At 40.6% G+C, this 144,179-nt stretch overlaps 4 protein-coding genes across 4 annotated transcripts in view; 3 read left to right on the top strand and 1 right to left on the bottom strand.

Annotated features, from left to right (window-relative positions):
* Positions 1 to 15,149, bottom strand: part of trpc4a (transient receptor potential cation channel, subfamily C, member 4a) — a 22,529-nt gene extending 7,380 nt beyond the window's left edge. Inside the window, exons 1-5 of the mRNA XM_080482455.1 lie at positions 14,920 to 15,149; positions 12,868 to 13,086; positions 8,486 to 8,626; positions 7,597 to 7,773; positions 6,720 to 6,920 (exon numbers count right to left, since the gene is read on the bottom strand). Of these exons, the coding sequence (XP_080338581.1) occupies positions 6,720 to 6,920; positions 7,597 to 7,773; positions 8,486 to 8,626; positions 12,868 to 13,086; positions 14,920 to 15,078 (897 nt within the window). The 5' untranslated portion in view covers positions 15,079 to 15,149. The remainder of the gene's footprint in view (positions 1 to 6,719; positions 6,921 to 7,596; positions 7,774 to 8,485; positions 8,627 to 12,867; positions 13,087 to 14,919) is intronic.
* A 39,872-nt stretch (positions 15,150 to 55,021) lies between these two features.
* ufm1 (ubiquitin-fold modifier 1) lies at positions 55,022 to 64,806 on the top strand. The gene is made up of 6 exons (XM_080483886.1): positions 55,022 to 55,289; positions 55,392 to 55,448; positions 58,001 to 58,058; positions 60,084 to 60,123; positions 61,363 to 61,395; positions 63,293 to 64,806. Coding segments are annotated over exons 1-6 (264 nt in total). The 5' UTR covers positions 55,022 to 55,287; the 3' UTR covers positions 63,367 to 64,806.
* Positions 64,807 to 76,635: 11,829 nt separating this feature from the next.
* Positions 76,636 to 133,748, top strand: frem2a (FRAS1 related extracellular matrix 2a; the record flags this gene model as incomplete). Its single annotated transcript, XM_080482862.1, has 24 exons — positions 76,636 to 81,595; positions 84,400 to 84,489; positions 96,139 to 96,285; positions 106,688 to 106,918; positions 111,694 to 111,819; positions 114,124 to 114,375; positions 119,733 to 119,882; positions 119,990 to 120,199; positions 120,874 to 121,071; positions 121,373 to 121,537; positions 121,739 to 121,921; positions 122,855 to 122,985; positions 123,414 to 123,572; positions 125,865 to 126,168; positions 127,188 to 127,319; positions 127,703 to 128,034; positions 130,760 to 130,952; positions 131,044 to 131,169; positions 131,285 to 131,412; positions 131,535 to 131,669; positions 131,795 to 131,921; positions 132,556 to 132,743; positions 132,857 to 133,003; positions 133,200 to 133,748. Exons 1-24 carry the CDS (start codon positions 77,023 to 77,025, stop codon positions 133,746 to 133,748), a joined length of 8,976 nt encoding a protein of 2,991 aa, XP_080338988.1. The 5' UTR covers positions 76,636 to 77,022.
* A 3,989-nt stretch (positions 133,749 to 137,737) lies between these two features.
* trim47 (tripartite motif containing 47) lies at positions 137,738 to 143,873 on the top strand. The gene is made up of 8 exons (XM_080483600.1): positions 137,738 to 138,025; positions 139,365 to 139,576; positions 139,882 to 139,927; positions 140,966 to 141,061; positions 141,159 to 141,383; positions 141,653 to 141,675; positions 141,760 to 141,881; positions 141,982 to 143,873. The coding sequence occupies exons 1-8, from the start codon at positions 137,843 to 137,845 to the stop codon at positions 142,509 to 142,511; spliced, it is 1,437 nt and encodes a 478-aa protein (XP_080339726.1). The 5' UTR covers positions 137,738 to 137,842; the 3' UTR covers positions 142,512 to 143,873.
* Positions 143,874 to 144,179: the final 306 nt, after the last annotated feature.

The raw sequence follows: 144,179 nt of genomic DNA, 5'->3' as shown, positions 1-144,179 counted from the left end.
AGTCTTTAAGTCAAAGTGTTGACCGGCACCAGTGGGTGCCAATACACCAACTCTGCCGCCTCGTTTCCATGGAAACCAGAGATCCCTATCAGTGTCAGGGTCTGAAGGAGAAATGGCTCACATTTCCATACTTCTACTACAGAATCACCACATAACTTGAGGGGGGAATGCAAAAAAGGAACTGAAGAGAGGATGGATTTCATGGATGAGAGGAGAGGTGCAGGTAGATTTTTTGAACTGTAAGGATAAAAAAATTGAGGGGAAACGTTTGTGAGCCCTTTGAGAATGACCCTCATTATAGATAAAATGTCTCTTTAAGTCTCCCAAAAAATTGCAGTAACAGAGCCCCGGGTGTAGCATTAGACTTGTAATGAAATACTTTATCAGAGGAAAAGGAACCATTGTCTTCAGTTCTGCCACAGTTATAGAGAAAACTGATTTTAAAGTAATTATGAATGTTGTTCTTCAGGTAGTTCGAATTTTGAAGACATAAGTTAGCTCTCTATGTCTATTCAAAACAGATCTTCTTTTTTTTGCTTGCATCTTTCACTGCATGTTGAAACATTGAACCTAATTAGCGACAGTAAACAAGAGGTGCTTGGGCTGCTTGAAGTCTTGTTTCAATCTGCATGATGAAATAAATACTGACAGTGATGGTAATGAGGTCAGAAATTAGCCTAATTAACTTAAGACATTCACTGGAATAATTAAGTAATAATGCTACAAGAATCTGAACACAATATCTACTTTAAAGGGGAGATTTTGTAACAATTATTCACACAATTATTCAACATTAAGGCTAAAAAATATAAATATATATATATATATATATATATATATATATATATATATATATATATATATATATATATATATATATATATATATATATATATATATATATATATATATATATATATATATATATATATATATATATAATTCTAACTGGGAATCTTTCTTCTTTCTTACTATCTTTGATTTCTTGGTGAAACCTCAACCCATTTCTGTTTTATTCTTTTTCCTGGGAGGGAAAAGTCAGAGTATGTCAACCGTCAGAGCTGTGGCACTCCACTTTTGTCTGTCACAATCACTTCAGCAGTGAAGTGTCATATCAGCCTCAGGTGGCTTGTTCACACTTCTCAAACTGAATCTCTCCCGGTTCCCAGGTCTGGATGGAAGGGTGACTCTCCGAGGACCCGACTGTCCCCACTGTCAACTGTCCACATGTGCCAAGGAAAGTGTTTATCACTGTGTGAGTGCCCAGAATGCAAGCTGGCTGCATGAAAACGCATTTCCCCTTGCAGCTTTTAACCAACATGAAAGCTTCTTAGAAACTCTTCCTCTCACTTCGACAGGCACATCAGACAAGAACACATGTTTCAGAGGGGCATAAAGTTAGGATAGCATGGCAATTAGATCCAAATGTATTTCTTTTCTTGTATACCACGGTTTTTAGGCTTGAATGGGAAATCTTTTTTTGTGAGTGGAAATTTATTCTGACATCCATGAAGACAGATTCCCATGAGTAGAAAGTTTTCCTCGAGAGCGAAGTTACATCTGTCTTATGTTACAAGATAATAAAAATCAGCCTTGGATACCATGAAACTTTAGATTTCATAATCAACAACCACATAATGCATCCTTGAATGCAGCTGAGTGCTACTGAACTAATAATAATTTAACCTGGATGTTAATGTAAGTCTTGAAAGGATAATATAAGGCTCAACATCCACAGGTGCAGCTATCAAATAAGGACCAAACATAGTTCATTATTAAACTACGTATACTACATGTTTATAATTGGCAAAAATGTTGTGCCTGATGACTTCCTTATAGCCGTGCAAAGAAAATATTGCTGAGGATGTGAGCAGCTTCATGGATGCAGTGAGGGAGGACAGGCAGCAGCTGCTGTCAGGAAGGAAGATAGAGGAGAGTACTGGAAGAAGATGAAACACTGTGGCAACCCATAAAAGAAGAAGACAAAGAAGAAGACGAAGAAGAAGAAGAAGAAGAAGAAGAAGACAGATAAGTGCTGCAGTACAGTACTGCAACAAGTAATTATTAATGGTTCTCCACCTCATAATACTTAATCCTGTGAGTGCAAATTAATTTTCATTTAATGGAGGTATTACAACATCTTCAAATATTGAACTGCAGTTTTTATACGGTATCACAAGGGGGCATTGTCAAACTACAGCATGTAAAATTGATAGGTTTCCCTTTCCCTTTTCCTTGGAGTCTCTGACAGTTTCAAACAATAAAGGCAGCCTTTTTTGCTTATACTTCCACAAGTATATCTTTGATAATGAGGTCGATATTAAAACCCTCACAATACAGAAGATAAACTGCGCTTAAATGTTCTTATGTTGCTGATCATATTCATCTGCTTTGGCCTTCTGCGGCTTCAAAGCACAGACCACTGAGTGAGCTCAGCTCTTTAGACAGGAGGCCTGTGGAGAGTTCTCTTCAAACCATTATAAATTGCCTTTCTAAACCAGGGGAGTACATCAGCACCAAAGCCGCAAAACACACAGACATGCAAAGATAGATATAGAAATGTAAACAACACTACATGTATAACAAGGTACAAAGAAAATCGTCCTTTGCTTTATCCAGCCGAGGGCAAAAGACCGACTTCTTGCAACTAACTGTAAGACAAAAAGCTGGTACTATAAAATGGAAAAAACACAAGTCACACATTGTGGCTCGGTGTCAATGGTAATTATGAAAGCTTAAGTGCTTGTCTGTAAGATCGCTAAAAAAGAGATGAGCAGGAATCACACCAGACAGAATGCCTTGCACGTAATAACTGCTCTCTGCAAAAACAAACCAGCCGTTCCTGTCCAAGTGAGAGCCACTTAACCCTCAGTGCCTCTAAGGGTGTAAAACCCTGTCTGGTACAAAAATCACCCAGCAGAAGCGCAAGACTTTCTTCACGCACAACTGCAAAGATGTTCGATTCTGGGAAGACAGCTGTAGAAAGGGCGATTCTTAATTGATCTCTAATTTGTCATTTGCCCATCAGTGTGTGATAATTTTCATTGCTGTGTAAGACGAACTCCACTCCTTTGTATTTTCTTTCTCCAAACGCATGAGTGGTAACATAACAAAAAAACCAACAATCTCATAAAGTTGACATATTGTTACTTTGACTTTTTCACATCTCTAAATGCATCAAAGCTGCACCAAATATTTATATAGATATATATAGGTGTATATCGGTAGAAAAACTGCAGGAGGAGGAGAGATCTGCACAATAATCATTATCAATGAATCTAGAAAAACAAGAAAACTTCAAATGATATTTCTTATTAGGTAAGTTTGCACTAATTTGACAAAGAAAATTTAAAGTCTCAATTGGCTCCAACAAGTAAAATGAACCGTAAACATTTTTTGATGTTTGAATTTTGCTTATAAGCTAAGATTTGCTCAACAACTATATTGGGGAAAAAAAACCCAAAACATGCTTTTTCAATGATCACACAAACAGAACTATTGTGTGCGGAGCAGTGACTGTCTCATAATAAACCACAACAACTAGTCAGACGGGACACTCTAAAAGGGCAGCGTGGTGAATTGTTACCACGTCATGATGTGTTGCTCTCCATCAAAGTCCAGGTGCGATCGAAGGGCGTCACAGATAGGATACAAGCAAAGGGCATATTGGGACATTTACTGGTTAATTGGAGTGCAGCTGTGGCGAGGAAATGCTCGGAGGCAGAGTGGCGGAGGCAGCAGGAGGGAGGTTTGTTTACAGTGTGAGCAGAGAATGATTTACTACCAGCACCAGAGGGAGGTGAAATGACATGGGTCTGTCCATCATCAACATGTCCACAAATTCCCAACTGTTCTTTTGTGATTCGGCGTCATCTCCCAAACTGTGTGCTAATGCGCAACGACTGGATAGAAGAAGGAGGAAATGACCATGCCATAAACTGAGCCTCCTCCAAAGGTGCATCTGCACCGACTGCCAGGCAGAGCTCCCGGCAAGAGACGGATGAATGAATTATCGGTCGCTTCTGGAAGCATCATCGGACCAATACTGCGAGAGGAAATCCATTTAACCCCTTCCTATTGCCTTTAGCTGTAAACGTAGCTCGTGCATTATTTGTAAGGATTATTGTTGACATTTTTCTTTTCACCGACAGCAGTGGGTCGTTGGAAGTCGTTTTTGATGGACAGACGAATAGACGGGCTGGGCTTGGGTTGTGTAAAAATGAAAGGAAATCAGATAAAAGAACAAACTACACAGAGAGTTAAAAATAATATTGTTTTCATTTAAGCACAAAGCTTTCCCGTTTTAGGAATAAAATAATGCCATAGATGGTGTCATGAAAGACAGTGAAGAATGGCTGTAGACACTTAAAATAGCTTCTGCTTTCAAAGTGAAAACTTCAAACACATCAACAAATATCCTTTATTCCTTGTAGATCAGCCATCACAAAAGATTTTCTTTCTGAAAATACCATATTTCTGGCATTCAACTTACATTTACTTCTTGGAGACAACTGGTTTGTCCACAAATCTCACCCTGACTGAATGCAAACAAACTGTAAAGAACTGGGAAACATTAATAGGTTGAGTTTTCCACTTAAAGGAAAAGAAAATGCTCCATAATTAAATGAAGTGGTTCTCATGCTACATTGGTGGATTGCAGCTTTTATTTTTTTGAGGAACTCAATCCAATGTTAATGCTGTGCAGCTTATAATTTTTATCAACAACTATAAATTACCCTAATTATGAGCCCTTTTACAACCGTTTAAAACATGAATGCTGTTTTATTTCTAGTTGATTGTGGCTTCATAAATGCTTCAGCCAGTGAGGAGAAATATTTTAGTGATTACAGGATGAGAGCCAAGATTTTCATGCCTCCACGTGTCCATGTTTATTTGTATGAAGCGTCTAAAGGCAGTTTGATAATCTGCTGTGAGGCGATATGGGTCAATTCTTATTAATGGTGTCATAGTTTGTCATAATATGTTTAACATCATTCAAAAACTGAATGACCACCAATGATCACTGTGGTCTAAACATAGACGCTATTGTTATCCTGTTGCTGTGGACAGGATTTGGTATGTATACTTCTCATAACCATAACTGTGAGACCATTTACAATATCTAAAAAGGTAAAAACTACCCCAAAACACAAAAATAGAGATTTCTAGAGATACATATATTAGTTATTAAAATGTCCCCTAATACAGTCACAGTATGGTTGTCCAATTACAGACAAAAGTGTCACAGACAAAAACACACAATATTCAAAAGCTACCAGATATGGAAATTAGAAGTTAGTCTGGTGCCAAAGCACACACTCTTTTCACTTTTTCAGACAATTCTAAAGCCGTAAAATTGAAATAAATCCAGGCGGACTAAACATAATTATGGTCATAAGGGGTTCAACTAACCAACACATTTGAAAATCCATTTTCATTTTATTCACTCAGTTATTTGCCATTCGATGTACTATCCCACAAAGTGCACCACAAATTCGGCGATATATACTGGAGGAAATAAATTACCTTATTTGCATACTAATTGTTCATGGTTCTACCCACTGGCAAAGCTATTATCACCCTACAAAAATGGGAGCATGAAATCAGTGGACTGTAAAACCAAACAATGTTTTTAAGCTATGATGTTTGGACCGTTTCCTGCAGTTATTTATATGTATTTGGGTTTCTCAGAAATGGTTGCTAAATAGAAAATGAAGCAGGAAAGTCCAAATTGGACTGTGAAACCAATCAATGGTTAATTACCATGTGTTTTTACTGTAACAGATGCGTAGGGCCGGTTCTGGACTAAACATGACAGACCATTCCAGGGCCTGTTTGTTCAAGTGGATGAAGTGTAGAGAGATCTCAACAGCTTATTGCCCTTTCAATGTCAGGATGATTGACTTGACATATGCTGCTGTATCTGCAAGTTATTTTAGGACTATAAGAACCCAAAGTCCACAATCTAATATCTTCATGTGGAATTAAGTATTTATCTTGCTGCTGCAATACTTGGTTAATCAAATTCAAAGTGTTCTGCCTATCTGTCATCTGTTTGAGTTGTCAAAGGTAAAACTGATATCAATCTTTGTGAGCACATAATCTGATATCGTTCAACCTGATTCTAATCCAACATCATTACACTTCTGTGCATTGGCTGGCAAAGACACCTTTGTGTGGGAAACTTCAGGCTTGGCAGTCTTCTTGAGAGTAATCCTACAACATGTCACACAGTAGATCTTGTAGGAGCCAATACTGGAAAGAAGGAAATCATTTTACATTTTATACAACGTTTCATCGATTGCTCTTGATTAAAAGGCCACCCTGATAAATTAAAGTCATGACTGGCTCTCGCAGCTCATTTGGTGCACGAGGAGGCAGGTGCAATTGACTGGGAGGTAATGAGTATGTGAAATCATGATGGTGATGGCAACCTGGATGATTTTCTCCACTCCGTTCCCATCTCTGCAGCCCCCGTAATCAAGAACAAACAAGCAACCATTTACTGTATGCCTCCCTTTTGCTTCGTCCTACAAAGACTACATGGATATTTAGAAAGTGATGAGAATGAATGCAGAACTGTAGAAACATCTCTGTGTTCACTGCATCCACAACTGTTGTTCAATAAATCCACTATATATCCAAACCATCACCACCAAGTATGAACACAACTCTCATGACTAATATCATGACTGACAGACATGGAGAGTTGACCCTACCTCTTTCTGGTGGTACTTGATGGCCAGTTTGAGTCTGGCCAGGTCATTGTTGCCCTCCTCGTCCAATAGGTTGGTGTCGTCTCTGTAGTTGAGGATCATCTCCAGCTCTCTGGAGCTCCTCGTTTGGTCCAAGAGGTCCTTAGCAAACTGTTTACACTGCTGAGAAAGTTCTTCATACTCTGACTTGAACTCATTTTCCACCTGAAAAGAGACACCGAATACACATACTGAATTACTCGACATCAAGGGCACCTGGCAGCCGACATGCAAGTCAACATATTAAGGGAAATCTCAGTGTGGCCTAAGGGCATGTCTGAAAAGTGGTGTTTCTGAATCAAACCTTGCCTCTGGGTGTTTTGCGTTATAAAACAGTTTCAGTTTTGTTCACAGACCTTGATGACTTCACCTCTATTGGCATGCTTTTAAATAATTCCCACCTTGTATCCTGGGAAGGGAGACGTGCCTCATGCAAGTAAAACAGGATTGAAATCTTGAGCCAAAAGTGTGCTTGGAAATATCAGTCTAATGTAATGTTGGATGTTTTGTGAGAGCATTTGATGTCTTATTTCTAAAAACCTATTTGACATGAAGGGGCATCAATAATGAAGCTGGGTTTTGAAAGATTTATTAGTAAATCCATTGTAAAATGCACTGCAATATGTAAGCATGCTATTATATTTTAAAATGTAGTCCAACTTTGTAGAAGGTTGCAGTTTATCATTCAGATAAAATATCAAATGCCTTCCAGTAAGAGTAACTTCTTGTGGGCAACAATGTCGTACACTTAACACATAAACTATATTTCAACTACAAACAGTCAAGTCTTGCACACTGATGCTCCAGCGCCACAATAATCTGGCTCCTTTGTGACCCTCACCTTGCTGAGCTCCTGCAGCTCCCAGCTGAGCCTGAATGCAGTGAGGAAGGGGTCTTCGCTGGAGAGCGCAATCAGCGAGGGGCTCGACAGCGCTCTGTAGATGTTGAGGCGCGAGCGCGAATGCCGCAGACTGTCCACGTCTGAACTAGACACACACTCCACACAGTTGCAGCGCACCTGCGACATCAAACAAAGCATGTACACATTTAAATGAGGCTCCTCCAGAGTCAGTGATGGATCATGTGCTGCTCTCGCTCTGAGAGGGACGCAACCGTTATGCCAACAGAGTGCCACCATGCATGCGTTATAGATTGACAAACATTTGGCATGAAAATAATTGTGGTTAATAATTAAATTGTGTTATTTCCACCCAAAAATTACTTTTTCTGTCATCATCTCCTTCTTGTTATTATTGCTTTGCAACTCAAATATTATATCATCGTCACCAGATGTTCATTGAAATGCGGTCAGTCAAATATCAGATGCTATTCAGTCTGAGGAAAGGATCTGGTGGCACTAATTCTTACACTTATGCATCATTAAAACACAGAAGAAGGGGAAAAAGTATTATCTCGTCATTATGGGATCAAAACCTCAAACTGGAAAAAAAAAAAGAACATGATGAAAATGTGACATTTTCTTACTTCCATTCAAATGTTTAAAGAATAAAATGAGACATTTCAAAATCATTATGCAAATTAGTGGCAATCAGCTCATATAGTTCCCATCATTGTGAAAAGCCTATAGTTTGACCCGTGAGTAACTGACCAGATAATTTATGTGCATACTCAAATCATGAAAATGTATTAAATCATTTATCTGACATGTGTCACGATTACACAGGGAAAATACAAATCCACGTAACAAAGTGGACGTTTGGTTTACCCACCTCATGTGGCTGAGGCATGGACACGCCTTTCTGCACCAGGAGCTTGATAATTTCATAGTTGTTGGTGTGCGCAGCGAGGATGATCGGGGTGATGTCAGGGGTGAAGTCGGAGAACTGCTTGTCCAGTAAGATAGGAGGAACCTTTAAAGGCAGAGGGGGGAATATAAAAGCTTTCATCACACATACTGAAACTGAACAAAGCTTTTTGACACATTTGACCTTGGCCTTTGCTCTTTTGCCAACGTGTTGTAAATATTTCCTTTTTCAGTAGGATTGCTCAGTGCAGAGTGGAAGCAACGCTTAAACCCAAGTCCGCTCACCTCAGACAGAAGTTCAACGGTCTTTACGATGAAGGTAAATAGAGTAAACAAGGCCATGAAAAAATACAAAAGGCTTTCGGCAGCTGGAGGGAAGACTGTTCAAATACCACCAAGAAATCGTGCCCTTTACTAAGGACCCAGACAATAGGACCTTCGTATTAAGACAGCTGTGAGGTGCGCAGGCCACAATGCGGCAAAATACATCAGTATCTCACACGTTTCACAGGGAATCATTATGCAAGGCAAGAATCTCATTCCACCTATCCCTCTTATCACCCACTCCAGCTTAGTCCTTCTGCTATTCCCATGTCATTCAGCAGGAATGCATGGCTGCAGGCAGGAGAAGAGTAAGCTGGCCTCCTTTCACATTTTTTTAATTGAAGGCCTATTATCTGATACTGTAGTGGTGGAGAACGAGGTGAGGGTAGTCAGAGAATGGTTGGAGGACATGTAGTAGGTAAGGACCTACTTCGAAATGTGATGACAGATGGGAATAAAAGCTCCTAAATCCAGTGAGAGAGCTTCAACACAATGGATGTTTACAAAAGAAAACAGAAGATTGTGTCAGAGTCCTTTTGTAATGTTACGACCTGGAAATGTGAAACAACTGCATGCGTGTTGGCTCAGTAGCTGTAAAAAAGACTTCACACAACACGCGTCACATCGATTTTGATCAATGGAATGATAATGATTAATCAATATTTAATTCTGAATGTGATTTAAATGCAGTTCATCTAAAATAGAAGAAATAGAAGCTTACATTATATTATAAGCCATCACTCATTATTCACATTTTATTTTCATGTTTTCTCATTTACTAATATAGACTAAGCGAATTCGTATTACTGTTATTGCAGTATGTTCAGTCAACTGGACCTGGTCATGTGTCTTGGATGACATTTCACCTCTATCCTAAAGGCAAGCTATAGCTATATTGTGGTTCCATTTTTTCCCCCAGTGTAAATAAACTGTTGCCCGGTTGAACAAGGAAAAACAAACAAAATTCACACAAAACTGCATATAATTATAATTTACCTAAAAATATTTCAACTGAGTCAGAAATGAAAACCAGCCCCGCGTGTGGATATGGAGAGTGACTCACAGGCGGAAGAAAGTTTCAGTAAACTAACTCAAATGACGTGACCAAAAGGGTGGGTTGAAAAGCTAAAGTCTTTACTTTAGATGTTATGGTCAAAGGCTGCACTAAGCCTGGACACTGTTAAAAGGAGACAGGATGAAAAGTGGCACGTTGTCACCAGACAGAAGTTGTTAACTGTTCAGCTCGTGGAGACATTTTGTTTTCAGGTCGACGTGAGGAATGTGCTAAGAGAAAAAGAGCATGAAGACCCATCCAGTCGTCCATCTTTATCCAATTTACGGGTTGTGACAGGCTGGAGCCGATCTCAGCTGACAGTGGGCAAAGGCAGGTTACATCCTGGACAGGCCATCAGTCCATCACAGGGCAAACAAAGTGAGTCATTTGATTCCAAAAAGTCCTGATGGTCAAACAGATGACATGGATGCGCACATGACAGTAAAGACAGCATCTGTGATGCTCTAATTAGAATGTTTTAGGAAATGTTGACGATAATATGATCTTTTATTAGTGGAAATAGAAATGGCTTCAATCCATCTGAGGACCAGAATGTGAAGATCTGGGGATTGATTCTTTTTCTCCAGAATGTTTCGTCATCCATATTACACCCAAAAGTCATTAAATCATGTGGACACAGAGAAGTTACAATGCAGCAGAAGCGCCGAAGAGTGGCACAGAGCCATGTCAGAAAGTTGTCACAGAGGGTGATTTAATAGGCTTCAGAACAGTATATACTCGGTCCCCCACGTGGGAGGAGGAGGGACATCAAATGGCCGACATCAAACAGCCTCAGCCTGCGCCCGAGCACAGACCACGAGGAGTTAAAGCTGGTGGATGTGAAGTTGTGATAATTGTGAAGAAAAGAGACTAAATTGTCACCAAGTCTTCCACGTAATGCATATTTGCTACTCAAATCAGAATGAGCCATCCAGCATCGGATTACAGATTAAAAATTCATCTATACGATCTGCAAATATCAAAATATGCTCTTACTTTTGTTGTCAGTCTGATCTATTTTTAGCCTCCCGACTGATGCTCACCTGTCATCCAACAACATCGCAAATATTTAGATAAAGCTTGGATAAAGTAGGACACTGCGCCTTTGGTTTTTGATTCGCACAGTGGAAATAAGCTGTGGTCTTGGATTCAAGTACGGGGGAATTTGTTTACTTTACATTATGCTCTGGATCTCGTCAGAAGGAGAGGGATTCCCTTACATAACTATCTTCAGATGAAATGCCTAACCGCTAAATAAAATAAATACAAAGCCAGCAGGAGGATCTTTTTTAATTGAGAAACACCGCGAGTGCCAGTGTCTTTGCCACTAACAGATGCCTATCTGTATATAGAGGGTAATGCATGAAGCTGTTCAAAATGCTGATATCCGCGCCGTCCTCGGCGGGAAACAAATGAGCCACAACACTTGTGTGATTACCAACAACGCATCATTTGGACAGCCTGCAAAACAGAGAGACAAATATACCCTATTCCAGCACGGCATGGAACAACTCTCCTTATTAATACATTGCACAGATGACGTGGCATCAGATAGGCCGCGCGTTTCCCAGGAAGCCTTTTAATAAAAGCAATGAGCTCCTCTTGGGGTGATGCGATAGTGCTGGGGTGATGGATTTTCACAGCTTATTCATGCAATCAGAAAAATGGAGAGCTACCTTATGGAGGTATTAAGGTAAAGAGGAAATGTGTCCAATGATTGACGTCAAAACTGAGGGGTTCAGATTGGAAGGCTTTTGGCCTCTGTGACTGTGCTCCATTTCTCCCTCTGACATACCTTAATTCCACCATTATTTGCACTGCTTTACTTCAATATTTCAAAGCCAACGCTTAGCTTTTAATAGGGCGCAAGAGCAGCAGCAGTGAAGTCGACTAATTAGCTGATTGACGAAGCCAGAAATATTAGCTCCTCTGTGGTTTATGGTGCATTACTGCTGTTTGGGAAATGAGAAGAATACGAAACACGTATGTGTTGTTTCTGTGCAGCAAGCACAAGTGAAAGGAAATGAGAATTGTACAGCTCTCTATACCCTGATCACAGTAAATGAAAGCGCTACACAAGCAGTTCCTCATCTACTCTGAGAAGAGGTTTGTTTTTCTGCATCTTTCTCAAACTAATCCGAAGTGCGACAAGAACTCAAAAAAGGAAACATGACAGTCTGACTTTGCCCAAATTACACGCCCTATTTTCTTTCAGTGAACATACTCATTAAATTTATGTCTGTGGGAACTGCTTTTTTCCTCTGAAAGACAAAAGTAAAAAAAAAAAAAACCTAATGAAGACAAGCTTTCTGAAGTGTCAGCTTTTGTGGTTGCCAACAATACTGGGTCAATTATTCGGGATGACATAAAAAGCTCCAAGGCAACCGCATGCAGTTTATAAGCTATACAATGACTTCCCAAATTTCTGTAGCCGACAGTGCAATCGATCATTCAGTTAAATCCAAAATCCCTCCTGTGATATGGCATGTGGATGAGTGTGCCTGTGGCTATTAGGCATTTTTCTCCGATTTAGAAAACACATTCAACTCAGTCAGCTTTTCTTTCTTTTTTTTTTTTTGGGGTTTTAACAATAAAAGTAATATAAATTCGTTCTTCATGCAATTTTAATGATTCTCAACATATCTATTATAATCAGTGCTACAGTTACACTCGCTGTGCATTTCTATTTTTCAGTCAACATCCAGATGGGTTTGATAAAAGATGGTTATTACTGACACAGCTCCCAGAAGAGGCTCAGAAATAGGATTACACGTGGTGTTTTGTACACTGCAAAAACTAAAAATAATGCTTTAAGTATCTCAATATGGTGATGCAATACCAGTTTCCCTCCTGACATCACCCCAACCTTGACAGCATCTCACGCTCCGTGCCCTGACACTCTTCCACCTCATGAATAAAGCACTCTTAATGTGACTCTCCTCCCAATCCCCCCCCAGTCATCTCCTCACCTGCATGCCGCCACTCGGCTTCTTGTGATTTAGCAGCAGCTCCACAGCTCCCACCACCTCCTTGCGGATGGCGTGCAGCAGAGCATCGCCCACGTAAACGTTGAAGCTCAGTAAGAGTTCGATGATTTCAAGGTTCTCGTTCTCGATGGCGATCAGCAGAGCCGTGCGGCCGAGGGGATCGATGCAGTTGATGTTGATCTTGAAGTAGATCTCAGCCTCCTGACAAAACCAGGTGGTAATTGAAAACCAGGGTTAGTTTTAAGAACTGAAAGACCCGGTCTGGGACGAGGGAAATGTAACCAATCATTGGTGAAATTGAAAAAAAAAAAACATACACTGCCATAAAACATATATTTTAGGGGGGATCTGAGAGAGCAACTGGCAGTGGAGCCGATCAATGACCTTTTCAAGGTTAACAGTTAAACACTAAACTAACCATCATGGATCCTTCAACAACTGGCCCGATGGGGCCTGGTGACCTCCGGCCAATCATCAGTTAAAAACCAACAAAATGAATCATAAATTTAAGTATTGGACGATAAAGTATTAACAACATTTGACTTTTTCACAGTGACGGAGTAATTGATTTGGAAAGAACATCTTGAAAAGTCTGACCTTAGTTTCAACATAATGACATAAATAAAACAGATCTCAATGACTAAAACGGATCATTATTTTCAAAGCCTCCTGAATTAAAAACGAAAAAAAAAAAAAAAAAAAAGCTGTATTCATCACTTTATATAAAGCTCTCATGGCAAAACAAAATCACTCACATAATATATAATATAGTTCAAAAACAGGATGTAAAAGGAAGGTCATTTAAGGTTGTAAAATCACAACTGAATGGAGGCTTGTAACTTCCACACACTCAGATATTTGGAAAGTGGTTTCTGAAAATCTTCTTTTTATATTTTTTACTAAGCTAAAGTAGAAGTCCGATTTTATGAGAAGCAATGCCAAATGTTGGAGAGTTTTTAATTCCCTACACTATTTCTGGGAAGTGTTCAAGACAGCCTCACAAGTACTTATTTGGTGTTATTTTGTGTGCCTGTAAAAATCCACCGTAAAGCGCTGACTGCTTCATGAACCCCCGGAAGTGCATGAGTTGATATAATGAATGTAATCTATCAAGATGGAAAGAATCACCTTCATGCTCAGCCTCCATACAGATCAATTCAACAACAAGACTAAAAGGTTTAAATTAGTAAAACCTATACAACAGAAAACTGTATTATTTACAAATAACTCCCTCTTTAGTGCTATATATGAGTCGAATATGAAGGTAGGAAGTGTTACTGTACCAAAACTGAGGCCGATTCATATAGAGATACTCCGAAGTGGAACTGTTGACAGGTGAGTTGAGATTTTGAGATTGTAGAAACTTTGGAAGCAGAAAACGTCTGTGTCTCTCTCTGCTTCTCTGATTTCCTTGTATTACCTTTAAGATGTGATTTCCTAAAGTCGGTCAGGTATTCTTTTAGTGTATGCATCTTTAGCAGTAATACACAGTTAGTATTCGCTCTCTTCCGTTGCACACTTTTGTGGCGGAGGCTTAAAAATCGCCAGAAATTGAAACCTTTGGTTTTCTGCCCAGGAAAATCCTGAAGGTCAAAGCTCTGTCGTCAGTTTTCTGAGAATAACGAGGAGAAACTGAATCTTTTCAGGTTTTTCTATGAAAGAAAACAAAAGAGAGAAAAGGAGAGCCCGGTGCTTGCAGAGATTCTTCCCTCTCGAAAAACAAAGTCACAGCTTACGGTATTATGCTGTTGCTGATTAAAAGTGACTTTTCCTTTTCTTCTCTCTTTGCTCTTTCTGATGAGCCTTACATTTTCCATCTGACATTATAAAAGATGAATGTAGATCTAATGTGTTCCTGGGGATGAGTCATGATTAGCACGGCTGCACGTGGCGCCCCAAAAGTCTTCCATCTTATTTTTCAAATGAATCAAATCAGATCCGAGCCGTTCATAAGTTAAAGTTTAATGTGGCTGCATTCCTTCACCCATCTGTCAGTGAAGTGATGTATTGTCTCACGTAATCAGACACACGCACCTCCAGGGCATGTTTTACGCTGGCGTAGTCCCCCTTCTCCACAGCTCCAAGGTAAGCTTTCTCCAAAGGTGACAGCTCCGACTCAGACCGCACAATTCTCAGCGGGATGCGGTCCCGGTATGAGGAGCTGTCAGTCCGCCGGTAGTACAGCTGTGACATCTCCCTGGGCTTCAGCTCAGCAGCACCCTGCTAACACTGCTACAGCTGCGGCCAGGCCGGGGGACTTCACACTGGAAGGGACGGGGAGGAAGGTGTTAGAAGAAGAAGAGAGTTGTTGGCATTGACCTTAACGGGTTAGAAAAATATGGAAAGAGGAGCCGAGAAACAAGGAGGAAAGGCTTTACTGTCAAGGCTGAGGCAGGTGAGGAATCCCTGCCCACTGATAACATGGCCGAGAAGATCCAAACATCACCTGATGCGGAGGTCAATTTAAGAATTATAAGACCGTGTAAACTTAATTTTAGAACATTTCAAACTGAACTGAGGAAAAGTAAAACTGTCAATACGTTACTTGATTTGAAACCAGCACAGCATTAGGCATCTCTTACATAATCATTTGTGGGGAGAAAACTCTTTTTAGGGACTTTGCTGAGTGAAGGTCTTTAATATCTGATTCTTAAATGTGTGCATGTTTTGGAATTTGCGAAAACATAATGTTAGAAAATGTTTAATCTTTTATAGGCTGATCATTTACTGGATTACCTGTACCATAAATCAATTCCAGTCAGGTAAGCACTTGTACTGTCCCCGTCACTTGGAAAGTGTTTATGCTGCAATCAGAGTCCATGGAAACAGCCCATTGGATTGCTTTCCACTGTAGCTTTGTTTTAGTTTTAACAAAAGGTGAAAGAAAAGCACATCTGGTCGTTGCAGGAGACAATGTTCATTCTCATCTCTTTCTGGTCTACTAGACAAGGAGAATAGAAATCTAATCCAACATGTGAGATCATGTGCATAACAGCCACCTTCACAGTAAAAAACATTATGAAATTAAACCACTGACTGAATATAGAATATTCTAGATTCATATAACAGAACAATCTGATCTCTCAAATGGAAAGAATTCACAGCTACGGCCACGTATCCCAATATGTATTTACATATATGTTGTCCTGTTTGTAGTTCATATACAACAGAACAAAACCAGAAAGATCAGAGATTATTCAATAGTAACTGCTTCTGCTCAGCTTATTTCATAAACTACCCCATGTAGTGATATGAATGTACAGTACAAATGGATGATTAACGTGTTCTACTTGAACTACTGACAGCTGTACTGCAAGCTTCTCATACAAAATGCACAATCAAGAAATTCGATTTTTCTAAAATCTTTAAAAAAAAAAATCAACTATGTACATACATAAAGCCAATAACTTTCAAATGTACCTTAATTGAACATTGAAAAACGATGAAGGAAGTGTTAGCGCTATGCTTCAGTGATGAGTTCAACATGAAACATGAGGCAACTCTTTGTCTGGATCTGAATCTCAAACCAAAACTAACCTGTCACCGGTGGAAAGATGCAGAAAAGTCATGATTTTTTAAATGTTATTTTAAACCCACAAGGGACACAGAGGACAAGACAACAACATCTGCAGAGAATAAAGAGGTTAAATGTTAAAACATGTGCGTTAAAAACAAACAAACAAACTAAATAAAGCCAAAAGAGCTGCATGTTAATGAATATAAAAGAGAAAAGGAGCTTGCAGTAAATGTTGCCCTCTGTCTCAGGACAACTCATTATGGTCTACATTCAAGAAATAGTGAGAGACCCAGCTGCAGCCCAATTAGCTAATGGGGGCGAAGAAGCAAAACAAGAACTTATTTAATAAGTGAAAAATGTGCACGTTGGTCCTACTGCACTATATCCTGAAAATGTACCTTCGAGAAGCAAATGAACAGTTTTTGCAAAATACTTTTTGGATGGTTGCAGGTCTAACGCACTGTTAACTGTTTATCCTAATATTAGCTTTTGTGCTGAGCTTAAGCTTGTCCACAGATAGCCAGGTAACGCACAGCAAGCAAGTCAAAACAAAAAGACAAAAGTAACTAATTAAACTTGTGTTTAAACTTTATTATTTCGGTTGTAAGTATGAATGCTTACTTTATAATTCAGCAGGTGATCAATAGTGTGGCTGCGCAGCAGTCCCAGTGCTACCACAGCCTGCAGCAGGGATGTAAGAAGTCCATAATAAAGGCTAATAATACCCCAAAAGTAGGCTAATGGATGAGAAAAAGAACAAGCCATTGGTAGATTACATTTTCCTATTCTTCTTCATTGCTGTAGAAATAAATCTGATACCATCAATTTCTCACAAATAAGAACTCACAATCAAAATTGGTGCCATTGAGTGATTTACCAAGCAGATATGTTCTGGTTTTCATACACGATTTTAAATTATCAGTTTGATATGATCAAGCTGGTGCAAAATAACTATTTTGAGTGTGTGGGGTAATTAGGACATCATTCACATGAATGCAGCTTTATCTGCTCTAGAAATATCACTTGTAATCTAAATGAAGGAAAGTTTAATTTAGTTTCTAAACAATTCGAGATTTGGTAACCTCTTGTTCCATTGAGAAATATAAAGGTTCATATATGAGATACTAGTATGTGGCAGATGGCTTATTGGCTATAAGTTAGGTGCTTGTCAACTACGTACATGTTTAGCATTGTGCTCAGAATGGTGTGTTATGTGTGCCATACATTTCCAAAAAGTAAGCTTACAAGCAAAATTGCTTGTATAAGAGGATATGATGATGTTTTTGACTGACACACACTCACACCCCCCCCCCCCCCCCCCCCCCCCACACACACACACACACACACACACACACACACACACACACACACACACACACACACACACACACACACACACACACACACACACACAGAATGTTGTGCAGAGACTTTCCTCAACAGCCTCTTGGAATGATTGAAATCAATACATAATTTAAAAATGGACAAGATCAGCTGTTTGCACCACACAGAGTTGCAGCACTGTGGAGAAGAATATGCTGAGTGAAAAGATATTTTATTTTGGAAGTTGTAGTGCGCAGACATGAACAGATGCGCTTTCCAACAGAACTGGCAACCCATCTAGAGAAGCATGCATGTCCTGAGCTTGCAGTGCGGATAAAAGAACCATAAAATTGTCAGTTTTCTTTATATTAACGACAAACAGGTCAGTGGAAATTGGCACAGGGTGCTTGCACATACTCACAAGTAACAGTTTGACAGTTTTATTTCTCTGTTTGTGTGAGAGAGCTTCCGGAGGTTAACATGATGACATACAAATAATTGCAAATATAAGAGAGGACTCAACATTGCACTTACTGGGGTCCTTTGCCAGTTATACGTCGGGGAACAGTATTGGCGCACAATTACATATATTTTACAATCTATTCCTGTCTACAATAAAATCATATTCTATCTTTGGAGCTTATACAGAAAACCCCTCTTTTAGGGGACTAGAAATGTGAAGCACATTGAAGCATATACCAAACCTTTGGGATGTTGGGCATTGGAGCTTGTCTCAGGGAGATCACTGTTCCTCCTTTGGAAAGCAGCACACAAATCATTCGTCTCAACTTCATGAATTGTGGATCTCCCAAAGGTGAAAACAGCTGTGTGGATCTGCACGAAGAACCTGCCTGTTAATCTCTCGTCTTGTTGTACCAGTTCGTCTTTTTCTTGCTTTTTAGTCGAGTCTGCATTCTCCCCTCTCATTTTTTTGGAGATCTGACAGTACTCCCACTGTATATCCAGATTCGGTCAGTTTCGATCACGATTTCCATCTTATATGTGGGGGGGGAAAGCGCAGCCCGGCGCACACCGCAGCATTCAGCGCACCGCGCAACAAATCCTGGAGACGAAAATACGCTTCAACTTTAGTTTCCCCGCTGGATCACACCTGGTTCTGAAAGCCCCTCCAGTTTTCCCCAGGGTGTATTTTCTCCGATGTTCCTGCCCACTCGACTTATCCACCTGTTGGGGGTTGATTGAGCGAAAAGCGGCGCCTCCAGGAATAAACGCAGAAGAGCCAGATGCCTGGCAGGCGGTCTGCGGCGCGCTGCTGCAGACGGGTCGTGCGCACTTGGAGACGCATTGAACGCTGTGGCACTGCGAGAAGAGGGGAAACATCATCTAAACAAGCTACCGAGCCAGACACTCGCTTAAAAAAAAAAAAAAAAGTCCCACTCACAACTACACAAGCGCGTTTTCCATCCAAGTGCTTCCCAGGAAGACGCTGTTTGTTTTTTTGTTTTTGTTTACCATAAACAGATCTGTGCGGGAACCCTTCATTTAATGGTCATCCAAAGAAAAAATAGCACAAAGGAATACAACTAAGACAAACAGATGGACACAAAGGACTGAGGCCTCCCTATTATAACAATGTTTAGGAGGCAAATTAGACGAGAATTTACATAACTTGCATGATATTTTGCTGATTCAAACATATTCATGACTTGTTTTTTGAAACAACAAAATTTGTCTGCAGATTTTGTCTCTCCGTCCCTCAACTTGGTGTGGGTTAGATTAAATCTATTGAACTACGACATCTATTTAGGTATGGCAATATGGTATTGAAAATGCCTGGAGGAGGAGAGTTTAGTGTCAGCTACAAACCCCTTTGACTTATTTATCAGTTGGATACACTTCACAGCTGGGAGTTGGAGTCAAGTGGTATATCACATGATGCACTATAATCTCTTGCTTATCAGCTCACTGATCACACTTTAAACATAAATACAAACATTTCTCTCTCTCCCCCTCTCTTTCCAGCCTTGTGCTGGTCTGATTTATAGGCCTGTTGATGCTGTAAATTCTTCCTAATGGTGTGTTAGGCTGTTGAATGTCCTCTGACGTGTTTATGGAGTCTCAAAGCCAGGCTCATTCCTTGTATCTTTTACTATATGTGCAGGTTTGGGTGTGCTTGTGCTCGCTGAACCTCCATTTGAATTGTGTGTCGAGCCACAGTGAAATGTCACAGAGGACGTTTAAATATGAAGAGTCTCTGTTTATTCCGTGCTTGGCACTGTCAAGATGGAGACACAGAGAGTATTAGTTTGTGTGAATGGAAAGGATGGTTTGGATTTATAATGCAAACTCTGTCTCCATATTTTCTATTAATGCTTATGGTTAATGTTTTGTATGATATACACCTGTATAAACATAAGAGACTTTAAGAAGATGGCAACTTAGTCATCTAATAAATAAAAAGAAAGTATTTACACTTTTGACAGCCTCATGAGGACTTCCTTAATTAAAAACATTTCAAGAGGTCGTGTCCCTGGTGCGGCTAACTTCTTTGATGTAATCTACAGAGTAAAAATGAATGGTGACACCCATGGGATAACAGGGTTTCTTGATACTCAGGCTGAATCCCAAATGCAGAGTTTTCAACAGCTATTCCTTCTCTCATCAGTGTTTGATTCAGATCACCGTATACTAAAAACAAAGAACACGTTCCTTTAAAACACCGTAATACACATATTCATTACCTTATCAGATAATTAAATCCAACTCAAGGTCATGTATACTCCAACATGTAATGCTGCATGTAACAAAATGGGTGGAAAATTTGAATTTGACCGAGGATAAATCGTGCATTGGATCATTTATAAGATAGCAGGTATTATCCGTCTGAATTGCTTTTAACAAAGGTAAAAATGAGTAGAATGTACAGCAGACGAAAAGTGCTCGATGCAGCACATTTGTACAGCAGACAGGTCAGAAAGTAAAAAAAAAAAAATCAGGTTTCTAAAAATAGTCTCTAAGCTAATTCTTCTCCCATAAAAGGGCCTTTAAAGGAGATTGATTGGAAGGGACATTTAAACAGCATCTTGTGCCATGTGGAAGATAGCAGAAGTAACAGCAGAGCATTCTTCCTGCCTCACTTACACTGATTTATTCACATTTTTTAAAGCTGCCTCATGACAGTGCAGGCATTTCATTGTAATGAAGGTAACATCTCTTGTACTGCTTGATTAAATTTTGCCCCGAAGGGAAACACAGTATGACTTCCACAGCAGAGGGATTTGGAAGCAGGGGGGTCTTTTTTTATTTATTTATTCAAGAGTTCCCTGCAGATGGGGTATTTTCCTTATCATTGTTGTTTCACTTGTGAATAAAAATATTATAGTCTCTTGCAAAGTGAACATAAGTGCAGTGGTATTACTGCAACACTATTTTACTGACGATTCTGCTGCTGCAGCACATCCATCCATCCATCCATCCATCCATCCATCCATCCATCCATCCATCCATCCATCCATCCATCCATCCATCCATCCATCCATCCATCCATCCATCCATCCATCCATCCATCCATCCATCCATCCATCCATCCATCCCTTGTGGTAGTAAAGGAGCTGAGCAGTAAAGTATATCTCTCTGTTTACTGCTCGGTTTACATGTCCACCTTGGGTCATGACCAAAAAAACAGAGATTTTGTTGACAAGAAGCTAAAATAACTTTTCTCCACAAAGAGGTGGACCTCATTCTTCTTGACAGAGTTAGGAGCTGAGAAATTCTCCTCCACGCTGCGAAGAGACGGCTGAGGTGAGTTTGGTGATGAAGATGCCCCCTGGTCATCTCCCATTGGAGGTTTACAAGGCACCGATGCCTGGGAAGAGGTCCTGAGGTTGGGTCATGACCCGATGGAGAGATTACAGATCAATTTTGTCCCTGAGTGGCTTGAGGTCCGCCTGGAAGAGCTGGAAGAGGTTGCAGGGGAGGAGATGTCTGAGTTTCCTTGCTCTTCATTTCTGTTTATTTTCATACATCGAGCAATGGTTTATTTACGGTAGAAAAATGGAACCACAATCAGGATATAGCTATGGCAAGGACGGATGGAAGGATGGATGGATGAATGGATGGACGAATAGAAGGATGGATGGATGGATGGATTGAGGTAAGATGAGACTTTATGGTGGGATATTTCTGTGGAAAAGCAGTGCTGTCCTCACCTCATCCTGAGCTTCTGACAAAAAAAACAAAAACAACAGTCACCCTTTGATCAAGTTACTTTGCCTTGTGTAGAATCTGTTTTTGTCAGCATCGTGATTATGTAACTCACAGCTTTTCATAACCCCGCTTTTCTTCTGGGTGCATCCGTGGGAGATGTGCTATATTTTGTATCGGCGGCTCCGGGGGTTCCCCCTGGTAAATGGAGATATCTCAGCTGCTTAAATCCGCATTGCTCGCATGCTCTCTGAGAAGCTCCTGTGTAAAGTGATCAGTCTTTGTCGTCCCTGTAGGCAAAGCAAGAGCCCGCCACCAAGGCTTCCTGACACATTTTGTCTATATTTGTAACAGTGCGCAACCTAAATTGAGAAAAAACATTAACTCAGCAATCTGCAGTGAAAGGTAATGATGTGAGTTTGTAATCCTTCATGCTGGGATGTCACTGCCAAATACCTGAGCAGCATTTTTATTTTGCATGCTTTCCTTTTTGCCAAAGACTTCAAAAACCCGACTCTCTGAAAAGACTCACTTATATAAACTCACCTGCTTTTCTGGATGGCGTTTGAAGCTAAAACTGCTTGGATTGTGTGCTTTTTGTTGTGTTTGTGAAAGCCTTTTGCAGCATGAAGGAAGTCAAGATGAATGACTGTTTATAAAGTGTGTCGCAGCTTAAAAAAAAAAACCATCTAAGGTTTTCCCAAAACTGTTGCTTCTTTTCAAAAGTGAATTTAGAGGAACCCTTTGAAATAAACACTAAACAATGTTATTTACTTTCACTTAAAGATTTACTCGCATAAGACCCACAGGGTTTACTGCCAAAAAAGGGAATTGCTCTTTTATTTTCACTAATAATGTCTCACAATCTTGGCATTATTTCGAAATTATGGGCATAAAGCCACTGGTGGTATTTTACAGAAGCCCTAAAAGGACATGTTTAAATACTTTTTATTTTCTCTGTTTGTCGCGATAACAAGTTAATTTAAGTGTTTTTCGTGAGATTTTGAATAATTTAGTTTTTTGTTATTAAGAGAAAACAAAGTTTGTTTTCCCAATATTATAGAATAAATGATCTCATTATCTCAAGAAAACATATTAACAAATGTGTAATGAATGATACACACAGCAGCTTTTTGATGCTGTGACGTGCGCAACAAAGCGTGGAATGCAAAATGGAGATGCTGCGCCACTTCCTCCGGTGAGCAGCCTCGGCGGCCCCTCCTACAACAGCGTTTGTTTTCTCTAAATAACATGATCATTTATTCTATAATGTTGAGAAAACAAACTTTGCTTTGAAAACCATTGAAATTAACTCGTTATCATGGGAAAACAGCGTGGGAGTAAAGTATTTAATCATGTCCTTTGAAGGCTTCCATAGTATTCTAATGCATATGGCAAGACATTTCTAGACCCATGAAGGCTATTGGTAAATTAGTTGTTGTGTGTTAGTATCACTGAAGATCTGGACATTTTCATTTAAAGGGTTTGATAATGTATTCAACACAAGAGTTCATTCTATATGTTTTCCCTGTGATGAACTGGTGACCTTGTCCCTGACTTCACTTGTAGTAAACTGGGATCAGCTCCTCTTCAACCGTGAATTACAAGAAATGTTATAGAAGATGGATGGATGGATGCAACATGAATGGATCTAATTTCCATGTGAAAGCTATTTCCTGCGCAAGGCAAAACAGCGTAGTTATTCCTCAGGAGTTTAACCAAGTGATGCCAACGATAAGTAAACAGTCATTCCCAGAGAAACCCAAACCACAGCTGCAGAAATGGCTGGGCTGCTCTGGCATCGCTCTCCAGACCCCAGAGGGAATAAACAGGTTGTCTCGGCGTGCACACACATCCTCAGCACATCCTGCGTTACTGACCAGGATTATTCAAGGACAGCAGTTATCTTATCTTAATCAAACATTTTATTTCTGCTATTGTGGGGAAACGTTTCCAGAGGGCTGTACGCTTTTATTTTTAAATGTGTTTTTAAAAAAACATCCACTCTGAAAAAAATCATTTGGGTGATTAAACTAGTTGAGGAGCACTGATGTCACCCACTCAGTGAAAATGTCTTTTGTCAGATTTTTTGGAAGCGAAACAATAATGTCTCACTTGGCTGCTCTTTCGGTTTTGTACTATTATCGTCAAGACAAAAATGAAAGTCGTTGCCCTGGATATCACAGGAGTTTTTGGAGAAAAGCATAATACCTTCAGACTGTATGACCTCTTTCCTGTTTCATGTTCCGCTGTACTTTTTGAGTGGATTGACCTCCACCTGAATGTCCCATCTGCTGTCTGCTTTTAAAGCTACCGCTCACGGCAAAGGTTGTTGTGGTTTAACTACACTTAACACTTAAACTTGTATTTGCATAAGCGGAACCATTTCCAAACCTTCTTTCCCCAGCTCCTTAGAAGATACCTCAAGGGTGATGAATAATAAAAGAGCAGCCTACACTTGGAATTAATGTTTCGACATACCTGGACTGGAGCGTATTAGAGTGCTTTGCTTGACAAAGAAAGTACCACTATGACAGTCACACTTTTTTTTGTGTGTGTCATTAAAAAGCCTAGAATATCTATTCACTTCTGAAAAGCTTCACAACGCCTCTTCCAGAGCATCGACTTGTAAAAAGGATTTTTATGTCAAATTACTGATTGGAATTCATGTTTTCTTTCTTCTTCCTTTAAAATTACAAAAAACATCCATCTGTGGTCAGTTTATCCAATTTATGGTTGCACTGACTTATAAATCTCACCTCTTGAAACCTCACAGTGCACACGCTTTGACTCAAGTAGTCAGTTTTGGTTGGTTGCCAGACTTCCCAATCAGTTTATGACATATTACTGTTACAGACAAGAGTCCAAGAGCATTAAAATGGCATTAAGTTTGTTTTAATCTAAAGCATCTGATAAATCTTGAAGCCTGTTACATCTGTTACTGTCTCTCTTGTGGTTTTGCACTAAAGCTTGCTTTAGCTGAACTTATTTTTTTTATATATGTTTTTTTCTGAATTGAGAACACCTGATTTTTTTATTGCTCTTTTTTGACACATCCCAATGGAAGAAATTAGATTTAGATTTATATGCCTTTATCGTCAATCTACATTCTTTTGACAGTAGCAGCATGAGTCATGGTGGGCATTGGAAGTCACAAAAGAACACGAAACACACATATACAGTAAACAAATAAAAACAAATAAATATGGAGCTGTAGTCAAGTAGCAGCGAGGACAGGAGCAGCAAGGTGCACATACAAAAGTGCCTAGTGGACAACTATTGCACGCCTCTAAAGTGGTGGGTGTGTTTTTGTGGGTTATGAGTTCAGACTCTCCACAGCTCTGAGGATTACTACTATTAAATTACTATGTATTTTATGTACCTGGTTATGATTTGGCTCAATAATTGAGTTCAGTTCCAAGTTCATTATTATTGTCTCCGCTCTCATTAATTGTGAAGCTTCAATGCCTGCAGACTTTTTTAAAAACAGCCACAAACTTCATTTTGTAAAGTGGTTTCCAATCTTCGGCACCGGCTTCATCCCCGTTAGCGCAACAAGAAAAACTACAGATCTAGTAGCCAGGACTCAAGCGCCCTATTTATAAAATCTACACTCACATAATTATGATAGATTCCTGATGCTGACTTAGTGCTGCATGCATGAGTTCGGCCTTATATAACCAATTCCGTGTTTTTATGTTTATTCGGCTTTATGAATGTTTGCTGAAGTCCGTTGCTCAGAGTTTTTTTCATGATCAGGAAATAAATGCATCATATCTGTTCACAGCTCAGGTCTTAACACTGGGGATCTGTTTAAAGCACAAAATACATTTCTATTCTACAGCAAAGTCAAAATTGTAAGTTTCATAGATTCTGTGACTGTTATTTGAATTAAAAAAGAGTCACCTTATTTCTACAGTAGATCCACTTTGAATAGATTTTCATTTTTAGTTTCCCGAGTAATCAGTTTGATTGTTGTTTGAGCTTATCGTCATATATATTTTATTTCATACTGTCTAAATCCTTTTTATTCTGAGTCATCCTTGTGTTCGTTTATGCTGCACCGCCGAATAACTCCTTGCAAATTCTGTGTAAAGCATTTTGTGTAGCTGAGAAGTACACATTGAAATGCTGAGGTCTAGTGTGATATGTGAGTGTGCTGCAGAGGATTAGGTGTCCTTCAGTACCACTAAGCTTAGAGGTGGGTTTGCACAACACCGTACTCAATCTCGTGTGGCGCCTCTTTTGTCTCGGCATTTTACTGATTGCCGCTTGTTGCTTCTGAATACGACATAATTGAAAGGGAGGTTTATTCCAGTTGTTCAGTGTTGCTTTTTTTATTTTTTTTTTCATACGACAGAGTTCCTTTCAGGAATGACTCCCTGCCCTTAATTTTTGCAACAGCCATTTCTATTAACATTTTCAGAAAGTTACGCAGTGAGGGTTGTCATAACTAATTCCCTTCTTTTTCATATGTACTTCCCTAATTGAAAACCTCTCAGGTACGGCATACATCCTCCAGGCTGTCCGCATTTATTTGGCAGAACACGTGGCTGGAAATGGTTTCAGGCTGAGCCTGTGTACAGGCAATTGTGAGAAAAGGAAGGACTTGACACCGAATTTATTTCTCCGGTGGCACCACTCTCTGCTCATGTTCGGGGCTTTTGTGTGGGCTGCTTTCATATCAGTGCTGCAGCATCAGCGTTCAACCGATTCAGCCCAGCAGACTCTGTGAGCACGAGGGCATTGTAATCATCCTGACGATGTGATAAGCATCAGTCAAAACTTCCTACTTGCTAAAACCACCTTTTTAGATTTAAAGTGGTTTTCCAGCCAAATGAAGCAATAATAACAGATCCTTTATTGGTTTTTTTTGTTTTTTTTCTTTCAGAGTTCTGAAAATAGGAATCATGTCACCTATTTGGTATGTTGTTTAAAATTCAGTCAGACTCTTCTTTCTGACACCCATTGATTTTGGTCTGGCTCCCGTAACTTCTTGCACTTGAAAAGATGCTCGGCTGCACATGACACTTTGCACTCCCATCAGGCCTGATTTACCATGTCACCGACATCCTATGTTTAACGTGTCACCCACAAGAGAGCAACTACTGAACCACCCACCGACAAATTGCAGCGCTAATTAGGCGACACGTGCGAGAAATCCATGCTTGCTCGGCTCAGATTTCTTTCGCTGACGCATGTGACCCAAAGTCCAAAGAAAAGTGGAATTGTTTGATTCCCTCTTTGAGTTCTTCCCAACCTTTTGAGGCAATGTCCTCGCTAAACAAAAAAGTGATATTCATGAAATAATCTGCCCGAGTTGAGCTCATGTGGATATTCTTTCATCTTGTTTTTTTGATGTTTTTTTTTTGTTTTTTTTTAAATAGCACCACCACTACAGGTGCGCTTTTTATTTTATCATTCCGTTGATTTCCTCCCTCATTTCAAACACATGCAAATCAGCATGGCCGAGCACCAATCTATAAATTATTGGTATCAAGTGACAGACAGTCCGTCCTGGGTGTTTTTCTACCCAGTGGAACAAACATATCAAGAGAAAAGGACAAAATGATTTAAAATGATTTATTTTGTTGTGAAATAATATATGCAGGACTCCATTTTAAGATCTAAATAGGGGGTTTCTTTTGAATCCTATGCATATTTAGCAAAAATAATGGTTTATATGCAATTAATTGGCATGAAAATGTCTCCGAGTGACTCTTGCTGCCTTGATTGTTTTGAGATTTTGTGAGTGTGTGTTCATAAGCGAGAGACAAAAAGAGAATGTAAAAATGAGGGGAGAAATAACTGGCGCAACTCCTGTTGCTAAGGCTACTGTTGTCCCCTGAGACACAGCTTATGTGTCTGTGTGTTTGTTCATTAGTATGTGTGCGTGTGCGCGCGTTTGTGTGTGTGTGTGTGTGTGTGTGTGTGTGTGTGTGTGTGTGTGTGTGTGTGTGTGTGTGTGTGTGTGTGTGTGTGCAATAGCCACGAGGTAGCGCCCATATGTATGCCTTAAGCATCAGTGTGTGTGAGTGTGTGTGTGCGTTTTGATTCGATGACAGATCGTCTCACTTCAGAGAATTAACGGGCGAGCCTGTGGGCCCCGAGGGAGCTGGTGTGGAGCCAGGTGCCGCCTCTTGTCTCACCTCTTCCATCAAAACGTGCGACCACACGACCAATCAAAAGGCCAATTTTGGGAGCAAGTGCAGTGCGACGGCGTCCCGCAGCTTCTCGCGCGCCCAAAACAGAGATGACGATGGCCGACGGTGTTGACACGGCTGAAATATAAGCAAGAAAAAAATCAACTCTCCTGTTTTTAGCGCCACTCAAATGAATCGAACAACAACTTTCAAAAATGTGTTCAATAATTTCGCTTTTTTTTTTTTTTTTTACATCAGAAATACCTGCTGTGTGCAACTTCTTTCCCCTTCGCCTATCAACACTGCAGCTATTGATTTTTGTGAACGCCCTCTTTCCAACATCCTTTCAATCTGTCGCCTCAGAATGGATCCTATTTGTTAACATCCTACATTTCCCAGTCAGTGGACGCTGATTTACTCCAACTGCACACCCTGAAAATCAAACAAAGAATCAATTCTCTCAACACAAAGCAGGTGATTTCAGTGTGCTCTCAGTGCACTTGTTTTTTTTTTCTTTCTTTTATTGCCTTTGTTGGCTGTCCGCCAGCATGTCAATCACAGGGTTAGTTATTATGAGCTGGAAATTGAGTGTTAGAGTGCAGTCTGAAGTGTGGTTGTGTCACATCATCTTAACACATCAATGATAATGGCTAATAATTTCTTCTATAGCCTGTATATGGTTGGTGTTCAGCTTCTCTCCTTTGAATGAATCGCAACTCTCAGTAGGGAGAAAAACATACTTAGAAAAAGTTATTTGACTGATTACATTCTGCGACTGGTTAAATCGGATTAATGGTGTTTATACAAAAAAACTGGCTGCACTCGCTCTTTGGTGTTTTCACTGTTTGTCCCGCTTACTGCGGCCATCAAAACACCTTAAACAATACCTACAAAGGATTCAAATGATAATTTGTTTATGAGTAAGAGTGATGATCTTGGTAAACCTAACAAATCCTGCAGTATGACTTTATTTAATCTTGTGAGATGCAATGTCTTTTGTTTGGTTTTTTTGTGAACAGTCGCTCGCTAAATGCTCCCGTAACTGATGTTACAGAGACTCCCCATGGCGCGCTGCTTAAGACAGCGCTTTACAGAAAGCTCTGCTCAAGAGGCAAGGCATCGCCCCAGTTACAGAGGCACAGAGACATTGCTTTGAAATCTGGTCCTTCTGATTTCAGATTCTCACGTTTCCAAACTTGTCAGGCAGAGAAATAGTTTTGCAAAAGTAAAATATGTGTCTGTGGCTGGTGTGTGTGTAGTTAGCGTGTGTACATACACAAGCTTTTCAATCAGCTCTGTCCTACAGAACCATGTCATTATCTTTAATGCAAATGCGGCATGAAAACAAAACGCATCACGAACAGAGGATGCTTCAATCATTGTTGTGTTAATTTTTTTTTCCCCGACTTCCCTTGCTCGTGGCGTCCTTTGTTACAGTCACCCCTGAAACATGAAATACATTTTGGACCAACATACTTTTGTTAATTTTACACAGAGCTGAAAGGCAGCGATATTTATTCCTAACATGCATATAAGTGCATGCTGCGGGTTTTGTGCAGGCACCAAGGCTTCTGTCTTCATACTAATGAGCAGAACTAATTGTTCTGTGAGATGTGAGATAACAAGGTTAAAGCACTTCACTTCACTTCATTTCATATATCCACCACCATCCAGCTTTAATCATGTATTTTTCATTATGAGTCCATTTTGTTTTTCGTCTTGCTGCTGTGAGAAAATGTTAATTTCCACTGCTGTCTCTTTTCTTGCACGGAAATGTGAATTATTCCATTTTGTCTATCACTTTTACTTTGTGACCATATTCATTGCTAACTCGTGTCAAAGCAATACGAACAAGTGGTTGTAATAACAATCATATAATGTACAGAGGCTGTCATAGTGATATAACTGCACAAAAGGAAAGGAAGTCGAATGCAACAGAAAAAATAACTTCAGCCAGAGTCCCTGTAACTGAACTGCTGCTTTGCCCTCAGTGTTTCCTACTTTGTTTCTGTTTCTTTTCCATTTACTTTCAGTGTTCAGCCGTTATGGTCCACTAAGTGAAATATAATTGCTCCTTTGGAGCATGTAGTGTAAGGGGTTAAACTGTTAAATTAAGTTATAGAGCCCAGTAATGATCTGTTGCTTCAGTGATGTGGAGGTGGGCTTATTCTCTGTTGTGGTGGATGCCAGTTATTCACTTCATAACCAACTCCAAACTGTCAAACAGAAGCTCATTAAACCAGTTTTCTCTCCCTCTATATCTGTTAGATATAAGGCTTCAATAAAAAAAAAAAAACCAATGTGTTGTTGAGCAATCGTTAAATAAAATCATTACTGTTACAGTGAGTTACACATCTGGTTCTACATATGTACTGAATAATAATCAAACACAGCTGTACACCACACATTCAAACAGTAATTCAGAACTATAAAGTTGGTCCCCGCTTGGTTGTTCTGCTGTAGTTAGGCTGTGGTTGTGATGTGATCAGTCCATCACAAGCACATGCGTGCACCACCCCCAGTCATGCTTGTACTGACGCCTTTGGTTCCTGGTGGTAATTACCCTTATTGACCTCTGCAGCGGTATTAGAGTCATGGGTTATCAGACAGAGAATCCAATCACAATGTAAATAAAGGTAAGTTGGGCTTGCTGATGGAAGTCATGTCTCATGTTCACTCGACCCTCTCTCGCCCGAAACCTGACTGATCTAATTATTAGCGCAAACCACATTGATTGTCTCTTCCCCTGTAAAAGCCACAGGGAAAACGAAAGCACTATGTAACCCTAAAATAATAGCCTGTTAAACGACACATAGCAACTGCAAAGGCTTTCTCATCTACTTCAACAGGCGTTTTCTTCCCCCCCCCCCCATATGTTCTCAGCTGCTCTACTTTTCACATCATTGATTGCTGCTGAACATGTGAACGTGGCCGTGCAATTACAGCTGTCACAAGAGATAAATCACACACATCATGTATGCTCAGTACATCTAACACCCACCGCACGGTCCTCACAAGCAAGCCAATAGGATACTTTTTTTTTTTTTTTTTTTAATGACGTTTTTGCAGAGACAATATGTGAAAAAGGTAAAACACCACGGACTGACCACCTACATTGAGCACGCAGCAAACATTGAAATCAAATGCTCTTGAGAAGCGGCAGGTATACATGATGAATTTTAAGCAGGGCATTTTCACTGTATGCTAAGCATCTGTGAATATGACACAGACTGAGTAGGGAATCCAAATCGTGTCGTAAAAGGCTTTTAAGATGTATTTCTTGATGTGTTCTGTACAATAAGTCTAAGTACAATATTAGCCCGAATGCTTTATGATGATTACATTTTTGCTGGGTTTTCTCACTATGTTACGAGTTTCACCAACACTGAAAGAAATGCACATCCATCATTCGGAGCCGATCTAAAGTGCCAAACACTGGTATGGCAGTGCAGACTGGCTACTTCTTACATATTGTTGTTACAGAGCAAATTCAAATGATGGATTTGTCCACCAGGGCCGACTGAAGTTACACCAACATTTACAATTTTAAGTTTTCCTCTTAGCATTATGAATTATGCAACAGAAACTGTAGTGCTGCGCCAACTGTGTAGAAAGAGAAATGTAAGTAATAACAGGCTCAGATCTGCAAAAAATAAAACACTGAGAATCAATTCTTGTCTTTTTTTATCTGTGCATTTGTGGGGATACGTCGATTATCAACTGTCCATCACTTTGATATTGCATTGAATGTTCTGTATAAAACTGCTTTTAGGGGAACAAGTCTAACTCTCAGACTGGTCCTGGAAACAACTTATAGCCTTAACTGCTCTATTCAAGTTTTATCAAAAGAATAAAATGCCCTCATATACACTTGACAGCTTTTTCTCTGTGTGATAGAGACTCGACTGTAAGTGCAGCACTCCACTAAAACTTTTTTTTTTCTTTTCTTTCAGCCAAAAAGGGTTGCAAACTCTGCTGTAATTCTTGTCACAATACTACATTGAAATGATTCTTGGTGGTCTCAGTTCATTAGTAAACTGACCTTTGAATTATGTCCACAACTGGCTGTGTTTTACAAATATTATTGAGATTTTGTTGAATTTCAAGTGCGTTGTTTGGACAGCACTTAACAAATATTTGGTCAGGGAGTTGAGAGCAATTAATTAACACTTAGAAAATGTGCTCAATAGCTGGTTATGTAAGAATGCATGCAGGAACAAAGATGCTACATGATGATGAATTACTACAGAGAAATTAATGAGGGGCGGGTTTAAAGGTTTTTAAAAGACTAAATTCAGACCAGAGTCAACATTCTTGTATCAATCATTCATTTCCAGTTAACATGTGGACACAATTTTAAAGAAAAAATGTCCAATGAGACATTCACGAGTTACAAAACTCACAACTTTTCCTTGCCTGTGATTAAAGGCTGAGTAATGGAAATTTCCAGATGAGCATATTGCTCCTTTCTTTTAAATCAGGTTTTCAGAGATTGCATGTTATGCAAAACAATTGTTTGGGCAATACATTACACTACATTAGGCTTCATCACTTATGCATTATGGCCAATCCTGAGAAAACAAATGGTCGGAGGTAGACTTTCTTTTTCATAATGCACTTTGAGAAAAAAGTCAAAATGTCGAGAATAAAGTCGAACTTTTGAGATTACAATAGCCAGCGCATGTGACTGCTTCTACAAAATGTCTTGCAGGCAGTTTGAGGAACGGAAACTGTACTTCAGAATCGGCTTTATTAACAAAGAAATGGTTTGTCTTTTCGCTCACACACAGTGTAATTATCAGTATTCGGACTTTGCAGAGACTGTGCCAAAAACTGTGACTGTTGTGATTCTGAAGGATAAACCACACAAACCTAGAAGAGGTGTACAGAAGAGTATTAGGGAGGGACCAGAGAAGACGTTTCCACTTTAGTCCCAACATTGTATTTCAACTTTATTCTCAACATTTTGACTTTTTTTCTCCAAGTGCATGACGAAAAAACAATTTATCTCCTATCATTTCCTTTCCTCATAAGTGGCCCGTATGCTCTTCTGTATTCATGAGTTCTGGTTTTTCCAAAGCAAGTGCTCTTGAAAAGTACAAAACAACAGCAAATTGTTCAAAATTGTAACGTAGCACCTTGGGAGGAGAGGCGCTTACTGAAGCCTCTCGAAGGACACCATCACCATGGAAATGACCAGTCTCTGAAAATAACAGAAACGATCAGTGCACTGTAATTATGAGTGTGGAAACATGCACTCTATAATCTGACTTTTTATTTGGAGGATTTTGCATGCATGTTTGGCAAAACAGAGAGAGCAACATTTCTATGGGTTACGTATATATCGCAAAGCACAATATGAACACACAAAGGACACAATAACCTATTATTTGATTCTTTCATGAACTGTTAGTCATGCAATGCCCAAACACCCACATTATTGCTGATGATAGCAGAAATATCCTCAGATACATGACGAAAATATATGGAAGACTGTAGAAAAATATGAGGACTGATATCTTCTGAAACTACGTTCTTTATTGTTGCAAGACATATTCTAAGGAGCCAGCCATTTCTATGCATGCATCAATCTCCTATTACAGTTAAATCCAGTTTTATCAAAATCACACCCTGGGCAGGCCGCCAGTTCATCAAAGGACCAACACAGAGAGAGACAGAAAATCACAGACATATAAATTCACTTGTGCATCCAATTAAAAGTCACCGAACGATCTAACAAGCATGTCTTTGTAATGTGGGAGGAGACCAGAGTTCCCAGAGAAAAACTCATATGCATGAAAATATGCAAACTCCAAATAGAAAAACCCAGAGTCTGTTTACTGTGATGTGAGAGTGTGAAACACGACACTATTGTAATCCCATTTTCATCAAAATGGATGGCTGGATGGATGGATAGATGGATGGATGGCAGTCTTCTGATTTCACAGGTAACATTTATTTTTTATATTTTTATTTAACCTTTATTTAACCAGGGAAGTCCAGTTGAGTTAAAAACCTCCTTTTCAAGGGAGTCCTGGAAACATATATGATTTAAAAAAAAAAATCTTCCAATGGTGACTGTTTTAGATTTAATTCATGTCTTTTCTATTGAGTACATGTGTTGCTTTGCAATATGTTTGTTCATGTTGCACATATTTCTTTTTCAACCAAGTCTGCAGCAGAGTAAGTTCAGGAGCAAGTGCCATTAAAGCACATCTCCACCTTAGCCTCCCTACCCCCTGCTCAATGAGACCCTGGAGACAGTCATGAATACAAGCCAGACGCCGTTGACCTTCGTTTCAAATGATTCTCCGGCTACTGCAAAGATGATGTACTTGCTTCTTATTTCCTCGATATTCAGTGAACAGTTAAAATCAAAGATGCCACAGATGCACAACAAGTAAGTGAACTTAACTAAGCTGATGTTTGAAGGCAGGTGGTCAACAGATCCAGCTGAACCTCTTCATCAGGCACCATGTTTCACATGCATGAACCTCAGATTGTTTCCTAAGTATAGATGTAGATGTAATATACATTCATACCGGTGAAATGCTCACCAAACGTCTGTGAATTGTGTGACGTTACAGAGAGCGAAACAGCTTCAAACCACACTGACTAAAGGAAGACATTGAGGCTTTTACTCTAATCAATCTGCACCTCTGCACCAGTGAAAAGGTCAGTCGGACACTCATTATCTGTAGATGTAAATTGACCAAAGGTGATTACAGGATTTCTAATCAGCTGAAACACAATTTGCAAATGATTATTTTTTTTTTTTTTCTATACATACATGTTATTCATTTATAGTTGATACTTGGCGTCGCCTCCTTAAAATCAACAGTTTAATGTGAAGACGCATAAAAAAATAATGGCGACGTAAAAATAAGCTCTCAAGATGCAACAGAGGGGTGATCATTGTTCTCATAAACCAACCTGGAACCAGTTGCAGTGTCGCGCCGAAACTGCTATTAACTTTGAGCTAATGGATATGGCTGCAGGAAATGATTGACTGTGTGGGACAAAAGAAAATATCTGTGAAAAGATGGCAGCTGAGTGAGGTCAGACTAAATGTCTGCAAAGCCATTTTTTTTTTCTCCAGCTTTCAAAGGTAAAGAGAGCTTTTAAGCCCCTGGGGACGTCAACAGTGAATGACATTCTGTCTGACTACACATGCTGTATTATTCAATGTACGTTCGTTGTCTGCACAGTCTGATCCCAAGTCCGAGGCGAAGTAAAAATTTACTAACACCAACCAGTAATGAGAGATAGTTCAGGGGGCATTAAATGTTTGCAATTTAATGTACTTAAAGTCAAAATTACAATGTGGTGTGCAACTGCACATTATATACACATGGAGTTTTCGATGGTCTTCCTCTGTCAGATCCTCGGGCTGGAGAGAATATCTATGCAAAAATATTATTTGCATGTGACTAAGTGGTTGTCTGTCTCTCTGTATTCCGGCTGTGATGGGTTGAATGACCCATAGTCAGCTGGGATCACGTCCCTGAGAGCATGGCCCGGATAAAACATTGGATTTCCATTTACTTTCCACATGCATTTGTTCTGTTACATTAACATGTGGCGCTGTTCTTGCTACCTCAGGGAACTGGAGGTGTTGGGAGTGCTTGCTTTGCTCACTGAACCAGGCGAAAACTGGTCAAGTTAGATGGAATCGGTACGAATAAACGGCTGACATAATGGATTTTTAGCAGATTGAAAATGCTCAAGCATATCAGGGTAATTAGCCTGTGTTCATAAGAAGTTAAACACATAGATGAATCATAGATACAGAAGTCAGCTGTATAATGTACGTAGGTACTGGGAGAAGCAATAAGTTGGTGAAAAAAAAAAAGAGGAGGTAACTGATCTTGTGATTTAATTAAAATGACTAAATGAAAAAGACTGATAATGAAACTCCTTTAGCAGAGATGTGTGATGCATGCAGAATGTGAAGAGAAGAGAAATGTATTAAGTATGACGACCCGTTTACACAAAAACTGTAATATTTCCATGCGTTTGGGCCTTTTACATTACCGAAAACGATTATGTCTGAAAACTCTGGCCAAAGCTGTGGTTTGGAAAAACTCCACCTTTACGTTTGCAAGTAGAAATGACCATCAAACCCAAGAAATGACCATGACGACTGGTACTGAAAAACGGTGTTTAGCAAATTCGAACATGGGAGAGAAAAAAAAACAAGTTTAATGTACTTTAATGTTCCATGATGCTTACCAAAATGAGCAGCGCATGGCTGTTTAAGAGTAACTTCCCTTTCTGAAAAGATGTTTAATGATCCTGCCCTCTGATTGCTTCCTGGAATCTGTTTGTGCTTCCAGTCAATGAGCAGATGAACATAAAGCACAATTGAGTTTGGCAGACACCAAACATGATCCAACTTTTTCATACTCTTGAAATGAATGATGTTCAAATCCATTCAGCTACACAACAGCAGACACAACGAGAAACAAAAAATGGCTGTGCAGCATCCATTATGAAGGCCACGGGGTTTTCTTCTTCACGGGAAATCATTTCCGCACAACACATCAAAGTTTGACTGATTTTTAGCTTTAAATGTTGAATAAGAACAAGTTGCGTGTACATGCTTGGTGGAAAGAAAAGAAAGAAAATGCGACATTTTAGCAGGCGGAGTGTTTACTTTGATTACACCACCCGGCAGGATTTTAGCCGTCGCTGTACAGTCTTAGTTCATTGCTCTTTAACTTGTGCAAACCGCCATCATAGTCATTTATCAAGATAATTTCAGCAAATATTCATCCATCATAATGTTTGAATGTATTTTCTATACATTTTATTCACATTCTGGAAGCCCCTCTTTTGTCATCTTTAGGCACGATGGGCAGATTTCCAGTTGCTGCAGACAGAAACATTTTGGTTTCATGCGTGAGGATTTTAGTTACAATTCTAAATCCATTGATAAATTGTCATTGGATATATTGTAGGAAGAGAGCACTGGGATCTAGTGGGATGCGAAGTTGCATAACTTGGAGAGTAAATCTTCTGATAAGTAATTATGTGTAGTCTGTAATGTCTCCTGGACAGTACACCTCTATGTGAATTCACAGTACTTTTGTTCACTCTATAATACTGGACACTTCTCATCTATATGTAATTACTTATAGTTTACTTCATATTAAATCAAATTCAGCAAAGAATAAAAAGAAAAAAGGTTGGACAAAAATATATCAAATGTCAAATAAACTGCCATCAAGAGCAATATGTCTAATTGAAATTTAAGTGTTGACAAATAGCCAGAAAAAAAATCTTCTTTTGAAATAAAGCAGGATATATATATATATTTTTTTAAAGTTGACTACAGCTCACCATTTTGAAATAATGAGTAATATCATAGTTGAAATACTGCACATACTGTAATGCTTCTCTCTATTGGAGAGATGGGAACCCCATGATTCAATGGATCATGGCAGATATGTGGGAACAAAGTCTTTCTTTCGTTAGGTTTTGGTCTCTGAAGTGAGGAGAAACTTCAGAGTCAAGGTCTTTTTCATCCACTAAAGGCCAGCTGGGGCTTTCATGCACGGCTGAACTGTAAATGATAAGATAGGGACAAAGTTGAAGAGATAAAACTGCAGTGTAGAAAGATTTTAGAGCGTGCGTGGGTGGGCGCATGTGTGTGTAAATGTAAAATGAGTACCGGTATATTTACTTCTGGCTGGACACACCTGATCTCCCCTCTTGTGTTGTCTAACATCATTATGGTTTCACGGATGACTGGTTGTGTGTAACTTGAGCCACATCATTTGGAGAACATCCACTCTTGCTCTCAAGGAGAAAAAACAAAAAAAAACCTCCTTAGCAAATAACGCCTTAAATTAGATTTGCTTCCCATCCGGCTACAGCATCTTTAAACTGAACACCACTGGGGCCTGTTGTTCCAAACAGCAGGAAATCAATGTCGCCATTAAATTTTACAAGAGATCATTAGCTTCGTGTGTGTCTTTGTGTACTTGTGTCTAACAGTACATTAGTTCGGAGATATCCATGAAAACATCTCTCCAGTCGGACTAATCACATTTTGTAGCTCTTTTGCCATCAGTCATTAGGAGACATTGTGGTGGCGAAACCTTTGACACTGAGAGAAACACCTCATCCGTGGATAAGTTATTTATTCACAAGATGTGTTACAGTCACTCATAACCTTTCTATCAACCACGGCCAGTTAAAATCCTCAGGATGGCTGTAATTTCATTCAAAAAGTCTTCTAATTTCATGCATATTCCTTTGAGAGAAATACAGAGTGAAGCCAATCGGACAGAACACAGTGCCATGGCAAGTGTCTAGTAGCAAGTGGATTTAATTGGTTAACCCTTAATGCATCTGAAAATAGGCCTTTTTGTAACAATTCACTCTGGAATAACAACTCAAGGAAGGAACAAAATGCACTTTGTTGGGGCACAATTCCAATAGTCCACACAACATTGATGGCATCCATTTTTACTAAACCAGGAATTCTGTCTGAATGCCAAGCTTTTTATCATCTTACACAATATGAATAATAATGCAGAAAGATGTAATGGCTTATTTGGCAATGACTACCATAAAAAAAACAAAAAAAAAAACATATACTGTATATCTAAAACTAGAATTTAATCAGAGGCTGGAGTACATTTTGCCACAATGTATGTGAACTGACCAAAGTAAGCTCGATTCAAGGACTGGATATCGCGCTACCTACCTGCGTAACATTTGTTCAGTTTTCATTGAGATATTTCAATCTAGATCAGACATATTAGTGAACCCATCAGGGCCACTTGGTCTCAAGGAGTAGCCTATAAGAACTACAGTATTTCTACACTGCAAACAAAAGACCATCAATCTGTTCTCATGCAAAATTCCGTGCTCATCACTCTAATGCAAATGAACTAACGTGTGCCAAATGACAGACCCCAATGTAGCAATTGAAAATCTATTAAGTGGGTTAAGAACTGATAAACATGGAAATCGGAGGCACTTTCTTATGTTGATGGACTGAAACATGCAGTTACATTCACAATTGAGCGGCCTGAGAAAAGGAGGAAGGATGAGAGGCCTTCATCATCTAAACTGATGAGGGGAAACTGGGTCACATCAAACATTTGGAAAGTTTTTCTCAGCAGAAACACTAATCTTGTGTCAAAATCATACCAGAAGTGATCAGTCACGTGGCGCATAAAAAATGTTTTATTGACTCCCGTTTAAGGTGCTGTCGGCTCCGATTGTGCCATCACATCGACGATATGACATTTCTTGAAGTATGTTTTTAACGTCAGTGGAAGATTGATGTTATTTCGTGTTTTACTCGAGAGGGTATAGAGTTTTGGAAATGTCTCGTACTTATAAATATTCAGCCGGTGACATTTCAATATTATGTGCCCGGCTCCAAAACTGTATGGCCAAACAAATTATTGCTCAGGCTAAAGGTGAATTCGAGCAGATGATTTGATAAACAGAGTTCTGCAAATAACTTCAACAGGTGCATATTATAGAGGGAAAATAGTATCAGGCTGGATTGTCGCTTTGAAAATAGATTTTGTCTTCATTTTATTTCATCTGGAGGAACACGGAGGAGTTTTCTTCAGAGAGAAGTAAGCTGGTGTGACTTAAATTAATCACATTTATCTGTGAAGTCCCCGAGGTGAAGAATGAAATTAAGCACTCTCCAGTGTTCCCTTCTGCTTGGTCGGACCTTTCCACCCCCATTAAAAATGTACCTCACTCAAAAAGTCTTTTTTTTTTTTCTCAACACTGCTGTCCTCTCTCACATTATTGTGATTAATAGGCAATATTCATAACATTGAATATGCCTCTGATCATGACCAGGTGCTCACCGTCGCCTCACTGAGATGGACTGGGAGTTTTAAAACAAGAAATGAATACATTCAGACAAACGTCGAACTCTGAGAGAACATTTTGAACAAATGTAAAAGTCAATGTCATCAATGCCCGTCTTAAGGGCAGACATGATGGCTGGTGGAAGAAAGCCTGAACACAACTGCTGCTATCAGTGGCTTTTACTTTGTCTTTTTTTTTTTTTACTCTCGCTTTGATCTGTCAGACCTCTGGCTGGGCAAAGGCATAAAAAGCTCAGCTAATAAATTTAGCCAGGAGGGTGTGCGCAAGTGTCATTTTCACTTTTTCCTGCATGCAGTATTTATAGCTTTCAGGATACGGCCAAACTAAGTTGGCTTGTTTTAGTCATACTTTGTTACCGTGTGCTGGTAATTCTCTGCACTCAAGAAGAGCGGAGGGAGCATGAAGCTCTAAAATGTGGCCCTGCTTCAACACCTACGGAAAGTCAATCACCTTGATAAAAGACTGACTCACTGGACAAATGACCAAATCCAGTGGGGTAAAAGATGTGCTCTGCTGTGTTTTTCCGGTCAAAAACCTTTGCACGGCCTCTTTTTTGGTAAAAGCAGCAGAGCAGGGGTGGTAATTATCGTTGCGTCTCTACAGACACATTATTTTTACAGATCTGATTAGGTGAATATTAAAGGAAATCATCAGCTGAGGTCAAATCAAGCTTGAAATTGCAGGCATAACCTATTTCACATTTCTTCTATGTGCAATTAAATTGTGCACGCCTGATTGGCGATAATTGCACAGTTATTACAATGTAATAGCATGGTTCAGATCCGAGACATGAATTATCAGATAGCATAGTTAGTGTTTGCTCCCTCTGCATGGAGATATATTAATCAACTATAGTTCTAATGAATATTTGCCATTTCCAGTGCAATTTTTCTGGTCCATCAGTCCTGCATATTTCCCACCACAAAATTACACAAAGTTCCTCAGCCAGTCGGTTTCCTCTACGCCAACTGTGCAGTGCATTGTGCACCATTAAATCCACCAAAACAGAGCTACTGAAGTGCAAATGTTTAACTTAGGAGAACACAGTTTGACTTCCATCCCGTCTCTTGTTTCTCTTGCGAAAAACGCAGAGCACTATTTGTCTCCCAGCAGCTTGCAGCACAATATTAGATCTCTCAAGCAATAAGGAAAACATTTGCCACAATAAAGGCAGAAATGTGTCTCAAATATGACCTTTGTATTTATCGTGCCGCAAAAACCCTTTAAATTAGTTAGCTTTTTGAATTATACTTAATGAAAGCTTCTGTGACTATCACCTGCTCTTCAGGCTATTGATCTGTGAATGCAGGTGTAGAAATTGGATTTTAAATCTATCATATGGATAATGTCTGTCGATTTGTCCCCTGTAGGAATTTAAAAGGTCAATACATCCAACAAAACCACAGTGTGATTGCTCAGGAAAAAGCTTTTGACATTATTCACAGTGAATGTGATATTCTCCTCAGTTCACCTTTACTGAAGATGAATGTCATGCACTGACTGTTGTTTTCTTGGTTATATAAGTCTTGTAAAAAATGGTAAAGTAGTTCTGGATCATGTCACATGAATTATCTGGATAACAGACTCCTTAAATCAGTGTGTGTGTGTGTGTGTGTGTGTGTGTGTGTGTGTGTGTGTGTGTGTGTGTGCGTGTGTGTGTGTGTGTGTGTGTGTGTGTGTGTGTGTGTGTGTGTGTGTGTGTGTGTGTGTGTGTGTGTTATTTTGCTGAATAGACATTACTGGTGCATCTGCTTTATTCAGTCACACTCTTTTAATACCAGTTTTTATTTTTTTTTTTTGAGTGACTGTCATGAATCTACCAAACTCTTTCAGCTTGTCCCTTTTTCATCCTATTTTTGTTGTTCTGGGGCGGCAACTGAAAATATGTTATTAGTCCTCCGGCAAAAAACCTGTCTCCATGGATACCAGGTGTGCATAATGCCAGTAGCTTTCTGGCGTCTAATCTTTAAGCTGTCTCTATACTCCATGATCCCTCCTTTTCTAGCTGCCCGTCTTTGTCACCAGCGGCCTGCACAGGCTGCAGTGCACCTGGTTGCTTTGGAAATGTGGCGAGACGGTACGGTATCGACCCGATCTGAGTTTTCTGTAATTGCTGTCATGCATATTGGTTGTATGATGACTTATTACATTGTGGAGAGACAGAGTTGCATGAAGGGACATGTCCATTAAAAGGATTAAGGACATCGAATGAGCTTTATTCTCGATCTATACATCTATACTGCCTCCTGCTTCTCCAGATCCACATTTACCACCACAACACACGCTAACCTCGACTTCTTTTCTGCTCACATGAATGCATACAAATACACGTTCCCTGATCTCTCGTTTCTCTCGAGTGGATATTAGTTTTCCCAGAAGGCACAGACAACTCATTTATATTTGAACCATCAGAGCTTTTTTGTGTCTAAGAAAAGGGACAAACTCGGAGCTCAGCCACTGTGATGATACGAACAAAACACAGCTGTCAAAAGAAAACAAGCCTGAGGGCACGGGGGATGTCTGAAGCTGCTGTAAGTTGTTGCCGGAGCTGCACACGGCTTCACGTAATCAAAACAAGTTTGGACAGAAATGTATTAAACAGGCAGGAGGAGAGGCATCGCAGAATAATTCCAATTCAAAATAAACAAGGTATCTGCCTAAAAACAGGGACTGAAACGAGGACAAAAAGAGCAGATGCCAACAAGATGACGATAATTAACATAGCGGGATATAAACTGCATGGGTAAAAGCTGCTATAAAACAAATAGCATCCCCCAAACCTCCTCACCAAACTCTGGATCAACAAGACATGCTTGTAGGAAAGATGCCAGTCACTGAGCGTAATATTCAAAATCCAAAGGATGTGACTTGAACAGATGTTACAGGGACACAGATGGTTCCTTTGTCTTTTTTGTTCACAGCCTCCTATTGAGAGTATAATCACTTTTCTTTTTAATAGAATTATTAAATTGTATGTATATATTATTAAATAAGTTTACCGCCACTCACATTTACAACACATACAAAGAATTAGTAATCATTAATGTAGCATCACTGCAATAATTCACTGCAGCTTTATAAACAATTAAGTGAATCAACATAAGTCGGGGGCATGAAAGTATATTACGTAAACCTATTGGTAAAATGTTGTGACAGGGATGAAGAATATATTCTTTATAAAGCCTCTCAAATATTGAAAAATCTTCCAAATGTTACAGTATACATTCTTGCAACAACTGGAAGAAAATGGAATCAGAATGAAAACATTTTTTAGGTGAGTCAAGGGTTCTAATCATGACCGGCAAACCGCCCACTTCCCTTCACCAGAGGGCTTTAAAAGGAGAAGATCCTGTCACCAAAGCATGTCCCAGGAGATAACTGATATCCCTCGCTAAATGAGCAGAAACACCACAAGCTAACATGCGGCAGCTGAAATTGAATTAGCTCAGGGAGAGATAGGCTCACACATTCGTTTACTCAGTTACTTTGCTCCTAGGAGAACAGTTGCCGAGAATAAGAAACGGTTCATTTATATTAGAAGCAAACAGATGCTGCGGTGGACTGCAGTGGCAGCGTTGTTACAACAATAACACCTCTGCTGTAGTCTTTTTGACGACGACACTATTGTCAATTTGAACCTCGTCCAAGCGTGGTGCACAACGTTTGCTCTGCAGTTAACGCATAGCCATACAGCGGCATCGAACCTTGGCAGCCAAACGCTGTTGTGAGCACAAATCACTGATGAGAATTCAAACAATATCTGGCTCGACCTGCCACATTTCAAAGCCTTAATGCAGGTGGGCGTTGCAAGCACAAATCATTGACTGCCAGTGTGAGTATCCGACCCAAATGCCACTTCTTTAGTGCTAAATGTGGCCACGCACCATGTGCTCTGCAAAAACCTCAAGCCTCATTGTGTGTAAGAGATCAAAATTTCCTCTCAGGACCGAAGCTGCGAAATCCTGCTACCCCCAAGAATATAAGTGTGCACAGGAGAGAGAGAGAGAGAGACAGAGAGAGAGAGAGAGAGAGTGTAGAGAGAGAGAAGCACTTCCTGCGTCAGTACTCCATCACCTCGGTGTAGCGCCTGCAGTTTCTCAGGCCAGTCATCCATTAAGACTCTGATTGCTGAAATAGGCCTAGGGTACACTCTGTACCGACACTATGGTGCCAGAAATGGCAGCCTGACCTCCACCAACTTCACAGTTTTGATTGTTGTGTCGATTTGCCGAGAATCTTTCTCTCCCCGGCTTGATGATATGGATGAATTTTGGAATCAAACATTCTCGTAGAGCATGAAGTCATGCCTTAATACACACCCAGAGGGACACACAAAGCAAGTGCGAGGCATGAAAACTGATTAATGCTAAAGCTGTTCGGTACACACATGAGCACAGCGAGAAGCACAACTGTTTACTTAGTAGATGATCATGAATGCTGTTTTGCAGATAAAAACATTTTCAGTATTTTTTTTCTTGAACCAGCTTTTGTGTTATTTGAAAGTTAAATAATTTAGGCTTGTTTTCACCAAAACTGTAATATATGAATATGGTGATTAAAATGCAAGAGCGTCCTAGGAGTAAGATATGTAATGTGAAATTGGTCATTTAAAATGTATGTTGGGTAGCTATTTACCAAGCTACTAATATCACTTTGATCTTATTCTGTACAAAACTTACCTTTATGCATCCTCTTTTACTAATATCCCCAACGCTGCACCCAGCATCTTTCAAACAAAAGGCATATTTCAGAGAAAAATATCCTGAGTGATGATCTATATATGTCATTCAGGCTTCAGTTGTTAGTAATCACAGTTTAATCAACTTGCTTTTGAGCGGAATGGAATCTGTGTGCAGTTTATAGAGATTTTCCAAAAGTTGTCAAATTAACATGATTTCTTTATTATTATTTTTGTCGGGACACGTCATGTCTGAGTGCCAAATTTAAAGCCATTGAGAGAGAATGATTACTGGACGCAGGCAGCACAGATGCACAGTCTGAAAAGTTTGAAGCAGGAAAATGAAACATTTAAACATTATCTATGGTAATTTAATTTCCACATTAAGCATACCATTAAGGTAGATAATAATGGTAATAAATGAGTGTCATTATTGTAAACAGTTCTCTCTCTTTAATTGTTTGTTCCGACAAATAAAAGACACTCAAACGTAGTGACAGAGTGGCGCAGGCATGAAACAGTTCATCATTTCATGCATTTTCGGTGCTTTGTGTATTAACTGACGATTTGGAGCACAATGTTTTGATGTACACTAACGTGCTGCATGATTAACTCAGTGTCTCATCTCTGATTCATCCACAATATTAACTACAGTGGAGGGCAAAGCTCGTATATGCGTCTAATTCTGTCACTTCAATTAAAATTCATTGTGGCAACACTTCAACTGTCACTTACAATGGCCTTCTTACACCATGGAAAATGGCATGCAGGGTGTGGAGCGATAGGAAACCACAGCTCCTCCACACTTCTGCAGGGTGAACGCCAGAGTTTCAATTTAAGTTTCCTCAATTGGATATTTACTGCATCAGCAGACTTTGAGGAGCATCAGGCGTCACATTTGACGGGAGGCGACTCTGACGAGTACCGTCCTCCATCCATCAATTTGGTGGTTGGAAATCCTACAAGAATCTCATCACCTTATATGTCAAAGACATTAAATATGCAGTGAACTGTCCTCACTGCATATTAGTGAACCACAGGGCAGAAGGAAAACAAAAGACAATTCTGCTTTTAAGATATTAAGTTGACAATTGACCGCACACATTACTTTTGAATTACGTTTTCAATAGCGTAGTGGTTCTACAGCCAAGCGCGACAGGCGGTCAGCAGAACCGAATGATATCCGTAAAAATTCATTGCGAACATGACAGGAGCGTGGAAATAATTCACGGTCTAATGAGCGGCAGGAAAGCATGTGTGCGCGCAGGGCCGTGTGTCTGTGTGAGAGATTTTTAGTGTGAGACAAGATATTGACCATCTGCAATGACTGGCATGTGTGAGCATGGCAAAGAAGCAGGTATATCAGCGCCAGACAGATTAGTGCTGAACACAGATACTTAGCCATAAGAGGGAGTCACCAGTCCATCGCCACCAGACTGGACAGATGTTCGTCTCACAGTAAGCTCATGACTTGTTCATAATTTCCCTGCTGTGTTGTAAGGCATGATTTAGGGGCCCATTTGCAAACATTACCCCACATTTTATCACTGTGACACAAACATTTGCTAGATATTTAACATTTCTGCATGGCATTTCCCAGGGTTGAGACGACAATAAAAAAAAAAAAATAATAAAAAAACGCATGATGGTAAATGACCAAACAATCATTTTAAAGAAATGCCGGAGTACAAGTGAGAACTTTCTGCATTCAGATATTTTCTACATTCGTCATCAGTTTTATAATAAACGTGTCAAATAAAATGTGTTTAGTTTTCCTCTCTAAATTAATATTTTCCAGTGTTGTGTTTTTTATTTTATTTTTTTATCCTGTTTTGTGCAGCTGCAATATTCTTACATTATTCCTCATGACGACATTTCATTTATACAATCTGAATTGATCTCTTGGTTCTTACCCTCACAGTGCTCACCAAGGCTTGCAAAAATAAAATTTGCAAAAGATGTACACAGGCTGTAATAATGCAATAAATAAAATGAATGTATATAATACTGTCCAAATCCAATTATAATGCCAACAACATATAACTCACGGTGGTGGTGGAATATGTATTTGTTTGTTTTTGTTTTCCATTACAACAGAATTTAGAGTTAAGAGATCTATTCATCACGCGAATGCAGTTGTGATGAGTGAAACGTCTCACTAAGTTTAAAAATGTACATGCATTAAAAAGGGCCGCAGTTCATTTGTCCATGTTGTCCTCTAAATATCACCGACACCCTGCAGAGGAGGCTACACCTCTTCTTTCCATCTGCAGTTACTTGGGTGATTAAAGGTTAATATGGCGGAGCATATTTAGCGAGGTCAGTATTATATTGATGAGTGTGGCAGCAAACCAGAAAGCTTAAAAAGCTCCCTGCAGCATAACGAATGATCCCAACTAAACAGGTTAGTATTGATTTTTACAAAGGCTATCCACCGACAGATAAATCTAACAGACAGACATAGGCAAGTATAAAATACCCGGTGGTGCAAACGTAGCAATTCTAATGATTTTCTTCTCCTTTTTTTTCCCACATATTATGAAATGTCTGTAAATGGCCATGTAGAATGCAGCACACACAAAGTAAACCGAGAATACCTCATTAGAGATGCCACTCATGTGCCTCAGATTCATTTTGCGACGTATCTGTTCTCACAGAAACACAACCTTCTTTTCCTAAATAGCAAGGATAGATGTATTGGTGAATATGAAGGAGCTCTGATCAAAGACTAATTAGAGGCTTTCGGTCCCATCTTCTCTAACTGTGGCACAAATAGCAGCACTACTCATGCTGACAAGCACATATTATCTCTGTTCATGCTTCTGGGGAATAATCATGAAGGGATGGAAACTCCACAAAAAGTCTACAGTCGCAGGAGTTCAAAAGGCTGGCACTGATAATGATACTTCCGCGAATAGATAGTGCTTCTGAGAAGAGCTGTCTGCTACGTATAATTGTCCTGTTTGTATCGATTCGCCAATTGTTTGTGCTTTTGGTTTGACCTTTGGGAATGTGAGGAAGGGTGAGCCACTCAAAAAAAAACAAAAAAACGGCACTGTTCAATTCTCATTTCTGAGTCTGAGGAAGGACAAAGGTGACAGAAAGATGGTAAAATGACAAATCGTATGCAGAGTCGTGAAAGGAGACGCTAGAGGAGTACTAAAACCCATGGCAGCACATCATTGAGGACATTTTTGAAAAGACAAATGACAATGGAGAGAGAAGCTGAGCAGCTAAGAAGAGAAGTTAAAAGACAAACCATGTGAAATAAGAAAGAAACGATTGTTCAACTAGAAACCTCTTCAGTCTGACCATGTTGAGAGGTCATTTTGCTCATCGGGACTGGACCATAACCTAAGGCTCATAAATTTAGTTTGCTTTTCCATTTTGTTGTTTCGATTGTATGGAGCCTTTTAAATGCAACATGTCTCAACATCTATAAGCATTAGCATAATGCCGTATAACTATCAGAACCTCCGCATTAGAGGAGCTCGGGGTTCAGTGCGATCACGATGTTTGGAAAATCAGTTATGAATCAGCTAATGATAATAAATTATAAATAATACCGAGGATCCTTTTTGAATCTTACAGTTTGTAATTACAACAATTTTTGAACAGTACGATGAAAAATATAATGATGTTTAGCGGCAGTGTTTCTATATGCATGAAGTCCAGAAACTAAAAGGACAGTTTTTTCTAGAAGGGAATTTTTCTTCTATACATGATTCATTCGCCCTGTGATGTCCACACTGCGCAGGTGAAACACAAAGGACGCATAAACAAATGGAAACTGTTGCGAGTGATTTGCCTGACGTGCTAACTCACTGGGATGTGTAGATTTGTCACCACACCCACACATCGCAACCTTTTTCACCACTCTTCTCATGTTTTATTACTGATTTCTCTTTTTAGCTTCTCCTGGCTCCTGCCACTACATCTTTTTCTTTTTCTTTTTCTTTTTTTTAAGAGATTGAAATCATCTACTATCGGTTTTCAACTCGCTTTCGGGTATTCTGGGAGCCTTTCCACCACTGGAAATATCTGATTCACTCTGAATGAAGCGTGTAATTAAAATGGATGCTTGTCTGCTCTTGGCTGTTGCCCTTTAATGCGTTTCTATCTTGACATCACTTTGACACTCTCTACCTGCGCAGAGGTCCATCCACAGAAATGATATGCTGCTGACTGCACGTTAACAAATGTGCACCGTGCAAGCAAAGAAAGGCTGGGAAATTACATAAATATATATTTTTTTTACTGATTGGGAATTGTCGACTGTCAAGGGAAATACAGTATATAAATCGATGTTTTGAATAAAAATCATAAATCAATAAAATACTTTTTCCCCCCAGTCATCTTCTATTCACTAAACCCACCTTTAACTAAATTATTATGTCAAGGATCATTAAATATTGGTCATTTTGTGACGGTGACAGTGTAAGAAATGCAGTGACAGCGTGTTTAAATGATGTATGTATTGTATTTACATTAGTGATGCATTTGGTTTTGTCTCCGTGTACCTCGAGATAACACCGTGTCTCCTGCAGCATGCGTTCACAGCATGACGATGAAATGGATCCTTCAGTAACATTAATACATGTTAGGGACTGTGGGGCACGGTGGAGTATATTACTTATTTACCACAAACAGAAAAAAAATTTACCGTGTCAGTGTCGAATATTCTCATTTGAGGCATCTAGAAAAGCTGATTTGGTTCGTTGCTTATCAGGTCCGCCCAATGTTAACACAACTCTGGCAACTTATTCCCAAAATCTAATTTAATTACAGCTCAGAGTGCTGGGGATTATGCAAAGTGAGTAAACATTAGAAGAGTGACACAGGGTTTATCTCCTCTGAGGTTTTTTTTTTTTTGTCGACATACAATTGGTTGTCTTTAATGTTTGAGGTATTTCAGTGGAAAACTCGAATGCGGTCAGCGCTTTTACTGAGATCAACATATTTGGCATCATAACAATTCTCAGATGATAATCTATTTATAATATGATTGTGTGAGCTATTTGAAGAACAGACACATTTTTAACTGGCAGCTGTTGAAAACATATTTCCAACAAATGACATTGGATTGTGTAAACCTTCTGAAGCTGCAGTGAACAGACGCCAGCGTCAGGACCGAACACAAGAAGGAACTGAAATACGAAATGTTACTGGTGTCCAGGATCTTTGTTTTCTGTGAGAGTAACCTTTAGTACGCTGTTCTCAGTGCCTAATTACCAGAGGCCAAACTTCTTATTTGGGTTAGGTTAATAACATACGCCACATTAAAATATAGTAAAGAGGGAGGGAGGAATGCAGAGAGAGGGATATTTTAATGGGATTGTACTTTGTATGAATAATGTCTTTTTATGCATGCTCACTGCCTATGGTGAGAAAAACCATGAAGTCTTGAAGCAGTCTGATGTCACATGCGACATCCCGGGGTTATGAACTGTGAAATGGGTCTACACCTGGCTACTGAACTGACAACACTTAGTTCTTAGATTACATGTAATGTTTGATAAGCAAAGCCTCAGTCTTTAAATCTGGTCTTAAATTAAGAGCTTAGGTAAAAATAGCATGCTGCGATGAGGGTAGGGAATCTTTATTAGGGCATTAATTATATCTGTTTCATGAGGCAGACTCTGCTCCGTCTGTGAACTGGGACTCTTTTATTTTTTTCAACAAAAATTTAAGTTACCATCTGCGTTCTTCATGAAAACGGACTGGCAAATCAAATAAGGTGAAAATCAGTAAGTTTGCCATAATTCAAACCCATTATATTTCAAAGACACCTTCTGAGCGCTTATGGTTATCTACTTGAGAAGAGCATGATTATAAGTCTACAAAATGTTTCCACACATAAATTGAATAAATTAGAGCATAAGGATAAAAAGTTTGGAAAATAAGCGAGACGGGGGAGAGTGAAGAGTGCCAGAAACATGGCATGGTAAGAGTTTATAAAATAATCTTTCTTACCGATATAATTCCAACAAAACGTGAAGAGTGAATTATTGTTCTGACAGCTCAGCTAATGTGGCAACAGTCCAATTTCACATCTCTGAGCTCAATATCTAAACAGGATGAATAAAATGGAATCACTGCTTAATTAACTACTTAATTAACTCCTCAGTAACGCCATGACTCAAAAAAATATATACTGACTGTTAGAATATATAATAATTTCCAGTTACTTGCACAGTATTGCCACTCGTTTTGCTTTGTTCTATTTTTTTTAAATGAGTTTCTCCCGAGGATGACCAGTTAGCGCGGATCTGCTGAACCGATAAAAAAGACGTCACACATCAGTGACCTTTTGAATCACGGAAGCGACGACTGTTTTATGCATTCAGAAATAACATTATGCATGTACTGTACCATTTTGTGCTTGTCCGTTTGCTTGTGCTTGTGTGCGTGTGCTCGCATGCATAAGCAGCAGTATTACCATTGATTACTGTTATATTACTGCAGGTAATTGGCATTGGCATTTTTTCCCATCTCAGCCCAGGGGACTTCCTTTTGCTATGTTAATGAGTTCGCTCAGACGAGACTCCACAATGCGCTGCACGCAGTCGCTGCGTTTTGCATTCAGAAAGCACACGCAGACTCACTCCGGGAAAGTGATGGACAACCGTCACACTCAAAGCAAATGTTTCCTCGTAAACACGACGATAATGTGAGGCGGCCCCTGAAAAATGTCTCTCTCAATGGGGCTTAGTGTGATTTTGCAGTTTTCATCACGATGAAGAAGCCATGAGCTCAGGCAAGAAATCTGAACGGACTGCTTTGTTAAAGCTGCGTCCTGAAAAAGAGGAGTTAAGTCATTATGCTCTATGACAAAATATAAAGCGTATCCAAAAAGTGTGAATATTTTTTATACATAATCATTCATGGTTGAGAGGTTTAAATTGACTGGTATATTGCCTCTTCACTACACAGTCATCCGACAAGCTCAAATCGCTCTATATTGTTATTGTGAAAGTTTTCCTCGGTCCTTTATTCTGCCTACTACATCTTCCCCCTCAATTCTTTTCTTCTGGGAAAATGTCACGGCTGAAGTCCAAGAGGTGTGTGTCTGACTTCTGCAACTGTAAATCTGAGTTATCGTGGGGCTGCACCCAGCCTCTTTGCCAGTTGTCCTTTCACCGGTTGCTATACATCACCCCCACTTTGTTTCCACAGCAACACAACGAACACAGTCACTGAAAGGTGGAGTCTTATACGGTTTAAAAAAGACTTTGTATTTAAAAGGAAATACATCTAGAATGTAAAAGAACAAAACCAATATTGATTAAAGCCACAAGATAAGAGTATATATGTTGTTTAGTGTCGCTAGATGATTTATATCATATAATTTTTTTATTATTTTCTATTATTGACACTTTTTTGTCAATGAAAATACAAATATTTGATGGTATACATAGTTATGTATTGCATGAAAAATCTTAATTTTTTTGTTGTAAAACATTAGTAAGCATTAATATTACAGGGCTGGGATTTTATACGTTTGTATAACCAATGCCTTTTCATTATGTTTTGTCTGACAATGATATTTGTTAAAGGTATGTCAATCTTTTTAAGGCATCCTTTTTATATCTCTTCAACATCATATCTCGAAGCAACTAGTGATCATCAGTGGTGTTTTTTTAAGGAAAAAGTGACAGAAATGTGTCAAAAAGACTGTGACAGAACAACACAGGAGTAAAGAGTTTAGTCTGCATGAACATCCATCCAAACACAAACATTTGACCACATGCAAACTCCATACAGAAAGTCTTCCCAAACCTGTCTGGAGCTGGAATCTAAGACATTTTCTTACGAGGCACAAATGCCGACCAGAAGACTACAACTCTGCCGCGCTGGTACATGAACATTAGTCTAATACAACTAAACTATCACAATGTTTTCAAGGTGTGAGTGGACTCCACAAATAGGTCGAAAATGGAAGCACAGGCAGCGTCACAGGTTTAGACTGTATGTGGTGGGATGGATATCCTAAGTGCAACACTCTGGTCAGCAGAAACTTCAGGGCCTCGCTGATAACAAGTGCTCCAGCAGAGAAGTGGAAATGAAACTGTGCAAACTGTGAGCATCAGCAATGTGTAGGTATAAAAAAAAAAAAAAAAAAACTGGCACAGTTTCCTCTGGTGAGTCCTTATGTTGTGGTTCAAACGTTTCCTGAAACTTTTTCTGATAAAAGAAGAAAAACCTTTGTGGTGATGACTTTCTTTCCGATGATATGAAAAAAAAAGTGGCTGTGCTTTTGGTTCACATACCATCAGATATCCACCAGAACGCAGTTATACCCTGGAGAGGTCACCAGACAGCAAGAGACAGACAAACACAAAACCACATTCATGTCTTGAGATATATTAGATTTTCCTAAGAAACAAAGGAAAGGCATTGACCTAACAACTGCTTGTAACTGGCCAAGTACAAATAAATGCTTTTGTTAATATGCTCATAATGACAACTTGTAATTTAAAATGAAAATCAAGAATTAGGCACTACAGTGGCTTACCGTTGATATATGTTACCAGATGAAAAAGTAGAAATTGTATGTGTATGAAATCTAAACTAAAAGAGCAGTGATCATATTTCAGAGGTTCTCACTCTGTTGGCTTCTTCAGCACACAGAGCCGGCTCAGTGCTCTTCTATATGTGGAACTTCAGTCATAATCCCCCTTTTGATCCTGCTCTGCTGGTCCACTGAGTCCTGCTTGATGACCTTTTACATATTCCCAGTCCTTTTCTCTGGACCACTGGATCACATCACATAAGGGAGTTCCAAAGATATTCCTGCTGGCCTCCTTTTAAATGTGTTAGTAAAGATTGAATCAATAGTCTAATTAGGATAATATGGAAAAGTCACACACCGTAAAATTATTCTAAAAAACATCAACGCTTGGATGCGTAGGATCATCGTTTAACATAGCCGGATAAAAATCTTGTACCTTTTTTCTGCTCTCTAATGATTAGAAGTAAAAATTTCTACTTTTTTTTCTTTTTTTTCAGCTTGCATGATAAAACTGTAATAAACTCAACTGATCTTTTGTGCCGGTTCACACTTTCTGTTTAGATTGATGAAACAGTGAACAGCTTGACGTGGCTGACCTTGATAGTCAACAATTTCACACGTTCATGAAAAAGATGCCTCTGAAAATGACTCTGCCTCAATGGCACAATGCTAAAATGCTGCCACAGTGGAGAAACAGTCGAGACATATGCAGGATGACACATACTCAATGCTGCTAGGTCAGAATTAACCTGGCTTGGTAAATAAGCTCACTGCACACCATTTATAATATGAACAGGTATTCACTTGTTGTAGTTCAGGGGCTACATTCAGCCCAAATTGATCTTGAATGGAAAGAACCAGTAACATTAAATCATTACAACTTACAAATACTTGCAATACTTGATGTCTCCCTTTGTTTTAGGGCAAACAGGGATAAGTACATCATAAAAAACATTGCATTTGATCAAACATCTCTCTACAATACCTGAAAAAGATGATATTCTAACATCAACTTAAAAAAAAAAAAATGCTTTCTGTTACAAAATACAGTAGAATATGAACAACGATATCCTGTATTTGCAACTTGAAATTTCTTTTTTCCATTTGAATGAATTTAGAAGATACTGAAATTCTTTTCAGGTTGAAGTTGTCAAATTCCTCACTGTATTATTTTTGCATCTTTCAGTGTGTGTTTACACAATTTCACCATCACAGTATGGCTGATGCTAAGGAAGCATAAGGAGGCGTTGTTTTATCTCCACTCGTCTCACCAAAACAGACACCCGTGATTTATTTAAGCATATGATTGTAAAGTATCTTAAGCAAAGTCATATTCAAGAGACTTTAATGACCACAGCAGAGTGCAAGTCCACAACCCATGCTTTTTGATCCAATGCTCCGACCATGAAAGCCCAAGTTCACTTTGCCAAAAACATTATAATAATAGTCGGACATGCAATATGATTTAAATGTTGATGTATTGGTGTGGTGTATACAGCATCCCAAAACTCATAACTGGCTGATATACAACAGTGGACATTGAAATTGCTGTCTTAAATTGTTTCTACATGAAAAAATGTAATGAATGCATTTATATGAAATTCATGAAAATTATTTCAAGGAAGCAAATCCTTCTCACTAGTTTTAAATCAATAAAATAATAATTTCAACAGGTGTCTACAAACAACAGTCGGACAGACAGACAGACAGACAGACTGTTTTATGGGGGAATTGGGATTATTTTATTTTATTTTATTTTATTTTATTTTATTTCATTTCATTTCATTTCATTTCATTTCATTTCATTTCATTTCATTTTATTTTAAATAAATCAGTTTACTCCTTCAGACGTGTCTTCAGTTGACTCACACTGCCTGATTTTTGTATTATTTTTTTAATGCGCATTGAAAAATCTTCAGCGTCTTGCTGTTTATAGTTACGGTAAATATTAGTAAGCTGGTATGAATGCCTGACGATTATTACTACAAATAATGTTCTAGATTCTGTTCAACACATTGGCACCTTTCAATGAAAAAGATCTGGATTCAGAAATGATATAATGTATTTTTGCGAGGCGCGTAAAGACGAAGATATTGATCAAAATTAGCCCTCGATGGATGACGTGTATGTTTGGGTCCTTCCAGTTTCCGGGTGTGGATAGCTTGTTTGCAAAGGAAGCCGCCTCGCCTAAAAGATGTAAGTTTCAGCTCTTTTATTTGAGCAGTTTTATCGAACATAGCCCGTATTTATCAGGAGATAACTATGTCCTAATGACTCTCTCTATATCGTGCTCGTTAGGTCTAAGGTAACGTTTAAAATCACCCTGACGTCGGACCCCCGGCTTCCATACAAAGTGTGAGTACAGAGACAGCTCAGCAGCTGCAGGCATTTCTGATTCATTTGTAAGATGTTGGAGTTTTTTTAAAATCACTATCATGATTATGATTCACCGCTATCACAGCATTTTATCGAGCATTATGTGGTAAAACAGTTTAAACGTATCTATTATAAACCACGTTACACGTGTTCAGTAGGATAACATCTGCTTGTCTGAAGCTGTGATTCACATGTTGACATGTCAGCAGCACATTAGTCTTCATTTTAAAGTCATTTTAATATATATCATAATCATAATACAGCTTGATATCTCAAAAGACAGATTTAATAGAAACATATATATCTAAGGATATGGGGAAATCCAGTTGTGACAGCAGCTCCATAACGAAAAAAGATACGGGGAGAAAAAGCAATATTAAAGAAGAATAGATATTGTGTTTATTTGACAAGAATACGAATTAGCAATAATTCACACTGTAAACGTTTCAAAGAGGAAACAATAATAATATTTACAGTGGATTATGTTGGACCGGCAGTGTTAAACAGAGTAATACTATTTATATTGATGCTGATGATATTAGTAATCAGATAATGATTATCTGTGTTCTTATGACAGAATTCATGTGTAAAATAGTGTTTTACAAGTGCTTTAAATGAAGTACGTTAGAAAGATCTTTCTGTAAAATCAAAATTGAAAAAAGCTTCTGTTTGTTCATTGCAATCAAAGTCTGCTGGTTTTCCATAATAAAAAAATACATCTTAGGACTTAAGTAGTACTCTAATAAGAATGATAATCAGGCTTAAATATACAGTGTTTCACACTACATATTCCACTGTCTCTGCAGATCTATGTGTACCGGTAAGTGTTTGTATCAGTGTTTGTGTCAATCACAAGCTTTGTGGGCCAGAAGCAGCCAGCCAGGCAATCTAATCCGCCTCCTGGGTGACACAACACAGTGTTTAAATCAGAATGAAACATTCACAGTCTTCTTCTGTATAAAGGTAACTGTTCATTTATAAACTGATCATTGGACTGTTGCAACAGACAAAATACTGAAATCAGAGCTGATAGATCAGTCATGCAGCAATGGATGCGATTTACCTTTCCACATAGTAGCATCAGTACCAAAGTATGGGTTGATTTATAAAAACATATATGCTGCGAAGGGTTTGTGTAAAAATGTTTTCATTTCATTGCTTTGGCCCCTCATAGATTGAATTAGACAGTATGTGGCCCCTGGACTGAAATTAGTTTGACTACCCTGGTTTACATTAAGTTGTTTTTAAACACATTTTCACAAATGTGCAAAACACTTCATAGAGGTTAGTGCAAACGTAATGTGTGGTCACAGTAAATCCCTATATTAACTCTTTTAGACCATGCTTGAGGTAAAATCAATGCAACACATTTCAGTCGGATTCAAATTTGGGCTTTGGAAGATGTGATATTGTAGTCTGTCAATGAACGGTCTACGTATCGTTCACTCTAAACTTTTAGACAACATACATCACATCTTTTGATATCTTTTTTATTTACTTGGTGAAAATAGTGGTTTACTCTGCAAACTTGTTGCACAAAGCCACAATAGGTACTGTAGTTTAAGCGTTCATTGCCCCCTGAATGGTCGTGTATCTTGTTTTTACAGCCATTTCTGTCACATTATACCCAATCAGAATTTCTCCAAGAGCAACTGAGTACTTTGAAGCAATTAACTGAGTCCATGCAGACGATTTTAACCTTAACCCGCAGACAGAGATGTTCTTCTAATGAGGTCAGACAAGGCCACACTGGGGCTGTTAGTGTCTGAGCATGAACAGAGGGGTAATAACAATAATGAAGTATCACTTCACCTCGGTCAGAGAGCTGAATTTGAATGTGTCATTAAGCTCTTTTTCTTTTTAGTAGAACATCTTCACAGATTGTTGACAGTTTGCTGGACTTTATGCTCTGATAAGTTGACACTTGCACACGATGCTGACGCTTCAGCTCTTCTTCTGCTGCTCTCTCCATTTCTGCCTGAGCTGATTGATTTTGCCCTCGACCACCTCAGCTCTTTCTGCATTACCTAACTTGGCGAGTGCATTTGAAGGCCTGTGATTTATTTGTTTGTTTTTCGGTATGTTTTATCTCCCGTCTCAGCGAAAGGCTTCTTTTGGTTTGTGTTTTGTTTCGCCCCTGGGAGGTCTCCGCTCCTCTCTCAAAACGGCACCGCACAACTCATTGGAGGAATTTCACACTGGAAGTCTAGTGTGTCTAACTACTTATGCCATATTTAGTTTTACTACTTCTGACAAAAGTAATGTTACACGTAGTCCGCCTTTAGCTTTTTGTGCTTTTTTTTTTATGGAAGCCAAAAATAAATTTCTTGCCTTAAATTTGTGTTTCTATCCTGTTGAAGTGTAACGTGACTGAACCTCTAAAGCAGCCTGTCAATTAACGATGGCTCACTATGAATGGACAAGTTCAGTTATGTGGGGTTGCTGCTTTATGGGGGACTTTTATAGCTCATTTACAAACTGGGTTTTATTATATTTAATGTTTTTAGGATCCTGTTTTATTGTTTTTGCAGACTAAGCGTTCCTGAGAGCACGCCGTTCACAGCGGTTTTGAAGTTTGCGGCCGAAGAGGTGAGCTCACACATTCGTCATACCATACAAATACATACATGAGTAACAATAATAAAATAAATACTATTCTATTACATTTATGATTGTCAAAATGAGTTAACACCAGTGACTGATTCATTATTTAATTTGCTACGGTGAAGTTTTACGAGGAAAGCAGAACAATATGTGTACGAGCAAAAGCAGATTTAAATTTCTTACCTACAAAATAATGAAAGACATTGAACCTCATTATCTGGCTGTGTTTTTTTTAACTCTTTTATATCAACTTGTGTTTGGAGCTGTCAGTGTATTGGTTTTTAAAAATACCAAATGTGAGGAAAAAAGACAGTATGTGAGCAGGCGTCCTCATTTTAAGCACCGATGCTTCAGTGTACTTGTAGATATTAGGCATCTCTGTGGAGGGCTTCAAAACAAAGACAAAGACACACTTGTTCACTTTTTTCATTGGTCTTAAACTGTATGCATGCTTTTACAATTCAGGTTGTACAGCACAGCTATGAACCGCTTCTGTGTGTCGGCGAACCCGTCTGAAGTTCAGAGCACGAGCCCGGGGCTGTGTTGGCTCAATCGGCCGATCCTATTTTCTATCCCGTTTGAACAACACGCGCTGCATCATTATTTTGCACGATGGCGCCTCATTTTAAGACGTGAATATGCAAATAGGGGTAAAGGCCGTTACTATTTAAGTGGTTTTGGTCTCAGGTAGGAAAGAAAGATAACAGAAACTAATTTGGTAAAATATCTGTAATATTCCTAAAAGGCAGCAGCGATCACGTCGGGCAGATATTCCATCTGTATGAGATTCACACAAAGAGAAGCTCAAGTGGAGGCTTATGCTTCCCAAAGCTTCATGATTAGATAAATCAAGTATCAATATTACTTCTCCCTAAGTCAAATAATCCTCGCTAGAAGTCATTAACTCACAAAAGATCGAACCTCCCGAGGTACGTAATGTTTTCAGAAGAAAATGGCCTTGAGATAAATGTATGTTCTATATGCGCACAGACCCGGGGAACACATTATCAACTTGTTCAGGGATTTGAATGAGCTTTAATGTTCAACTAATAATTAGCAAATGTTTCCGTATGGGACTCTATCGTCGCGCTTTATCCAGCTATTCCAGCTGTGTGTGAAATTTCGAGTCAACCATTAAACCTCAAATGCTTCCTTTTGGACTGTTGGGAGGAGAAATGCTCATACGCGCAGGGAGAGCATGCAAATTCATAATGATAACAATATTCGTACAGTGATGATTCATTTTAATGGTGATGCACGTTACACATTCCTAAACTAAAACTTTATCCTATCATGTGGCTGCTGACAGGATTGCAGTGGTCCTCCTGCTCAATACGACCATCCGACTGTTTAATTATATGGCACCGACATGTTTCTGTTGCTCCATATGACAACATCCCACAATCCTATATTTTGTGTTCCACGTGTGGAGCTTCCGTTACCTGGTGGTGCTTCGCCCAGCAGCTCCCCGTCAACCTTATCTGCCTGGTGACAGACTGCTCCCTCCATCCTTTTTGCCACAAATCCCCACCAACCCACATCTTCACCCTTGAAGTGGGACATGTATTGTGGCCGCGCCGAGTGATCTCCTTCCAGAAATTCAGCCGTGGACGTCTTTGCCTCGGGCGTCCTCCGAATCCCTTCTGCGTGTGCGCGTACGTGTATAGATGTCGCCATGTGTGGAAATGTGTGGAAACTCGCGTGTCCGACAACCGTGAAAGTTGGCAGACAAAGGGCTGGAAACAAAACACGCAACACAGCTTTTCAGTTTCATCGAGTTCGCTTCTGGTAATGTGTTTTGCAGCTCCGATTCTGAAGTTGAAATTTTTCGACCAATTGGATGACAATGTGTGTCTCTTCATGGGGTTTGTTTTATTCTCTCTCTCTCTCTCAATGTCTTCAGGCCAAGTGTAGTTGTGTAGCGACGTTCCCGTAATTCTGTTAAAATTTCCAGTATCCAAATGTGAACTTATGAGTGTGATTTACTGTTCCTGCTTCAATCTGTTACAGTTCAAAGTTCCATCAGCAACCAGCGCAATCATTACAAACGGTGAGTTTGGGCATAAAACAAAACAACTTTCACCTAATGATTTATTTATTTATTTATTTTTTTTAATGCTCTTCCCAAAACTACTTTTGTGAAATGTTTAGGAGCTGGATAGTTATTCGGAGCTGCCTCACTGTTCTACAAAGAGAATCTCATTTTCTTTACAAAGTGACTGTTTTGACAGGAACGTCTCCAAACTTCCAAACAGCGAACTGGGAGGATTTGACAGCGCTTCAATAAATCCGGACGCGCTCACTGTAATCTTTGAACTGCAGTCTGATGCTGGAAATAAACTGACGCTTGAGATACTGTCAAGTCGCATAATGGTATACAACGATCAGGGAAAGCAAGCCCAACTTCAAAAATGTCGTAATCTTTATATTTTGCGCGGCTAAAATTAGGGATGACGGGCAACATTTTTGAAATGCCGCGATCCCTTCAACATCCCGGTGAGAATAATACGCTTTAAAAGACTGTCAGCCTCCCTAATGTGCTATAAATGTCCTGCTTCAGCTCAGAATACGAGTCAAGAGACCTGAAGAGATTTTATCCTCCTCTCCTCGTCTAAAGCCAGCGTTCGCTCCGGGGCTAACCCTCTCCAGTTCACTCGGCAGTTCGAAAACAAAACTGGGTTTGTGCGATCCCGCAGTTGATGCTGTTACTTTCCACCTTGCAGCAGGTTTGTTGGCAGCCGTCGCGCTCGTCCCCACAGCGCGGCAGCCAAGTTACTCAAGTGACACAGTTTTCATACAATCAATTAACTTGTTGAAAACTAATTGAAAATTACAGCCCAAAGCATTTCAGTGTAACATCATAGCAGTTTGAGAAACGGTAAGTTCAGCTGCGTCCATCCATCAAGGATTTATAAAAAATGGAAATAATCAAGTTTATAACTGTGTATTTTTGTAGAAGAGGACAATGTTACACATTGAAGCTCATTTAAAGGGCCGTGGTTCTTTTTAGAAACGGAAACATTCCTCTCTTTGTTTTGTTTACCTCGGCTGTGAGACGGGACCGTAACACACTGGAAGTAAAGTTACTTCTGAATTCTTTGTCAGACAAGAGTTTCAGTTTGATTAGTGGCGTATTTATGGAGGCTGGCATACTCACTGATCCTCGTGGTCTACTCTGAATAAATTCACTTCATTTGATAGTTTCGTCTCCTTCTTATTTTTTGCTGCTCCTTTGCTTCACATTTTTCTCACGACGCGTTGACTTTTTGTTTTATTGTTTGCCTTGCAGATGGAATAGGAATCAACCCTGCCCAGACTGCAGGTGAGCCGTTATGTTCTGCTGTTAAATAATCTTTAAAAGCAAATTTCTTCTAAAGGACAAAAAAAAAAAAAAAAAAAACTTTGGTGCTGGTATATCTCTCCTGAAGCCGCCATAAGTGATGTGTGACGTTGTTTCTCCCTCCGTTCAGTTTCATTAGAAGCCTAATCAAGCTTTCCTTTGCTCCTCGCTCCTCGCTGCCTGTCACTGCGCTTCCATCAAAGCATTAACGAGCCCACGCGTTTAACACAGAACTTGAACACGTGTATTTCGTAATGCACTTTGGTAACACTCGCAGGCTTTTGGTTTAATAATGTGAAATATTAGTCTGATAATGTCTCCCGAGGCGGCGTCTCTGTGGGCGGTTCGGCAGGAAAGGCGAGACATTAGACTTAATCAACATAATAAACCAACTTGGTTACAAGCTGTTTCAGGTAGTTGAATTCCACTTTTTATTTTTTTATCAGCGTGCATTTGGGCTTGACTTGTAGTCGAGAAGAATTTTGACTTTTTTCATGGAATAATACTAAATAAGTGGGTGTATCGGAATGGAATTGAATAAACTAATACTCAAAGTCCCAAATAAATCAGCAGTACGACGAAGAAACATGATCAAAACAGTTATGGGGAACTTTATCAGCCTGGCGTTAGATACATTTGACTGAAACCTTTGAAGTCTGAGCAGAGCAGGAGTGAAAATCATGTTCAAAGTTTTTGTGAGGATGGATGAGAGTTTAAGGAATCTCGCCACACCCATCCACCCTTAAACCCAAAGGTGCCGTAACCCCCCACTATGGCCGAAGGTTTCGTCAGTGTTCGGGCTTCCTGAAATATCTTGCCACATCCATCTCGGTGTTGAGTGTGGTCGTGAGTTCAATTCCAACCCACGGAGGAGGAAATTAAATCTGATACAGAATTCAATAAAAGGAATCTGACATGCTGAAATGCTCCAAACGTCACAAGACGCCCTCTTGTGTAACTTAACGGAGTCTATTCCGTTGTGAATATGAAAGGGAAAGAAGTGGCAATTATACTTTAAGTTGATTAGAAAAATGACAAGCGACGAGGCCGACGTCAGACCAAACTTCAACGTTTTTGTCTGAAAGCCCAGTGAGTTACCATTATCCCTGCGTCAGCCCGATTCCCTGCGGTTCATACTTAAAGTGTGTCTTATGTAAGTCGTCGTTCTCATCAAAGAAAAGTAACGGCTGACTGGGTTTCCTGCATAGAGCAGGGGACGGCAGTGCCTACTCTGACCAAAGGCAGAAATGGAGTCTTTCCTGCAAAGAAAGGAGACGGTGGTGGGCATTCACAACACCTTTTTATCTGCGCTACACTCATGCTGGGCGCTGCCAAGAATAGCCTCAGTTCAGACACCTCTGTCAGATTCCCTTTTTCGCCCACTGCAGCCACTCTACCTCTTGTTCGCAGAATTGAGTACATGATGGGAGTTGATCTGATGTAATTTTTACAATCTCTTTTCTTTCTTTCTTTTGACGCACACACCTCATAGTGCCGCTCTCACATTTTAATGGAGCATCACAATACATTTATTAAATGACTTTTGCATGTTTGATTTGAGCATTTATGCCGGTTTACTTGCGGGTTCATCGCAATTTATTTCAATAAACTTGCGATTTGTAAGCTTATTACAGCATAAGAGTCATTTTGGCTGACGTTCTGTATTCTTTAAAACAATCTAAATGCGCGTGTCCAACTTTTAGAGACGTCCCCATTGTTCGAAGATGATCTTAAAATGTTTATATGAAATATTTCATCATTCCCCTCCCAGCTTTCCAATTGACATGTTTCTGCCAGCTTTCGTGATAATTAATCCTCTTAATAAAATGTGTGGGATATAAACTGCAGTCTTCATTCGGTGCTTTGTCCTGTGTTGCAGGCAATGTGTTTCTAAAGCACGGATCAGAGCTTCGCCTCATTCCCAGAGACAGAGTGGGAGGACAGGGAGACTGATGCCGCTTTTCCTCCTTGACGGCATAATGACTCATGCAGCAGAATCATATAACACTTGAGACCCAGGAAACTCCTCAGCGTGTGTCATATTTATTTTTCTGGCCCACAACTGACAGTGACTCACATGAGAATATGTATATTTAAAACTTACAGTATTGATGAAGTGCACCACACGTCTGCATTTTGTTTTCCCCTTCATTATCTGTCAATTGCAAAAGTTTGGAGTCACCGAGAGACACACAGAGATTTCTACTGATTAATTACTGGAGAGAAACTCAGCAGCTGCATCCTGGTGAAGATGTTCACTAAAATAGCAAACAACTAAAATTAATGGGAGCTTTTGTATCTTTGTAAATGACAATAAAATTCCACATTGACTCACAGTTAATGCTTCTTCTGTAATGTTTAATCGACATTTTGCATGCATTTGGAAATGCCTGAGGTGTATTTTCTTTTAAATAAATGTATGCTATAAGAGATTATTGTCACCTGATGTAATAAATGCAGATATTTTTTTTTCTTTCTTTTGTTTGTTCGGCACATTTTGTGTTCCTCAGCCATAACGTAACTGGACTTTTATTCTGACTTCTGCTTGTGGATCAGATTCTCCTTTAACTAAAAATGATCAGACATATGGCTCTTTGCTGCCCTCTGTCAAGATACATTTCAACATCAATTTGCACTTCATGCTTTGCCTTTGTAATCCATGACTTCCTAAAAACGTGAAATCTGAGGGATTTTGTTTAATATTCATTGCTGGAGTAATTAAGAACTGACAAGCGAATGTTGAGAACGCAGAAAAAGTAAAAGCAGACAGTTATCCATAACTATTACAGAGTTTATTTCCATCCATGAAATACACGTTAAGTCTTTGCAGCCATTTGTCCAGTTGTTTATTTCCTGGTGACATTTAGAAAATTAATTATGGAAAAAAAAAAGCTTAAATATATCGTTATAAACTATTTATCTGAATCCTAAACAAAGTGAAACGGGGTGAACAGATCAGCAGTTTGCTCTGAGAAATGCTCAATTGTTTCACTGATTAATGTGAGGATGCAGTTTATCTTCTCCTCCACATTAATCATAATCATCTGAGAAGGTCTGAGTCATTTGTTCCCAAATTGGTTCCCGTTCTCCACCCAAGGGAGGCAGAGCTCCGCCTGGTAAAGAAAAATAGGCTCCCGAGAATAATGGAGTGTGCACGCTGCAACACACAGGAGGAAGGCTCACGGTTTGTGTCCCGGGAGCCATTAAGGATGCAGATGGGGAGGAGGAGCAGGAAGACTGTCACAAATGGATTTTCTCATTTATTTTAATCAAAGTCACTGCTGGGCGCATTCACCAGAAATTTTGTTCCGAAATAGAAAAAGACGACTTGAGTGCCCCAAATGTCGCAGATGTTATCCATCGCACTGTCGCAGTGTTTGTGTCTCCCCTCCCAAAAAAAAATAAAAATAAAAAATGTTTAGTTACTGCAGGTGTTAGAAAAATAATCTTTGTTGACATGCCGGATAGAAGCAAAAACAATCTAAATCTTTTGTTTTTCTTTTTTTGACTCATGAAATTGGTGTGAATGTTGTAAATATTTTACATGATGATGATATAGGCGCTGCACGGTGGTGTAGTGGGTACCTGTGTCACATTCAACAAGATGAACCTGGTTAGAGTCCAAGCTTCGGGGGGGGGGGGGGGGGCTTTCTGACTTTGCGTGTGTTCCCTGTGCTTTTTTCTCCCACCATCCAAAAATGCTGATGAAACTCTAAAGAAAAGACTACAGAGATGTTTTGAAATTTAAAAAAATTCAAGGAATATTGATAACAATATAATATTCATGAGAAATAGCTTTTTTTTTCATCACAGCTCTCTGTCCTGAGCCGGTGGCTGGATGTCGGTCTGAGCAGTCAACCTCTAATCACTCAAAACAATTGTAGGAACAGTTCAAATTGCATTTTTTTTTTTACTTCCAATCTTAAGTTAAATGGATGATGTAAAAATAAAATAAATAAAACATTGAAAAATAGAGAAAAGCATGTGTTTTAGTTTTTTTTTTTTTAACTGCTTTTTGTGTCATTATTCAAATTGACCCACAAGAGAATTGACTACTCAATATGCTGTATAGTTCATTTCTTTAATTTTTCAATTAGTGATAACAATAACCACATATAAGAGACAGAAAAGACAAAGAGCAAAACACTCTAATGGAGCAAAAAGGATAGAGATGAAGAATGGACGAAACACATGAGAACAAGAGAACATTAAACAGAAAATAGGCAACACCACCTGTATGGATTGGAGCAGGACGTTGTTCCGCCTGCAGGAATCACCTCCCTGCTGTCCTTGACCAGCCGATTGGGTTCAATGAAAAGTTGTCAATCAAATAAAAGTAAGTAAACTAGGCGCATGCAGCACTGCTGCTTTTCCTTTTCTTTCAAATGTGGCAGCTTTATGTGTTTTAGGTACTTACATCTTTTTCTGTCTTCCCTCTATTTAAAGATTAGAATTTTTGAATTTGAATCGGCAAATAAATGCAAAAACTTGTTCGATGCAGAGCGGGAACATTACTTACTGGACCCATGTGACATACTGCTCTTTAATACCAGACACCTCATATCTATATCGATTTGAGCAGAATTTGTGGCTCGGCCCTCCACAGGAGTTTGTCATGTAGCTCACAGGGGAAATGATTTTCCGACCAAACCGCCACAATAAAAGGTGAAAAGAAAGTGGGAGCGTTTACATTTTTAAAGGCTGCAAAGTTCAAATCTGTATTTGAGCTGTTAACTGAAGTTTTGCTGATCTGAATCTTCACTATCCTCACAGTCAATAGATACAGTTGAACATTGTTGAGTGTTGTATTTTCCTTTCTTGTTTATTCCATCATGTTGGATATATTTGTCGTTGTCTTTTTGTGTGTTGTACGTGACATGCACAGAAATACAGACAGCACAGTTTTTCCTTGTATGTTATTGCTAGTTTCCCTCTGCAGTCCAAATACATGCATACTTCGTAGTATGACTATACCTATAGGCGTAACTGTGTACGGTAATCTGTCTCGGTGTATTCTGCCTCGCACCCGGTGTAAAAATGATCAAATTGGCCCTAAGTTGGATGAAGCCATATAGAAGATAGGTGACTAAAGAAAGAAAGTATTTATTATACTATTATAAGGCTAAAAAACAGACCGAGACAATGTGCAAAAATCGACAAACTTTTGTATGTATCGTGTTCCTCAGTCTCTACTTTTTGAAATCGAAGAGAAATGCATTTCTGACTGACAGCACATGCAGAGTGATACTCCTTTTTGCTTAGTCACAGAGAACAAACCTGTCGTATCAATTGATTGATTTATCTTGAGGGGAAATAGAAAGCAGCTGGAGGTCTCCAGCAGGGTCTGGGATTGAAGACGGCGGCCATGGAGACACACTGGGAGGAGGACGCTGACATGACTGGATGAAAGAGTGGTATTGACTGCTCTGTGTGTGTGTGTGTGTGTGTGTGTGTGTGTGTGTGTGAGTGTGAGTGTGTGTGTGTGTGTGTGTGTGTGTGTGTGTGTGTGTGTGTGTGTGTGTGTGTGTGTGTTAAAGGAAGGAACATGTTGACATGTATTTCGTGAGAAAAAAAAAAAAAGGTTATTTTTCCCATGAACTCCCCTGTATTTTTTATTTTTTTGTGTCTCCCGCTGCTTCATAAACGACACATGGAGAGTGCACCGTGGCCTCCCATTAAAGACAGGCAATCTAAAATGAGATCTGGTGATCTCTCACAGACTCCGAATAGATAAGACCATCACTCTGGCCACAGGTCAGTGAGCCAGATAACGGAATGGCAAGGTGGGGAAAGGAGAGGAAACGTGCTCTCTCTTGACAGCCTATCCAACTCATTTTCACTCTCACACATCAGTCACTCCAACATGTTTCACCCTTGTGCGTGTGTGTACCCCGCTGTGCGTGCAAGCAGGGCCCCAAAATGAGGGCACATCTTGGATTCACTGCATGCATTCACACTCTGGGTTACTGAAAGTAAATATATAAATAAATGAGCAATTTGAAGCTCATGTGGAGATTATTTAATTGTGTGAATGCCCTGATTCTGCCCCCTCCTGTCATAAATTTAGTATGGCAGCTGGTGGAGGACTCCACGGAGGAGCGTAAACGTCCCTGAAATACTATCTTCCTCTGGCAAACGTTTACCAATTACTCTCCACGGAGTCCAGATATTTCAGCACCCAGCATGTACAGGCACCACATATCCCCACACATCCACGACCAGTATTTTTTTATTTATTTTTTTTTCAAATATGAGCATCTGCTGCCATGCCTCGGGCTACAGTGTGATGTGACTTTTTCCAGCATGGTGTGATTATGTTGTGTGTTTTCTAGATGAAAATACACCCAGTTTATTCATGCAAAATAGTGCACACAGACACACAATTGTTACCGAGGTGTGTATTTCCTGAGCTCTGCATATATCGCAGTCACTCTCTTTCACTTTATTTATCCTGAGCTAACTCAATCTCGACCATTCAAAAGGCTTATCCGCACGACTTCTGACTTTTTTTCTGTTTTTTTGTTATGTCTTTAAGGAACCTATTTCATATATCAACTTCTTCTATGAAGCACTGACATCCAGATGATAGAGCATCTTCCTCCAAATTACATTGAACCACGTGATGCCTGATGCCACAGCTGCACATCACAAATCGGCGGTTTTAACTGAGCGAGACGACTGAAAGTAACTATCTGCTGCGACTGGTCAAATAGCCGCTCAGTTTGCATGTTCTCTCTCTGCTCTTTGCCACTAAGTTACTGTTTGATGTGTCATTGCTGCACATAGTGGATCATGTCGTCTTTACGTTTGATGTGGCTGTAAAGTGATTGTAACTGATTACTTATTATTCATCTGGTATTCAAAAGAATCTGCAGCTTTTTGATAGAATCCATCATAGGAAATTCCTTCTTGGCCCGTCAGCTTCTCTTTATGTTTTTCTGTCTGTTTGCATCTGTAGAATAACATGTACTTTTACATTTCAAATGAAGTTACCAAGATTCCCTTCCAGTTTTTCACACAAGTACACGTGAAATCCAAGAGGATAATGTTTCTACTCTAACTTGCAGTACTCATATTGCTTTTCAGATGTAAAAAAAAATTAAATAAAGAGAAGCCGGACAAGTTGTGAAAACATTTGAAAGTCGCTCAGCTCAACAGTTTTTTTCTCCTTTGAGTTAAATGGTCTGTAAAATCTGTTGAGGCAATCCCACAGCTAATCTTTTATAATCCGCTCTGTCTTTGTATCTCTTCTCTCTCCTCACAAACTTTCTGCACCAATGTGTATTAAGAGCTTGTGGGAGTATTAATAAATGGCTTGGGGAGTGTATTTTGAGGACACAACAGCCACAGGCTGTGTTCTGCGTGAGCCATATCCATGCAGCTTGGTCAAAACAGAGACAGCAAAGCCTTATCCAGGGTACGTTTCCGACAGCAACTCATTTCGGCTCAGCTATAACTCCGCAAATATGCTGCTGTGAATTCAGCAGTCATGGTGCCTGGACTAGGAATCCTTCAGCCTTACTATTACTTTTCTTTGAGCTCTCTACCGTGGAGTTTTTTTAATTTTTTTAAAGTAACAACTTGAATAACTTGAATACGTTGGAAGTCGTTGGCGATGACCTTCTGCTCTTGTGGTGTGATTGATAGCCATCATGCATCATGTTGACAAGGTCCCCAGTATGAATCCTGTTTGGGGGATTTTTCTGTGTGGAGTTTGCATATTCTTCATACACTGGGTTTTCTCACAATGCAAAAATTGGTGTTTCTAAACTGCACTGAGACGTAAATGTGTGTGACTGTCTGTTCCTCTGTTTTCCCTGTGATGGACTGTGCAGACCTGTGCAGGGCGCGCCCCGCCTTTGCAGCTCCAGTGCTGCAGAACCCTAAGTTGGATAAAGTGCAGAAGATGGATGAATGGACAGCTCCAAGGCCAGGTTATCATGCTTGTTACTCAAAACATGTGTTTGTCTCTGGTTTTTATTAGCTTATTCTGCAACGATAAAGAAGTTTCCATCATATGAATGTACTCTTTAAATGTTAGGATGAAGGTGTGTAATGTATATGAGTATCGGTCGGCTCAGCCTGAAAGAAGGGGAATTAATGACTGTTTAACACTAATGACACAATTAACACTAATGACAGCTGCATGTGGATTCAGATTATTTCCTCTGTGCAACACTTACAATTAAACAAAAGACCAAGGAACTTCATGACCAATTTGGGGCAAACTTCAAGTATTTTCTACTTCACAATAAAGCAAACTGCAGCTCACATTTTAAGACTGCCCCCAGCAGAACATCCAATAAATAAATAATATGCATTGAACTTTTCACATATATAAAACCTTCCAATTCATCGATGCCTTCGTCTGTTAACAGGAGTCAGCACTGATTCTGCCCAGGAAGTGGAGTTTATCTCTGGACACTATCGTTCAGTCTGTAAAAACAAGATTATCTCTGGGTACGGAGTAAGATCTCTGAGATCCGACAAAATAACCCCCGGGAGCCACTGAGGTTATCAAAGCTTGGACTTGAAAGGGACATTTTGAACAGGAAGCCTGCATCACAATGAGCGAGTGGGGGATTAAAAGAAACGGTCATTTCGGAGGCACAAAGAGGCTGTTAGTATCTCTTCAAAAGTTTGTCTGATGTCAAAAGTTTGACTGGCCAAATACTACTTTCCTTCTTCATGTCTATTAATTTTAACACAGTTGTTAGTGGCTTGGAATCTTTGAGGTTAGGCTGGGAGGGTCATCACCGGTAGAGTAGAAATGTTTCACACATATAAGCTTGCTTACTCTAGTCATCAACTTTCTAAAAAAGTGTTTCAGAGTAAACAGCAGAATTGTGTTGTATTGTGACACAACATTGTTTCGCCATGTTTGAATCATCTGCACTGGAGCCACTCCCAGCTGATCTTGGTGATGATCTCATGTGCACAGGTCGCCACTCAATCACAGCACTGAGGCAGGCCATCACTCTCACACACTCGTACAGGCAATTTAAAGTTTCCGGGTCAGCAAATAAAAATGTCCTTCGATTGTGGAAGGAGAGCAAACCTCACATAGACAGGCTCTGGCCAAGAAATGAACCCAGATGTTTTTGTTGTAAGGAGGCGGTACAAACCACGGCGCCAACATGCTCGTCTTGACCTCACATGCATTCGTTTGTATGTCATTTATCGTGGAAAGAAGTTGTTCCGCCTTTACTTGCTTCACGCTATGCAAGTGCAAGTTCATCCCTCTGCATCCATAAGTACTTTCACAAGTCAGAGTCTGTTTGTCACCCAATCCCGGTGACATCTAGCGTGACTGCTGAAGAGATAAAAGCATTAAAGTTGCTGCCCTGGGCAGTCTTCCCTCAGAAACAGAGATCTCACAGAGGCACTGATATTAAATGTCAGAGAGTGTGTGCAGTGTGAAGAGTGTACAACAAGTGTTCGTGGGCAAGGAGCAGCTCATTGGAACAAAGGAAAGAAAAGATCTGGAGTCAAAAGAAAGAATGCCTCGTGAGGGGCTGTTAACGTTGTAATTAAGTGCTGCGACTCTGTTTTTGCTGTCGTCAAACCTACCTTTAACAGAGTTGCCTTCTCACACTTTCTGTGGAGGATTTACTGCCACAACCTGGACAAAACACAGTGATCAGACACATGCCTGTACGTCAGTGTCACATGTGAATTTGAACACCCTCACTGAGGTTACCTCGCAAGTGAAATAATGTTTTTTTTCTTTCTTATCAGATGAGGTCTTTGATGTCTCTTAACCGGATATCTTTCCTGATACCCCTTCAGATGATTTGGTATCTCTTTTGAATCTGTCAGACACGTCTGAGCCCAAAGCCAGACAAAAGCTGCGATGTAATCAGTGGAAGTGAATCGCAGCACCTCAACACTGGAAAACCTGAAAAGTCCTGAAATTAGCAAAGAAAAATTATCTTTTTCAACGTGTCAGTGAGATCTAATGAACGTCAACACCTGATACGCGTCATATAGTGCAGTTCCACTCTTCACCACCAGAGAGCAGTATCCTATTAAAAAAACATCTCTTTAATTACCACAGTCGGTTGTTTAGACATAAATCATTAAGGGTTTAATCATTTATCTGCTTAATCCTATTTATAGAGAATCAGAATGTTTCCTATTGTTTTTTTCATACTATTGCAATAAAACTTTAAGTAAGTATTATTATAAATACTTTAAGCAATGCTGTGAAAATCAACAACATAATTTACATAATGTTTAAATATGGTTAGTTACTCATATAGTCTAATTGTTTAGTAAGTGTGAATATGCTGTAAAGAAATTCAAACAGCTTTATTTAAGCCTTCTAGTCTTATCTGCGCTTTCCCTTAATTAGACTTAAATGAAAATAGAAAACAATTTAAGAAGATGTATTGAAAATGTGGCAAGAAGCAAGATCTCTTCTCTTCTCTTCTCTTCTCTTCTCTTCTCTTCTCTTCTCTTCTCTTCTCTTCTCTTCTCTTCTCTTCTCTTCTCTTCTCTTCTCTTCTCTTCTCTTCTCTTCTCTTCTCTTCTCTTCTCTTCTCTTCTCTTCTCTTCTCTTCTCGTTCATCTTGGGTCCGTCTATATAACGATTTGCACCACCAAGGAAATGCTGCAAAAGTACTGTAACAAATGTTCACCTCCAACAAGGCAGAAGAGCTGACAACAACCAGTGCAAATTGACACTGCCTGCAGGGCTGAGGGCTGAGTGCTTTGTCTGATACGTGATGGAGTGTGGCAGGCTTGTCCCTTATTAGACTCATCACCTCTGTGAAATCACATGAAATAGAGAGAATACGCTCCGCAGGAGGAAATGTCACAAAGCCAGCCAGCTGGAAAAAGTTTCACACACACGCTGTAAACAAGTCATTAATTCCTACCAGTTTAGTGTAGTTTTTGTATACTATTTCACAGAGAATTTTGCAAATGCACAGTGCCTCACAGTCCTGAAAGGAACTGATGCATCTGGCAGTCTTCTTTGACTGCTGGAAAGCGGGAATGTGATCCATTGAAAGTTCGGCTTTTCCCTCAGTTTTCAAGGCCAATCAGTCTCTAAGGAAATGCTCAGATTGAAACAGATATTTACCCAATTCTCCTCTAATTCAGATAATAACCCTGTTTTTTGGGGGGGGTTCTAACTGAAAGGCAAACGTCCACTGAAGCATTGTCATTCCCCGGGGGAAATGAACGTCTGAGACGCAGGAACAAACTGGCTGTTTCGCCAGACAGTAAACGTTAACCAGAATGACACTTTGTGTAAGCTTACACAGTCATTGTGTTGATGATTACAGAGCAGCAGCAGCACCAACATGTCTGTTTGGAGGAAAGAGTTCCTGGTGCGTCCTCTGAATGCTGACATTTTCACGACTGTAATATGGGAACAAAGACAGAGCAGATGTGTATCTCTATGGGTTTGTAAACCCTTGTGAGAATGTGTATGTGCAAATTGGGGGTGGGGGTACGGGGGTTTCCAACACTTTCGGCTGACCCAGACAAAAATAATTTCAGGTTCTGCACCGGGATGTAACTGGTGGTTTTGCATGTCGAGCTATTGCTTTTATGTGTTTGCTTCCTCAAGAAGAAACAGGTTCTGTGTGAGCTGGTGAGGACAGAGCAGGGAGTGACAGGAGGCCTGCTCCTTTCATTGATGTAGCGTGTTGAAAGCATGAGAGTAACAGCTGTGTGATGTAAACGCAGGCAAAAAGTGGTCAGATCTTTTACTGGAGCGAAAACGCATATAAAAAAGAACAGGCCAGACGGTGTAAAAATACTCAGAGGTAAAGATCATATGAAATGGGGTAAAAGTCAATGAAACCCAAAGAGGACTTCTTTTTTTAATACATGTATTCACTCGCATGACTAAATTCAGTTACCGTATTAAAGGTTCATGGATCATTAATCTAGGAAACATGATAAGACGTGTGTTGTATTCACCTCAACTGATTAAACTACGCCATTGAGATGCAAAACATGGAGCTCCTGCTCCTCCTCACACAATGAATTCCTTTTTGTGGAAGAACGCAAACCCTGCTGGACATCTGTACTGGAGCATTGTGACTGAAGCGAAGGATCAGAAGCAGAAAATGTTCCCGGGAAAATGAAAAAGAAAAACAACTTTATGCTTCCGCTGTCACGCGCTTTGTTGCAGCATCACAAATTAAAACTCCTACCTTTTGATTCTTTTGGGACAGAGGTGTGTGGGTGGTGTTTGTCAGCAAACAAAACCTTTTTTCTCTCTCCCTGTGCAATGCAGTTTATGAATTTAGAAGATCCCTCTTGGAGTGACAATCTATGCTATTGTTTCATGTGTTGTTCCAGTACTTTCATTTTGTGTGGTGTAGCGGATAGATCTCGAGTATGAGGTCTGTATTGTCTTCCTCAGCATGTGTTTTCTCAGGGTATTCTGATTTCTACCTTACCGGTAATTGGAGAAATTGACCTCAACCAAGTTTTACTAAATATTTTTTGAGCCAACTCATAATTATCAGAAGTAATTTTACGAGGGACAATTGGAGTGGCGCGAATATGTAAAACTGGTGTAAATGAACATATTCTCATGTGTTTTGTGACGGAATAATAATGTATAGCGCCATAGTGAATATTCATTTGGCGTTCTGTGGTGTACGTGGATCCAGCTCATCGGAAAGTGTCTATCCAAATAAATGAGCTTTTATGATAAGAGAGCTTTTGTGTCTTTTCTGGCATGCAAGCCGAGATTTTATGCAAATGGAACAATCTGACGGTTGTCTAATCCTCATACTGTCATTAGCTGACAGTTAGGAGGTTGTTTTTTTTTTACTTCTCTGTGTTGCATCAAACATCAGAATCTCCATGTGTGGCCTTATCACAGCAACACAGCCACTGTGCACAGGAGACATCCACATCGAATATGTCATGAGTATGAGGCTGAACTTTCCAGAAGTTTCATTGTACTTGGTAGGTGATTGTGAATGGGCGACAGGGATGAGCCAGCATTTCAGCACTAATTAGTCAAATTGAAACTGAACAAATACTTCTGAGATAACCATCCAGAGAGTCAGGCTCATCGGAATCGCATAATTGTTCTCATCATGCTGTCATATGGGCTCCATGAAAACTATTTTGCAGGAAACAACCATTCTAACTTACCGTGTTTATGATGAAATTCTTTATGCCCTGCCTTTGTTCCGCGGCACTCTCACTCGCTCGGCAGGTTTTAGCATTCAGATTGACATCCTTGTCAATCAGAGTGGCCCCCCCCCTCATGTAAAGTCACAAGAAGAATGCTCCTGAGCATTTAAAAAGTATGACAGCTGGAAAAGCACGGGGTGGCTTGTAGTTTGAAATAACAAGGCACTACAAACCCTCTAATCACCTGGCATTTTAAACGTGGGTGGTGGAGAGCTGAGAACAAAATGTAGGCACAAGTACTACTTCCAAAGGTTTCAGGGTTATGATGACTGAGGATTAAAAAAAAAAAGGAAGAAAAAGAAATTCAAGCTTTTGTCAGACTTATAAATGAGGAACTTCATGTTTCATGTTTGAAACTTGAAACTCACAGACATTTAGTTAACAGAAAGTTTTTAAACTTGACTCATTATTGTATTTGAATAAATTGTTATTCATAGTGCTCATGCTCGGACCCTTTTAACTGAGCTGATGTAATTTCCCAAAAAGCTCACCATGTTTCTCATTAAATGTGCACATCTTCCAAAAAGCGTCCGACTGGTTTAGCTCTTATTAACAGCAGCCATATTTTAATTTGACCATGGCCATAGCCAAAGCCTGTGCAAATTTCTCTCCGGAAAACACCAATAAGAAATATTAAGAAATGCTCAAACAAAAAAATATTGAAAAAACAGTAAACTGATCACCTGTAAAACTGCTTGGAGGGCAGAGTGAGGAAGTTGGATTTATTCTGTCATGACTTTGCCTTGATAGATGTTCCAACCGGCTGTTAAAAAATTCCCCCAAGGATCACCAAGGTCTTGCAAGATAGATTTTCTCCAATTTTAAGTAACACTTTGCACTTCTCCATCTGTAGAAAGTGAATGTGGATTTCACTTCCCCACGCTACTGCTCATCGCAAAGTTGTTGATTCTTTTTTCTTTCTTTTTAAAAAAAAAAAAAATCATTCATTTGTTGGCATTATAGTTAACTGATCCAGACTGACAAGGACAGGGTCTTTGTTTATCTCGCCTGATGGGCAATGGGAGGCTTTTACGGTTCCTTTTTCTTGCTTGAGGGAAGGTCAACATGTTTCAGGGGCCTGCACTGAAGTGCTCATTTGCCTCGAAATAAACAGCAAAATAAATAAATGGATGAATGCATGCATAAATAAGAAGTATGAAGCCCACTCCTTCTTCTCTATCACCTCATTCACATTTAAACTCTCTTCAGGAAATGTGGAGTCACAATAAAGCAAATGAGGTGCGACATTATGGAGGATTAATGGCTAATGACAAAGTCCTTTTAATTAAGGAATAAAGCCCAAAGCCCAACATTCATATTATGAGTATTGGGGGACAGATGACACACAGCAATGATCTATTTACAGATTGTATCTTAACCTTAAGCAATATGTGCAATTTTCAAAGGATGTAAAATTTAGAAATGATCATGCATTATGAATGAACACTAGAGCAAAGCCATTACTGTCAGAGTGCAAAGTGTTTGTGCAAAGAGAGTCATCGCCTAAAAATGTATTTTAAGAATGCATTATTACCTTTAATGTGCAATTCAACGCCTTTTCAGCTCATTGGAGAAAATATTGAACAGCCTCTTTCCGTCCTGCAGGACATAAAGGTGCGTGTGTAGTTCTGTCCAAAGAAACTCGTTAATTGCATTATAATGAATCTCATCTTTTAATACTTCTCCCCCTCCTCCTGGTGAGTGTCATTTGTTCTGCCCACTGGCGATCTGAGTGGTCCAACAAGCCCTCAGAAATCCTCCAATATGTGCAGAGAGGGGCGGTAGCGCTTTACGCAGCCTCTCAAGTGTCTGAAGTTAAAACTCATGCGCGCTATTCTCCCAGAGTATGTCGAGAATCCGGACGGATAGACGCACGGGAGTCACCGTGTAGGCATCACCTCACTCCCACCAATTTATGGGATTTTAATTTTCTTTTTTTCCCGGGACAAGACAGACCAGGGGCATTTTGCATCTGTTTTTTTTTTTTGTTTTGTTTGTTTGTTTGTTTTCCGGATGGTTTGGCACAGACCGGCTGCGAAAATGTTCCACAGACTTGCTCTGTGTTTTGCAGTAACAGGTATCGTCCTCGCACAGCCTGACAGCTCTGGATTATTTTACGCGCTGAGATCAGAACTATCAGAAGACGCGATCTTGGTGGCCAATAACGGAATACGCGTGCCTTTCGGGAGGTCGGTGTTCATCGATCCCATCAATGATTTGGTGATCCAGACGCAGCCGGGAGACCGCTGCAGCATCACCGTCCTGGATAACGATCCGCTCTCGCAGAGACCGGGGCATCTCTCTCCCAAAAAGTTTCCCTGCGATTTCGGTCCCAGCGACGTGACGTACTCGCACTATGGATCGAGAAGTCCCGCTAAAGACCGAGTGAGACTGCAACTCAGGTACGACGCGCAAACCGAGACCGTGATCATCCCGTTCATGATGGAGGTCGAAGTAGTTTTTACGCAGCTGGAGTTGCTCACTAAAAACATGCCTCTCACTGTTGATAGTCTAAAAGGAATCAGCAATCCGATCGATAGGAAGATTTTAGAGTTTACTTATGACAGAGACTCGCATAAATGTGAAGTAGCATCCCTGTCCAGTGGCAGCGCACTGCCCAGATATGGGAAACTCATTGATGGAGGCAAACTTTCCAAAATGATGGGCTGTGATGAATTCATACAAGCCGATATCCGCTATGAACACACTTTTGAGCGCAAGTCACCCAACAGGGACTATGTTCCCATGGTTGTGGAGCTGCATGATAAGGAAGGCAACCTAATGAAGCAGGAGTATTTTCATCTTATGATTCGCATCAAGGAGGGGGAAGAAAACACTCCTCCGAAGCCAAGCTTTGTGTCTATGATGATGATGGAAGTCAGCCAGTTTGTCATGACCGCTCTGATCCCTGACATGCTCGCTGCTGAAGATGTAGAGTCAGACCCAGATGAGCTCATTTTTAACATCACTTCTCCCTTGTCCTATGAAGAGGGCTACATAGTCAGCACAGATGACAGAAATCTGCCCATCACATCCTTTTACCAGAGAGACCTGCGTGATCTGAAAATAGCTTACAAGCCCCCCTCTTTGGATTCAGACACGGAGAGGATTTTCCAGCTTGAATTTGAAGTGGTGGACACAGACGGGGCCATCTCAGACCCATTTGCCTTCATGATTGTTGTGAAGCCGATGAACTCTCTTGCCCCCGTTGTGACACGAAACACAGGTCAGCTGCTGTATGAGGGACAATCTCGGCCCCTTTTCACAACCCATAACTTGGAGATCAGCGACGAGGACAACCTGGACTCAGTCACAATCACTGTGGTGGATGGGCTGCGTCACGGCGACCTAATGGTGCTGGGCTCTCACGGGAAATTCTTCACACCTGCTGACCTTATAACAGGAGTGGTTGTGTATCAACATGACGGGAGTGACACATACAGTGACAACATTGTCTTTAAGATGACAGATGGAAAAAATGAAGTGGAATTTCTCTTCCCTATTACGATTGTTCCCACGGATGATGAACCACCAATTATAAATGCTAACACTGGTCTGGTGCTGTTCAAAAATCAGATGATGCCTATATCTCCCCTCATGCTCAGTGCTGCTGATATCGACTCTGAGGACTCAACTATAAAATTCAACATTGTTCCCCCTTTTTCTACAATTGGCACAGTGCTCTTACGGCAGTCAGACGCCCCCGAGGATCCCTCCTCCTGGAAGTTTAATGCTGAGGATGAAGTGTATGAGAAGGAAGTGACAGAGTGGCTGCAGAAAGATATCACTGACGGGAAGCTGTTCTACAAACACACAGGCCCTCACAACACAGACACAATCATAGATCAGTTATTGTTTACTGTCCAAGATGACAACGACCCGCCAAATGAATCGGGAGAGAATGCATTTATAATTCGTGTTTTACCTATTGATGATGTGCCTCCCGAGCTATATCCTGGCACTACGTTGCGTTTGACTGTTCAGGAGTACAAACTCACTCACTTCAGCAAAGACGTTCTCCGCTACACCGATTTGGACTCTGAGGACCGTGACCTCAAATACACAATCATCCAGCCTCCGACGGATACAGATGAAAACAATCCGGTTCTGTTTGGTTCTTTGGTTCTGACTGACAGTCCAATCACAGATGTCACAGAGTTCACACAGGCACAAATTAACCATCATAAGATCTCCTACTCTCCCCCGGAGGTTGAACTCGGGATTACTGCTCACGTCGTGCAGTTCAGGTACACGGTTGAAGATATTGCCGGGAACAGTGTTGAAGGGGCCTTCACCATCTATCTGCAACCTGTCAACAACAAACCTCCTCAGATTACAAACACCGGCTTCTCTGTGTTTGAACGTGGCATGCACATCATCACCATTGCCGAGTTAGATGCCACAGACCTCGACACTGGAAGTAAACAAATAACCTTCGCCCTGAGTCAGCCCCCAAAACATGGCCAGATTCAAGCAGCATTTATTGACCTTGAGAAAAAAGAGATTTTCAGACTTGACGACATTTCAGAGGGGAGGATTTCATATATTCACGGAGGAGAGGAGACAGTGAGCGATGAATTTCAGTTGGACGTCAGTGATGGGATTCATGTTGTAACCGTGACGGTCAAAGTTAATGTAAAGCCCGTCGATGATGAAACTCCAACTGTCAGCCTGCCTCCGGGAACAATCGGGTCTCATATGGATGTGCTGGAAAATGGCGCCACCGAAATCACAACTAATGTGATTCAAGGCCACGATGATGACACGGATGACCTCCAGCTGACCTTTATTGTGGAAGATCCCCCAGTGATGGGAGAAATATTGGTGAAAGGAGTGCCTGCTACAAGATTCACACAGGCTGACATAATTAATGGTGTGGTGGTTTATGCACACACAGGAGGGGAGATTGGTGTTCTCTCTCAGCAGGATGGCTTCAATTTGACTCTCACAGACATGTCTGATGATTGGACAGTAGGTGGCAATAAGGTCAATGGAGTCCAAGTTCGTGTCACCATTCTTCCTGTGGACAGCCAGGCCCCGGAAGTTGGAGTTGGGATTCAGTTCAGTGTCATTGAAGGAGAGAAATATGCCATTGGCCCTCAGCACTTGAACGCTGATGATACTGATACTCCAACTGATGATATCCTTTGCACCATCATTGTCCAGCCCACTGCCGGCTATGTGGAAAATATATCTCCCGCTCCAGGCTCAGAAAAGTCCAGGTCAGGAACGGCTATCAGTGCTTTCACTATCAGAGAAATCAGGGAAGGCAATATCTACTATGTGCAGAGCATTCACAAAGGGGTCGAGCCGGTAGAAGATAGATTCACATTTAGGTGCTCTGATGGCATCAACTTCTCAGAGAACCATTTCTTTCCCATAGTGATAATCCCCACAAATGATGAAAAGCCGGAAATTTACTTGAGGGAGGTTGTCGTAATGGAGGGAATGAACATAGTTATCGACACTCCGATTCTGAATGGAGCTGATGCTGATATTCCACCTGAGGAGCTCCTGTTCATGATTTCCAAACCACCTAAATATGGTGCCATTTTAAACCAGCTTTCCGCAGGCTCTGTTTTGGTGAGTAATTTTACTTTAGAGCAGATTAGAGAAGCTTCAAGTATTATTTATGAGCACGATGACTCAGAGACAACAGAGGACAGCTTTGATGTCATCCTGACGGATGGAAAGTACTCTGTAGAGAAAACAGCCATGATTATGATCATCCCTGTTGATGATGAGACCCCGAGGATGGCCATCAACGATGGTCTGGAGGTAGAAATTGGAGAAACCAAAGAGGTGAATAATAAAGTGCTCAAAGCAACAGATTTAGATTCAGAAGACAGCACGCTTACGTACATCATCCGGTTTGGACCTAGTCAGGGTCTCCTGCAGAGAAAAGTCCCATCTGGGGACCTTGAGAACATCACGCTGAGCATGAACTTCACACAAGCTGAAATCGATGCAGATCTTATAATTTACACACACAGTGGACAGGAGGGCATCCGAGACTTGGTCAAATTCGATGTCACTGATGGAATGAACCCGCTTATCGATCGTTACTTCTACATCACCGTGGGCAGTATCGACATGGTCTTCCCTAACGTGGTCAGTAAAGGTGTGTCTCTGAGAGAAGGTGGCAGAGTGACCTTAACTACAGATCTTCTCAGCACCACTGATCTCAACAGCCCCGATGAGAACTTGATCTTCACTGTCACAAGGGCCCCAGTCAGGGGCCACTTGGAGTGCACAGACACTCCTGGAATGCCCATTGTGGCTTTTACTCAGCTCCAGCTGGCCGGCAGTAAAATTTACTACATCCACACCTCAGATGATGAGGTGAAAATGGACAGCTTTGAGTTTGAAGTGACCGATGGCTACAATCCTATTTTCAGAACATTTAGGATCTCCATTGTGGATGTCGATAATAAGAAGCCCGTTGTGACAGTAAACAGCTTAGTTGTCACAGAGGGGCAACTTAAGCTGATTACGCCATTTGAGCTAACTGCTGAAGACCAGGACACAGCTGAGAAGCTTATAAAATTTATAGTCACCCAGCTGCCTGTTCATGGCAAACTGCTCTACAACCAGTCCACACCTGTCACCAGCTTCACAAAACAAGACCTGAATGAAAATCTGATCAGCTACAAACACGATGGAACCGAATCGTCAGCGGACACTTTCTCCTTCACCGTCACCGACGGCACACACGCTGACTTTTATGTTTTCCCCGACACAGTTTTTGAGACAAGGCACGCCCAGATCATGACGATCACGATAGTATCGATTGACAATGGCATTCCCCAGATTGTGGTGAATAAAGGTGCCCCCACTTTAAAGATTTTGGCCACAGGTCATCTTGGATTTCCCATCAACTCGAAAGTGCTGCGGGCGGAGGACAGAGACAGCAGCCCGTCCTCCCTAGTGTTCCACATCACTGCCCAGCCCAAACACGGCTACATCGTTAACCTGGGACAAGGGAACAACTCCATCAACACATTCAGTCAAGGTAATACCTTCACACACACACACACACACACACACACACACACACACACACACACACACACACACACACACACACACACACACACACACACACACACACACACACACACACACACACACACACACACACACACACACACACAACTGCTAGAATAAATTACCTTTGCATAGATTTTGCATGTGTGTGCAATAATCAAATTACATTGTCAGTCAAATGAACTTCAGGATCACCTGCTGAGCAAAACTACTTTAGATTCTACACTATCAGTTATAAACCCATGTAAAATCATTCGCTTTGCTTTGTAATAATTAGCAGTGTTTCGCTCATAACTTTATTCTGAACAAATTGTTGTCATCTCTAAAGGTGCGACATGATACTTTGGGAATATAGAAAGTTAGATTATTTATGTTTCTCACACATCCTGAAAAAGATTTTAATTTATGGAGTAATAATCATTCATATGTGTGACAAGAGTTCGCTTGGGAATTTCAATAGTTAATTTGTGGGCCTGATTTAGATGTGCCTTGCTCATCAAATCATAATTAGCAGACCAAAGTAAGAGGCTGATGTTCCTCACAAATGTAGACGGTTAGAGATGAATAATTTATTATTTCTGCATCTCCGGGGAAGTGTTCACATCTGATGTTCTCTACAGTGGTTTGTTAAATGAAGCAGGACAGAAGTGGAGGATCATGTGAAAAGGTCAGCGCAGAGCTCTCAGTGACAGGATGGCATTTGAGTTGTAGCACATCCTGCTAGTTTGACCAGGTCAGACCAATTTGAATCAATGTATTGGCATTTGTGTGTCTTAAACACTCATGGGGGAAAAAAAAAAAAAAGGAAAAAAGATTGAAAGGTCTCAGCATCCGTTCGCAAAACACTACGAAAGATGTGTCACCCTAACCAGGGATCCAAACACATTTTTGTGTTTTTGCATGCGTATTTAGTGATATTGCAGACAAAATCAAGGCAACAATGCGGCTTGATTGAGGTGTGAAGCGATGCAATCAATGTAGTATTTTGTATCATGCTGGGGCAACTAAATCAACAAGTAAGGTAATCGCCTGCTTGCACCACAGCTTTGGTAAAAAAAAAAAAAAAAGCACAGATGTGGGTTGAGAACACAGAGAGAAAAAGAGCATCTGAGTCTGCAGGAGACGGACACCTCTTACAACCACTGTGTGGCTGCAGTCTTTGGGAAAAAGAAAAAAAAGGGCACATACGAGACAAGAGTGCAGCGGGGAAGCAAAGCAAAGGGCAGAGGAGGGGAACGAAGGAGCGAGCGAAGTGGGAGTGAGAGCAAAGGAGGCAGGAGAAGGTGTAGGTGGCATGAGAGAAATAAAGAATGAGGGAAGGGGGCGTGAGAGGTTGAGGGAGGGAGAAGGAGCAAACGAGCTCGTCAGAGGAATCAGTCAGGTGAAAGAGACAATCCCTCGCTCTTTTATTTACTCATCCTATTTCCAGGGCACATCCCATGAGGCGCTCTCTTTAAATATTTAATGAACAGTGTGCCCCTTGTTCACAGTGTTGACTTTGTGTTTGTAAGGTCCTCGGGTTCAAGTCTGCGCCACAGCAAAGATCCTTTCCTTACTGTACCATCAGATTCACACTCACTCATGGAGAAAGATGAATGCCTATCTGAAAGTAGAACAATACTGTAGTAAAAAATATGTTCTATAATTCATAACCGTGTTTAATAGTGTTTGAATTTTTCTTTTTCTTTTTTTTTTTTCCGGTCCCTGTCTCCGTGTTAGGGGGAAAGGAGTGGCAGCAACGAGAGGAAACTGCTTAAGAGGCTTAAAATGTGTCCCAGCCAAGAGTCAGGGGTTTATACTTTTATGAACCTGCTTCCACCAACATCTATTATTGAAGGAGGTGGTTTGCAGAGGCCAAGGCCTTTCACAGTCCTGATGATTTTTCTATATGTGTAATAGATGTTTGTGGGGAATGGTGAAGAAAAAGTAAAATAAGAATGCAGACAGAGCCCTGTAATTCAGCAAAGTTAGTGAAACAGCTGTGGTAGTGTATGTGCCCGCCACTATCCTGTGTTTAACATTCTTACCTTGTCTGTCATTAAAAGATCCACTGTCACCTGGTTTTCCAGGGCTGTTGACACAGAGTGTTAGCGGGCTCCAGATTTAAGCGTTTTCTGTAGGTTCAGCTTTAGCTGTCTTGGATTTAGCGGTTGCGGCCTTATCATCCCGGATTATGGATGCATGACTTTCAGAATGCTTTCTCTGGTAGAAAATTGTTCATGCTGTGTGCTGATAAGGAACTGAAACAGTGTGATACTCCAGACCTGCTGTTACCGAAGCTGATACGGTGCTGAAGCGGGACAGCTTCCATCTTTGAACAATTATTTGAGAGAGAGAGTGTTTGAAGGAGCCATAAAGCTGTAACTCAACTTCAAAGTGTGTTTGAGGCTCTTTCTGTAGTCACCATGAAACATCACATGGAGGTTTTTCTTTTTAATCTTAAAATGCAAATTATTTCCTAAGTCTAATTTTTTCAAATCTTGACAAGGACATATCTCCTCCATGTGCAGTGTGTGTACAGTAGCTATCACCTTGTTTTGACTTCTTGAAAACCGAACTGAGCTGAAACTCTTCATCACTCACATTAACTCAATATTATTACTTTTGTATTCATAAAACTAAATATGGGACCATCCCTCTTTAGCAACACTTTAATTAGTTGAAGGAAAATGTTCTTTCTAATAAGGGTCATTTTGATTTTATGCTTCTCTGTGTTGGATTTCAGTTAATTTTTTCTGCTCTTTTTTTTGTTTTGTTTTTCCATTACAGCTGATATTAATGACCTGAACATCTGCTATGTTTTGCGGGCTGGAGAAAATGCTACAACTGATCTCTTCCATTTCTCTGTAGAGGACAACGGTAAGCAATCTCTTTCTCCCCTCATTAATCTTCTTAAGTTGCTTTGTTTGTAACTTCCCAGTTTCCTCAGTTTGTTCGGGGAATCGCTTTATTTCTCGTTCGGCGTCTTCAACAATCATGAGTGTGATGGACTCGTTTGTCAGCTGTCAAGCACGAGAATTCCTGCTCATGTTGAGAGTAATTTTGTAGATTGCTCCTTTCGGCTTTCATACACAGATCAGTGAAGTGTGTTTTGCCTTTTTCCTGTTCTCTTTTCATTTATTTCAGGATTTGCCCATAATATGATCTGCCATTCACAGCAACCGCACAGAATATCAATTAATAACAAATCTGCATTTGCCAACACAGGTTTTCTGGCTGTAATTGTGCCCTGAAAATGATTCTCCATGGTATTATACCGCCTGCAAATGCTGATAATAAATCCAGGTTCATCAAAGATACTGTTCAGAAAGGTGATAAAACTGCTGCATAGTTTGTTAATATTACTCGAGGACATGCCGAGTGGTATAACTTATTATTTAATCTTGATATAAGCCTGATTTTTCAAAATCTTTTAGAGAGAACGGTGAGCCAAACTATCATCATGCGTGGAAACAAACCACACAATACACAGTATGAACACATATAAATAGTATTCATGTCCATATCTGTTAATAGTTTGACAAAAATAAGCAAAGCAATTAACATTTTCAATGTGAAGGGAATTACGCCAAGGTTTTTGTGTTGAGTCAGCGTGACTCTTAACAACTTGATCACCTTTTTTTATTTTTGTTGAGCCCAATGTCACATGTATAAAAACTGCCGTTTGCTGTTTAATTTATGCATATTAAATTATCTTGCAAAAATTAGTACATCTTGATCTATATGCCTGTGTGTGAATGTGACATCCTTTCACAAAAGCAACATCAAAGTAAGCAATCAACAAGGTGACTAATAAGCTTGAATAGATAATCTTTATGAGTGAAGGATTGATTATCAGTTGGCTATATATGATGAGGATCCAACAGACCTGGAAAGAAGGCAAGAAATGAACTCTAATATAAATATGCTTATGTGGAACAAACTCAATATCAAAGAAGAATCAGCATTTAAGGAGCTTTGCTGTAATTGAAGGACTCCTGCAAATAAGATATGAGTCGTAGTCCAGACCTTGAAAAGCATCACTTCCTTAACTTGAGGAAAAAAACAAAGCAATTATCCATCTCATAAAAATGATAGGTAGCTTCATAACTAGTCCGATATAGGTTAGTTATGAACAAAAGCACTTAGAGAAACATAAAATCAGAAGCAGATTTACAAAAACGAATGCGTTAGGACGTGGCTGTCAAACCTACAGCCAAAACTGTCCAGCCAAAGGGCGGAAAGTGAAGGTGACTTTTTGCCAAAATGTGATCTGAAGAAAACAATGCAGCAGGCAGGATTTCAACTCGGATGTATCTATAACAAGAAATTTCAGATCATTCATATTAAGTTTTGAACACAATAGTTCAATGTGAACATTTTCAGAATCGACTTGCGCCTTGCACTAAAACTCAATGTGAAACAGGGTTTATGAGTCATTATGCCGCCATTTGCTCAGTGTTCTGAAACCGTCCGATTGTGGACTTAAATGCATATAATGTATTACTTTTGTTCACGTTTACTAACTTTCTGTCTGCTGTTACTGCCGTACAGGTTAATTAATTCATTGCACCTCACTTCCTCGATCGTGTGAAAGTGGCTTCATTTGACAGACGGCAAAGTCACACCTTCATCACTTTTAATTTTCTTTCTTATGGAAGATTAATTTTAATTGTACAGTCACATCGAGGAAAGTTGATCACATAGAGAATACATCTGGAATAAGTTTCATTTCTACTCTCAGCTCTCTCTTACTGTTCATCTTCCTCCTGTATGATTGGACATGATGGAAGTTTATTAAAAACCACACATCCTCTTGTAAGATAAACAATGTATTGCCTCTGTGTTATATCACAGGAGACTTAGACCATAAGTTACTTCCCAAGGGTTTCGTACGACGCAAAAAGACGGGTTATTTCCTTGATTAAGGGCGGGATATGTAACAGCCCTCTTCAGACGCTGATTTAAACTCCAGTACGTAGCAGCTCCAGACAGCCCAAAAATTAATTGTGCTCTCCAGATCACACAAGAATAAAACTATGCTTTGCACACTTTCTGTACAAAACCATGAATTAATGGTTTTGTGAATTACCCTGTACCAAGGTTTGTCATACTGTGATATTAATTCATTTAAAAGAAAGAGCTAATGCGTAAAAGAATAACAGTTCTTTTATGCACATGAAAGGAGAAGCATTGACTAATCGATTTTCCATGCTCCTTTTTTTTTTCATCTTTTTTCCCTCTCGGCTACACTCTTGTTTAACTGAAAAAGCCTGCGGCTATTAAGAGGAGCTCTACTTGGAGTATGAGTGTATATTATCAATCCATAACTTTGCTGGATTCACTTGGGCTTCCTCCTCTCTCGAGATAGCGAGCGGTGCTGCAGACTGATCCCAGATAGAGACTCGCAAAGGGCGCGGACAAAACTGTTGGCGTGAGGCCGCAGAACTTTACAGAAGCGTACTCCGCAGGTTTGATGGCGTGTGCGCTCCCCCCCTGTCAAGTGTCAAATATCTACATTTTAGAGGAAGTGAACATTTTTATTTTTCCAATACATGGAGGAACATGTATGTCAGCTAATCCTACATCCTATAAAAAAATGTGTTAAACAAATTTCCTCTCACGAGTATGCTGACTTCCACAGACGATCCCGCACATGCATGCACAGCACAGCATAGAGGGGTAGCCCTGGGCGAGGGGACGGTCAGGCCTGCGGCACAAAGAGGCGTTTGATATTTAAGAACCCAGGCTGCATTGTGGGTAATGAGAGCCCAGGGCGTTTGAGTTGGGCAGAGCTCTGAGGCAGCCACCGGTAATTATGTGGCCCTATTACAGGCTCATCTACAGGTGAAGAGTGGCAGGAAGGAGCTTCTGTCACAGGTTAACGCCAGCGCGGATCACTATGGTTAACTGTAATTGGTTGGAACGCAGCTTGTTTCCCAGGCTTCTCCGTAGCTGTGGGATGATCACAGAGTTATCGTGGAGCACCAGATAGCGACTCATTCAACAGAGAGATTTAAAGATCTTGAAAACAAAATACCAATAATATAGAAATCAACACGGGCAATTTCCTTATTTGAGTGATCTATTGTGGTATTTAAGACATCATTAAAAATCAAATACAGGTGTAACTTACAGATGTTCACATCATTTTGTCAACAAAACAGATATAGAGCCAGTTTTGTTTGGAAAAGCTTGTTTAAAAAGCACAAAGATAAAATGTTACCGCACAAGGATTTATTGCAGCTAAATGTAGTGATATTTCACCGCTGAGGCAGTTTTGGTTTTAATGCCCAGCTTGTGGAATATTTGTCTCTTAAATCACCATATGCACCATTTACTTAAAAATAAAGTGTGATACCCTCCAAAATATAAATAAGATATAAACTGTGACGTGCATCTTTTTAAAATCAGCTTTGATGCTGCTATTTATGATCAGTGGATCATCGTCATGCGAAGCTTGTGGCTTCTCGCACTGACATTCACGCCGTTCCTCCAGAAAACCTACAAGCATCATGAGCCGTGGTTTGAATTATACCAGAAGAGATTTACTATCACAAATCTACCTCGACAGTGTTTACAGGATTCTCGCAAGCTGATAAATTGGATAGAAAAACATCCTCTCAAGCATTAAACCAAATTTGTATTCACCTGCTTTTAATCACAATGAATAACAAGGGAAAACATTGTGTGTGTGGAAAATGTTAAAGAAAAGTGAGGACAGAGGTTCTCCACTCTGGCCTCTTCTCTCCATGTTTCTCCTCCCGCTGCAAATGAAACTGATTGTTTCAATAAACTCCTTTCATCCCGTCCTCACCGCTCACTGCTCACAAGCAGTCGAGGCACACCACTGCTTTATTTGGAGTTAATGACGATATATTCACTTAAAACACCCCCCCCCCCCCCTCCCCCCCCGCTGCATTCATTTTAGGATGTTACCCACATTTTGCCCCACACTAAACACATTTGATGCATTTGTTGGTCGTCACACATCTATCTCGATCAAAACAAAGTACTTTGTGTGAAACTTTTTGCTCGCCGTTGTGGGAAGACTAATGCTGTGGAGGCAAGTATGAATAATATTTACCATCACACTAATTATCACCATATATGCTGCAAAGGCATCGTTTCTTTATAATGAGTTTTGTTTGTGGATGATATATGATTGGGTGTGGAGCCGCTGTGAGCTTTCTCACATCTTCTTTTGGAAAGACTCTTTTTTTTTTTTTTTCATAAAAGCAGTGCCAACACTTGAAATGACCTCTTTGGGTTGCCCTCCTCTCTGTTCAATGATAAGCACAGCCAGTTATTGATGTACATACAGATTTTCTTTTTGGCAAATGAAAGAAAACTTGTCCATCTTAAGCTGTGTAACTCAGTAGTGGAGGGACTGGAAACGGGTGCTTGTTTCTTGGCAAAGCCATCTGAAATCATTTAGAAAGACATCGAATGTAAATATAAGTTCAGAAAGCTGGCATTTGTTCCAAAAATAATATTGCCTCCCAGCCCTTCGTTCATATACGTCTCCGCAGCTTTGGAATTTGAATTCAGACGAACAAGAGAGTAGCTGAAGAGCAAACTGGTTTAAATTGGCCGTCACCATGGTCACAAACACACCATTTAACCCTTGACTTATTTTTGTTGTTGTTGTCAATGTTATTTTTTGTTTTTTATAAAGGTATATAAGTATTTTTATAAATGTACCGATTAGGGCAGATTTTCAAGGTAATATGTCAGCATGCTGCCCAGATTGACACACATATCCCCCCCCCCCCCCCCCCACACACACACACACACACACAGACACATGAGCGTAAACACTCACACATCCACTGGCTGTAGCAGTGAATTCTCTTTATCTGTCTGCATTCAGGAATCTACCGTCACTCACTTCTCCCATGCAGGCCCGGCTCTCCTCCCTTCCTCCTTTTTATCTCTCCCTTCTCACTGTCAGCTTTAGATCTTTATTCAGTGTGTTTTATTCATTTCCAATTCTTCCTCCCTGCTCAACATCTGTGTTCACCATATATTTTGTTCCGTAGTGATATTTTTTGCCCGTCTCGGCACCTATCAGTGTCCCCTTTTCCCTGTCGAGGTGCAGTTCTAATATTTTCCCTTTCCCCGTCTCGCTGAGTTAAATCTCCGTGCATGTTGTGGTTTTATTGTGACGAGTGTCGACTCGGTCTTAGTCATCAGGATTTGGTTTTACTTTCACACTCTTGCTGTCTTTTGCGGCTGTCTGTCCCCGCCCGCCGTGCCTCCGTGTCAGCATGCTGATGGATGTCTCTGTTGTCAGATTACAGCACATTCTGCAGCGTTGCTGGCGATGATCTGCATCTCATTAGAACCTCGAGATGAGAGCGTGAGACTCTGAGGGTTCTGAGAGGATTTTTTTTTTCTTCTTCTCATCTTACTAATCATCCTGTAGCTTGACAGCCGATGCTTGAGACGCAAACATGACCAAACGTCCTCTCATCTCAAGAATAAATCGAAAACGTTTCAGCATTTTTCTGCTATAGGAATGTCATTCTTTGAATTTCTGGTCAGATTAATACACATCTCCCAATTATCCGCACAGGATTTTCTCATTTAGAGATATTCTGTTGCATTTTTTAACACTGTTTCTTTTTACTCCTTTTTTTAATCTTTCGAATTATTTCTATACAATTTCCTTTTCCGTTTCTTTCTTGGTATAAAAATAATCTCCATACAGAATGACACTCCAGCTCACATGGAAATTTCAGTTTCCATTTTACCGTCTCTGTACATGTCTCCCCTTCTCATTGATTCTAAAAGATCTTTAATTTCCATTTAAATCATATAAGTAATGAAGTTATATTTTCTTCTCACGTCGCAGTATCATAGTACACAACACTTGGGAGCTGTTCTCAGCTCCGTTTTATTATTTGTATTTTGAAGCTCCTTTATGAAAACGATATATCTAAAAGTAAGTAATATTAAAGTAGGGATAAATACTTTGTGGCAAGAGGAAATTTAGTTTTAGGGAGTTTCAGGAAATATTAGAATGAAATTAGAGCATAAGAGAATCAAGCAGGAAGCAGAAACCAGAGCATTGAGTTGGGAGTTTATCGTTTCTCAGGCGCAGTTTGCTCTCGGGAGTGCTTGTCAATGTCCTGAGATACATTACACTCATCCCTCTGTTAAATATTATATTGGAAGCAAACTTGGGCTGCGGCGAGAGAGAGATGTGCGTGCCGGGGTTCTTCCTCTGTGATGAGCACAGAACAAAAGCAAAAAGAGAACAGATGCATTTAGGTGCCCTCATTCATACAACAGTCGAAATACACTGGTAGTGCATTATGAGATACACTGAAATGTGCACCCATGGTGCGAACTGTTCAACAACAGACACACACACACACACACACACTCACACACACACACACCTCAAGGAAGCCTGCGGTTCTTTGTCCCCAAGCTTTTCTCCCTTACAGCGATGCCCTGGGTAGCATTGGACTGTCTTTGTAGACATCAGTGAAAATCCTTACAGGTTATTAACTGTGTTAAAAACATCAAAGACGAGAGGATTTTCTGCCCCAGAAGTCAGTTTCTTATGGTTTCGTGTGCAAGGTCGCTTAAGGTGTTTCTGCAGTACCAGTCATGCCTAATGGCTATTGGATGAGGGGAGGATAAGACGCATTATTCTGTCGCACGCAACTTTTATCTCTCGTTTGTAGGTGGAGGGTAATGTATGTGCACCTCAATTCCTTTGTTGCCCACAGGCACAATAGTACTCTGATGCACAAACAGCAACATTAGATCCATCCTTGCATCCTTGGGTTTTGTTTGAAGTCTTGTGAAGTGGCTGGCAGGATGTAAGCAACTAGTAGAAATGCAATAGTCTCCTGTACGGGAGTGGAGTGATATTCCAAAATGTACTTGAGCCATGTGACTGAGGAGGATTATAAAAATGCACATGTGTCTATTTACTGTGACTCGAGCATCCCAGAGCTATGAAACCTGCATTAGCCGACTGATGATTAACAAGAGATGATTGTTGCCATGTTGTTTGCTCTGAGCAATGCACATGGACAACACATGTTGAATAAACACACAGGTACGTCAGACCATTGATTGTTCTGCTAAACGATTTGTAAAATGCTTTCACTGTGTAAAATGTGTGCTCCATCGCATGCACACACACACACGCACGCACACACACACACACACACACACACACACACACACACACACACACACACACACACACACACGCACGTTGCAGAAGAAAGAAACAGCTGAGTGCAGAACCCACCACAGTCTTTGTGATCCTCATAGCTTCGAGTTGCACCCATGCCAAGATTCTCAGAACAGTGACTACTTCACACCTGTCGGGATAAAACCAAAAAGGTTTTGAATTGTCCTGAGGGGGAGTGAGCTCTTTGTACTTTGTCAACCATCTGATTTTTTGTATTTTTTTTTTTGTGGCATAGCACTGTTAGATGGATGGTGCGTGGGCTCCTATTACTACTGAAATGTTACTCGTGGTCTATTTTTGAGAGTGCCACAGTACTTGTCAAATGGAAAATGTTGCCAACAGAATAAATAGAAGATTTAGCATTCGTAGCCCGATGTTCCTTGAGAGTTTTCCTTGGTCAGAGAGATCATTGGGTTTGTTAGTTCATATGGCTTTTTGTTTGTGCGTTGCACTGGGAGTCGGGGAGCTCGCACACAAAGAAGTTGCAGTAGGCAGATGGAGATGAAACTCTGAGGATAAGGCCACACTGCCAGCAGCAGAAATAATGCACTGTGCTGCAGACTGAATCGTCTTGCTGTGCGATATTTCCTTTGAATTAGTGCAAAAATCTCATACATGCATACACACAGAAACTCAATAGAGTGACGATGGAGCTAAATTTCAGATTTGTACAGATTTTTGTAATGAAAATCCATGTCTTTGTGTGGTTGAGACAACTCTCGATGTGAAATTAATATACAGCGTCAACTGTTACAACACAGGCTGAAGCATCCTCTCTTATCAAAAGCACAAGCAGTCCAGCACAAGCCGGGACGCTCTCACACACATGCGTGTTAACACTTGCTTCACACATCCCCGAAAAACCTGTAAATGATAGTCCCACTTTTATGTGTGTTTGCTATACTGCTGTGAGCTATGTTTATTTGACAGGCTGTGATGGAAAGGAATCCAAATAAGTATTTTCATGGAATCTGACTTGAATATTTAATATTCCAATTATGAGATCATGGTCACAGTCAGGTAGCAGGATTATCGCTCTGTCCATGTTTGCTGTACGTAGCGGTGGCAGCTGATAAGCAAACGGAGCGATACATTTTGCATTTCGTATTATTAAACAGCAGTTTCTCTTCTAGATTACACGATCAGGTGTGTTATTGTTAAGATATCTATTTCTATAAACTGTCTGCAATAAGCTGAATAGAAAATATGTAGAACTATAGCCTCAAATAAAACTTGAAAGTTTGGTCGTAAAATAGAAAATACTCTCAACCACACTTAAGCTTCAACACTGATATTTTTTTTATTTATTTTACAAAACCTCAGGTTTTATGACTTGAAAAACTACAGGAGGGCAAAGTGTAAGAATTTCAGCCGGTCCCTGCAGCATACACAAGAGCCAAAGCAGATATTCATTCCCGTGGATTGTAGCACTTGTTTTTATGCCCTTCTAAATAAATAATTCTACTTTCACAAAGTTTCCTTTAGAGGTTGAGGGTGTAAATATCTTTCGAGGTAGAAGGTTGGAGAGAAATGCAAAGTGTGGCTTACTCTGAGATAAGAGCTTGTGCTGACACTTTTTGTATTGAAAGGCATTTCATTTGATGGGAAATAGATGAGGCACTTACATTGTTTTGCTTTCAAAACAACCTACACAGTACTTGGTCTGTAATTGCACTGCAGTTTTTAATTGTATATAAAATGTCACTTTCAAGGCCAGCCGCGAGGGAATTCAGAAAGGTTGTAAATGTTTTTCATCCTTTTCCCCCCAAAAAATAAATGAGGAATAAAAACCCCTCATCATATCAAAAATGATATGGGTGACATCTTGGCAAACCATCAGAAGAGTATTCAGCAGAATTTACTCATTCTTTATTATTCATTCATTAGGAAATGACAAAGGCAGAACGGCAAACAGCAAGGATATTGTTAATATCATAGTACAACAACAAAAAAACAATACAATATGAGTATTGATCGTATAGATGACGTAGATGGACGAAATATAATAGATGAAATATATTAGATCTCTAGTATCTCAGAGGAATACTTGGATCCTTGAAACGGTCTCCTTGTTCAACTTTTCTCACACCACCACAATTTTGTGTTAAAGTAGTGTGATGTGTGCAGAATGCAGGGGATACTGTGTCAGCATTTTCTATTGCAAGGAAGGACAAATAGCCTCCTCAAGTGTAGGCAGCTTTCGTTAATATCCATCCATCCATCCATCCATCCATCCATCCATCCATCCATCCATCCATCCATCGAATTGACAAAAGAAAATACCCTCTTCGTTTCGCTAATACGCCTCCATGAAACTGATATTAGGGCCTCATGGTTAAATAATAATCATCTGCCCTGGCAGCTCTCACTGATTACTCCGTCAAGTAGATCCCACATCACAAGCCAACAGCAGAAGTGGAGCACATAAGCATCAAAGTTTTTCCTCTCCAGGTTTTCTCAGAGTGCTCTGATCCTTGAAATTTGTTGTACAGAATCTATGACTCCTAATTGGTAAAGAAAAAAAAAAAAAATCCTGCTCAGAGTTTTTCTTAGAAAAGTCTTTGATGGGGGGGTGGAAAGTGAATTTGGCTCTATTGAGGATGATTTCAAAGCTGCTTTTTTGTATGGTCAGCACATGTGAGAGGTCTTTTATCCTTCTAAGAGGCTGGAGGAATGAGACAGTTTGAAGTCCATGGACTCAGATCCTCATTGTCCCGGTCCTACGCTCCTCACCCCGGCAAGAGGTCACACAGCAGAACTTGTGCACAAACACACGAATACACACGCGCATGCAAAACACAGTATTTCCCTGCAGACTTACTGTAACTACAACTTGCCTAACCCGGTAATCTTAGGTAAACCTTGACACACACACACACACACTCAGTGGAGCTTGAACGTACCCTCAAGGTTTTCTACATGAAGTCTAATTATATTAGCTGTCGCCTCACCTTAGCATACTACAGTGTTTGCCAAGCTGGGAAGTGTTGAACTTTTCACCTTCGCGGCGTTTTAACACCATTTCTGAAAACCAGGTGAGAGCCTAATGTAACAGAGAGCTGAACGTGAAAGTGCGGAGGAAGAAGCAGTCATCCCGGCTCTTCGCAGCATTACGAATGATTTCATATTACATGAGGGAAACCGACTTATTTTGTCAGTTAGTGTCACAGTGCAGGATTAATCACGGAGCAACGCTGCCTTTGTTGCACAGGGGTATTTGAGCAACAATGCTACCTGCTGCTGTCTTTGATGGTGTGGGTGAAGTGCTATGATTTGTACGCTTACACCAGTCACGCTTTTCCGCCTGTAAGATGCACAAATGATGTGAATGAACAAACAGCTTTTAAATTGTCTCCAGTAGAAGAAAATAAGAATTCTGTCCTGACAGCCCACACATACCGATTTCCTCCAAGAGGCCTCCCTCTCTGTGTTATTTCTTCCACCAGTAAAACACACACTCGGATATTTATTATAGTGCTTACTGGAGTGACATGCAGCGTTAGGCATTGTTCATCGCCACACAAAGGCAGGGAAAACAAACGATTCTTCCTCTGCTTCTTCTTTTCCTCTGCTTCATTCAGTTCTTCTACTTTTACAGTGATTTCTTCATTAATTCCATTCAGTATTGCTAAGCAGCAACCTTTTCCCCCGGGGAGGCTATGGCTAAATTACCCACACAAAGCAGCATCCTTCCTGTCCACTTGTTGATGTGGCAGCTATTGACTAGTTTTAGAACCTGTCTCTAAAGCCACAATTCAACGAACAAACTCTTCCTTTTTTAGGATTTTTCTGGCGTGCTTCACACAATCAGTATGATGTAGAGGAAATAAAAGATAGTTTAGAATGAGGTAATTGACCGATTGATGATTTGATATAGAAAGATATACCTTCATTTTCATCATTCACTATTCTGTACATGGTCTGCTGCAGACGCATTGGGCTGCACGCTGAATATAATTAAAACACTTTTTCTTTATTACAGCTTTACAGTAATCATCGTCTTGGGTCACAGAATTTCTCTCATGGTTTCCTCCTCTATTTTCAGAGTATTGAATGCGGCCTTTGGCCGTTAAGTCAAGAGAAATAAATGGTCCCCCACCTCGTTGCACATAATATTTTATTTCCACAGAGACTTTAGATACACTGCATGCTGACACTTAGACCAATAGGAACAATAAACCACTGATTCAAGTTGAAAAATAGATACCTTTTTCTACCAGTTTGAATGAAACGTATGAATAGAAACTGATCATCAAGGCTGGTCAGAGCCAAGATTAAAGAGCTCCTCTAACTTCATATTATTTGTCTAGGTGGGAATAAGCTTAAAGAACAACAGTTCCGCCTGGATTGGGCCTGGATCTCATTGGAGAAGGAGTACTATGTGGTGGACGAGGAGGACAAGTTCCTGGACATTGTGCTCAGACGGAGAGGGTACCTGGGAGAGACGTCTTTCATTGGTGAGTCCATTTGTCATTATCTCACTGTGTCCTTTTTGTGATGTGAAAGATGACATGAATTACTTATTAATCACGGTTACGCTGTTTAAAGTCCAGGGTGTTCTTGCATTTATTGCATCCGAGTGAACTTGAAGTTTTATTACGAATTTGATCAGCAGAAGTGGCAGGTGGAGTTCAGGACATCAGTTAGCCTCTGTGTGATTAATAAACTGTAATTGAGTAACACTTCATTTATCTAAGTGCTAACATCATTCAATCCTGACCATCACTGTCCTTGCAGTTTCATCAGCATGGAAACGGAGTCATGAATTATGGTTATCGCAGTTTCTAACTTGCAAATACAATTGCACTTCTTTTATATTTTAGCCATGCCAGTGTGATGGATCAAGGGTTGATGATCGAAATATGTCACTTGTTACAGGAACGGTTGCGCGGACCAATTATCAGAACCTTCCGTGAAAGAAAAAAATCCTGACTTTTCTCTTATGCAATGACGAACTGTGGTACGTAGTTAACTGTGTGCTGACTTTTCAAAAAGGGACGTTCATCAAATCATCAGCTGACTAGTTTACTACCAATATATCTTGCCTTTGTATGCTGAAGGTGTAAGTATTTGTTTATTTGACATTGGTATTAAAAAAAAAAAGCTCTGTGGCGGTCGTAGCAATTTAGTACGGTCTAGAGTCTTGATTTTCTGGCCACAATTGAGAAACACTTAAGAGGTCCACTCAGAGTGTTTGCTCATAAAACTGGGAACAATCTTGATATTGCACAAATACATGTGGGAGCTGATCTACTAATGGGACTCACTGAGGAGTATGTCTGACAAACGTGCAGAATAACAGATTTTATTCTCAAATATTTTCCATATTTCACCCAGTTTTATGTCTCGCAAACTTTTCTGAATCTCTTCTGTTGCTTTACTTTTTCTCCAGTGCTTTAACTTTGCGACAAATCATCCTCAGGCTCACATTTTTTTCATTTTCACTCAAGTCCAGATTTATTTGTTGTAGCCCTCTGATATGTTTGATAACTTCCTCCGCCAAGAAGTCCAACTCCATGGTATCGCATTTCTTTTTGTGCTTGTGGGGCCTCAGCACTCCATCCAATCAATCCATGGTGAACGCGAGCAAACGAATGCTGAAACTGTGGCATTTCCAGCAGATTATTCTCATGTAAACATGTAAAACCCTCCTCTGAATACGCATGCTTGTGCATAATGTCCTTCATAGTGTTATTCTTCTATTACTCTTCTTCGAGGAAGTTGATGCATCCAAACTGAAAGCACTGTGAACGTGCAATTTAATAGGCTTCATGCAGGATCGAAATCATACTCATGGTGTCCAGTTAAACACTCTTTGATTGGTGAATCGAGTGGAAGAATGTGGAGCTATATTTTTAAACGTCCATTTCATATTTATTGTATGGTCATTTATGGCCAAAACAGCTTTCTTTTCTACAGTTGTTGCATTTCACACTGAAATGCACAGTATTTTTTATTTTGTGTTTTGTTAGAAACCAACTCACCAATTGAAGCCAAAAAAGAAATTGCCATATAGTCTTTCAACTGTCATTGCGAGGAGACTTATCCACTAAGTCATTGTCATTTTGTATGGCCTTGAGCCAATTTAGAGTTTTGAAAAATAACTTTCTGTTCTGAGCTGAGTGAAGTAAGATGAGTTAGGTGTGGGTCAGTGTAGTGCAGAGATGCTTCGCTTTATTTTTCCAGCACACACAAGACAACAAAGTCAAGCAGCCTTGTGTAGCTTCACAAAGATTTCTGGGACTATTTCCCTGATGTTCAAAGTTCAATCTTAGTTGCCCCAGATTTTCAAGCGAAGACATGAAATAAACATCAAAACAAGTGAATATCAAGAAGCAATAAGAGAAAGTGTACTGCATTAACCAGGCAGGCATGAGAAATGCTTCAGAAAGAAGCGAACGCCATAAATACTCGTGTAACTACTGAGGTTATATTGAGTTACTGTGAAATATCATCACTAACATCAATATCATTACAGTGGACGGAAATGTTTCAATGTCAGGATCAGCTCTTAAGTAAATCAAAGCTATCGATATGAGAGAATGACACATCAAGCTCCCCTCGTCTTTACAGTGCGGTATTACAGTCCATAATTTATTAATAATACAGCTTGACAAAGATTGTTGACTCTTTTTTACTGGGGGTTATTTAAGACACCTCAATTTCACACCTCCTCAGAATTATTTCTCAGTGATTATCTATGTTGTCATTTTCTTAATGCAAAACTGACAAATATGTGTGAATATGCGTTCACACATATTCCCTCAATTCTTAGTTCTTTTTGTCTGAGCTCAGTTAGATTGCTTTATATGATATCATTAAATCACACTCACAGTGGTGAGAAACAGAGAAATCTAATCTCTTTTGTGCCTCTGCCTCCGATATGGTGCCCATCAATCCGTCTTTTATATCCATTTTATCTAACTTAGGGTTCTGGGCTGTAGAGGCTGCTTTAGCTGGGATTGGGCCACTCAGGGTTGTGAGAGACAGGACGACGTCCCTGTAGACTATAAATGATAAGACCGGCTACAGCCTGGACAGGCCAATGGTCCATCTCAGGGCTAACACACTCAGACAGAAAGTCTCCCACACACTCGTTCACACGCTGAACTAGAGTCATTCAAGGTAACCAACCTACCTTGAAGAATTCTCAGACCACACAAACCTCTATACATAAAAGACTCCAGCACATAACCACTGCATGTGCTTCCCCGCTGTCTAACCCACTTAAGAATATGTTGAAAGGTACTTTAGGACACTTGCCCGTCAAAATCTTCCCCGAAGAAGGAATTTTCACAGTGAGAATATTTGTTTTTATATATATTTTTTGATTCAAATTAGACCTGCTCTCCTATTATAATGTAGTTTTTTCTTCCAACCTAATGGATGAAGAATTTGAATAACCGCTCTCCGTCTTTTAGCCAGTTTAATCTGTGAAGCGTCTTGTCACAGCAGCCGACAGCCGACACAAAGCACATTTCACCTCAATAAAAGAGACTGACAATAAGTCAATCACAGGAAAAAACTTAAAGTGAGCATTTTTTTTTTCAGCCTGCATTACTCAGCCGCATACAAAACACAGAGTGGGCAGAGAGCACGTTGCTCTTTGTTGCTCAAGACTGAAATCCTGACAGCTACACAAACGTCAATGCCAGTTTTTCATAAGCTTCTTGACCAGCAGATGGAAATGGTTTCATTTTGGACAGATCCCCAGTCTATTTTTGTGCTAATGCATTGAGTGTTTGTGCTGGTTCGGAGGTTAAGAGGTTGACCCTGAACGCCCTTCTCAGCACCAATTTTGTCTTTCTTCACCTTGGTGGCTCCGGGGAGGCGAAGCAGCTGTAAGCGTCTTTCACTCTCTCTCACCTCTCATCATCATTTTCTGACACCTTTTAATCACAAGGTTTGGTGTTTGCATCACAGTGCGGCAGTTAATGTGTGCCTCATGACTTATCTACCTGTGCGTGTCCTGATGTGTGGGCATTTGTGTATCTTTGATTCCTCCTGAGAAGGTTCCTTGCGTATCTCTTTGGCACACACGACAGCTCGCTTTCTGATGTGCGAGCGCGCGGTTATCTCTGACCACATGCGCATCGTACTCACGCATATCATACATTTTTAAATAAGCCCTTTGAAAATAACGTTTAATACGGTATGTTAATGTGGAGCGAGAATGAATCGATGTAAAAGTGCTTTTCATGTACTCTGATGTAGGTACAACATGTTTAACCGGTGTATTTTCTGCACAAGTGAATGGTTTGAAGTGAGATTAAGGAAAATGAATATTTATTGTAGCCTTAGGAAAATAAGTGCATCTAACTTCACAGCAATAATCTTAAGTCAGTCTCGCAAAAATATTTAACCTTGTGACTCAAAAATTTCATCTAGGAAACATATAAATGCTGTTTTGCATAAAGCATGTATAAATTTCATGTTTCTGTGATGCCGTGTGACAGTTTTGGTCTGCTCACACTCTGATAGTGAATTTTGGTTCCTTTCAGGGAAACACAGCATTAAAAAATGTTGATGTGGTCAATGTAATAACCTTCATAGATTTCAGTTTGAACCGAGCGAACGAACCAACTCGTGTTCCTCTTGACTCCTCTTGGCTAATTTGGCTTGCAAGTGTTTGGCCCGTGTCTGAATGATTTCTGAGAGTTCCTCCATGCCGCAGTGCAGTTTCACTGTGTTCGTGAAGGATGCGCTTCGCCGGCCTCATTTTCCCTTGATATTGGTGATTGTCAGTTAGCTGACAAACATCGCTGATGGTACTCCAGTAACAATGTGAGTCCCTTGTGTCATTCATTGCCTTGGAAATGTTGATTTACGGGGCATCGAGGAAACAACAAAAACAGAAAGTTACCATGGTAACTCGCATCAACAGGATCAAAGCTACAAAAGCAACTTGAATAATCAAACATCTAATATGTTATGTTATATGAGCCGTCACAGTGGAATCACTGGTATAATTCAGACAACGATGATACTGTGCAATCAGAACGTGTTATTACATGTTTTTCAGGACTTGTAGTTTTATGTACCATAGTAATTACCAGGTTAAAGTGTCAAAAGCTTCATTAAGTCAGTCTATTCCATGCTTCAGTGACAATTCATCATGTATACAAAATATCCTTTCATCTGGTTGTTAATCGTTTGCAGGTGGTGTCCAGACATGTTGACAAAAGATACCATGCAGACAATTTACTGTGATTTCCTTTGTGCTGTGAAAAAATACCCAAAAAATAAAAATGATAATAATAACAAATCATCAGTTGGACTGGGGTCAGCTGCTGGATGACTTAAAGTTGCAGTTATCAGAGAAATCAAATCATTATACATGAGAAGCGAAAAGGCGTCAATCTAAACAATTTGAGAATGTTTCAGTTCAAAACTATTGTCGTGAAGATGACCAAATCATTCAAAACCATCCCTCTTTGGGTACTTGTTGGCATATGTGCGGTGTACTAATGAGGGATTTGGGAAAGTGGCAACAAAAGATCAAAGATCACAACAAAACCAAACCTGCAATTGAAACAAACAAAAAAAAATAATGATAGATAACAAATAGATGACAGAGGAACACTAAATAATAAGGAATAAAAAAAAATAAGGAAAAGAACAGACAAATAAAAGGACGCACGGGAAGTCCTGATGAAAGTAGACAGCGTATGTGCAGACAGACAGATAAATTACATTAGATTAGACTTGGAGTGTGTCGGGAATGAGAAAGCAGGGGAGAGGACACACAGCGATGTTTTCAGAGGCTTGCTGCTGTTGCACAGGGTTAGCTGATGAAAGCTGGTGTGGTGCCAGGCAACAGTGGAAGAGAGCTGTTACACATGGTCCGTCACAACAGGACGTGCAGGTAGAGAGGATCAATGAAGGTGGAACACCGAGATAAGATCAAGGTTCAAAGATGCTCCCGCAAAGCAGAGCAGGACTGGACAAGAGCAGCGGGATTAGATAGGCTTTTTTTTCACTGCGGTTTTCAAACGTATGCCTTGATTTTCACCTCTGACAAAAAAAAAAAAAAAAAAGAAGATAAATCCAAGATGTAAACGTTCAGCCTAAATCCTCATGGACTCGTGTCCTCAGCCTCAACTGCTAATTGAATTTCATCACGTTTTCCTCTCTCCTGTGACACCCGTCCCACTGACTTGTCAACTCAGTTAACTCGTCTCACCTTCTTCTCCTTTCATCTGTAATCTCTCTCCACCTCATCACACTGTGAAGAGGTCCTTTTACTCCTAACCTGCTCTTACGCATCAAAAGACACCACCTCTCGTCTTCTTACTCCCTCATTGCCTTACAGCCAAAGGTCGCCGCCACTGGCTTTGTCTTATATTATACCTCTAATGTCTATGTGTTGTATGTTTTCTGCCTTCTTGTCCCTGTTTCTCTCTCACATTCAGCACATTCACTGTTTGTTCTTGCTCCGACCTGTTTTTTTTTTTTTATTTCTCTGTTTGAATCCTGTAGTTTGTTGTTACTCTTTGCGTTGCATCCCTGCAGGTTTCTATCTTTACTTTGTCACATCTGGTCCCTCTGTTAACTTCATAAAACTCTTTATTCTCAGAGTCCCACCTTCTGCACACCTTTACTTTCCTCACCTTGTGTTTTCACACATTTCGCTTCCTTTTTTCTTTCCTTTCCTTTCTATTCATTTCCTTTCCTTTCCTTCTTTTCTTTCTTCTTCTTCTTCTTTTTTTTTTTTTTTTTACAATTTTCACCCTTTCCTTTTCGGTCTGTGCGCAATATTAAGAACCCCATGGAGAAACATGATGGAATTGAATCCCCATTCTTCTTTTTTGCTCCTTGCAGAAGTCACTTCTTGAAGACTACTCTTTCATTTTATGGACTGTCCTCATCCTGTCCATCCTTGCTTTGACAATTGAGAATTGGTAAAGATGTGTACTTTTGCCAGGTTAGGCTATATCACCTCCTGTGGGATTGTATAGTCCAGCCCTATTTTCTGTTGCCAAGCAACTAATAGGAGCTGATCCTCGCCCTAAACCTTTTTCTTCAGATCCACACCTCTGTAGCCTTGATTTAAAATCACCTTCATGTTATTCTGAACACGTAATTAACAATTGTTTGACGGTGAGTCTTATACTTTGAGTGAAGCTCAGGTTACTGCAATATCTGTTCCAAACAAACAGAAACAATGATTTCAAAAGAATTCAAATTAAAGAACTATATGTATAAAAAAAAGAATTTTTCGGTGTGTTTTTGCGCAACTCTTGGAATGTTTAGCTCCTACTGTTGCTCCGAGGAACAGTGTAGATCAGAAGCCCTCAGGAAGGTATTTGTCCTCCTGCTGTGAAGGAACCCTGGTGTGGCCCCGGGAAAGGAGTGTCTGTTCCCACGAGGGGTGCTGCAAAGGGTGGCACAACCAGGCTCCACCTTTTAAGATCAACACCTCCTCCTCTCTGTCGGCACGTTGTGGTGTATATTTACTTCGTTTGATGTGGATCAACTGATCTGGACAGAAAGATAATATAGAAATCATCAGTTAGAGACACACATTCAATAGGTTTCCTGTCTTAAGAGTTATAATCCTTCATTACATACAAGTATTTGCATACAAGTATTTGCTCTCTGTGTCGTCATTATCCTGGTAACAAATGAAGTTTAAATTCCTCGTATGGAATTCAAGTTGGATCCGGCCAAAAATTTCACAAGAAATAATCCTTTCTTATCCGAGTACGTGAGTGGATCAGTTTAACATCAGAAGAGCGAACCCAGAGCGTGCAAATCTCTCTCGTAATGTACAAGACAACCGGTCCGGTCATGGCATCAGCAGAGTTTTTTCCGACAGCACTGCTGCCTGCCTCCTTAGTTCTCTTCATCAAAAGTGCAGCCATCTGTTCTGTGCTGTAAACAGGTACACTACATGTGTTGCATTTCAGACAGAGCAGCGGCTTGGTGTGGGCTCAGCAGTCTACGTGATCAATACCTTTGTTGTGACGAGTGAAACTCCATTAAAGTATAGCAAGAGGAGCTCTGCTTTACAGATATATAGCTCAAATGTTTCATTCTTAATTCAAAGGTGGCTCAATGGTTAGGTGGAGAGGGCCTGTCCTTCCTTCTGTTTAAAACCGGTAGTATAATTGATGAATGGACGAGTGATCTTTCATCAGAAGCTCACTGAGAAGTTTCTTTTTTTTTTTAAAAGCACACCTTAAATTCAGATTAAATTTAATTGGCTTTGTTTTGCCTTTTGAAGCTTTGCTCTATAAATGTGTCCTGAGAAAATAAGTCACAAACAAGAAAGAAAGAACCCACTGGCTCAGTTTAATCAGAATCCCCTTTATCAGTGTTTCACTTTACACAGCAGACCAACGACACGACTATGGACAAGGGAACAGCGACCGAAATTAGCTTTCGTGCTATGAATGCACGACTTCTCATCTCCATCTAACTTGGAAAAAAAAATTGTTACCTGCACCTTAGTTTGCTAAGATGTCACCAAGCAAACATTTATGAAGGGACATTTCTTTGACAACTTAATTTGGAAAGTTTGATAGCTTATCAGCTGCCTGGCTGCAGGGAGCTAAATAGCATGTAGAATCTTGTTACACTCTGTTCTCCTTTATAATGCCTCACACAGCCGTTATCAATGCGCTGCGTAATGCTGGCATTGTAATCTACAATAATACTAAGTACAGAGGTGTGCAGGCTTTTGCCTGCGGGCCACCTGCAGCCTGATGTTAATTTTTGTTATAAAGTTGGAAAACTATCACAGAATAGGTCCCACACACGAACACCGAGTTTTGCAGAGATTGAATATAACAGCCCAGAGGCCATTAACATGAAACAAGAGTTCATTCAAAGCCAACAAGAATACGAAATGCCAAATAATCACCAACTTCTTAAAGTTTCAAAGTATATTGTTTGTACTAACCCTGAGCACTGTTTTTAGAAAATGATGGCTCTGATTTCTCTTCTCAACAAAAACAAGTCGAAATAGAGAAAATGATTGTTGCTGGCGATCCAAAATGGAACAACTCGTGTAGAAAATGTGACAATTTCATTTTCACAATGCATATGTGAATAGTTTCCTGGTTATGGCCTCAGTGAAAAAAGCTTGGACTCTCCTGATTTAGTTATTGATTGTTGTAGATTAACTAGCATTTTTAAGATTTCAACCAAATTTTGTATTTGTCATTTTCTTCAAACCAAATTGTTTGCCAATGAATGTCTGTCCTGACAAAGATATGTGACCTTTTTGGCAGCAATTCTATTACAAAACATAAATTGTACTATATTTTATACAGGGTCGTTTAATTCCATTTGAATAAAGCCACCAAGAAGTTAGAATTTGGTTGAAATTTTTAGCATTAGTGTAAATGTCATTCTACTCTACTACTATTGCTCATGCTGCTTAAAGCACACGGTCTGGATTAACTAGGTTTGTATTTTCATAATAGTATTGTTATTCATCCACATTTCTCTCACAAGTGACTTAGTCATCGGAAGAGACACGACTCTGCTTGACCTGAAGCGAGGTGATCGAGCGAACTGAGTCATTCTGACGGAACTTCCATTAGTCATGTCTTAGTTTTCCCAAAAAGACTTTCAACATGCCCCCAGAGAAGTAGATTTTTCATGTTGCATTAGTTCAGCTGCACCAAGTAATGGCTCCATCCTTGGCTTTTCCCGTGTCGAAAAAGCCGAGGAAAAGAGAAAGCCGAGTGGCCTGGTGTGCCATGCTGGGTTGTTGACAAAATTGCAGCAACAGAGGGTGTTATATTTAATGTGCTGGTGGCTACAGATCAGGTTGAGAATGAGACAGCGGAACATTGCTTGGGTGACTATTAAGGTAAAAATTGGTTTCTCTTCACTCCTCTCCATTTTATTTTGGGGATTCATCCAAAACACTGAGCTGTGAGAAACATATTTGCTGGACTGATGTTTTGGCAAAATGCGGCGTAGAAAACAAACAAAAAACAATTCCAGAAATACAAACGCTTTTAAATCATTTATCCCAGTATTAGGGTTTGGGAATGTATATAACCAGCAAAGGTCCTCACAGGTGCAGCAACATGAACGAGTGAGACTGTGAGCATGTGGGTTTATTTTCAGCAGAAATTTTTTGCATACAATTCCAACCTCTCAGATCGCACTGTGAGTATGATCTAATGTATCCAGACTCATCTGCATGTGTTTGTTTCCTTCTTGGGGTTATTTTTTTTTCACTTGTTTGTGCAGCCGCTTGAGTGTTTGAATAAAGACAACAAATCCTTTTTATGTACAGACACATGTGTCTGCTTGGCGTGGCTCTGCTCGCCCTGTTCTCATGAGACCCAATGAATGTAGACAATAGGAAATGAACACTATATATTCTAAATGTGATGCTTTGTTTGATGACGTATGCCACCCGTGTTCCTTGACTGGTGTTTAATGTGAAACACAGTGTTACCATTGTGCTCCTTTTACCTTCGAATAAGCTGTCTCAGTGAGAAGAAGTGTTAGTTTCATTTGAAATACTTGTTATAAATGAACAAGGAGACATTTGAAGTAGGAAAAGATGAGACACACACTAACACACACTCACATAACTTTGCAGCTAATCCTTCTCGGTAAGGTAGAATATGCTTATTTAAATGCTTCAGTCACAAATTCATTTCACACATTCCTGAGGCTCTGGAAAAATAGATGCAACACTCTTTTTCTCACCACTCTGAACGACATTAAAGGGTGTGAATATCTAATCTGCTTTTCATCTGTTTGCCTCTCCTGCTCGTCACCCTTTCATGGACATTTTTGTTTGTTTTGTCTCCACTTCTTTCTCTTTTTCAAACTAATAGGCATTCCTCATCTTCTTTTTCAATGCCCTTTACTGTCTGTATTTTTCAGGCATTGGCACCCAGGATGGTAGTGCGAAGAAGGATGAGGACTTCAAGGGTAAGTCGCAGAAGCAGGTCCAGTTCAACCCTGGACAGACCAGAGCCACTTGGCGTGTCCGGATCCTGACTGATGGGAAGTACGAACAGATGGAGACCTTCCAGATTCTGCTGTCGGAGCCGGTGATGGGAGTGATGGAGTTCCCTGACACAACAACGGTTGAGATCTTGGATCCCAGTGATGGTCAGTGCTGCTCAAGCAAACATTATAACCCGCATTCAGTGCACACCCACATCCTATCATCCTCTCACAGTGAACAGTGAGAAGTGATAAAGCGTGTTTGCTCAAATACAGTACCATAAGTGTATTTAAATTAGCTGCAATAGAATAAACTGTAATCCCTACTCATGTTTTGGAGAGTGTCTGAGACTAATTCTGAAACTAAAAGTAGAGGTGCAGCATTGGAATCATAAACTGGCTGAATATTAATTAACAATAATATAACAAGCTTAACTTATGGTGCCTAGAGTTGGAAATAATGTCCCATGTGTCTGAATATTATGACAATAAAGAATTAGCAGCCCATTCAGCAATCATCCGTGTATCCCTGTCCTTAGTAACTGCAAAATGATTACTGCAAAGACACATACAGGTAGTAATCACCAGCTCTCCATCGATGTGTTTCATAACAAATATGTTCCATTTTTACATTTTGTGAATTTAAGAAAATGTACATAAGGAGACCAAGCTGTTCTGCAAGTCCTGGCGTCAGTGGCATCTGTTTGGATGAGAAAAGCAAAGCTTGGATTAGGTTTGATGCATTTATTTGCAGCATATTCAAGAGTTACTTTGCATACTAAACTGAATCAATCGATATGAGGATATTATGAAGAACTAAGCTGTCTTATGAAAGGTAAATTCACCGTTCAAAATAAATAAAAATACAGATAAGGTAACGGATGAAACCAGCAGAGTTTTGTGTTTCATGTCAAAGTTTAGGGTGTAAATAAACAATGTTGTGGTTATTGACTGGAGTTTAAATCAGTAATTCTAAGCATGTCTTCGCTGACATATGACATGTGTTAAAGAAATTTTTATTGACAGCCTGAGAAAGCTCTTAGATATAAATGTAATATTTATAGTTAAAGATTTCACTTTTAATGGATTAAAGTAAGAGGCAAAAATATAGCATGATGAAAGTGTTGTTTTCATAGTTTCAGCTCAGCAGATGACAAAGGCTCAAAATTAGTCATAACATTATTATTTTTTATTTTAAAAGATTTAATTACAGCATGCGTTATTATATCTTCTGGCAGTACAAACAGATAAACAGGCTTCTACAAATAATGGAATAGGGAAATCTATTCCCAAAGCCAAAATACAACCACAACTATATTTATTCATAGATGCCAGTGAAAAAAGACTAACTGAAAATGCTTGAAGCCGAGCTCACACTTGCTTTTTTTGTTACAGTGGGAAGTCGAAGGACAAAATAAATTGAAACACCTAAAAGAAAAACTATTTTCGTTCTAAAGGAATAGCCTGAAGGTTATATATTTATTTAGAATAATCTGAATATCTTCAAAACAACGTGGTGCTGAATACACATATTGATTTTGAAGTGTTGGCGTTGTGTGACTATAAATAGATGTCTGTAATACGTGTCAGTAAATGTGCTCCTGCCAATTAAATGGTATCACAGTGATTATTTATAGTATTAACAAACACCCAATAACTGTATTGGATTAACTATCATTCATACTTCATTCATAATAAATACCTCCCTTTACTTCTTATTCCTCTATATTCCAATCACAATAATACCAATGCGAATCAAACTCCATCTTCGATTTTTTGATTAGATTTGAGCTCTACTTTAATAAAACTCATTAAAATCAGTAGAGTTCATCTATGTGAATGGGCGTGAAAGTGCACCAATTTTGCACCGGAACAACCTTGAGTATTGTCCTCACACCACAATGGAAGAATACCCCACATTTTACTATAGAACACATTACGTAAGGTGTCTACAAGCTTGACGCACACGGAATGAAAAATTGTCAATATAAACATTGTTTACTGTAGATATGGACTCTTGTAGGATTTGCCCACAGGCAAAGAAAAGAAATACAGTTTTGACATGATAGTCAGCAGAGATTTGTTATAGGTAGGGTTCATTTTTTACAAGTATGGTGGTTTTGATAGTCACTGGAAACACTGATCATAATGTTCCCTTCTTAAAACCTTGTCATAAATGTCTTGTGCCACACAAGCATGTACATAAAACATCAGCCCTTTCACTCCCTCCTTTAAGCAGTTATTAATCTGGCGTTTTTCACTCCCCTGCTTATTTGTTTCTTTGTATTTTAAGCAAATTGAAGCGTTAATGGAATATGGAATGTGTGACAAACAGGCTTATTTGCTCCATGAAGGCTTCGTCATGCACACTCAGTTTTTTGTGTGCACACTTACCTTCACAAATACAACATGGAGGTAATCGTGGACTGACCCCCCCCCCAACCAAAAAAGAAATAAAAATGAAAACACTACAGTCATCATTGTGGTGACTCATAACAGTCGCTCTCATCCCTCTCTCTCATTTGTCTTCCCCCCCCCCCCCCCCTCTCCCAGTCTATCCTCCCCAGTGGGTTAATTATGGTGTGTGTTGAGGGCACGGGCTGGTTTGTTTTCCATCGTCTCCGGGGACCGTCTAATGTGACAGAGACATGCCACTCGTACTCTAATGGGCCGGCGAAGCTTTAGCTATGCCTGTGGCGTTAGCTGCACTCCAGCTTCTCTCTCTAATGATGAAAACTGGCTTTGTCTGGTCTTCTGGTTAGCCGGGATATTCTCTCCCTGGAGGACGCGTCAGCTTGGTTAATATCGGCTTGAGAGGGGTAGAGAGGATTGCTAAGCTTTAACTAAAAGTCTTCCAAAATTAGGGAGTGTATAACAAGTGGAGTTTGCTTTAGCAGCATGAGCAATCTCTGCGTGTCCCTACAAATGCCTGGAGCAATTCTATATATTTTTTTTATGCTGCCTTCTGTTTTAAGAATGCATACTTTTCCCCCCCAACTGTCTCCATTAGCCTGTTGTTGCTTTGATTAATACCAAGGAGTGGGCTTATCCTGTAGTGCATTTGCCTGTGGTTTATCTGTGTGATCACAGAGCTTTTTCTCCTCCAAAACTTTATAACTTTCTTTCATATATTATCCATGCACTGTGCTGCGTGAAGATGAAGGTAGCAGCCTGCTGTTTGCCCGCACGCAAACAACAGCAGCTTGGCACAGGTGGTGATTACTTTCTTGTTTCCTATACTGAAAAGGACGCCATTTATCAGTAGATCTTTTACTCTCCCACACTTTGCGTCGAGGTCATTCCTTCAAAATGATGATGAACTGTTTCTGCGCTTGTAGTAATCTTTTTGTCTTGAAACACAAGGTCAAGTGTGACCACGCACATTCTTTTGTATTTGTGAGAGTTTCGACTCAGGTGGTTCATCTCTTGACTAATGCATGGCACACAGAGCAAAAATGCATCATACAAGGTTGGTCTTGCCTTGAACTCTGGCTTGGTGTTGATCTTTTCTTCCTCTACTCTGGGAATAATAAACAATACAATTTGACAATAGCAAGAAAAGAAGTTTCTCAGCATCCAACTTTAACACTTCTGTGAAAGTATATGTTTTAAACTGACTGTGTGATTTTACACCAGGAGGTGAACTTGACCTGCTCAGGTGAAATTTGCCTTAGATTTAAGCAATGGAGGCGCTAGAGAGTGAGGGTGGGGTGAAATGTAAGAACTGTGAGAAGGGTGCAGTATTCAGTATGTGCGGAGGGAGGATCAAATAATCAGAACGCTGTGTGTGTGTGTGTGTGTGTGTGTGTGTGTGTGTGTGTGTGTGTGTGTGTGTGTGTGTGTGTGTGTGTGTGTGTGTGTGTGTGTGTGTGTGTGTGTGTGTGTGTGTGTGTGTGTGTGTGTGTAGACTAGGTAAGCAGTGAACCCCAATCTCCTGCTATGAGTCCTCGTCTCCCCCCTGGGGAGTGGCAGATTGTGGGCCGCGATAGAAACGTGAAATGATGGAGAGGGATTATGATTGAGGGTAGACAGAACGATTTATCGGGGGTTATCGTTAAAGAAGAGAAATGTTTGACCCCCTGCTGTTTGCGAGATTGTCTTATGGTGATGACTTCATCCCCAGGAGTCGTCTCAGGTGTTGATCTCTTTTTACGCTTGGCGTCACAATCATATATCTATATAGATCTACTGATATTTCACGGTTGCAATCACCATTTTAATTGGAGTTTTTGTTGCAGAAGTGTTTTTATTCAATTCCCATCATTCGCTCATGTATTCTCTCAGAGTGTGGCGGTCAAAGAAAGCAATGCAAGAACAAGAAGAACATGCTGCAACTTAGTCCACTCCGTTAGTGTTTTTATTGGTCCCAGTGCGTCTGAGGAAAATAGCTTCTACATTTATTGTTTCTATAATGGCAGTAAGTTCTTTGCTTTGATAGATGATGCTTTCACTGGCTGCGAGTCTCGCTCTCAATCACACGCTACTGTCAGGGATGGAGAAAAGTGGGGGGGAAAGTGAGGGAGAGGAAAACAAAATGAGAGATGGTTTGACCCTTGTGCGTATAGAGGAGTCATTGTGTGAAACTCCCAGCTGATTCCCTCTGTTGAATAAACTCAGAGGCCTACATGGGGAATTGTCTACGACCCATGAGGAGGTGAGAAAAACTTCCGGAGGGGTCTCTTTGAAGAGCACCTCTAGTTGCGTCAAGCTGAAAACTGTGATGGAGAGTTATTTTTGAATATGAATAAGCACACCGCAGGACCACCACTTCAATACGTTAAAAAAATGTTAGCTGCAGCTTACTAATGCAGAGCCAGAACAAAAACCTGCATCAGTCCTCCACGGCATAATGGACTGTGGATTTTTTTTGTAGATTGTTATCCAAATTATTACCCTTTCTTCTTGACACCTTTCACTCGTTTTGTTTCCCTCCCAAACAGAGTCGACGGTATTCTTCCCTGAACAGATTCTCTCAGTGGAAGAAGACGTTGGAGAGCTTTTCATCCCGGTGCACCGCAGTGGAGACATCAGTGAGGAGCTCATGGTGATCTGCTACACACAGCAGGGTATGGACCAGCCATTTTCACCTCATTTACCCTCAGTGTTCTCTGCCTGCCTCCAACATTGTTGGACACACTGCTTGAATCAGTTTTGATGAAGGCTATAACTTGGGGTCCAAATAATATGTTTTATTACATTTGCTGTATGCAGATGCTTCTAAAATATCATGAGCATAAACCTGCTATCATGGAAACATTTAGACAATCTTAGACAATGTGGATGCAAATGGAAATGCCTTTGAAAGCATTTCTCCTCGATTATAAATTGGATAATTGTGACTGAAAGCGTAAACACCACAATCCCGTGCAAAGTACACATTAACACAATCATGGTGATGACAGCTCACCTGACATTTGTCCAAAATACACTTGAGGACACCCGCCACGAGGGGGGAAGCCACGGAAAAGCAGTGCCAAAAGGGCTGTCGGTTCATTGAGTGCTGGATCAAAGCAGACTCGGGTGAAGTTGACAGTTGACTGAAAGGCCGAAGAGTGATAGAGAAAGGTGCACAGCGGTTGAAGAACGTGTGCTCCCATCTCCAGTTTGCTGTGGCTGGATTTACCTGAGATAGACTCAGGAAATGGGTCATTCCTGGTGTCAAGCCCCTCCTGAAGCAGAGACACCGTCAGAAGTGGCTACTTTCTAGTATAGTAGAAGACAAAACCTTTAAAGCCAGCTCTCGTATTCCTTTTTTTTTTTTCGCTTTTCTTTTTTAATGCAATGTTAATATATAAATGTGTAGGTGGAGTGTTAGGCTGTTTTGACAGTAACAGCAAAAATCTGTTCTAAAGCAGTGAACTTACCGGAAGAAAAACTGTTTTCAAACAGATTTGCATTTTCACAGGTTGCATATAGCACCATAAGCTCAGAAGTATCACACTTAATGGTTCATCAAGTTTGTTTTCTGAAGCAGTTTGTTTGAATTCCCCCAACATCCCCCAACCACAGCTTCTTATTTTGTGTCAATCTGAACCTCCCATCAATTACTCTCTGTCACCGGTGATGTGTGAAGAGTTGTTGACACGTTATGACAAAAAAAACTTGCAGAGCTGGAGCATCTTGGCTCTTCTCCAGCATCTCAACTGTTTAACAGCCAATAGGTCTATAAAGGTGCGTTTTCAAAAAAAAAAAAAAAAAACTCAAGGTAGTGAAACCACATGTGTCAGGATGACACAACTAAAGGGACAGGTTTTACCTCTTTAAAGCTTTTACAGTTTTCCAATGGACCTGATTGGTTTGGCTGCCTTTTAATTTCATTAACTTAGACAAGAATTAATAGGCAAAAAATAAAGTAAATCAATTTATGATCATTAATAGCATTTTTTTTACCTTTATTTTTTTCTTAAGTTTCTTTAATGTACTTTTTACTGGAAATCCGAGACAAACACAAGATTGCGCATCCACTTATTAATTTAACGGGGTTTAATTTCCTTTTTTTGAAAAAAGAGAGAGAACAAAATGTTGAAACAAAATCAAAGCAAATGAAAAAAAACTGCATAATGTATGGACACATAAGGAGCGAACATATTTTAATTATCATATAAAGTACACACATATTCACATATATTACACCAATTTTCCAATGTGATACAAACAAATCTTGGAAAGGATAAAGTCGACATATGTTTTCCATCCTATACATGTTCTCTTTAATGTCCATCCTCATATTTATCCTCAACCATTTTCTGTAATGGCTCTTTTCCCTCTCCTTTATGCTACTTATTACAATAGATTTGGCAAAAAATTGATATTCACTTATCCTATTTAAAATGTTTCTCCAGACTAGAGTTGCAGAGTTTATCCCATCTGACATTGGGTGAAAGACATTGCATGTCCTGCATAATTTACCACAAACACTGAATAAAAGATCCTGTCAGCCAGCGGCTTCAAACCAGGAGCACTCTCGTTGTGGGACAGTAGTGTTAACCACTTCACAAAGGTGTGACACTTATAATCATATTTGCAATCCTTTATAGGAAGATATCGGATCATTTTAGTGGTTCGCACACTAACGTCACAGTGAGAATACCCCTGGGTCAACCTTCATGTGTGCAGTTTGCATGTGCTCCCTGTGCAACTCTGAACTCCTCCAACATTCTAAAAATATTGTTTTGAAATGTGAATGTGAGTGTGTGGTTGTCGATCTCTCTTGGAAAAATGCTGTAAATCCATGATGAATGGATACTGTTGAAAGTCTTGATTATAGTTTTGTGAGGCTATTTACAAATGCAATGTTTGTCTGGTGTCATTTATGGTCAATAGTGTCAATTATCTTAATCTGTCCATCTACTTTTCCAACCCATGTGAAGGTTCTGCCAGCGGGACAGTTCCCACCACTGTGCTGTCTTACTCGGACTACATCTCCCGCCCGGAGGAGCATGGGAGTCTCCTTCACTTCGACAAGGGTGAGCGGGAGAAGCAGTGTCACGTGGTGGTCATCGACGACTCCCTGTACGAAGGAGAAGAGAGCTTCAACGTCAGCCTGTCACTGCCTGTCGGGGGCCGGCTGGGAAAGCATTACTCGACTACCAAGATCAATATCTTAGAAGACATGGATGATGGTAAGTCATTCACACATAAAGCTGATATATGTGTCTTTTGCCTACTCTCGCATTGTGATGACTCGAGTGATCTTTTGGAGTGAACTTTAAATTTGAATTGTTGTCAAACGTGATGAATCTAAAACCTCATTTAAAATAGAGTTAGAGAACCTATGTAAAGGTTTTGGTGTCAGTTGCCAGGCTAGTGTATTTCTTCTTTGCTTTAAAGTTGAAGACTATATGCTTATTTACATGCACATTTAAACCGGCGGCGTGGGTTTGAGTTCACAGTGACAGAAGTTGTACTGCAGCGCTCTGAATTGTTTTCAGAGCCTTTGCATCAGACAATTTCTCCTAATTAAACTTGTTTACCAACTTTCTGAGTGTCGAAGCATGCAGCAGAGATCTGGAAACACCCCGACACAGACCTCCGCTGGCGGCAGACAGATGGAGCACGCTCCTGTCTCGTCGTTTTACCGACAGTTTTTAATTACAGTCGAGAGTCACACGGGAGTCCGGTGGGACAAAATTATCACACATGTCCCTTGTCTGCTTTCATCCAGTTACCGCATCATATGGACAAATAGATTACATATTCTGAGAGGCAGAAAACTGAGTTGGAAATTTATCTGGGGACTGTCAGGTCTGTTGGGAAATACCTATTCCAATCTACAACCCCCCCCCCCCCCCCCCCCCCCCCCCCCCCTTGTCTTACCCTTCAGTATTGATTTACTCTACGGACATATTGATGTCTACGCTTGTAGTTTCTTGCTAAATGTCAGACTATGGATTATTCCAGTAAAAATTATACCTTTTAATCTGTTTTTTTTAGAGACGGAGGAGCGCTGCTGAATTTGAGATGGATCTCACTGAAATAGATGGAAAATTTGACTCTGTATGGTCGTGGTTATAAGGAGAGTTTTCACGCAGTCTTGTCGTGTCTTGTGGCATCTCAAAAGATAAATATAAGAGAGGTGCACAATGACAGTCTATATTTTTTTGGGTGAGTTCTCGGAAAAATGCACCAACAAATAAGAGAGACAGTTCAGCCGACCTACACGTCGTCCAGCTGAGTCCAAGTGATTGTTTTTCCCTGACGAAAAACAATAAAAATGGCATTTTTCATTTTAGTGTTGTAGAAATAGAAGGTATTGTTCATCATCTTCTGAGAATAGATTCCCAAACAAATGGTTATATTTTTTGTCATAAAACAACTATAAAAAGACGAACAGAGGCATTTGTTCGAGTTAACTTTGTGACGGTTTGACGATACAGAATTCTCACAAAGGTGAAAATAATAAAAGCACTTCATGCAGACAATACTGGATCATGTAATATTAAAGCCAACTATAAAAGATCTTGCTTTTGCTCAAGTTTGAAGGCTGAAAACACATTGCCTGCTGCACATAGGCCAGGTCAAGATTAAAGTTTAGCAGAAGTTAGCATTATTTCACAGATTTTTTTGTTCCTTTCAGTAGAATCTCCAGTCTTCCTCGATGTTGCTGGAAGTTTCATTTCATCATGAAACCAGTGAGTCTTTTTGTGATAAGGACAATAGTGACGCAGCCCGTAGAATGTGTTTCCAACCTGCAGATTAAGACAAATAAAACAATGGCAATTCACAATGGAGGGCTCATTTATGGATACGAAAAACTGTGCCAAATTGAATGTGTGTATGTGTGTGGGGGGGCATCTGCGGGCTAGTTAACAAGAAACACGACACAATATCTCATTGTTAGTAAATTGTCAGAAGACTTCAGTCTTGGTGCTCCGAGTCTTGGAGTTCAAAGGAATGGAAATGTGCTTGCGAAAGCCCAACTCCAGAGATGATGTGTCATTCCTAGCCTCCCGCAGGATAATGCACCATCTGACGGTCTAATGCTCTAATACCTGCACCCAGGCAGACAAGCGGCAGCCTCCTTCTCTTTAGCGCAACCTTAAATCGCCAAGGAAAAAAAAAAAGAGACAAGAGGTGCGATGGCGTGTGTTTTTACTTGTGTGCGTGGTTCCCAGCATCTGAATGGGTGTTTTTGTGACAACATCAAGTCAACATCGGACCCAAAAATTCTGCATCAAAGGTAAGTGGAGAGAAAACCACTTGCAGAACTGTGAGGTGTGACAGTTAGTGCCCTTCACAAGCCGCATTTTCCGTTCCCCCAGGTCAAAGGAAAGTTCAGTCCGGTGCTCTCATTCCATCTATTTCTCCACTACCTCCACACTCTCCTCTCTTTCTGTCTCTCTCTCTTTCTTGCACACTTTCTCTCTCTCTCTCTCTCTCAGCCGCAAAAGAAGGGCCCAGGGATGTCTGCTCGATTTAGTACTTTATCAGATTAAACTCTACAGTACCTGTCTCCCTGAGTGTTGTGCTCTGCATGGCTGCACACTTTGACTTAAAGTGAGTGTTGTCATCTCCTTGTACTCTGCCAAGGAGAGAGGACACTCAGACTTTTCGCTTGGGTGCATATGGCTACAGCTGAGTTTGTAGAATTTTAGATTAGCTCAGAGTATTTCTTGGAAACTCAGTCCTTGATTTCAATATGAGGGGTAGCCTTACCGTTGGTCACACCGAGGCAGCAGTTTTGCCAGCTAGTTTATATGACCTCACTTGAAGGGGGAAAAGTGCAGTTATTTTCCACTTGAGGAGGTGGATTGCTGTGCACTTAGAACAGGAGGGATTTAAATTCAAACCCATTTCTTTTAAATTATTCTAACAATTTGCTACTACAAAAGCATGACATTTTCCTGCACAAATCCCATGTAGGCAGTAAATCGTGACGAGCCCCTTCTCTCCCTTTTTTGTGTATTTTTTTTTTTTTCTCTTAATGTTGCTTTCGGGGTTGTGTGGCGGTGTGGTGGCCGTCCCGTTTCAGCTTTGAACTTGATGAGTTTGCATGTTCTCCCGGCACATGCAGTGTTTTCTCAGCGTGCTCTGGCTTCCTTCGAGTTTCCAAAAACGTGCAGATGAGGCTAATTGGTGACTTCAAATTGACTGTTGGTGTGAATTTGAGATCATGTGGTTTTCTGTCTCTTTGTCCTGTGATGGATTTACCCACAGTGTACCTTACCTTGCCTTTCTAACTAAATCTGAAAACATGTTTAATATGTGTGGATGTGAGTGTGTGTGATCATCTGACTCTGTGTGTTTTGGATTCACTCTGGAGTTGGACAAGGCGATATGAATAGATGTAGGTTTCTGTAAATCTTGTAAATTTGAACGTCAGCAAGTGTGTTTAGTAAATCTAAACAGAAGACTTTTGAACTCAATGACTGTATGCGCATTTTCAGAATGAAGCTGTATTTATTTCCGTGCTACCTATAATGTTGCTTATGATGTTTCTTTTTATGTTTTCAGCATTTTTGAAGGCCTAAAGTATTAAAAAAACATTCCATATAGAAAAGTAAAGAGAGTCTCTCAAGTTAAACATGCATCTAAACAGCATTTTAGGAGATCCCATCCGCAATTTAATTCATTTTAATCCCAAACACTGATGTTAATGTTTACACCGTTACATAAAGGAAATCCCCTCTGGTCCCAAATTGATATTTACAGGCAGATTTTTTTAAGATCTTTTCACCCAACGTTCTTCCGAAAGGATGGGGAAGTTTTTCAGAGGACAGCTGGGAACGCTCTATAAACTGTATTTAAAGGTGCAGTGACACACAAACGACTAGACGCCCACACAGTAGTAATTATCACAATTTGCCTTTACACCTTCCACAAGCTTTCACGCACATTTCAGGGTGCTATAACTCAAGCGGGGCTCCATCGGGAAGAGAGGATGTCCTTCTCATTCATCAGTCATCACTCAACTCCCTCTTGTGGTGTTAAGTTGTGTGCAGTCAAGGCATGTGTGAATGCATCCATGTATATTTAATTATGAGCAGAGGTGTAAGCTGGAGAGATAAGCCAGTGTTTGCAGATATGTGACATGTTTCCACTGTTATTTGGGCATGTGGTTACATAAATGTTATCATAAAGCTCACAACAGCCCCCCCACCCCCACTCTTTGTTTTATGAGTGGATTTTGGTCAGATGTTTTCACCCACATATTTTTCTCCCACCCACACAATCATTTTTTAATCTACTGTGCCATTGTGCAAATCTAGAAATTATATTTGCATTACGAACCAGTGCCACGTCTGTTAGTTGAAGGCAGGAATGTAGGAGGAAAAGGTAAACAAGAAAGACAGATGCATTGAGGAAAGAAGATTTGAGATAGAGAGGAAGGCCTTGATGTGTGATACTCGCTGGATATTGTTGCCCTGAGCTGTCATTTATCCTGTCAAGTAGAGAGCCAGCATGTAACTGCAGTAATATTTCTTGATCCCTTTCTCACGTACACTATGCGCAGCTTTTGTTACCTGGCCCAGTTAAAGCATAAAAATAAATAATGAAAGCTCATATATTAATAAAGTAAGTAAGCATCTCTGGACTGTTAAGAGTTTGATCATGACACAAAAAAGGTTGTATGCATGCTATTTTTGGATTATGTGCCAGGAAATACAAGCCAAGTGAGAACGAGTGGCATCTTAAAACAGAGACGGAAGAACTTTTATTCTGTCAGGTTTTTATCCGGGGCTCGGCAGAGGGGGAGGGGGGGGGGCTTGCGAGAGATGAAGCTGTCAAATACACACTGGACTGCCTCCACTTTGCTGCCTCAGGAAACAATGCCAGTTCAAACAAGCCTTTGAGCAGTCTGGGGGGCCGCTTTCTCTCTGTCTCCACATCGTTCCACTCAACAGTCAGAGAAAAAGACACAAACATACACACGGGCAATGTTTTCAGTGCTAACCGCATCCTTATTTGTTGAAAGTACTTCATTCTTGTGACAGAGGAAGCGGTGACAATTAACAAGGAGGCCGGATGAGAGGCCAGGGAAGGTTGAAAGGTTACGCTTCCCTGAAGTTTAACTTCAGACTAATGGGCTGTCGCTTTTTGACCTTTGTGTCTGGCTACCGGCTTTACAAATGCATCATGCCAGGCTTCCGGTGGCTGCTGACAGGTCCAGGCTACCAGAGGTGGAGGAAAGATTAGTAAGATAAACAGTAAACAAAAAGTAAAGTAACTAAGTGGCACATACAAATGGTGCCTCTAAGGAGGGTCACATTGTTGAAAGCCATTAAAGAGAATTAATGAGCCACAAGCGTCAATCTCCACTGAGATGTTTTTCAAGCCACTTGAGATCCAAACAGAATAAAGAAAAGGTCAAATTTGCATTGATCTGAAAAGCTGTAATAGAGTTTGTTATGTCAGAAAGTTTTAAAAATGAATTGCAAGGTGCCTGCAATAGTTAAAACATCCATCGGCATAGATCACAAAATGAAACAGCAGGGATACCATGCCCTTCCAGTTCATAATCTTGTTTTCGGATTCACAGCTCCAGTGTTTTACTTCGGAGAGGTGGAGTATCATGTGGATGAGAGTGATGGTTATGTGGAGATCCGAGTGTGGAGGACAGGAACCGATCTATCGAGGACTGGGACTGTCACGGTTCGCTCTCGAAAGGCAGACCCCGTCTCTGCAGAAGGTGAGCTCGCAGTCACTCAAAAATGTGCCTGAGCCAGTAGTTGCATTGCTTCTCAGTGTCACATCACTTGTATTAATCCTTCACTCTGCACTCTCTCCTTCCTCCAGCTGGTATTGACTATGTGGGCATCAGTCATAACTTGGACTTTGCCCCAGGCGTAAGCATGCAGACGTTCAGAGTCACTATTCTGGATGACTTGGGACAGCCAGAGCTGGAGGGGGTTGAGAGCTTTGAGCTGGTCTTGCGGATGCCAATAAATGGCATCCTGGGAGAACCTGCAAAGGCCACAGTCTTCATCAATGACTCTGTATCAGACTGTAAGTAATTAGATTTTTCTTTGCAAATTATTTTTTTACACTTGTACATGACACTCTGATCATAAATCCAATTCAGTATGATAATCTTAGTTATAATCCAATTCTCTGATGCCAGCAGAACCTTGAACAATAATGAGTATTTTTGTGCACCCTCTAACTCTGCTAATCTTTGACTGGATGCAAATTTTAATTTGCCAAATTATTGCCGTGTGATATTCCTGTCAGCCTCACCTGTACTATTTTCTTTTGTGCGACCACATGTAGTTCACAGAGCTGCCATTTATAATACTGCCATGTTGATTTACAACATCTCCATTTGAATGGTATCTTATTTTCCATTAAATGTTTTAAATAATCAACTTTATTGTTCTTAATGAATAGAGTGGCTTCTCGAGTACTTAAAAACCACATTAACTTCTTAAAAACTACTTTTATGCCCGAGAAATGTGTTTTTCAAGCTTGTCACAACATCTTATTTAAGCTTCAGTTTGAATGCTTCACAAAATGCAAGCTAACAATTAATTTGTCATTTTTATTTTGCGACGTATTCATGATTTCACAGTATCCTTCATTAGCAGTGTTCCCCTCAGAGAAAGGTTTTTCGATGACAGCGCTACTATTTGATCTGCTTTGAATATCGGTGCGGGAGACATTCTATTTCTTTTGACGAACAGTGCCGAAAGTCCAGTTCCGCGAGCCGGCGTACTCCGGAGAAGAAGGCGATGGTCAGATCACTGCCACGGTTTACCGCAGCGGCGACATCAGACACCAATCTTCTGTCCGCTGCTACACCCGTCAGGGCTCCGCGCAGGTCGCCTCCGACTTTGATGAGCGTCCCAACACAGATGCATCTATCATCAGTTTCCTTTCAGGTACTTTAGTAATTACACATAACACATTTCTCTCTCGCGCGCTCTTTTTAATTGCATCCTGTGCCATGATAGCTGCCACCTTTTCCAATTAAATAAACCTTTCCTCGCAGTTTTTTTGATTAATAGCTGTGCTCTCGATACCTGCTGCTTCTTCCATTCTGGGACTATGGAGAACCTGCCAAATAGAGAGAATAGTCACATATGTTGCATGCTGTAAAACGTATTGTAGAAATTCTTCTGTTCTTTCTTCCTCTACAAATTTTTTGACGTGTCCTGTCAACCGTCATGCTGTGTGCTGCAGGTGAGGCGGAGAAGCCATGTACCCTGTCACTGGTTGATGACACACTGTACGAGGAAGGAGAGGAGCTTCGGCTGGTTTTAGGGAACCCGAGGAGCAACTCACAGTTTGGTGCATCAGTAGGAGCTCTGAACGAGACTCTGGTGAAAATCAAGGACACGGCTGACAGTAAGTGAAATAAGGACAGGGGAGACAGAGGCAGCGATAAAAGTTGCTGAAATGAAAAGTGGATCATTCGTTCAATAAAGTTATGGTGCTACAGCGGAACTAATTTCTACAAATGTCACCAACACGTCTTATGATTAAAGGATCTATGTCCATAAGTCACTGTTGTATTTGCAGTTTATTATTGTATTTTCCTCTCCTTAGAGCCCATCATTCGGTTTTTGGAACCCAAGTTCAGTGTCAGTGAACCCAAAGAAACTGGCAGTGTGGCAACGGTGAGGATCCCCGTGGCTCGGGTGGGTGACACTTCAAAAGTGTCAGTCGTTCGCGTTCACACAAAAGACGGGTCCGCTGTGTCGGGAGAGGACTATTACCCCGTGTCTCAAGGTAAAGCTTGAATCCTGGATGAGCAAGTAGTATAGACTTCATACAATACACTCTCTTAGCTCTTGTTCTCAAATACTCTATTTATTTCTATTAGGCATTTGCATCAGGTAATGAAAGAAGTTTTGACAAGTGTGAAACAAACCTCCCTATAGAAGCTGTGTGGATGTAATGAAAGTGTGTGTAGGGGTTTATTTGGCTACGGGTCATTAATTTCTAATTTCATCCCAAATGGGAAAAGGTAACGTTTGCAATAGTCCAGTGGAGGGTCATGTAATTTTTAATAGATTTTCAGTATACTTCATCCTTTGTCAGCAAGGAGTAATCCTTCCTTCGATCCATTGAGCTTTTAGAGCAGTGAACCTTTCTTATTTTAATCAAAGCTTGAAAAAATTATATGAACACAGTCTATTCAAATCATACTTGTCTACCCACTGTTCAAATTTCCCAGCAGTTTTGAATTATATAGCGGTGAATTTTTTATTTTGCACTATTTTTTTTAACTGCGGTACATTTCCAATGCACAGCTCTATCACTTGCCTTGCAAGGAGATGGACCACCTTTGGCATTATTCAAATAGAAAACTGCGGGGCTTTCGAACTAAGTGATACATTCCTACAAGGCAATAAAATATGAACTGGATTAAACTGTCTGCCTCTTTTATTTTAGGTGAAAATCTTAATTCATCAATTCTATTTTTTACTCTCATGGAAAATCATTGTCAACATAAACTGAACAGCGATTAAAGTGCCGCACCATTAACAGTCTGTTTGCTTTAACTACGGTTACGAGGACGCAATTAAAACTGCTTCCCCGCTGTTTGTGTGTGTGTGTGTGTGTGTGTGTGTGTGTGTGTGTGTGTGTGTGTGTGTGTGTGTGTGTGTGTGTGTGTGTGTGTGTGTGTGTGTGTGTGTGTGTGTGTGTGCGTGCGTGCAGACATTGAGTTCAAACAGGGGGATAAACAACATGTGGTGGAGGTGGAGGTGCTGTTCGACGGAGTCCGAGAAATGAGGGAAGCGTTCACTCTCCACCTGAAGCCCGACGAAAACATGGTCGCCGAAACTCAGGTCAGAGAGCGTCCTCATGCGCGGCCATCGCCATAGAATCACACAAAATCCAAACAGATTTCCATTTGATGGAAAAAGTAAAGAGTTGAAGAACTTTGACGTGACCTGTATTTATCCAGGTCAGTCCCACCGAGAGCAGGGATCTGTTTTTCAAGGATGTCCTGGTCAGACAACAGCGGCACTTTGCTGTCGCTGCAGACAAGCGAGAAATGAAAACATTTTGCAATAAATAATAGATTATCTGAGAATGAAAACAAGGAGCAGAAGAGAAGATGCATAGAGAGGCTGAGAGAAATAAAAGAAAAAGGACATTTACAGGGAGGCGAGGAATAGGCTGGCTCGACAAATACATCCTGTAATCATTACAGCCTTGATTCACAAACATCTGCATGTGAGCAGTCCTCATTAGTGATTCTCTCTGATAACAGGTGACTAAAGTGATCGTGTACATTGAGGAGACGAACAGCATGGCTGACGTCACCTTTCCCTCCCTGCCTCATGTGGTGTCGCTGCTCCATTATGACGACGTCGCCATGACAGCGGAAAACCTCCACCCGCCAGCCGGCTACCCAGTCATATGTGTCACAGTGAGTGAAATCCGAATGACAATTATGGACACAAGTGGTCTGAGCTATACTGAAAAAGTATCCAAATCTCTTGAAACTGAATGGAAATGATTGGTAAAGCCACAAGCCAAGTACACACTCATAGTCACACTAACAGGCAATACATAGTCACCAGTAATGGAATGTGGGTAGAAACCAGAGTAAAACCCATGCAGGCACCGGGAGAACAAACTTTAAACAAATGTAATAATAGATCAAACTTTTTCATCTGCAGTCACAATCTTCACTAAGTCCTTCCAATAGCTGCTGAACAGATCTGCAAATACAGGAAATGTTGGAGCAATTCTTTCTGAAAGAAAAGTGTCAGCTCAGTCATATTCTCAGGATGTGTGTCTGCTGTGTATGCCTCTCTGAGCTCATTCCACAACATCTCTGGATTTAGGTCTTGGCTCGATCCAGGCCTCTTCAAACTGAGGATTTCTTTGGGAGTGTTCTCTTGTAAATTCACTTCCGTGTTTAGGGTCATTGCTGTGCTGCATCAGCCGACTCCTCCAGAGCTTCAGCTGGCAGGCGGCCACCCTGACATTATCCTGTAGGATATCTTGATACATTTGGGAATTCACTCCCCTCCAGATGGTGAGAAAGCCTGGAGGCAGCACAGCAGTCCAAATCAAATTGCTCCCTCCTCCGTACTTCATCTTGATCAGGATGTTTTTATGTTTGTGTGCACTGCTTTATTCTTATTTTTTATATATATTTTGATATTCAAATTGTACAAAATTTAAACAGGTGAAGTCTTTTTGTGAAGTTTATGTCAGCAGATGCTTTTAAATCAACTTAGTTGCCCAACCCTTTGCTCAAATCTTGTTTTATCGATGGGTCTTCGGGTGTGCTATTTTGGAGCCATTCATCTTAAATGTTCTCTTGCTTTTCCGAGCAGCAACGTGGATGTTTGATGTCTGTGGCCACTTAATGCGTCACCATCTTTCTTAATGTGACATTAGGAGAACCTGGAACTTTTATGATCTTTACAGATATTTTTGCCACTTTCCACTGAATGAAATTCATTTGGAACCAAAAAGTTGTATTTATGGTTTTGCAGTACATACAAAAACTGTGTCCTTGGCAACATTTCTAAACTTTTATGATTACAGTTTATAATGTGAAATTTTTTTTGAGATTTGTATCGTTTTGGCTTTTTGTGTCCATTTTAGTTATTTACTCTTTTTTTCGCATTTCTTTATTGGATTTGCAACTATTTTAGCTATTTTGACTCTTTTAGATAATTTGATAATTTGTTTCCTCTTTAACTAAATATAGACATTCAGGTGTTTTAGTAGTTTGTTGATGTTTTTTTTGCTTTTGTTCGAGCTGCTATTTTAACCACTTTAGCTATTTTTTTTTATCTATTTTCCCTTTTTCTGCAGTTTTAGAATGATTAGGTTTTAACAATTTGAATGTGGTAGCTTTTACAATCTTCGTAGTTTCTACCAATTTTAGCCATTTCAGTTGTGAAATGCTGACCTTTTACAGTAGTTTTGATCTTTCAGGGGTGTTTATTTATTTATTTTCAGCTATTTTAGCTGTTAAAACATTTTATACAAAGTATTCTCAATCAAAGCCTGAATTAGCGCCCATCCTGCCCAGCGGGAAAGTAAACGTCACTCTCAACCACGGCACTTACTCTTCTTCATCCAAAGGTAAATTGTCCTCCAGAAGTTGGCTCCGTCCTCAAAAGACACATTAAACAGTTTCGCGGGCCTCGCTCCACATGCTCTCATACACGGGGGGAAACACTTCCACTCTTGAAAACAGGCTCAGTGAGGCACTTAAATGGATTCTCGTCATGTGTTAAGTCATTTGCTCCTCAGGTGACTCCTGCATGAGGCCGAAAAGTGTGTGTTTGTGTGCAGGAGAGCCAGAGTGACCCTGTGTTTATTTCCCTGCGTTGTGGTCAGCTGCACCGGAGGTTCCCTGGGGGGAGAAATGAAGTAATCTTGTCAAAATTGAAGTGTTGAGTGCTGCCGTAGGAGGCTCCGTGTCAACAATTTTAAAAGGAAATCCAAAGGCGTATTTGAAATCCTAGGCCTCCATTCAATATCTCTATTTTTGTAATTGGGAAAAAAGCCATTTTTAAGAAGCCAAATATGAAAACACAACCATACTGAAACATCTGGACTTTCTTGGCACCGACTTGTTTGTATTTTCTACCTCGATCTCCTCCTGTCCTCCGGCATCCACTGTGTCTTTCCCATCTCTCTGCTGTCCCTGCCTGCCCACTCACTCCCACTAAATTCCCTTTCCATCCTCCAGGCCTGCAACACAAAATACCCGGACTACGACAAGACGGGCTCTATCTGTGTCAGCGAGAGCATCAACAACACCTTGACCCGCTACCGCTGGCTCATCAGTGCCCCGGCTGGCCCCGATGGCGTCACCAGTCCCATGAGGGAGGTGGACTTTGACACATTCTTTACGTCTTCCAAGATGATCACGTTGGACTCCGTCTACTTCCAAGCAGGCTCCAGGGTCCAGTGTGCCGCGAGGGCTGTTAATTCAAATGGGGATGAGGGCCTAGAGCTCAGCAGCCCCATTGTCACAGTCAGCCAGGAGGAAGGTGAGGACTCAATGCCGGGAGGACTCAATGCCGGGAGGCATGCGCCTCGATATTTTTACAGTTCCGGCATTACTAGACAGAATTAAACAAGGATTTGGCCCAATGCTGAGACTAAAATAGAGCTTTGTTCTCCAAGTGTCCTGAATGTTCAGGAATCGCTGAACGAACAGAATGCATTATGTATTACACCCACATGAAAAACAATGACAACGTTTCATTATTGACAAAGTCGCATTTGGGTCCCTTTTTTATGTTTGTATTGCTTTCAGCTTTTCAAGACATCTGAATTAAATTGGCAATAACAATAGTGATGATGTATTCATATGCTGAACTGCCAGTAAAAATTTGACAATGCAAAGATGTTTCATAACAGAAAAGCAACAGAACTGCACTTGAAGCGATGCTTCATGGGGTAATGATAACACATTACTTTCTAAGCATTAGTGCCCGAGGCAGAAAAGTATGTACTGTGAGTATCGCAGTAGTCATGATAAGTACATTGGATTATTAATTCTGAACAAGCCTGTCTATTTTGTTTCATAAGATCAGTCTAATACAGCATTCTAACACCAGGCCAATTATACCGTGATCCGATGCTTTTGCAAACTACTGTATGGGTTATGAAAATGGATCAGAGCCTTAACTCATTTCTCAAATTCAAATACTAAATCATTCCTTTGCTGTTGCTACGCTATCACTTATGCAGCCCTCATTCCACCTACACACTCTGAATGCAACAAGTTCAGACTTGCTCTCTCAGGGTGGTCGCAAGATATTCTTGGAAATGTGGAAATCACTCCTTCACTCAAGAGTAGTTCAGAACAGGTTAAGAGAAAACTGTTTATCGTACATATATGTAAAAATAACTGCTTGTGTTTGCTGCCTCTTATGTGCGATTACAGAAGTAATTAGTGGTAGACACGAGTATAGCCAGTTGCTCCGTCTTGTTCCCCCTGATATTTATCTGCCTGTCCGTGTCTTTGGGATTTTGTTTTCTTCTTCTTCTCTGTCATGAAAAGGTATGTGTCAACCACGTAAAATGGGGACGGTTGGCGCTGAGCCCTTCTCTGCCAAGCTCCGCTACACTGGAGCAGACGACCCGAAACACCCCAACCTCATCAAAGTGACTGTCACCATGCCTCACATAGATGGTAGGTAGGAGCTGGAGGCAGGACTCGTGCCGCAGATGAAGTGGAGTGTAATGTAGTGTGTGTAATATTCACGTCTAGGGATCCTCAGGAGCATGACAGCTAGAATATAGATCTTGCCGTGTTGCATCGAACCCTGCTGTAGAAACCCTCCAGCTCCCCCACTACTTAGCATTCCCTTCTTGATTTTTAATCAGTTTCCTTCTGCTTCGTCTCTTCCAGGATTCCTTCTTCCTTCTTTCTCCCTCCACCCCTTTTCTTTTCATGCCTTTTTCCCTCTTCTCTCAACTGTTTCTTTCCACTGCATGTTTTAAACAATCATTTCCCCCAGCGCAAGTATCAAAGATAGTCCGACAAACTCAGAATCATCTCTTTGCCTCTTGCAGGTATGCTTCCAGTGGTCTCCACACGCCATCTCATGAACTTCGAACTGATTCTCAGTCCTGACGGAACCCGGGTGGGAAACCACCGCTGCTCCAACTTGCTGGACTACAATGAGGTCACCACAGGTCACAGCTTCATCACCGCCTTGACACGTAGCCCTGAGAGCATGGGCGACTCTGCGCCGTATCAGTTCAGCGGTCCTCTGCGAGGGAACAACACGTTGCGCTTCTACAGGAACCTCAACCTAGAGGCCTGTCTGTGGGAGTTCACCAGCTACTACCACATGTCTGAGCTGCTCACTGACTGTGGAGGAACCATAGGGACTGATGGACAGGTGTGTGTGTGTGTGTGTTTGTGTGTTTTCTTTGTCTATCTTCGCCCCCCACATATACATTCCGGGTTTCTCTGTACATCTGTTTGCCTTTGAGTGTGTTTGTGTCCACCTGTGTGTGTTTTCCTGTCTGGGCGTGCAGTTTATTTGCAGCACCCTCAATGAGGAGGATGCGCAGACAGAACAGCAGCAAATCTGTTTGCCTGCATTTTATGTCTCATTCACTCCGTGTGTGTGTGTGTGTGTGTGTGTGTGTGTGTGTGTGTGTGTGTGTGTGTGTGTGTGTGTGTGTGTGTGTGTGTGTGTGTGTGTGTGTGTGTGTGTGTGTGTGTGTGGTGTGTGTGTGGGTGTGGGTGTGGGTGTGGGTGTGGGTGTGGGTGTGGGTGTGGGTGTGTGGGTGTGGGTGTGTGTGTGTGTGTTTGTTTGCCACAGTGTCTGATTGACAGCTTTTAGTGTAAAAGTACACACACACACACACACACACACACACACACACACACACACACACACACACACACACACACACACAGTCAAACAAAGAATTGCCGACCTGCCAGTCAGCCCCTAAATGCTCACCACTGCTATCAGTACGGAGCATTAAAGCTCGGGTTCACATGGAATCTGTGAAAATCATGAAAGAAAAACCGCTTTATCTGGAGTCTTGGATATCTACACCAACATCCTGTCAAGGTTATCTAGAAGTGCGCTCCGTTTCTCTTCTCCTTGCTCTCTGGTATGCCACTTGAGCTCACCGGAGAAATCAGACATTGCTGATAGATTCTGGTATTTTGGCCAGCTGTCGCTTACACGCTAACAAACTTCCAGTTGCTGTCGTTGCATCATTGTAGGACGGAGGTGTTGCAACTGCTATGATGTTATCCTCAGTAGAGCTACAGCATCCTCCTGCTCCTTGTTATTATTGTGGATGAAGAGATGGACCCTTGCCCCCCTCCACATGTCCTGCTGCTCTTTTGTGTTCCTGCAGGCTTTGATCTATGAGCTCCGTGTTGCTGATCAGACTACCCAATGTGTTTGTGTGTGTGTGTGAGAGAGAGAGAAGGGAGATGGAGTGCGAGTATGAAATTAATTTAGTTGTCCCCAGTCACAGCAACAACAGCTTTCACACATTAGTTACACATGACACCCGTCATCCACTACACCCCGAGTCCACTTTGTTAAAGGAAATCACTGTCAAGCTGTCACTTAGGTTTGGGTTCTTTTTTTTTTAAGGAGTGCTGAATGGAAAAGACACTACATTGCAGCGCTGCCTCAAATCAAAGCATTAAAAAAAATTGTAATTTAACTGTCTTTGAATAACAAAATATCTTTTCATGTCAATTGTTGCCATTATATTCTGGGGTATAGTAATATTGATTGATATGGGTTTTGTTTTTGCTTTTACAAAGCAGCATTTTATTGCTAAATAAATACTGAATTATCCTTAGTGCTTGATGATTGACGTATTTCATAAATTTGCATGTGTAAATGCACAATACAAGTAAAAACATGGCACTGCAGTAAACAACAATCTTTTTATGACATTCCATTTTGGTGAACATTATCCGTCTTTATTCTGCCCCAGTTTGTATGAATTAATTTTAGGAAGTTGTTAAAGTAAAATTACAGCTTTGTAATACCCCAGGGCTGAGGTACTTTGTTTCTCTGGTAGCAGCCGTTTAATTTCACATTTCAATCATGATTCAGCAATTTCAGAGCTTATTCTACTGAGACTTCATAGGCAGTGGAGGAGACAGCGAGACGGTCTGTGCAACAGTATCATACCAGAGTCCTAATGCTATGGTGGTTTTGTTTTTAAAGGCTGTTGTTTGCTTTTTTAATGCCTAGAATAGTTGTTGGTACAAACAAAAACAATTATATTCAATCACCAATATTATTCATATTTGTTTGCATTTAAATATATATTCAGAATTGTTTTTCCCTGTTGCTTTTTCCACTAAATATTCACATTTGGTAAATAAGCATGCACCCAGACTCATTTTCAATTGGTGTCAATCTGAGATTTCAATCATTTTCAAGACAAAGTTCTGTGGGTACACAGTGGAGCTAATGGCTTTGTCGTGAGTGTTGGAGCAAGGTTGGTGTGCAGAGACATCTAGTGGTGGTCTCTGCGGAATTACATGTTAATGAGACCCCCTTTCATTAAGGAATATGGAGTATAGCATCCTAAATTAACAGAATAGTTTTCACATTTTCACTAACCAAACCTAAATCAGTAATCCTATTGTTTTCAACAGTATATGTAGTGTCAGGTTTGTTTCTTTGTTTGGTTCTTTTTCAGATTTAGCAATCACTTTATTAATGATTTACATGACTCAACAGAATTGTATAAGCAGGTAAAGCATTTGTGGAAAGAAAAAAAACATATAATAGCAGATCAAGCCCACATCACTGCCCACTGTGGTTCTCTGTATACAGCACAGGACTCTTCTGCATCTTTGACAACACTGAGTAGGTGTGAAAAGTTCAAACACCTTGTGGAGGAGAACACCTTGTTGATCTGTTACATCCTTTCTACACTTATTATAGCTGAGCGACCCACAGTCACCTTTAAATCCAAAAGGGTAGCACAGCCGTGTTTATTCGAGCTGAGGATCTCGTTGGTATAGCTTCATTCTCTTCTCAATTAATTTAGTCAAAGGTTTTAGTAAAGCTGAACTTCAAGAAATGTTGAACACAGATTCTTCTCTTTCACTGCTGCTTCTTTCAGGTCCTGAATCTGGTCCAGTCCTACGTGACCCTCCGTGTCCCTCTCTATGTGTCATACGTGTTTCACTCCCCCGTGGGCACCGGCGGCTGGCAGCACTTTGATCTGCAGTCTGAGCTTCGCCTCACTTTTGTATATGATACAGCCATCCTCTGGAAGGATGGCATCGGCAGCCCCCCACAGGCAGAGCTCCAGGGTGAGTTTGTAAAGACAGACAGTTAAAGGTTGTGCATCTGGACGGACTGTGTGAGAAAGAACAATCTGTGGTTCTTGTGCGTCTCTTCCAGGTTCATTGTACCCGACAAGCATGCGCATCAATGATCAGGGACGGTTGGTGGTCAACTTCCGGACGAGGGCTCATTTCAGGGGTCTGTTTGTGGAGTCTCACTCTGCAGGCAGGATAAAACGAGCTGGTAAGCACAATCGATTGAAAAACGTCACCAATCCTAAAGTTTCAGATTAGATTTTTTTAGATTTTTTTCATTATTCTTCACAATAACTGTTTGTTTTTTTCTCAAAATTGCCCAGCATCCTCTATGTCATCCATAGTGATGTGTGTGGACCACCCTGGTCTCACGTTTAACCTCACCTTAGTGAGGAGCGAGCCCACGTACAACCAGCCGGTCCAGCAATGGACTTTCATCTCTGACTTTGCAGTAAGAACGCATGAAATTTGTTTGTGCCCCGGTGCGTGACCTCAAGGATAAATCTGGCTGCCTGGGCAGCTGTGAGCAGCAGATGCAGACTGACAATTTTGTATCTGTCTTGCTGATCATAGGTGAGAGACTATTCTGGGACTTACACAGTGAAACTGATCCCCTGCACAACAGCACAGAATATGGAATACACTGTTCCACCTGTCTGCAGCCCCAGAGAACCAGTCACGTTTGACCTTGACATCCGATTCCAGCAAGTAAGAAAGTCTTGCTTTCTATTAAAGATTGAGAAGTAGCATGTTTTTGTTTTCTATTTAAATTGTATTTTCTCTGTTGTCTTTTGTTGTGCAACCACTCTCTACCTACTTGTGTGCCTCTTTAGGTGAGCGACCCGGTTGCGGTGGAATTCAGTCTGAACACTCAGATGTTCTTGCTGTCCAAAAGGAGTCTGTGGCTCTCTGATGGGTCCATGGGTTTCGGTCAAGAGAGCGATGTAGCCTTCTCTGAGGGTAGGCATTGAAAAGGTCTTAAAAACTTGTAGCATCTGTGAAGTAAAGATTAAAAGGACTAAACCAGGAGCAGCAGGGTCTACAGGTGGTGACTGTTTCAACTCATTTCTTTGAGGATTGTTTTTTTTTCCCCTTTTCTGTTAAATGATTCTGAAATCCCAACTATCCCTGCTCATAATGGATAAAAAAAAAAAATACAAAGACTGCTACTTTTGCTTTAAATGTATAAAGACAGGTGAAGGTGAAGGCCACAAATTCAGTCACACGTTGCATGCATGTATGTTTTTCTTGACATACTATGCCACATCAATCACTGTCTCCTTTCTAAAAGTCATTCTGCTGCAGGGTATTAAAAAGTGCTGACATTGAACTTCTTTAAAAGCAAGCATTCTAGACAAACACTTGAAGCATTCTTTTTTTTTTTTTTTTAAATGAACATCATAAAAAAAAAATGCATTTAATGAGTTAAAGCTAATCCCTACCTATAGGTCAGCATATGAGTCTCAAAACGGTTCCATCTACTTTATTTGACTTTGAAGCTTACAAGTCATCGTTTCACCAGGTGAAGATTTACAACAGGCATCAGCCATCACAAATGCAATTTTACGCTAAACGCCATCTCCATTTATTTCAGGTGACACGATATATGGCCGTGTCATGGTGGACCCTGTGCAGAACCTGGGCGATTCTTTCTTTTGTAGTATAGAGAAGGTTTTTCTTTGCACTGGTGCTGATGGATATGTACCCAAGTATAACCCCACGAAGTTTGAATTTGGCTGCCTGGCTGACTCCCCATCGCTACTTTACAGATTCAAGATTCTTGTGAGTATATTTAACTTGCGATGTTTTTTTTCACTCGCACGCAGAGATCCATTATGGTATTCCACAATCTTTTACTAACCCTTTTGTTTTTTCTAATTTTAACATCTAACCAGGACAAGGCTCAACCAGAGACACAGGCACGCATATTTGGCGATGTGAGTTTTAATGCTGTGCTGGCAGCAGATGATCCATCAGCTTTGTCTCTTGTCAGACAACCAGGGTCTGATGGCTTCAGACTGGATTCTACAGCCATGTTCCAGGTAACTAATGCAATATTGTTTGTTTTTGCCAACTCATAATCCATATTTGAGAGGCAACACCTACATTTGCAACCTAATTGTCCTTGAGTGGAAAAACTCTAGAATGTGCGTGTGCTATTTTAGAAAGAAAAAACAAAAAAAGGGTTCTGAAGACATGAAGTAATTATGAAACATTCTTATTTTGTGTTCAATTTAGGTTGCTACCGGAAGGGAATGGTACATCCACACCATTTACACCGTGCGCTCCAAAGAAAATGCCAACAGAGGCATAGGAAAGCGTAGCCTTGAGTATCACTCGCTGATTTCCGCAAGCAACAAACTCCCCTCGGCCCCATCGAACCACGGGGGCCACCGCTCGAGGAGGTCCGCAGGCGATGTAGTCCCCGGAGCTGCTGAAGATATCGGAGTGGAAAACAACCGCGGCACCAACATTATGCACATCCTCCTGGACCGCACGAAGCGCCGGGCGGGGGGTTCGAACGAGCTGTTTGCTGATGGGCTGGAGCCCGGGGAGCTGAACGCAGTGGAAGAGGAGGAGGGTCTGGTGACTGTGGTGGGGGTGCTCATAGGCCTTCTCCTGACCGCCCTCATCATCGTCACCATTGTGCTGGTGCTGAGATCAAGACAGAAGGATGCGAAGGAAGGCTGGAGAGAGGGGGTGCAGGAGGTGGTGAAAGGGTCCGTCAGCACAGAGCCCATGTTGGTGGTGAGGATGCAGGACTGCCAAAACAGCTCCGAGGTCTGAGTAATGTGTGCATGGATGAAAAGATGGACAACTGAGTGTATCGAGTATGTGGGGCTTTTATAGTTTTGGGGGTTTTCTCTCTCTTTCTTTTTTTTCTTTTTTTTTTTTATAAACTAGCATTAAATTACTTTTAGAAAAATGGAAAATCAAGCTAGATCTTGCCTGCTAATGAGTGAAATTTCCACAAAACTCATTGCATACCTTGATCACAGCAATGGTAAGCAGCGCAAGAGGCCCGTCTGCTGTTTCTATTCATCATTCCAACTTGTGCTGCTCGTAGCATGGTCTCTCCTTTCCCTCTTACTGGCTTTAGGGTGTTAAAGTGCCTGAAGCAGCTACAGTAGCTCCCTTCAGGACAGTCCCTGATACATAGTGAAGATCTTTCAAAAGCAGCTGCCGCGAAGGCTAAGGGAAAGATTACCGGCTACAAGAGCACCTCTAAGAAAAGGGACAGGATGAGTTCAACTCAAGGGAACAGTTCGGCTGTAATTGAACACACATATAATTGGCCTGCTCTACTATAAATGAAAACTTCTTTAAACTGTGTGAGTCGTTCTGTTTCAGTGTGTGTCTCCAGAAAAGTATTGAAGATGTAAAACTGCACCATCAGTTCTCTCATAGCCCCTTACCACATGCACAGGAAAATGTTTTATTGGAAAATTAAAGAGCCGCTTTGATCTAATGTAACCACAGCTTGTCTGTTTAACTCAAATCCTTTTTGCGTCAGTGCGGTTGCATTAATATTCATTCTGGAATGAATTGCACCTTTAAGCCTACAATTCTGCTGTCGAGTTTTTTTGCTGGAAAGGTCATTGGAGATTATACGAAGTGTTACTGATAATGCAAAAACCAAGATGACACCACTTGTTTCTTATCTGAGGACCTGCATCTCAGACTCCAGGAGACAAATACCACTGCTGGCAAAATTTATGTTTTATTAATCACTGAATACTTTTATTCTTTTACAGTTTTTTTTATGTTGTTGGCCTTATGATGAGGAATGTTTCATAAATGTTTTAAGTATTTTGGTTGCTGCTGAGCTCTTCATATAGGATTTAGTTTTTTGTTAACCCAGTTATTTACTCTCTCGTATGTTTACAGCTCATCTCTGCTTCTGGTACCACCGTGTTCACTTCTCTGCCTCCTCATGTGTTGTTGCTTCAAAGTGTATCACTGTAATCACAACATACTTATTGAGAATATGTCATTATGTTTCTTTTTTTAATAGCACAAGTCAAGGTACATATGGAATAAAACCACTCATCTCAGGAGTAATTTCCTTTACAGAGAATGGACTGTGTGTTGTAACACAATTTGATACAGCCGGCTGACAAAAATCTCAACAGAGTCACTTTCAACTTCTATGTTACACTGCGAGTAAGTGTGGTGCTGTGAACATGCAAATGCTGTATCCATATCCTCTCATTCGACCCCTTTTCTTCTCACATTATGTTCCGCGGAGCTTTTGTCATATGTGCTGTGCGGGATTTCAGTGTTCTGACTCATGTTTTCAAACAAACAATGCAAAGAAAATGTCTGCTTAAAGATCAGTATGTCACATTGATTGATATCACATTTTTTTAATTTTTAATTTTTTTTTTAAAAGAGAACTGTCATTGTTCTGTTGATGTCATTGGTGGAATTTCTTGTTTACATGTATTGTTAAACCTGTGTCCCACTCCGTCATGGATATACAACATGCTGAGATCAGTGTTCCTAAATATTTGTCTTTTATGGTGTTGTTAGTCATCGTTGTATAATTTTTTTTTTCCGGATATTTATCAGGGTTAGCTGATGTGCTGATTATGAGCCGGAAATCAGCTTAGGTGTGAATCAGTGGGGGTTGTAAGGCTTTATTCAAATAACGGCCCACTGAAACCCAGCTGTGATTTATTATTTTTTTTTAACCCTGATGAATTTGGAACTAACACCATATCTGACATTAAATGCACTTTTTGAGTTACGTCCCTCACATGTCAATACAAGCTATGCAATGTAATGTATACCCCACAGCCAATTCTTCTCATGTATGTGATAACTTTAGCACAAACAATCAAACTTGATATTCACTTTGTGTCTTTCTATGAATGGGTTTTTATGTATATGTATTTAAGAATAAATATTGTTTACTGGTCTTTCTCTGGTAGGTTATTGTTGATTTAATCGAGGTATTTTTGTGCATAGCTGTGCAGATTTGAGTGGTCGACTCAAGTCAAGCTGCAAAAGTGATGCCTTCAAATTTAATTATCCCTAAGAATTTACACTAGACAATTAAACTGCTGTCAGTGAAAACAACAACAACAAGGAATTATCAGTATTTGATGAATTGATGTATAGACAAATAAGAGGTAAGCTTTGCTTTGCAAACGTAGAAAAGTTCATACTAAGCTGTGAAAACATTTTCACTCTGATTACAGACGATTGACAAACTTCTATTCCATCTGTTCCCTAGTACATGATCCCAGAAACGTCTTGTATCAGGGAGGAAATAGTGGTGTAGTAGTTAAAATTCTTATCTCATATGCAGGTTATCCCGAGATTGAGCCTGGTTGGCAACTTTCTTTGCCAAGTTGGCATATTTTCCTTATGGGTGTATAACAGGTTGATTTATACCTGGTTTTTGTTTGTATTGTTTCATATTCTAATTACAAAAAACTGACATGCTTAGGCCTTCATATAGAAAACAGGAACTATTGTTCTATCCTTAAAAATTATGTTTCGCACCTTGCCTTTCCCCTGCTGATGTACATGATAGAAGAAGTAGGCCTTTTGTTCATAAGCACCTTTATTGTGTTTTATGTTAATGTGTGCTTTTGTTCTTTATTTAATTTGGGGGCTCCGGTAGATTTAGTTTTCTTTTGCCTCACTTTTGCTGACATACGTATATGATGGGAGAGGGGCTCTAGTTAATGTCAAATGCATCAGGATGACTTTGTTTTTGATTCATCTTGTCAGAATAAACATCTCAGAAGACAGAAATGGACTGCTGTGTGAACACACAGCGCAGCCTACACAAGTTATATTTACATGGGTGCTACATATGTGTTAGGTTTTGCTTTGTTTTGCTGTCACAGTCCTTAAACAAGTATTTCAGGTTAACAAATCCCTCTAAATTGCCCATAGTGTGGGTGAAATAGTTTGTCCCTTTGTATTCGCTCTGTGATGGACCGGAGACTCATCTGGGATTAATGTCTGCACAAGTATGGAAATTGGGACTAAGGAGGAATGGATTGTTGAACCAACTGAAAATACTCTTCCAGTGAAACCACTGGCAGTTGTCATGAATTCAAGATTTTGTAGTTTAATGGGGCCTGTTTGTGTAAAGGTTGTATGTTGGCTGAGGGTGTCTGTGTGTGTGTGTTTGCATTTGAGGTTAACTGCTGACTCTAAACTCGACTGTAGGTATGCATGTGAGCGCAGGTGAGCTGTCTGTATCTCTGTTATGGGCCCAGCTTAGCACCCATTAGGCCAGGGCTTTGGCAGTGAAAAGACAAAGAACTGGTGCTAAATCTGGCCCTGGCTCCGATCCAGCACCTGGTTCTTTCTGGTGGAAAAGCCCATGGTGTGTCCGGCTGCCTTGACTCAATGTCAGCTGGGATGTGCTCCATACCTGTGACTTCTATGTTAGAGACAGCAGCAAGATGGGACTTCTTGTGGATTCAATGCCAAACTAACCTGTGAAATTCAAAAGGATTCAAAGGGAGGATGCATTTGCCATGAGGAAAACATGGATGTTGGGAACTACAGAAAACTAAAATGTGGTGAAGTGTCCGTGAAATGAGTTTTATAGCCGACACAATATTTGGAGAACAAAGGTTTAAGGTGATTTTTATTTTTTAATTTTATTTTTTTTACTTTTTAGGAGAGAGAGAGAGAGAGAGAGAGAGAGAGAGAGAGAGAGAGAGAGAGAGAGAGAGAGAGAGAGAGAGAGAGAGAGAGAGAGAGAGAGAGAGAGAGAGAGAGACGCTCTCTGATTGGCTGACACGCGCAGAGTGGCCACTGAAAGCCCCTCTCCTCCTCGCGCCCTCTTCTCCCTTCGCTTCCTGCATTGTGACTCCGTGTTGTTGTTGCTGTGCTGCTGCGAGGCTTCAGTTATGGCGACTGCCGGAGCAGCTGTGGACGACTGGAGGGAAGACCTAACGTGCGCCATCTGTTTGGATTTCTTCAAGGACGCCGTTGTGCTGAAATGCGGCCACAGCTTTTGTCGGTACTGCATCTGCATGCACTGGGATGAAAATGGCGGAGACTTCGGGTACCAGTGTCCTCAGTGTCGAGCCGTAAGTTTGTACTCACTGCCGCGTGTACGATGTTTTTGAAGCTATTTAAGTCTGCCAACCCTGCTGTAACACTGGATTTTTTTATGCGTTTAATTGTAAATCAAAAAGCTTCGTTGGAAAAACAAAAAGAAGTGACTTGCGCAGTTTTATTTAGTGACCACAGTCGCCATGGCCGCTGACTGGCTCCAGCTAGCCGCTGCTAATGTTTACATAGAAGTTGGTGCACAGGTACTACCCGGATGAACCGGGTTTGGCGTTTGAGCAATTGGAATTGTTTCTTGAATTTACTCTGAATTCTGACAACCAGGTGAGTTTTGCTTCTTCCCTCCAATTCATCCCACTCGGCCTCACCTGGGCCTCCAGCCTCGAGGCTCCTCGCCAGCAGGCAGGGTCCAGCCACCTGCATGTTGTCCGGAATCGATCAGGTCATCCTTTTGTCCCCTTTTGGTTCGACACGTGTTAACAAAGTGGTCTGTAGGTAAAGATCCACGTTTTATGTGCCGAGGACTTTGGACCTGTATCCCCCCCCCCGAAAAAACATAAACAAAACAACTTGTGTTTCTGCACATTCCTGCTCACCCTATAACTCAGTGTTGAACTCCATTATGTACATGGGAGAAGCTATCAATGAATGTTTGTTTCAGGAACACGATCACATACAAAAGCTTTACCCACTAAAGTGATTCATGTAGTTTTATTTAAATCGAGGCAATCAAGTCTACAAATGGTGGCCAGATGGTTTTCTTTTCTTTCTTCTCCACCATGCTGCATTCCTGTAACTGGCTGACCAGGCCCCCCATAGGCCATTCTTCTTTGAAAACGTTATTATTGCGTCTCAAACAATTGAAACCCTTTTACATGTCGACCCTGGCACATTGAATCCCTCGGTAGGAAAAGGTAAATTACATGGGCTTAGAAGTTTAGCAGTTTCTTGTATGCGACTCCGCTGAGCCCTGACTTGGTTGACTCTTGGTTCAACTTGTGATATCACCGGGTATCTGACCATGGTGCAGGACTGATCACTAAGCAGGCCGGTCGTTTTCAGCTCGCATGGCAATAGTCTAGATGTGCTCGAATGGTTGAGGATCAGCGAACGCTGCCATTTCTTATGTTATCTATTTCTTATACTGGTTTGTGTGCGTTTTCTTTTTTCTCTTTCTGCTGGAGTGCTGCTATTTTGCGCCAGTGAATGAGAGAGAGCCAGTATTTGGACTAAACACCCAGCTGCCATCCTTCTTCAAAGTTTCATTTTTGTTTCACGCTGCTCACACGCAAACTGTTACTATCACTTTGTCAGGCCCCGTGTAGATTTGTTCTTCTTTTTCACTTGTTCTCTTAGGTATTCAACAAGAGGACTCTCACTAAGAACTACCTGGTGCAGAGCCTCGTGGCCAAACTGGACGATATGGAGCGGCTTGCTTCCTGTCGTACACAATCGAAACCGGTCAAAGTTGACGGGAAATGTGATCAACATGGCGAGGAGCTGAAGCTGTACTGCCAGACTGACAAGACGCCCATCTGTGTGGTCTGCAGGGAATCTCGAGCTCACAGGTTGGTTGCTTTGTGGGGGCATCATGGCATGGATTTAGTTTTATTCTCTGAATGTTCCAATTTTTGCCTAAATGTCTTTATTTTCACTCTTGGGGGTATTTTAGTGTCAAGACAGTCACACTGTACTTTTCCCTTCGCCTTATCTCATGCCCTTCACATTTCTGTAACAGTGCATGGTGTCTTCTAAATCCCAACAAGCCGCCATTTTGTGTCGTCACTTTGGCAAAAGGATAGTCTGAAATAAATTTGTATAAAGTTCCAAAGGTTGGCTCGTGTTTTTAACAGTGATAAATTGCTTGTTTCAGACATCACGAGGTGGCCCCAATACCAGAAGTCGTGAATGAGATGAAGGTAAGCGTTGGTATAGTTTGATCTTTTTGAGTATGTGTGGTCGAGGGATCAGGGGCCTCATTTAGAAAGGTTGCTTACGCACAAAACAGATCCTGAAAGATGCGTACGCCAACTTTGAACCTTGCATACGCACATTTTGGAGACGGGGAACCTGGCGGCGTTGATGATGAGGCGGAGAACTGAAGCCAGATTCATCTCATACATTGAATATCTTCAAATATCAGACTTGTAGATCATATACATATGTAATAATAAACAGTCAAGTCGTTTGTAAAGCTGCACTGCCGTGCGCTCTGGACGCACTGATGCTGGAGACAGACGACCTCCTCGTCACCCTCCGCCTCCCACTCTCGAGTGCCTGAGGATAAAACACAAAGTCCACTGGGCCTTTTTTACAAGCCCCTGTTCAAATATTTACTTCATACGTTTGGTAAACGGATAAAACTGAACTTTATCGGCCTGCTGTGTCTCCACCAAAATGTCTCCTTCGCTCTCCGACACTGCCACACACGCTGGCCGTCACAACCACGGGGGTTGTTTTGGGGTCCGGCGGTGAACTCGGGTGCTGCCCCCCATGATGTCACTGTCCTCCGGCCTCCACCTTCAGATCAGACTCTCGCACTATTTATAGCGGTGAAGACGTGATGCGGATCAATAATTTTTTTCTTTTATTAGTGATTCCGCAACGTGACACCAAATGATATCATTTCCCGGACCTCCACCTCCTCCGTGACTGTTTCGATCTCCGTAAAATTTTGTCTTTTCTGTCAGGATTTAGTGTCGAATGCCGGCGATAAACAGGCTGATCGAGATGCAAAAATGTTGACGAGGCACTTTGAATTGACCATTTATGGTAGAAAGTGGGCGTGTTGACGGCACACGGTTTTACCCATCCCAATTTTTTGGGGCGTAGGTACATTTTTAGAAGAAATCCTACGCAATGTTTTATAAATGAGGCCCCAGATATTATGACCTATGAATGTACAGTGTTCAGTCTGCTGCTTACCCCTGTTGCCTGTGTCTGCATGTGTGTTACAGATGGAATTGAAACTGAGACTGATGGAGCTCAACTGGCAAAAATCCAAATGTGGAAAAGTCAAAATGGCCGACGAGCGCACAAAAAATGACGTCAAGGCACGGAATTAACGATCTGATCATAAAATATTCCAATTGTTAGCTGAAACTTGGCATTAGTTTATTTTAACCTCTAAAGAATGTTTCTATCCTGTAGATGAGGAAGCAAAGGCTGAAGGACAAGATTGAAGCAGACGTTGGAGCCTTGGTCCAGTTCTTGCTCGACGAGAGAGACTCGCTGCTCGAGACCCTGGAAGCTGAGGAAGTGGCGACGTTGACGCTGTTGGATGACAATTTGAAGACGGTGGAGATGGAAGCAGCAGCTGTAGACAAGGCTATAGCGGAAATCCACGGCCATATCAATGGGAAGAGCAGCTTCGAGGTCAGTTGAAAATATGTTGTCTGAAAACAAAGATTAGAGTTTCAATCCGATAAGTATTGAAAACAAAACCGATTCAGTGTGCCATGTTTAGTCCAAGTGGAAGCAGATGGGTCCATGTTGGAGTGTGCTTTTATTCCTTACACTGTTGCTGTGAATCAGAGCTTTAATACGTCACTACATGTTTAATTAAAAGAAAAGAAAGGAATTGCATATGAATGCGTGTACACATTTCTCTAACACTAAGATGGATTTTCTTTCTCTTTGAACAGAGTCTTGCAGAGACGTACAAAGAGTAAGTAGCTACCGATTCACATAGAATCTGCATTTAATTCTATTTGAATTGAGCGATGTGTACTGATCTCTGTCTGTTCCACAGAGCTATCCATTGTAAGCCTTTCAAATCTCTGGAGCCAATTATTTGTTCGTCCGACACGCCCGACTTCACGGAGCCCTTCCAGCTCATCATGTGGAAGAAGATGATGCACGTGCTGCACAACAGTGAGTTTTCACATATGAAGGGTTTTTTTCAGTCCTTCTTGATGGTCGGAGTCTCTGAATTGTTTGTGGTGTTGACATTCTCCGTTCTCTGCCCCCGCAGTGCCCCAGAACCTCACCCTGGACCCGGAGACGGCGCACCCCAACTTGTTCATCTCAGACTTTGACACCAAAGTGGAGGAGAGCTGCGTTCGCCACCAGGAGCCCGACACGCCCGCCCGCTTCACCCGCTTCTGCGGCGTCCTCGCCACCGCCCAGTACGCCAGCGGGCAACACTACTGGGAGGTGGACGTGAGGGACAAAGGCGTGTGGTACCTGGGAGTCACCACGGAGGGCAGCAACAGGAAGGGCTTCGTCAGCCTGGCGCCGTCCTCGGGCTACTGGAGCCTGTGCCTGCAGGACCGGCTCTACGCCAACGGGGAGGACGGGCGCATCCCCGTCGCCGACTACTGGAACTCCCCTCGTGTCGGCGTGTTCCTCGACTACGACAACGGACGTCTCAGTTTCTACGACGCCGTGACGATGAAGCGACTGTTCATCTTCGACACGTGCTTTGAGGAGCCGGTGTACCCTTTCTTCAGCCCCGGGAAGAACGACCCGGGCAGCCGGCTGCAGATATGCCACTATTATTAGAAGAGGGATGAAAGGGTGAAGAAAACCCGTTGAATCTTAAAACGTGCCGACTGAAGCCATAGGGTGATGGCGACCCCTCGGAGCCGTGTACTCTATACAAGCGAACTGATACTTGTTGGTCTTACTGATGTTAGAAAATAAGAAATAAGGCGTCTTGTTACACGTCAATTTAGACACGTACTGTAGGCTCATACCCACAACAGCTGTTACCTTGGGGGGGGGGTGTCTGTACCACTGTGTCCATGGGGTTGCAGATTTGCCGTTACCAACCCACCGCGCCAAACTATTGTACATTAGCTCACATTGGTTGTTGTAAGGCCGGGTCAGGTCAGTGCTGTTGTGCTTTTATTTGGATGTCACGACATCTTCTCAGGCCGTGGCCTGAAACTTGAGGATCATGAGACAGAATTGATGGTCGTCCACGATCCAGACCAGAGACCTCGCTTTACCATCTCGCACTGGAATTTCAGCTCTCAGACAAGGGTTGGACCTGAAATGAATCGCTTTGTTCCCTCAACATTGGTAAATGTCGTTTTTAATCACACCTTTTTTTAAAAACATTGGGTTTTGTTTTTTGTTTTTAAAAGAAAAGAACTTTTGCAAATTCCTGTTGATCGCTCAGAGCTGGCTTGTTTTTAAACACACGGGCCATAAAATCCTGCCGTTGTTCAGTGGCGACGCTGGGGAAAGTTGAACATTTAATCATTCTGTGATTAGCAAATCAGTGGAACGAGTCATAAAGATGAAATTGAAATTTCTGCCGGTCAGTGGGTGTGTTTGGGTTTTAAATCATTTCCTCTGCAGCTGTTTCTTTTCGCTTTTGAACCTTGAATATCGAAGGAAAACTTTTACAGTTACACTGTTGAATGTTACTTTTACAAATTACCTTTCGTATTACCTGCTTACCCCACTTTTCCCTTTTTTTTTTTTTGTCTTTTTAGTTGTACGAATGTGATTTCTTTTTGTCGTTCTTGCCATGTAATATTTTTTTACATAACCATTTCTTTTGATTTTATGTAAAAAAAAAACAACTAAATTGAACTTTTATTTACCTCCCTTAAGCGTATGTCCTTTTATTCTTTTGACTGTGAGGCTTCTGCATTAATAACTGTTGGAAAGGACCAATGACTTCAGCATGGTGACATTTCAGTTATGAGGTTGGAACTGAATCTGCTTTAAGCTTCGATAGTCTGTCACTTGTACAAATGCTTTGATTGCACATTTTCATGCATATATAGTAAAACTGTTTCTGGGTTACATTCCGTGTACGTCCATGTTTTTTTTTGTTTTGTTTTTTTAGGCTGAAGCGTCTTGTTAAATGTGCTCGGTGTTGCTTGGACTTCACGTTTACAATAAAGGAGGAAATAAAAACTTTCAGGTTTTTTTGGGGGGGGGGGATTCATTAGTCTGCGCACGTTTCACACAGTTGAGCATTTGGCTTCATTTAACATGTTTAACTTGGTCTACATTTTCTTTAAATATCTCTTGGAATCCAAATCTCTGAACTGGGCATTGAACTCGGACTGACTGGTATCCACTGTGTAAAATAGAATATTTAACATTCATTGCCAATGATTCTAGTAATAAAATCTGGTTTTAAGTTTGACTAAATGAAGGGAAAAATATCAAAACATAGATTAAAGTAAGGTTGACGGCACAACTAAGTGA

Source organism: Lipophrys pholis (assembly GCF_963383615.2).
Source record: "Lipophrys pholis genome assembly, chromosome: 16".
Lineage (NCBI taxonomy): Eukaryota > Metazoa > Chordata > Actinopteri > Blenniiformes > Blenniidae > Lipophrys > Lipophrys pholis.
Note: the sequence above shows the minus strand (reverse complement) of the source record. Positions and strands in the feature narration are given on the sequence as shown.

Bases quoted from the DNA above. Each gene is read 5' to 3' on its own strand.
- ufm1 (XM_080483886.1), top strand. The intron at 55,449-58,000 runs GTGAGTACAGAG...TTGTTTTTGCAG, and splicing joins CCCCGGCTTCCATACAAAGT to ACTAAGCGTTCCTGAGAGCA. The intron at 58,059-60,083 runs GTGAGCTCACAC...AATCTGTTACAG, and splicing joins TGAAGTTTGCGGCCGAAGAG to TTCAAAGTTCCATCAGCAAC.
- trim47 (XM_080483600.1), top strand. From the start codon at position 137,843: ATGGCGACTGCCGGAGCAGCTGTGGACGACTGGAGGGAAGACCTAACG. The intron at 141,062-141,158 runs GCACGGAATTAA...TCTATCCTGTAG, and splicing joins GCACAAAAAATGACGTCAAG to ATGAGGAAGCAAAGGCTGAA. The intron at 141,384-141,652 runs GTCAGTTGAAAA...CTCTTTGAACAG, and splicing joins ATGGGAAGAGCAGCTTCGAG to AGTCTTGCAGAGACGTACAA.